Source organism: Culex pipiens, chromosome 3 (genome assembly GCF_016801865.2).
Source record: "Culex pipiens pallens isolate TS chromosome 3, TS_CPP_V2, whole genome shotgun sequence".
Lineage (NCBI taxonomy): Eukaryota > Metazoa > Arthropoda > Insecta > Diptera > Culicidae > Culex > Culex pipiens.
Window position 1 is genome coordinate 52,079,097 of NC_068939.1, and position 144,179 is coordinate 52,223,275.

A 144,179-nucleotide genomic window follows, 5' to 3' on the forward strand; every position below is an offset into this window, starting at 1 on the left:
CTCGTTATAACCGACCCCCCGCAAAAGTATGTAAATACCACCCAGCTCGATCAATCATTTCAGTCGGTCGTCCGCTTTTTCTCCCCCGCTTGGGGAACGATACTCTTTTTTTTTACTAAGTACGTAGTCTGTAAGTGATTGAGAATGTTGGTGAAAGAGGGTTTGTGTGTGATTCGTTTGGTTATGTTTGACATGACACAAAATATAATTTTAACAAAAAGATAAGGACGTAATTTTGGCCATTGAAAAAAATATCCTGGTTCAAAGAAAAGCTTTCTCAAACTGAAACGCTATTTCAGATTTCATGTTAATCGTTAACATCCAAATGCTCTTGCTCCGTTCATAAATTTCACTAGACTCCAAGTCCGTTCAATTATAGTTGATGGTCACGTGACTTGCCGTGACTAAAGAGTGCGGCGAGTTATCGAGTAAAATTACAAGTAAGTTTTGCGTACACATGGAAGAGAAACTGCTTTATAATTGAGATTTTAATATTCACTTTTTTTATAATTTTTTTTTTCAAAATCTATAAATAATTCTTATAACCAAATATTATGCTTTCGTATGGTCAATACTTTTTAGATTCAGTAGAACTGTTATTTGCCTGTCTCAAGCTTTCGAGGCGTAGTCAAGGTGAGTGCCGAAAAGGTAACAACAGTGTTGAAAAGTTATACTGCTTGCTAAAAAGTACAGTCGACGCTCTGGATGTACAATCGAAGGGACCATCGAGAATGATAACAATTAGTACCGTCATCTGGGGTGAATCGAGACTACAGTCTGAATAGGGACAGCAGTGTTTAGAGCACTTAAAGGTTTTAAATTTGGAAAAAGGAAGTACACATTTTGTTGGTCTGAGTCTGTTCTATCCGAAACCAACCAGAAAAATCAAAATATTATGCCCTAGCATGGTTAAAACTACTGTCCCAATTCGCCCCATGTGTCCCAATTCGCCCCAGTTGACGGCCGTTTTTAGATTTTTGGAAAACCTAAATTTTAAAATGCATTTTCTAAAGGATACACAGCAACAAAGAAGTTTTTGTCTTCTTTTTCTAGAATTGAAATAATTAGGATTCGGGGATAACCCACCGGCAGTCGCGTACGTGTACTTTGTATACACACTTTGTAATGGCCATTTGTAAGAAAGGCGAAAACACGCGACTTCCCGAAGGATAAATAAAAAAATATCGATAGTTCTCGTAGTTTTGAAGAAACTAAAATGTCTGTAACAAAAATCTGAGTGCAAAAACTCTGGTTGATATGCATCGTTACGTAGAATCCAAAGTTGTTAATCGATAGAATTATCGTCTAACGATAACGGTAAAGGTTATCGTTATCGTCGGGATGATAACGATAATCCATCGTTGTCGTTATCGTTTTTTCGATAATTCTATCGACGATAATCTTATCGTCGATAACGAACGTTAACTCATTCTTAAATCTTTCTTAAATTGACTTATTCCATCAATATCATGGCAAATTTTCAATGCATTCACTTTGAATATATTTTTTGAAAATGTAGTAAGTTTCAACGCATAAATTCTAAAATTTTTAGAGTTTTTTTTGAATAAAATACTAAAATTTTCACAAAATGCTGCATTTGCATGCATTTTCACTGATTTTGAGTTTTTTTTTGAATGAAATACTCAAATTTTCACAATTTCGTACAATCGTATTTTCTCGAAAATATTCAAATTTTTATTATAAGCAATATGGGCACCAAACGATTCGAAATTTTGCATGCATTTTAACTGTTCTAGAGTTTTTTTTAATGAAGTACAAAATTTTCGCAATATACAGTATTTTTCTAAAATTCTAAATTTTGCTATTCGAAATTCTGCATACATTTTCACTGTTATAATCAAAGAATGAATTACTCAAATTTCATTCAAAAAACTCTTAACAGTGAATATGCATGCAAAAATTCGTCATGTTTGATTGGATTACGAAGCTTGATTTTGAGTCGGAGCAAAAAGCAAATCCTATACCGTTCTTTAGCAAGAAAAAAAACAGTTAAAATACATGCAAAATTTGGAATCGTTTGATACCCATATCGTGAATAAAAAAAAAGATTATTTTTGAGAAAATACGGTTTCATTCAAAAAACTCTAAAACAGTGATAATTCATGCAAAATTTGGAATCGTTTGATACCCATATTGCGAATAATAAAAATTTTAATATTTTTGAGAAAATACGATATTTTGGGAAAATTTGAGTAATTTATTAAAAAAAACTCTGAAACAGTTAAAATATATGCAAAATTTAGAATCGTTTGATATTATTATTGCAATTTATAAAAATTTTAGTATTTTCGAGAAAATACGGTATTTTGTGAAAATTTGAGTGTTTCAAAACTCTAAAACAGTGAAAATGCATTCAAAATTTCTAATCGCTTGATCCCATATTGCAAATAATAAAGATTTGAGTACTTTAGAAAAATACGGTATTTTGTGATTTTTTTTTCAAAGTATTTATGCTTTGAAACTTACCATATTATCAAAATATGTTTACTGAGAGGAAGCTACAAAATTCAACATAAATATAAGTTATCGTCCGTCACGGCGTGTTTTCTGGGCAACCTTAAGGAGAAAAAAAAGTCATCGCTACTTTCAAATGTGTCTTATAGGAAATTTTCTCAGCTTTCCAATGCTTCTAAGAGCGAAATGTTTTATCGGGAAATTTCTGAGATATCTATATTTTAAGTTTTTTTGTTTTAAAATCCTTAATCATTTATTGGAAACTATTAAATAACAGTCCAGGAAACTTGTCAAATGATGTGTTCCATGTGTCATTTACTCATCAAAATGTGCAAAATAAGACAACTTTATAGAAGGTTGCAAACCGCTTAAATATATTTTTACACTGTTTTATCATTTGAATTTCTGAATAAATCCCATATATTCAAAAACTCACACAAAACATAATTTTCAAAATGTTTAGCGGTTTGCAACCTTCTACAAAGTTGTTTCTTGTCTTATTTTGCACATTTTGATGAGTAAATGACAAATAAAACACATCATTTGATAAGTTTTTTGAACTGTTAGTATAAAGTTTCTAGTAAATAATATAGAAATTCAAAACCAAAAAACTTAAAAAAGAGATATCTCAGAAATTTGCTGATGAAACATTTCGCTCTAAGAAGCATTGGAAAGCTGAGAAAATTTCCTATAAGACACATTTTAAAGTAGCGATGACTGTTTTTTCCTGAAAAGTTTGTTCTAGAAAACACGCCGTGCCGTTATCGTCGATAAAATTATCGCCGATAGAATTATCGATCTATCGTTATCGTTATCGAACCTCGACAATTTTATCCTTAAAAACCTTGGTAGAATCCAATAGCGTACTCAAAATATACGTACAGTGCTGCCTGATATAAAAATAATGCTTTTGGAGTTTTAAAAGGTTTTTTTTTAAAATAATTTGGACCGGCACTTACGGGATAGCTTACAATTGCATTCGATTGCTGAGATTTTTTTTACATTAAATTTCATCAAAATCTCAGGGTAAATTGAAAGATATCACGATTTTAAGTTGGAAAGTCCTCTATTGCTTAGCAAATGTTCAACTAATCCATCACTATTCTACAATATATTACGAACACATTTTTGTATTTTTTTCATGCTCAACTATTAAAAAAAAAAAAAAAATTCGTGACTTGATTATCCGAATGGATTATTTCCGAGGCCTTCGGATAATCGAGTTTGGACTGTATCGCATTTACGAAAAATTGTGGGAAGTTTAAAATAACTCCATATACATAAAATAATAAATATCTGTGGCAACTAAACTTAAATTGTTTGTCAATTCCAAACAATTCTATTTTTCGGTCAATCTAAAGTTCAAGTATTTGACATAAAACAAATAAACAAACCAAATTTATCACAAGAATTTAATAAAACATAAAAAAATACAAGTTGACTGCCAACGTATTAAATGAATTATTTATTGCTATTTTAGCTACGACATCCAGAAAAAAATTCACTTTTCTGTGTCTTACACGCCGCGATGTTTACCTTCATTTCGTTGCTTTCGTGATATCTTGTCGCACGTGCATTTTGGACTAAATTTATTTAAGAGATATTTTCCCAGGAGTTTTAAATATAAACATCTCAAATCTACAACAAATTTCTTACCAAGATGTCAAATTGTCAAATTGAGTCAATTTTGTGACAGGAGCCTGCACTCTCGACTTGAAGTTTATATGGGATTTAACCCTTAAAATTGATGCTTTTGGTTTTTCGAAATTTGTGAGACCCCTGAAGATTTTAGATTGTATGAGATTTTAGTTCGACAACTTAACTTTATGCTTCAAAACTCCAAACTTTGATGTGTGCTTTTCTGGCAGCACTATCAGCAGTAAGTTGTCGCTGTCGTGCTTACTTATCGCATGTGCATTTTAGGCCGAATTGAGTTAAGAACCTTCACAGATCCCAAAGTTCGATTTCAATCTTGAGTTATTCATTAAAAACCGAAAAAACTCGGTGCATCAGGTCAGAACTCGTTTGACACAAGTACGAGCTGGACTAGCGTAAACATTTGTAATTATAACTCGGGATTTCGGCAACCAAATTCAACCAAACTTTAGGACAATGCTCAGAACGGTCAGCCAAACAAAACGTGTTTGTTATTGTTTACATTGCGTGCTTTCGTTTTTGTTTTTTCAAGGTCAAACATTAAAACGCGTTTTTCTCGGAACGTCGAAATGGCGGGTGCGACAAGATAGCACGACAGTGTCGATTTGCTCGGTATTTTGTGAGCAAAATGAAAACAAAAATTTAACTGTGCTGAATCTAATTTAGCTTTGCCATTTTTACAGAAGCATAAACCATGACTTACCTGACCTTAACGGAAATTCCTTCCAATAGCCAGCGGGAACAGAAAAAAATACCAACGAAAATGTGAATCAAACGAAAATCAAATGTATAAAGATGATGAAGTGTGCCTGTTCGTGTGTGGTTGTGATAATGTATATGTGTTTTTTTTTCGTGTACGTACACAATAACTTTACAACTTTATGTGTTTCACTTTGCATTCATTGTTTCATTTTCTGTGATTTTATTCATTAGCACCTTTCGATAACACAAGAAACCGAAACTCAGCCGACTCGGCTCGCCTCGATCCAGTTAGATTTACTAAGATTAAAGGGGGAGGGGGAGATTTCCTTACGATTATTGGGGAGATAAATTAGTCTACTGTAACCTTGGTTTACATTTCTTCCGTCCTCTTCTCGTTTTTTTCTCTTTTTCACTATCAACTAAAGCAAGTACTTTTGAAAATCAGTCAATTTTAGTATCAATTCTGGAAAACTACGCCCGGTCGCCTGGGGTTTTCTTCAAGGTCGTGTATCTGCCTTAACCCGTTGGCCATCAAAACCTGACCTAAGCTCCTCCTCTAACTAAACCCACCCAATCCGTCCTCTTTGGCTAGTGAGTCCCACTTTTTTTTTCGCTAGTCTGGCTTTTGATTGTTGCTGCGTTTGACCACCCCCCACGGGCTTACGACTCTAGGATAACCACGCGCAGGATGCTTCCACCGTCGTCGAAGTCACAATCGTCCCCGGCAGATTCAGCCTCGGCAGCGGCCTCAGCCTCAGCGCAAATTCAAGCCTGCTGAATCGAACTCAAAAAGGCCGGGTCGACCGAAGCAACTTTAGCCGTTAAAAACGCATGCATGCAAAAGAGCAAACTTTGCAGAACTTGGCATTCGAGCTCCTAGAAGTGAAAAAAAGGAGAAGAAGAAAAAACAACAACAATTGTAATTGGAAAGATAAAGAGAGCGAGATAAGAAGTAGAGGGAAACACAAACAGATAACAGATTGGAAAAGTTTTCAGGGAAAGCGGAAGAAATAGGAAAGAAAAAGAGAGAGAGAGAGGAAAAGAGAAAGAAAATTGAAAATCAGAAACTAGTATGAAAAGGTGAAAAGAACTTTTTTATTTTACTGAGGAAAGTGAAACGCACACACGCACACAAAGGGCAAGATTGCACGGAAGGAAAGTTTTAAGGGACTGAAATCAAGCCGGTCATCCGATCGGATAGATTGATATCTGGTTGATTGGACTGGTCAATTTTACTGCTAAGCAATTCTTCATGAAATCCGTGTTTTTGATGAAATAAATGAATGAAAGAAAAATTACTGTGACTTTCAAAGTTGTGTCACTTGAATACGAAAACGCGTTTTAATTGATTTGTATGGAAAACTCTGGCATGGTTAGAATGTCTTTGTTCTATTTTCCCGTTTGCTTATTTATAAAAAATAAATAACAATAGGGGAAATATGCCCATTTTAAGCCTCATAAGCGGTCGTGTTTGAATGATGCTGGATAATCTGGATTGTTCCTTGAAATTCACTAAAACCAAGTACACAAACAAGTAGAGCAACTTTTTGTGCACATTTCTGTTTATTTTCATTTTTGTTAAAAGTTATGCTATTCTTTTTACAAGCATTTAAAAAAAAATATTTTAAAATGCATTCTTATCAGTCGAGTGCATTGGGCCACGCCCATTTTTCTATTTTCAGCTTAGTTCTTTTTTTTCTTCCAGCGCTCTTTTGGGTCTGCTTAGTGCTGCCAAAATTGATGAAATTTTAAGCGAACACTCACGAAAAGTAGCATTTATAGCGAAAGTTTCCTGGCAGCACTTGCTCACTCCAACAGGCGCTGCACCAGCATGTTGGTGGTGTTGGTGGCCACCCTATGTTCTTTATTTGCCTTCGCTCCTCGCTCGGTTTTCATCAGACTTCGATTAGAATCGGTATTCAAAATTGAAACGACTTAACGCGTTTTTTTTTTATGGCGCTTGCTAATTATTTACATTTTTCGGGATTATTTTTCAAGTGAGTGACTAACTAATGGGCAAAAGAACATGTTGCCGGTAGTTGGAAGCAATTTTATATCTTAAGCGCAAGTTAAAAGATACTGATGGCGACTTTCGTTAAGCAGTTAACCTCTAATCTTGCGTGTGGATGTGTGTGCAACCAAAATGATGAGAAATGGTCTCGCAAAATAGAAATTATGATCAAAAGTGCATTAAATTTGATCTTTTTGGCCAGTAAATGGCATAAATTTGCGTGCTTACTCTCCATATGACGAAGATAGGTGTTTGATTAGAAAGGGTAAAAAAGCAAAGCAATCCACTTTAACGACCCTCGGGTCTTTTGTGGGCTCTGTTGCAAGTTTCTGCTCATTTCTAGGCGTCCGAAGGTTAGGTGTGGTGAGTCACTCAAAACCTCTTTTACGCAACTGGACCGACGTTTTACTTCCCCATCCGATAGAAGGCCAGGATGATAAGGCGGGAATCGAACCCGCGCCCCATAACAACTTAGGGATCGGCAGCCGAAGCCGCTAACCACCGCGCCACGAGGCCCTAGAAAGGGTATATTTCCCCTAATTAGAACATATAAAGAGGGGTAATAGTTGTTTTTTTTTTTTAAATAAAATTATAGAATAGAAGTCTAATGAACTGCAAACAATTTGAAATGAATTATCCTGCTTTGATGTTAATATTTAGCATGTTTTGGCTCGTTTTGAAAATATTTGGAATTTATTTATGTGAAACTCCAATGTAAGTACTGCATATAGTTTTTGCACCGCGGAAAAAATATGTCATCAATATTTTGATATTTTGATGATTGCAAAAAAAACTGGCCATTTTTTGCATTTTAAAAACTTTTTTTTCATTCAAATTTCAAAACCAGGGTTTGAGATTTATTCCCTATTGAGAAATTCTCTACCAAAACGAGAAATGGATTTTATTTGTATTTTTTTCAAATTTATAAATGGGCGTAATATTTAATGTTTGGCCCTTTTAAGATGTTAGTCTTGAATTTTTTTTTTAAATATTTTTTTCGAGAAAGATCAGAAAATTTTACGAATGTTTCATTCATTAACATTGAAAATTGGACCATTAGATGCTGAGATATCGTCATTAGAAAATGGTGGGTTGTTTTGGTGAGATTTAGAAAACATCAATTTTCGTTAAAAAATATTTTTAGAAATGGTCACTCATGGTCACTATTTTTAAAAATCGAAAAACTGCAAATATTTCGCTAAAATCAAACTTTTGGTGGCTATATCTTGAAAACGGAGCCCTTTATCAAAAAATCTGTAAAGTTCTTTTCGATTGCAAATTCAATTTTGCATTAAAAAATTATGTCAAACTTGTTTTTGCATGAAACTTCGATTTTTTTTTCTAAAAATCACTATTTTTTCAAAAATCCATAACTCGGCGGCAGATTTTTTGACCATGTTTCTCTATGGCTCAAAAGTTGCGGATTTTTGTCCCCTAAAACATATCAAAAAATCTCGAAAATCAAAAAATACGTATTTTGGGAAATTGAGTTTTAGTGAAAAAAAGATGATTAAAAAATCTGCTATTTTTTTCCGTGTACCTATTTTTTTCTCAAAAGTCCTCAACAATACCTACAACTTTGCCGAAGACACCAAATTGATCAGAAAATTCAGTCAAAAGTTACAGCTGTTTGAATATTTACATACTATTTTTGTATGGACAGCAGCCAAAATTGTATGGAGACTTGTATGGGTGAACCAATGACGCAAAATAGCTTATTTGGTCATTGGGAAGGCCCCCACAAAGTTTGAGTCAAATAAAAAAATACAAAAAAATAAAAATGTTCGAATTCGGCCGATTTCGTAGAGAGTTGCTCAGTTGCTTAGACATCGGCATTAGAAATTGGAGGGTTGTTTGGGTGTGACTTAGAAAACTTCAATTTTCCTGTTACTTTTTCTTTAAGCCGCTGTATCTCAGCAACCAGAGATCTAATCTACAATTTTATAGCAAATTTTCTGAACTTTTCCGCAAAATATTTTCAGAAATGGTCACTCATGGTCACTATTTTTATAAATTAAATAATTGCAAATATTTCGCTGAAATAAAATTTTCGGTAGCTATATCTTGAAAACGGAGTCCTTACTTAAAAAATCTAATGTCCAATTTTACATAAAAATTAAATCAGAAAATTTTGAGTACAGATTTGGGATAGAATCATATTTTTTTCCGTGTACCTCATTAATACCTAAAACTTTGTCGAAGACACCAAATCAATAAAAAAAAATCCATGAAAAGTTACAGATTTTCGAATATTTACGTACTATTTTTTTATATGACAAGCTGCCAAAATTTTATGGAGATTTGTATGGGTGAACCAATGACACAAAATGGCTGCTTTGCTCATGCGAAAGGCCCCCACAAAGTTTGAGCCAAATCAAAAATACAAAAAATAAAAATGGTCTAAATCGACCGATTTCGTAGAGAATTGCTCAGTTAGTTTTTTGCAGCTAATGTTCAGAATAATTAAATCAAAGAGTAACGATTTCTGGTTCAGTTCCTCAACCGTGACATCAATCTATCACATCGTCGGTTTCCCAGAGCTTTGCCTCCCAGTTTTCGTACCTTGGTTTCGATGGAGCGCGTCTCGTGGTCCTGGAAGTGCAGCTTCAGCTTGGACTTGCCGTCGTCGCTGGAGCCCCGCAGCTGGGAGAACTTGTACTGCCAGATGACGCTGGCGTCGGCCCCCTCGGTCAGCGAGAAGCCCTGCTGCCAGTCCAGCGTGAGGCCGCCGGTTTTGCCGTGGTGCGACACGGCGAACGTTTTGCGCTAGAGGAGACAGAATAATCAAGCGAAAAACGGGGTGGAAAAAGACGGGGAGAGAACGGGGTTAGATGCGATGCAGGGCAGGGTGGGCGGGTGGAGAGACTACGACGAAAAGTATACGATAAGTGTTCTCAAACGGTACTAAAAGAAAATAAATATTTTTTTTGTTTGGTTTCTTAATTGGTTGGGACGTTTTGCTACACATAATGAACGTGCAAAAAAGATAAAGGAAAGTTTAACCGTATTTTGTTATTTGAATTGTAAGGTGTATAGATTTTATTATTTTTATATTATCAATATGTTTTAGTTGCGATTAAGAAAAAAAAATCTTTTAAAAATGTGTTTACACTTCAATGTTTAAGAAGCAATAAAAAAAAAGTTTAATAAACATAATTCTACTCACCCCCAGCTTAATCACACTGGTGACGATGGCCGCGTTCCAGCTGTTCTCAATCCGCAGCAGCTCCTGGCGCGTTTCGACGCTCAGGTAGCGCGGCTCGTGGCCCGAGCTCTGCAGCAGGAAGCAGTGTTGCCGCGAGTCCACCGTCTCGGACTCCTTGACCACGCGGAACATCGTCTGGTACACCTTGTACGCGACGGTGGCCTTCTGGAGGCCGGCCACGTTCAGCGGGGGTGCGTCGAACAGCATCACCTCGGTGCCCTTGAGCACCAGGAAGCGCGGCTTGTAGCTCTGCCAGGAGATGTGATTGCTGATGACGCCCTCGTTCACCCAGCCCATGTACTCGATCCGCTCGCCCACCGGGAAGTTTCGGTTGTACAGCTTCATCTGGGAGGAAAAAAAAACTCAGTCCACCGAAGGCAGTTCATCAAGAATCAACTCACCTGCAGGCTGGTCAGGCCGACAATGTTGTCCGTGATGTACTTGAGCCACTGGCTCAGGATGGCCAGGTCGTCACAGTGGATGATTCCGGTGGTGGTTCCGTTGAGGCCCCGCACCTCGAACGCGTTCGGCCGCAGCTTGTCGGTGCCGTAGATGTACCGGGTCACGTAGGCCATCATGAGGGGGACTGTGGAAACGGGGTTATTGAAATTGGATTAAACCTGGCATTTGTGCACAGGGGGAGTTGTTTGGTGAAACAGGATTCACGCTTGTGGATTCGAAAGGGGAGTCCGTACTTGATGCGATTGTTGAGAGCGGTAGGAATACAGTCCAGACTCGACTATCCGAAGGCCTTGGAAAAAAATCACTTTGGAAATTCGAATCACAAAAATATTTTTTTTTCGTTGTCTTTTTTCGGTTGTCAAGCTTAAGTATGACCCCTAAACTGCCTCTGATCACAGAAATGTCCCATATGCATTTTTTTAATCACTTTTGAGTTATTGATGCAGCTTGGTTCAAAATCGTGAGCTCTTATAGAAAAGCCTAAAATATCCAATAGGGGAAAATCTCGTATATTTGGCAGTTTAAGCACTCGCACCTAACTCCATCCAATTTGCTAACGTGTTTTAAGAATCTTTTTATAGAAACTTGCTTACTAGCTTTCTATTGAACAAATAATCACCCGATTTCAGTTAAAACACGTTTTATGAGCTGTAATTGAACGTCAAATAGCTGATGTGACATGATTAGAGGCACGCTGGAATTAGATGCTGTTCCGTTACTTTGTTCTATGAATGAATGATGCATGAGAAAAACCAGTTTTTTCACGAAAAAATAACACTAGGGCTAGTGATTTTTCACTGCAAAAAAAAAACGAAATTACGCGGCATGCCAATTACAAAACATTGAAATTTCACGGCAATTTCACGGTACTCTAAAAACTGCTCAAAATAAACGTAAAAATGTGTGTTTTTTTGCAAAATTATTAACAGAAAAGTGTCTTAAAAGTAAGCAGTATTTCTAGATATAAAATAAAACTCCCTGGCACAAATTATTTATTTGAAAAAAGGAGTATTGGTTAATCTTGAGAAATTTTGAAGAATCTCCGCTAGTTGAAGTCTAAATTTTTATAAGGTCTTACAAACAAATGTAAACATTGAGTGTATCCCGCTTACTCCAATGAACATTGACATAATATGTGAAAGGGATACACTCAATGTAAATATTTGTTTAAAGGTCCTAATAAAAAAAGTCAAGAATTTATGATTCAGCTGTTTTAGTTTTATTGAGATTTTACCAATAAATTTGCTTCAAAAAATCAAACCATCCACATTAACGACCCCCGGGTCTTTTGTAGTCTCTATTGCAAGTTTCTGCTCGAACCTAGGAGTCCGAAGGCTTGAATGGGGAGAGCACCCAAACCTCTTTTACTCCAAGGAACCTTCCACTCCAGTGATTGAACTGACGACCTTTGGATTGCGAGTCCAACCGCCGCCAGCGATTCCACCGGAGTAGGCTTGGCTTGGTGTGTTGTTTGTACTTATGGCATGGAGACGACTCCTACACTTGGAATGACTTAACGGCCTAACAACCAAGGCCGGGACCGACATTTTACTTCCTCATCCGATGGAAGGTTGCAGCAGATGGGAATCGAACCCAGAATCATCCGCTTACAAAGCGGACAGCGTAACCATTCGGCCACGCACTGCCGCAAATTTGCTTAGATACCTCCAAAACGAAGCACGTCCTGAACCTCTAATTCATTCTTTTTTATTTGCTTTCCTTACTTTCAGCAATAGTGAAATTTTAGTTTTTAAAAATAAAGTTCAGGCAAAACTTCATTAAAAGCAGTTTTTACATTTAATGATAATTCAAGAAAAATATAAAACATTGCAAAATGGTTAACAAATATGATTTCAATTGGTATAATTTTACTAATCAATTGAATCAAAACACATAATTTATATTAAAAATATTTAAATGCAATTTGTTCATCGTTGTGAGATATAGTTGATTAATTAAATAAATTTTACAAACAATTAAAAAAGGTGTTTATCGCGTTTTTTTAAAAGTAGTATTGATTAATATTCTTTTTAAATCTTTTTGGAATTTTGTGGAATAAAGCAACAACAGAGTACTCTGTGAAGCAACTATCTACGTTTTGTTGAATATTCTAATGAACAATATCTTTAAAAAATTGTTGTAGATCTGATATGAAATACTTTTTTATTTGTAAACTGCTTTTAAAATGCTTGTAAAAATCTTTGAAAATGCTTGAATTAAAAAAATAAAGCTTAAATGCGATTAAAAAATTGAATATTTTAAATTTCACGGTATTTCCCAAATTTCGCGGCCAGGGGCTATTCATGCGAACATAAACAGTAAAGCAATTTAGATTTTTAAATCTAAGATGGCGGCCAAAATGGCGGTGTTGAAATATTGAAAAATGCATTTTGTAATTAAATAGGCGATTTACCAATCAAATTACAGTAAAACGGCGTCGCAGCACTCAAATTTGATTTTAAAAGTAAGAAATGATGATTTTTTTTTAATTTTACCCAAAAATGACGACATTCTCGTTACAGTGTCCGGGTGCAAACAATGATCGAGCTCGAGCTGTCACATCCCTGTGAAATATGTTGGCTGACATATCGGGCGGTCAGTAAAAAAAAAACAGCTAGAAGTCACATAAAAATTTTTTTGCGAGAAAGAGATAGCTAATCTGAAGCAAACAAACCCCCAGCTGCCAAGTAAACATACTTTGAATGTGCTGAAAATTTTCTGACAAGAAAGCCTAATACAAACCTTCGGATATTCGAATTTCAGCTTTCCGAAACTTCGGATACCATCATCTGGGGCGAATCGGGACACATGAAGTGAATTGGTACAGCAGTTTTAGCAATGTTGCAGCATAATATCTTGGATTTTTGAAGTGTTTTCTGTTAGATCAGATTCAGAGCAACAACATGTGTTCATTCATTCCCAAATTTGAAGCTTTTAAGAGCTCTAAAACGTGCTGTCCCTATTCAGACTGTAGTCCCGATTCACTGACCATATATTTGCAAATGCTTCAAAACAAGATAAATTCAAAATAAATATTAATATTTTGTTTTCTCATTTTAGAAATCGATTTGAAAATTTGGTTTTTCTGTTTCTGTGCTAACTAAAACCAGTAAATCATATTAAAATATTACGCAACAAATGGTCTAAAAAGCTGTTCCGATTCACTCAAGAATACGGTACTGAAAGATGATTAAATTGTTTGAAGACCCAACAACCTAGCCTAACATTTGAAAAGGTCATATTAAACATTCAAATTCCGTTTTGATGGAGTCTGGACTAAAGCGCCTATGTCTGAAAATATTTTTATCGAATTTTTTGGACAACTTTTTTTCAGGTCAAGCTATTTTTCTTTGGAAGGCCAACAAAAATCACCTTTCACTTGAGTCCTAGACAAGAGCAATTCTCTACCAAAACCGGAAATGGATTTAATTGTATTTTTTTATTTGCCTCAAACTTTGTGGGGGCTTTCCCTATGACCAAAGAAGCTATTTTGTGTCATTGGTTCACCCATACAATTTTGGCAGCTGTCCTTACAAAAATGGTATGTTAATATTCAAATATCTGGAACTTTTGAATGAATTTTTTGATCAACTTGGTGTCTTGGGCAAAATTGTAGGTATGGTTGAGAACTATTGAGAAAAAAATAGGTACACGGAAAAAAAATTCCGATTATTTAATTAACAGCTTTTTACAAAAACTCAATTTCCCAAAATATGTATTTTTTGATTTTCGAGATTAGGGGACAAAAACCCGCAACTTTTGAGCCATAGAGAAACATGGTCAAAAAATCTGCCGCCGAGTTATTAATTTTTGAAAAATCAGTGATTTTTGGAAAAAAATCGAAATTTCATGCAAAACCAAATCTGACGTAATTTTTTAATGTAAAATTGAATTTCCAATCGAAAAGTACCATACAGATTTTTTGATAAAAGGCTCTGTTTTCAAGATATAGCCACCAAAAGTTTGATTTTAGCAAAATATTAGCAGTTTTTCGATTTATAAAAATAGTGACTAAGAGTGACCATTTCTAACCATATTTTTTTTAAAATGTCCAGATAATTTGTTATAAAAATAATGTTTTTGAAAAAAATAAATCAAGACTAGCATTTTTAATGGGCGTAATAGTCAATGTTTGGCCCTTTTAAAATGTTAGTCATGTAAAAAAAATTAAATACTTTTTTCGAAAAGATTAGAAAATTTCACGAATGTTTCATGTTTTAACATTGAAAATCGGACCATTAGTTTCTGAGATATCGACATTAGAAAATGGTTGGCTGTTTGGGTGAGACTAAGAAAACTTCAATTTTAGTTTTTCTTTTTGTTTAAGCCGCTGTATCTCAGCAACCGAGGTCCAATTTTCAATGTCTCTTTGACAATTTTAAAGCCAATTTTCTGAACTTTTCAAAAAAAATTTTTTTTTGGAAATGGTCACTCTTGGTCACTATTTTTAAAAATCGAAAAACTGCAAATATTTCGCCTAAATCAAACTTTCGGTGGCTATATCTTTAAAACAGAGCCTTATATCAAAAAATCTGTAAAGTTCTTTTCGATTGGAAATTCAATTTTATATTAAAATATTTTGTCAGATTTGTTTTTGCATGAAATTTTGATTTTTTCCCAAAAATCACTATTTTTTCAAAAATTCATAACTCGGTGGCAGATTTTTTGACCATGTTTCTCTATGGGTAAAAAGTTGCGGGTTTTTGTCCCCTGAAACATATCAAAAAATCTCGAAAATCAAAAAATACGTATTTTGGGAAATTGAGTTTTTGTGTAAAAAATGTTAATTAAAAAATTGGCAAATTTTTTTCCGTGTACCTTTTTTTTCTCAATAGTCCTCAACAATACCTACAACTTTGCCGAAGACACCAAATTGATCAGAAAATTCATTCAAAAGTTACAGATATTCGAATATTTACGTACCATTTTTTTATGGACAGCTGCCAAAATTATATGGAGACTTGTATGGGTGAACCAATGACACAAAATAGCTTCTTTGGTCATAGGGAAAGTTCCCACAAAGTTTGAGTCAAATCAAAAAATACAAAAAAAAAAAATGGTCGAAATCGGCCGATTTTGCTTGAGTTGCTCACAACAAAAATCGGCTGAAACGGCGCGGAGTCATGACTTTTGGGAAAATGTGGTTTTTGCGGATATTTACGAAAATTGCCATTTTTGGGAACACTCTATCACGGTGTAGGTCACACTAATGGCCAAACAAAAAAATATGGATCTAGTTATTTTGGCCATGGAATCTCCAGAAAAAATACTCGATCCCAATCAGAGATTTTTTGTCGGTTTATGCTCTTTTAAAATGAAATTACTGTATATGTGTTGGATTTTTCCAACAACTAGGAAAATTTACAAGTTTCAACAAGTTTTCAAATTTGAAAAAATGTGTTGTAAATTATATTCTAATTAGATAATAGTTATTGAGTTATATAGCAATTTTATTAAGGTAATTTTGATGCTTATTGCAGAACATGTACCATTGTAAAAAATTATAGTTAAATTACTATTTTAATTATATTTTAAATGTTATCCCTCAGTGCTCGGTTTCAAAATCATTTGAAACACCTCTCTGATACAATTAGCTCGACAAAAAAAAGATAAAAGAGCACTCACCTGACACCAGATCAATCCATCGATTTTCCGGCTCGGAACTGATCGACACCGGTCTGCTGTTGTTTGCCGACTTCCAGACCTCATCCGCCTGCAGATAAAAATATGAAACACCGCACATGATATGTTACGTTATGAATTTTGCACATATTTTTTCCCCGATTGTCCCACCCCACCAACATTTACCTTCAGCTCTGCACACGTGGCATCGTTGTCCGATTCTGGCGTTTCCCGACTCACTGCCAAAGCGTTGATCCCACCAAGAACATCATCCATGTGAGTGTGGTTATGGTGGTCACCGGGAAACCCAAACATGAGAAATGAAAAAATGAGAGAGGAAAATGAAACATGAAAAATGACATCGCGGCAGGAAATAAATCCAACGAAATGAAAATTCCCTTGCTCTTTTTTTTTTCTTTTTGTGAAGTGGTGGAACTTTTTTCAACCAGCCCTAGGAGGTAATGGAGCGAAAATTTTGCAACATTGTAACAAGTAAAACTGCAAATGTAACGTTGTTCAATGTGAGAATGAAGCTTTATTTGCTTTGTTGAGTAAAGAGCAAACTCTAATTCATTTTTTTTAAACAAACGTTTGAATATCTATTTGTTTCAACAAAAATTAAAAACTCACACTGCTTCTGGAGGAAGGGTGTCGCCGCTCGGTAGTGCTTCACCGTGAGGACCACAATATCTCCGGCGTTCCGCAGGATGTTGACGGCGTCGTCATGTGGACACGCTGTGATGTATTCGCCGTTGACCTGGAAAAATGCGGAAAAAGCCAACAGATTAAAAAGAATGCTAGTGTGAACAATTTGAGACCGTCATGTGCTTTGTCGCCGTTTTTTGAACAGTAAAATATAATATTGTTGACAGGAGAAATGTTCCAGTTAGTTTAGAAAAAAAATTCTTTTTGAAAACATTTCAAAGTTAATTATAAAAAAAAAATAGGTAGATTATTGGAAAGTGTATGTTTTTAAATGTTTTTACAACAACAAAAGACAGGTCATACCTGAATCATATTAATTCATAGAAGTAATGTCTAGATAACAGATAACACATTGAACCAGATCCAAATCAAATAACATATTGCAATTTTGAAAAATCCAAAAAATTCTAAAAATTATCACAGGATTCAAAAACAATAATTTTATTCATTTTTTTTAATTATTCAATATTTTGTTTAATGAATTCAATTTTCGATAAAATGGTCTATAGTTAAACCCGTGGAAAAATTTAAGATATCCAAAAACGAGTGTTTTGATAATTGAAAAGAACCGTTTTTATTTGATTTTGAATTCATAGCAATGTTAACATTGTAAAACTTAAAAAAAACATTTAAATTAAAAAAAACATAAATAATTAAATGAAAAAACACATTCAATTAAAAAATGCATTATTTGAGAATCTGAAAATTGGAATAAAATTCGAATACGGATTAGCACCCAAAATTTACTTTCCTTATCAATCCCAAGTTTGCATGAGAATATTTTCGATGAACCATAACGACACGACAAGATATTTTAAATGTTTTATTTATTTTGACTTAAGCTTTGTAAGTTTTTTTCCTATGAACAAAGAAGTAATTTTTCGTCATTGATTCATCCATACCAGTTTCCATATGAATTGGATGGTTGTGCTTAAGAAAGTGGTAACTAAATATTCTAGAATCTGTGTCTTCCGAACGGAATTTCTGATGAATTGTTGTTTTGGGCAAAGTTGAGGTTAGGTCAATTCTGGAAAAAATATGAATACTCAAAAAATCATTTTTTACACCAAAAAAAAAATATTTTTTTTTGCTGTGTTTATAGCACAAAAAAGACAACATTTGCTTTTTACCCAACAGTTCAAAGCATATGTAGTAGAGTTTCATTTTTTTGAGATATCATAATATTTATAAAACTTGGAAAAGCGGCCTAATTTTTTTAAGCTGCACTGTTTTTCAGATTAATTTAACTAATATTAGATTTTTTGCAAAAAATGCGATTTATCGTTTTGTTTCATTATTGTCCATAGTTTCCGATTTTCATCGCCAAAAAGAAAAAAAAAACATACATAGAATGTTTTAAACTCTCCGATATAAATATTACCAAAAATACAATTTCAAGACAAACATTAGAAAAGGGCTCAGTTTAGATGTAAAATTAGGCCTTTTCAATCATCAGCTGGTCTTGGAATCAAATATTGATATTTTTTTAATTAGAGAGATCACAAAATTACCTTTTTTCATTTTATGACATTGAAAATCGAATCGGATATAATGGTTGCTGAGATGTCGGCATATGAACATTGAGTGCTATTTGGTTAATAACCAAAAACCCTTTTTTCCTGTTTCTTTTTCCTTTTTGTGGCAAAGTTTTCGAATAATTCAAGGTTTGGATGGATTTATCTCAAAAGTGGTAAAGTTTATCAAATTTTTGAAAAAAAAAAATATTTTCGTCGGATTTTTTTTAAATTGAAAAAAATATAGTTTTTTTCAAAACTGATCTGCAAATTTTTTGAACAAAAACAATTTCTGAGGATTATTTGCAGACAAATACTTGAAATAAGATAAGCATAGAACTTATTTGCACTACGTGTGTCAAAGAACGCGAAATTTTGAGTGAATAACGTTATTGTATTTGGTATAATTTACTCAACATTTCACTACAAATAGTAGGCTTACCTTGAAATATAGGTGTCAAACGAAACGAAATTTATAATAAATTGCTTTAAAAATAGAGTTTTCAGTATAAAGTAGCAATTATTTTACAAAAAAAAGCGTACCTAATAAAAATCAATTCGTTAGTCATTAGTATAATCACAGAAGAACTACCGTAAATCATTGAACTACTTTATCAAAACTTCATCAATCACGCTTCACTAGAGCCATCTAGTTAAGAACGCGCGCAAGAAATTTACATCTGTTTGTCTGTGGTATAATGCAACATTTTTTCAGTTTTATACTAACTTTTTGAAAATCTTGTCCCGCCCGTGTGGATCAATCGGACCGCGCACTGGACTCACAATCCAGAGGTTGCTCGAATCCCGCGGCGAACGCTCTTAAAATTTTAAAGCAGTGATGGCATAATCATCATCAAAAGAAAATCTCTGGATGTTCATCAAGAGAAAAAATCCGAAGGGAGCATGGCTCTCCTCTCTCGCACACGAAAGATCGGTAAAAAGAATCGAAAAAAAATCATCTTCTTGATTTTTCGGCGGAACATTTTTCTCACTACTACACATGCAAGTGTAACGTCACACGTAAATATTATTGAGTAGTGCTGACAAGGAAAATCACAAAAAATCATCTGCAGATTGATTTTCTTGGAGAATATCGGGAGCGAATTTCTTTTGCGTGATTTGCCTCCTCTCTCTTTCGCGGGTGAAGAAAGTTCGCAAGCGAAATTGATTTTTTTTGCGATTATTCCATCCCTGATTCTAAGTGTAAATATGGATATCCGGCGCCGTACTCATACACTTAGGAGCCCAGGGCGGCAAAGTCCTTGTAGTTGAAAGGAGTGGTTGGTACTAGCAATGGTGGCCGACAGCTATAAAGTCAATTTCGTTTTTTTTAATCTATCGCGCGGATAACTCTTTTTTTCTGTATGCAGCAAACTCAATCAAGCAATCATTTTTTAATTTTAAAATTCATACAGCAGCATCACAACCCAAAGGAATTTGGCGAAACAAACGGATTATGATGCCCCTAATAGGAGGGCAGCACAATTCAAAAACAAATCCCATTTCCCAGCGAAATCTCAAGCCTCTCTGAAGTCAACCAACATTATCATAACACGTTAAAAATAACAGAGGAGACCCATCATTGCTTATACTTCCTGGTTGGTTGGTTGGTTGGTTTGTTCCCACTATAAAGTTTATCCTTGCAAATACAACACGAGTTTCCTTTTAGGGGCCCACCACCAGCCAAGGCAGCTTTGCGGCTTCCTTCCGGTGTGGGCTAATTTGAAATTTCATAAGGGATTTCAATTTTTATACTCACTGCTCCGTCTTGTCCACCGGAAGGGAGGTGCTACTGTTTTATTAATGGAAACTTGAGCGGGATTTCGGTGGGCCGCTGAAGTTGCTTCCGAAATTTATTAAATTTTACTAGCCGGACAAAGTTGTGTTTTCCGGGCCTGGAATGATGTCTGTGGAAAGCATCATAGAGCTTTTTTTTCTATTTGATTTCGGTGCTTTTATCTTACTGCGGTGGCTAGAGCATGTGGAAAGGGGAATCGATTTTCTTCCATTTTTTCCTCTGGTGGAATAGAACTGAGATTTTGTGCTCTGGTAGTTTCTCTGTCAGACAAATGTGGAGACGTAAAAAGGAGGAACGATCTTGATGGAATGAAATCAAATCAGTAATATCGTATGCCATCGTAAAAGTCAATTTGAGGGGTTAGAACAATTTCAAGGCAAGGTGGTTACCAACGGATGGATTTAGAATGTAAAGAGACTGTTATGAGTGATTTTATTGGGGCAAAAAAAAGTAAAATTAGTTTTTTTAAGTCACTTAAAGGTGATTTTACGTATGTAAGTGGAAGTTGTGTCTTAAGTTGTCGGTAAATTCCATAAAAAAAAACTAAAAACCAAGATACTAACTACCCTTGTTCCAATGAATCTCCATTACCCTCATTCATATCTTGACCTAACCGAATGCATTCAAGTTGCATCAATTAAAAAACCTCTTTGGGGATGTTACATACTCTACTAATTCACTTTGGACCTTCCTCTCACAGTCCACTCATCATCCAGATGGGTGTGGCTTTTGGGATTTTCGTTCTTTTCAAATTGTGGTCAGGAGCAGGAAGAGGGCTCGACTTCACCCGGACTTTTCCTCAGAAAGGGTTACCTATTGATCCTTACGGGGAGAGTGTCCTGTTGCTGGTGGAGATCCTTTCAGGAGAATCAAACCAACCCTGGTTGTGTTTATAGATTTAATTAAGTTAGCCAACTCATCGTTGACACACTGGACGTGCTTTTTTGCGAAGGGAAGCACTAACGAACTCTGTGTTCTATATTTGGGGACATCTCCAGGGGACGTTGCATGTCAGTGTTGGGTTGCACTCGAGGGCACAAGCTCAATCGGTCACTTTTAGTACGAGAGCTTTGGGTTGTTGGCTTCAAAAGCGAAAAATGGGAACATTTGACATCATTTTTGTCATCACCTTGAAGGGACGAGCTGGCTTGAAAAAGGTGAAATGTGTATTCAATTATTGTTTGATGGGATTGTTCGAGTATGTTTGACTGGTCTACGCTGATGAAGTGACATCCAGGAATTCTTCGTCTCTTTACACATCCAATCAAGTATAAAAAGCAACCCCAACATCAGGATTCAATGACCAATGAATGCATTTTTAACAACGAATCGTGCAAATATTTTTATCAGTTTGGGACACCCATCAACGTGAGCTGCAAAGGGACTCAATTACTCGTCCGGGTGGAAAATTCTGCTGCCGTTGTGGAGTGCACGTGGCGTGGCAGTGAAATGAACACCCCAGCAGCCCTTCTGGGAAGGAACTCCTGTTGATTGTTGCAGCTCCCCAAAGCTGGTTTGGTAAAAAGGTAGGCAGCATTGCCAGCGGCGACGTGCCACGTGGAGACTTGTTGTCAGCACGTTGTCACTCCTGTGGCGTTGATTACGATTCCTCTTCCATTTCGCCTTCTCCAACAAGAGGAACACACACGTGGTGGCATTTTTCATTTCAATTCTCCGGGGCACGGCGCTGTGACATGGCACTCAATTGTACTGTTGTGGAAAATGGTGAAAAATGCTCCCTCAGTTGTGACTTGTTTTTCAGCGATTTGTTGTGCGGTAGCTCAACGTGGACTCGATTGACATATTTTTTCGAAGACAAGTCAAGTATTGCGTTTTCAGGATTGTTCACTCACCTTGATGATAGCATCGCCCACGAACAGCTGTCCGGTGGCATCGGCCGCTTGGTCCTTGTAGATCCTCGATATTAGAATTGGCAGCTTGTGCTCGGCACCACCCTTTATGCTTAAACCTAGTCCGCCGACCTTCTGGCGGGTGATTTGTACCATGCGTTCCTGTAATAAAAAAAAAAACAAAAGTTGGTTTAGTAAACTTAAAATGCATAAAGAAGAATGAGGGGTTAGAATTACAAAATCAGTTTTTTGAGTTGTCCCTTAGTTGGATATTTTGGTTGGTTTTGAAATTCTCTGAGATTTCGGTCATTCGTTTTTTTTGTCTTTTTTGACTGAAACTTTTTTGGAGCCCAAATTTGGCTGCTGTCCATACAAAAGCGATATATGAAAATTCAGAAATCCTGTGTCTTTAGAAGGATTTTTTGATCGATTTGGTGTCTTCGGCAAAGTTGTTGGTTAAGATAAAGAGTACACTGATAAAAAATAATACACGGTAAAATTCTTTTTAATGATTTTTAATTTCACTTTTTGTCAGTAAAACTTGATTAACAAAAGAAAAAAATAATTTTAGTTTTATTATTTTCTGATATATTTTGGAGGAAATCAAATATCAACTTTTCAGAAATTTCCAGAATAGACAAAAAATCATTGACCGATTTATGATTTTTTGAATCAATACTGATTTTTAAAAAAAAATCGAAAGATTGGCCGCTAAAATTTTTCAACTTTATTTTTCGATGTAAAATTGAACTTGCAATCAAAAAATACTTAAGTGAAATTTTAATAAGGTACAATGTTTTCAAGTTATAGTCATTTTTAGATAACTGTTTTGAAAATCGTCGCAGTTATTATTATTTTTTTAAATTAGTTCCCATGTTTGCCCATTTTTGAAAAACATATTTTCGAAATAATGAGAAAATTCTCTATATTTTGCTTTTTTGAACTTTGTTGATACAACTCTTAGTTGTTGAGATATTGCCATTTAAAAATTTAAAAACAGGAAAATTCTTTTTTTCTAAGTCTCACCCAAACAACCCACCATTTTCAAATATTGACATCTCAGCAACTAATGGTCCGATTTACAATGTAAAAATTTGAAACATTCGTGAAATTTCCGATCTTTAAAAAAAACAATATTTTTTTTTTGAAATCAAGACTAACATCTCAAAAGGGCGTATTATTGAAAGTGTGACCCTTCTGATTTAAAAAAAATAAGAATATTATTTTCGAATAGATCAGAAAACTTCACGAATGTTTTATATTTTAATATTGTAGATCGGACCATTTGTTTCTGAGATATCGACATTAAATAATGGTTGGTTGTTTGGGTGAGACTTAGAATAAATATATATAGAGAGTTTTTTCAGCTTTCAAAAATATTTTTTTCAGGAGTGGGCAAACATGGCCACTAGGGTGTAATATCAAAATCGATTTTCCAGCACAGCACTTTTCCAGTTCCTTTTGGGGTCCTAAACAACTCCCCAAAGTTTGGGCATGATTGGTTTAGTCCTCACTTTGCGCAAAGCGATTCAATTTTCCATATAAATTTGTATGGGAAAAACCATTTTTTTGAATTTTGATATTTATAAAATCCACGTTTCAAGCTGTACTAAATCCGGATTCATATTCGGATGCTCTGAAAGGTGCTCTACAACTTTCCCGAAAAGAGTATGGTGCTAGCATGTCCCTGAAAGAAGATACAGCGTCCTCAAAACTCGTCTAAAACGTGATTTTCGAGCAAAAAACACGTTTTAGACGAGTTTTGAACACGCTGTATCTTTTTTTAGGAGCAAGTTAGCACCATACTCTCTTCGGGAAAGTTGTAGAGCACCTTCCAGAGCATTCGAATATGAATCCGGTTTTAGTACAGCGTGAAACGTGGATTTTATAAATATCGAAATCCAAAAAAATGGTTTTTCCCATACAAATTTATAGGGAAAATTGAATCGCTTTGCGCAAAGTGAGGACTAAACCAATCGTTCCCAAACTTTGGGGAGTTGTTTAGGACCCCAAAAGGAACTGAAAAATTGCTGTGCTCGCTAAATTTGGACAAATTTATTTTTTTCCATACAACCATATTACACCCTAATGGCCACTAGGGTGTAATATGGTTGTATGGAAAAAAATAAATTTGTCCAAATTTAGCGAGCACAGCAATTTTTCAGTTCCTTTTGGGGTCCTAAACAACTCCCCAAAGTTTGGGAACGATTGGTTTAGTCCTCACTTTGCGCAAAGCGATTCAATTTTCCCTATAAATTTGTATGGGAAAAACCATTTTTTTGGATTTCGATATTTATAAAATCCACGTTTCACGCTGTACTAAAACCGGATTCATATTCGAATGCTCTGGAAGGTGCTCTACAACTTTCCCGAAGAGAGTATGGTGCTAACTTGCTCCTAAAAAAAGATACAGCGTGTTCAAAACTCGTCTAAAACGTGTTTTTTGCTCGAAAATCACGTTTTAGACGAGTTTTGAGGACGCTGTATCTTCTTTCAGGGACATGCTAGCACCATACTCTTTTCGGGAAAGTTGTAGAGCACCTTTCAGAGCATCCGAATATGAATCCGGATTTAGTACAGCTTGAAACGTGGATTTTATAAATATCAAAATTCAAAAAAATGGTTTTTCCCATACAAATTTATATGGAAAATTGAATCGCTTTGCGCAAAGTGAGGACTAAACCAATCATGCCCAAACTTTGGGGAGTTGTTTAGGACCCCAAAAGGAACTGGAAAAGTGCTGTGCTGGAAAATCGATTTTGATATTACACCCTAATGGCCACTTATTTAAAAAAAATTATAATTGCTGTTATTTTCAAAAAAGTTACGTGAAAATGGCTATTACTTAAAAACGGTGCACTTTATCAAAATTTTACAATGGTATTTTTTGATTGCAAATTTGATTTGATATCAAAAAATACGACGAATATTTCGTTTTTTTTCGACCAATATTTCGATTTTTTTTAAATAAGTATTGATTCAAAAATTCATAACTCGGTCAAAGATGTTTTGGCCATTCTGGAAATTTCTGAAAAGTTGGCGAGACATCAACAACACAAAACATAACAGAAAAAAATGAAAATAAAGTTTTTCTGCAAATAAAGTTTTAGTGACAAAAAGTGAAATTTAAAATCACCAACAAAAATTTACCGTGTATCATATTTTTATCAGTGTAGTCCTTATCTATTTCTACAACTTTGCCCAAGACACCAAATCGATCAAAAAATTCCTTCAAAAGATGCAGATTTTTGAATTTTCATTCATTATTTTTGTATGGACAGCTGCTAAATTATATGGACAAATTAATGATGCAAATTGGCTTCTTTGGGCATACCGAAGGCACCAAAAAAGTTTCAGTCTGATTAAAAAAATAAAAAATTGAATGAGCGAAATCTCAGAGAATTGCTCCAAAGGCTTATTTGTAAAATAGTAATAGAATTTTGTATCAGAAAATGGTGATTTTTCGTCAGTTGTTTGAATTACACATTTTTATACATTTTCTAGGTAAAATTAATCAAAATCATTTTGTTGTTCGGGGATCAATGAAAACATCAATTTTCTACATAGCAAAAAATCGTTTGGTTAAATTGCATGCAACAGCATGCACAACACTTTTGTGAGAAAAGCATCTTAATATTACACATTGCATGTAAAAATTTTCTACAAGCAAAAAAAAGTTGCTTCCGGCGGGATTCAAACCCGGCACTCATCGAAAGGATTGGCACCTTAGCCCGCTCGGTTATCAGGCCGATGAAAAGGGGAAAGGATAAACACATATATGAGCTGGATATTTCGGTCATGTTGGTTTCCCATACTGAAGGATTACATATTTGTGGGTGTTATATCACATAAAATTTCATGAAATAGTGCAAATTTACACACAGACGCAGCTGAATTACTACTTTTTTGCTATGTATTGTTGCTAATATTCGAGCAAAGATACCTTGAAGAATTGTGAACCTTGTTCTAAGGGTAACATTCATTAACCACGGTTTAGGTGATCATTATTTAGGCCGTTGCAAATATTTTTCAACGCTTATGTCGCCCCCAACTTCTAAGTCGGTCCAAAAAATCAAGGAGTAAAAAAACATTTTTTTCGAAAAACTTAAATTTTTTATAACAAAAATAAAAGTTTAGTCCACTGAAAGCTGTTTAAAATCAATTTTCCTGCGTTCATAATAATATTTTGCATGTTTTCAGTTTTTATAAAAAACCAATGCCCCCAAAAAATTTTTTTTCGCGAAAAAGGAATTCTCTCAATACATTGATATTTGGATAATTAATGATTGGAAAACAACTGGACTTTTACAAAATGCATTTTAAACCACTGCTTTCATCTAAATGTTGAAACCTTCGCTTATAATATCAATTTTTTTTTTTGCCCTTTAAAACTTGCTACACATTTTTCGCAAAACGTAACCACCTGTCCAATTGAGACCAGTCTGCATAAGTGCCATGTTTTTGCCCTGGCTGAGCTGGTGGCTGCTCCCCAGAGTTGATAAGGCAATCAGCAATTAAACAATCCCACGCGACTCTCCACTAGAGAGCAGTGGCCAATAGGCTACTCAACAGTGAAAAAAAAAAACTATTTTTTTGTTCGTTAAATTGCCATAAGCTAATACTTTTCGATACTACTTTAGAGTTCGACATTTATTATGACGGCAAATTTTACTTTGAAAATCCAACTCGAAATATGTTTTCGAATGTTGCAAAAAAATCTATTCAACTCGATTTTTTCAGTACTCGTGGTATTTATCCAACTGGTTAAACTTCGTTGAAAAAAATCTTCTTTTTGCAACGTGTTACATATGAACAAAAGCGATGGAAAATCTACGGATTACTCTTTTTCTTATATTTTTTTGTTTTTCTAATTGCCAGTGCTGTTATTTGCGACGATTTTTTTTCTCAGTGGACAGAGGGCAATCCAGCAGGTCGCTATAATTAGTCCGATAATGATTGTTTAATTTACTATCGGTGGCCAGGCAGCAAACGATGGTGTGGTTGTTGTTTGTTGATTTTTCGTTGCTGTTGTTGTTGTTGTTGCGCAAAGCAGCTCGGCCTGCACGTTTTCGATTAGTTCCACCTCTTCTGAGCTCGACCGTTTAAACCGGTCTCGGGTTTATTCTGCACACTTTGAAAATTGCCCCCCAGACAAAGTGGTTTCTATTCGGGTGGTTTCGAATATGGGGGTATTTATGATCTATTGCAGGCCAAGTGGTCTTAAATCAATTTCGGTTGTTGACACACTCAGAGATTTTTGTTTCCTTTTTTTTATCTTTGCTGCATTCCGTCGCTAAAATGGATAGTGGAATGTGGGAAAATGGTGTGGTTTACAGCTGACTTGAATTTTAATTTTTTATTTTATCACACTGATAATTTGAAGCAACAATGTTTGTGTACCAATTTTCACAAATAACACAATTTTTTCTACAAAATTAGAAAGTCTTAAAAAATATATGATTTATGTAGTTATTGAACATTTTTACTCCTCCTGATTATATTTTTCGATTTTTTGACGTGATCATGATGTCGTTAGTTGCATTTTTTGTGAGATGACGTTGTTTAATTTGAATTATTTTATTATTTATACATTTTGTTATTATTTCTAATGGTTTTAGACCTTCCCTAAAATCTCATATTTTTTTAGTTCTAGACATTATAAAAGTTAGAGAGATTGATTTAAAATGCAGTTTTGACCAATAATACCTAATTTTGCATAGTGTGCAATCACTTCAAGAGAGCTGTTTTTTCAGCATCAGTGGAAATTGTCACACCTTTGCCAACATCCAGCCAAGATAGTCGTAGATTGACATCCCACACTCGCGTTTGACACCGCCGACTCCAAAGGTGTAGAGCAAAAACGCGTGACTTGACTAGCACAGATTCTTTGCCTAAAGTCTACCGTTAGAGCTTGCTGCTGCGTGGTTAGAAGCCTGTCGTTTGTCGTTGATAAATTATGCGTGCAAAAAGCGCGAATCCATCTATCGACATTTGGGACGACCGAGAGCCTCTGGGAAGCTTTATGCTGCTGGAACGAACCGTGTTAAACACCTCTTCGACGATGGCAACAGCTCAGGTTGGGAAAGCTCTACGGTACTAGATCAATGGGACAAACAAGACCAACCTACGTACGACAATGTGCTAATTAAGCGTAGCATGTCACATTTGCGAACGTATCTACACTTTATTCGTGGATGGGAGTTGTTTTGCTAAGGAGTGAAGATGAATGTGTCGCACTGAATTACCTTACCAAGTGGGATGATGTGCCGTTTTATAGTGAAATCGAGTTTGAAAAATAGGTCGCAGATTGATTACTTCTAACTAAAAACTTGACACATTCTTCTTTGAACGTTCCACCATTTCAATCGTTAAAAACACATTTGCATCGTTAAAGAACTAAAAACTAAAAACTAAAAACTAAAAACTAAAAACTAAAAACTAAAAACTAAAAACTAAAAACTAAAAACTAAAAACTAAAAACTAAAAACTAAAAACTAAAAACTAAAAACTAAAAACTAAAAACTAAAAACTAAAAACTAAAAACTAAAAACTAAAAACTAAAAACTAAAAACTAAAACTAAAAACTAAAAACTAAAAACTAAAAACTAAAAACTAAAAACTAAAAACTAAAAACTAAAAACTAAAAACTAAAAACTAAAAACTAAAAACTAAAAACTAAAAACTAAAAACTAAAAACTAAAAACTAAAAACTAAAAACTAAAAACTAAAAACTAAAAACTAAAAACTAAAAACTAAAAACTAAAAACTAAAAACTAAAAACTAAAAACTAAAACTAAAAACTAAAAACTAAAAACTAAAAACTAAAAACTAAAAACTAAAAACTAAAAACTAAAAACTAAAAACTAAAAACTAAAAACTAAAACCTAAACACTAAAAACAAAAAACTAAAAACTAAAAACTAAAAACTAAAAACTAAAAACTAAAAACTAAAAACTAAAAACTAAAAACTAAAAACTAAAAACTAAAAACTAAAAACTAAAAACTAAAAACTAAAAACTAAAAACTAAAACTAAAAACTAAAAACTAAAAACTAAAAACTAAAAACTAAAAACTAAAAACTAAAAACTAAAAACTAAAAACTAAAAACTAAAAACTAAAAACTAAAAACTAAAAACTAAAAACTAAAAACTAAAAACTAAAAACTAAAAACTAAAAACTAAAAACTAAAAACTAAAAACTAAAAACTAAAAACTAAAAACTAAAAACTAAAAACTAAAAACTAAAAACTAAAAACTAAAAACTAAAAACTAAAAACTAAAAACTAAAAACTAAAAACTAAAAACTAAAAACTAAAAACTAAAAACTAAAAACTAAAACTAAAAACTAAAAACTAAAAACTAAAACTAAAAACTAAAAACTAAAAACTAAAAACTAAAAACTAAAAACTAAAAACTAAAAACTAAAAAACTAAAAACTAAAAACTAAAAACTAAAAACTAAAAACTAAAAACTAAAAACTAAAAACTAAAAACTAAAAACTAAAAACTAAAAACTAAAAACTAAAAACTAAAAACTAAAAACTAAAAACTAAAAACTAAAAACTAAAAACTAAAAACTAAAAACTAAAAACTAAAAACTAAAAACTAAAAACTAAAAACTAAAAACTAAAAACTAAAAACTAAAAACTAAAAACTAAAAACTAAAAACTAAAAACTAAAAACTAAAAACTAAAAACTAAAAACTAAAACTAAAAACTAAAAACTAAAAACTAAAAACTAAAAACTAAAAACTAAAAACTAAAAACTAAAAACTAAAAACTAAAAACTAAAAACTAAAAACTAAAACTAAAAACTAAAAACTAAAAACTAAAAACTAAAAACTAAAAACTAAAAACTAAAAACTAAAAACTAAAAACTAAAAACTAAAAACTAAAAACTAAAAACTAAAAACTAAAAACTAAAAACTAAAAACTAAAAACTAAAAACTAAAAACTAAAAACTAAAAACTAAAAACTAAAAACTAAAAACTAAAAACTAAAAACTAAAAACTAAAAACTAAAAACTAAAAACTAAAAACTAAAAACTAAAAACTAAAAACTAAAAACTAAAAACTAAAAACTAAAAACTAAAAACTAAAAACGAAAAACTAAAAACTAAAAACTAAAAACTAAAAAACTAAAACTAAAAACTCAAAACTAAAAACTAAAAACTAAAAACTAAAAACTAAAAACTAAAAACTAAAAACTAAAAACTAAAAACTAAAAACTAAAAACTAAAAACTAAAAACTAAAAACTAAAAACAAAAAACAAAAAACAAAAAACAAAAAACAAAAAACAAAAAACAAAAAACAAAAAACAAAAAACAAAAAACAAAAAACTAAAAACTAAAAACTAAAAACTAAAAACTAAAAACTAAAAACTAAAAACTAAAAACTAAAAACTAAAAACTAAAAACTAAAAACTAAAAACTAAAAACTAAAAACTAAAAACAAACTAAAAACTAAAAACTAAAAACTAAAAACTAAAAACTAAAAACTAAAACTAAAAACTAAAAACTAAAAACTAAAAACTAAAAACTAAAAACTAAAAACTAAAAACTAAAAACTAAAAACTAAAAACTAAAAACTAAAAACTAAAAACTAAAAACTAAAAACTAAAACTAAAAACTAAAAACTAAAACTAAAAACTAAAAACTAAAAACTAAAAACTAAAAACTAAAAACTAAAAACTAAAAACTAAAAACTAAAAACTAAAAACTAAAAACTAAAACTAAAAACTAAAAACTAAAAACTAAAAACTAAAAACTAAAAACTAAAACTAAAAACTAAAAACTAAAAACTAAAAACTAAAAACTAAAAACTAAAAACTAAAAACTAAAAACTAAAAACTAAAAACTAAAAACTAAAAACTAAAAACTAAAAACTAAAAACTAAAAACTAAAAACTAAAAACTAAAAACTAAAAACTAAAAACTAAAAACTAAAAACTAAAAACTAAAAACTAAAAACTAAAAACTAAAAACTAAAAACTAAAAACTAAAAACTAAAAACTAAAAACTAAAAATAAAAAATAAAAAAAAAAAACTAAAAACTAAAACTAAAAACTAAAAACTAAAAACTAAAAACTAAAAACTAAAAACTAAAAACTAAAAACTAAAAACTAAAAACTAAAAACTAAAAAACTAAAAACTAAAAACTAAAAACTAAAAACTAAAAACTAAAAACTAAAAACTAAAAACTAAAAACTAAAAACTAAAAACTAAAAACTAAAAACTAAAAACTAAAAACTAAAACTAAAAACTAAAAACTAAAAACTAAAACTAAAACTAAAAACTAAAAACTAAAAACTAAAAACTAAAAACTAAAAACTAAAAACTAAAAACTAAAAACTAAAAACTAAAAAACTAAAAACTAAAACTAAAAACTAAAAACTAAAAACTAAAAACTAAAAACTAAAAACTAAAAACTAAAAACTAAAAACTAAAAACTAAAAACTAAAAACTAAAAACTAAAAACTAAAAACTAAAAACTAAAAACTAAAAACTAAAAACTAAAACTAAAAACTAAAAACTAAAAACTAAAAACTAAAAACTAAAAACTAAAAACTAAAAACTAAAACTAAAAACTAAAAACTAAAAACTAAAAACTAAAAACTAAAAACTAAAACTAAAAACTAAAAACTAAAAACTAAAAACTAAAAACTAAAAACTAAAAACTAAAAACTAAAAACTAAAAACTAAAAACTAAAAACTAAAAAACTAAAAACTAAAAACTAAAAACTAAAACTAAAAACTAAAAACTAAAAACTAAAAACTAAAAACTAAAAACTAAAAACTAAAAACTAAAAACTAAAAACTAAAACTAAAAACTAAAAACTAAAAACTAAAAACTAAAAAACTAAAAACTAAAAACTAAAACTAAAAACTAAAAACTAAAAACTAAAAACTAAAAACTAAAAACTAAAAACTAAAAACTAAAAACTAAAAACTAAAAACTAAAAACTAAAAACTAAAAACTAAAAACTAAAAACTAAAAACTAAAAACTAAAAACTAAAAACTAAAAACTAAAAAACTAAAAACTAAAAACTGAAAACTAAAAACTAAAAACTAAAAACTAAAAACTAAAAACTAAAAACTAAAAACTAAAAACTAAAAACTAAAAACTAAAAACTAAAAACTAAAAACTAAAAACTAAAAACTAAAAACTAAAAACTAAAAACTAAAACTAAAAACTAAAAACTAAAAACTAAAAACTAAAAACTAAAAACTAAAAACTAAAAACTAAAAACTAAAAACTAAAAACTAAAAACTAAAAACTAAAAACTAAAAACTAAAAACTAAAAACTAAAAACTAAAAACTAAAAACTAAAAACAAAAACTAAAAACTAAAAACTAAAAACTAAAAACTAAAACTAAAAACTAAAAACTAAAAACTAAAAACTAAAAACTAAAAACTAAAAACTAAAAACTAAAAACTAAAAACTAAAAACTAAAAACTAAAAACTAAAAACTAAAAACTAAAAACTAAAAACTAAAAACTAAAAACTAAAAACTAAAAACTAAAAACTAAAACTAAAAACTAAAAACTAAAAACTAAAAACTAAAAACTAAAAACTAAAAACTAAAAACTAAAAACTAAAAACTAAAAACTAAAAACTAAAAACTAAAAACTAAAAACTAAAAACTAAAAACTAAAAACTTTGTTTTTGGTTTTGGTTTTGGTTTTGGTTTTGGTTTTGGTTTTGGTTTTGGTTTTGGTTTTGGTTTTGGTTTTGGTTTTGGTTTTGGTTTTGGTTTTGGTTTTGGTTTTGGTTTTGGTTTTGGTTTTGGTTTTGGTTTTGGTTTTGGTTTTGGTTTTGGTTTTGGTTTTGGTTTTGGTTTTGGTTTTGGTTTTGGTTTTGGTTTTGGTTTTGGTTTTGGTTTTGGTTTTGGTTTTGGTTTTGGTTTTGGTTTTGGTTTTGGTTTTGGTTTTGGTTTTGGTTTTGGTTTTGGTTTTGGTTTTGGTTTTGGTTTTGGTTTTGGTTTTGGTTTTGGTTTTGGTTTTGGTTTTGGTTTTGGTTTTGGTTTTGGTTTTGGTTTTGGTTTTGGTTTTGGTTTTGGTTTTGGTTTTGGTTTTGGTTTTGGTTTTGGTTTTGGTTTTGGTTTTGGTTTTGGTTTTGGTTTTGGTTTTGGTTTTGGTTTTGGTTTTGGTTTTGGTTTTGGTTTTGGTTTTGGTTTTGGTTTTGGTTTTGGTTTTGGTTTTGGTTTTGGTTTTGGTTTTGGTTTTGGTTTTGGTTTTGGTTTTGGTTTTGGTTTTGGTTTTGGTTTTGGTTTTGGTTTTGGTTTTGGTTTTGGTTTTGGTTTTGGTTTTGGTTTTGGTTTTGGTTTTGGTTTTGGTTTTGGTTTTGGTTTTGGTTTTGGTTTTGGTTTTGGTTTTGGTTTTGGTTTTGGTTTTGGTTTTGGTTTTGGTTTTGGTTTTGGTTTTGGTTTTGGTTTTGGTTTTGGTTTTGGTTTTGGTTTTGGTTTTGGTTTTGGTTTTGGTTTTGGTTTTGGTTTTGGTTTTGGTTTTGGTTTTGGTTTTGGTTTTGGTTTTGGTTTTGGTTTTGGTTTTGGTTTTGGTTTTGGTTTTGGTTTTGGTTTTGGTTTTGGTTTTGGTTTTGGTTTTGGTTTTGGTTTTGGTTTTGGTTTTGGTTTTGGTTTTGGTTTTGGTTTTGGTTTTGGTTTTGGTTTTGGTTTTGGTTTTGGTTTTGGTTTTGGTTTTGGTTTTGGTTTTGGTTTTGGTTTTGGTTTTGGTTTTGGTTTTGGTTTTGGTTTTGGTTTTGGTTTTGGTTTTGGTTTTGGTTTTGGTTTTGGTTTTGGTTTTGTTTTTGTTTTTGTTTTTGTTTTTGTTTTTGTTTTTGTTTTTGTTTTTGTTTTTGTTTTTGTTTTTGTTTTTGTTTTTGTTTTTGTTTTTGTTTTTGTTTTTGTTTTTGTTTTTGTTTTTGTTTTTATATTTTGAAAATCAGAAAACTTAACGATAAGAAAAAAAAATAAAATAGAAAAAGAAATTACAACTGTTTTAGGTTTATTATAAATTGCCATAATGATTATACCCATTTTTGGGCACAAAAAAAAACAAACATTCTTGGGAAATGGTTTCTTTTGAGGAACGATTCATTCTGAGGGATGAGCCATCTTGGCGAATTTTGTGAAAAAGAAAAAGAAAATTTGAATTTGTTAATGCTGTTCCGAACCGACAAATCAGATTTTCATACGAACTATGGCAAAGACGGGTATTTATACCCGAGAAAAACCAAGTAACCTAAGATATGTTATTGATGAACATTAAACCCAAAGACTTACCTTAGACTCTATTGGCGGATGGCTGGCGGTTGTGCTGGTGGGGGTGGGCGCCGGCGTCGACGTGTCCTGCCGCTGGATCGTGATCATCTCCATCGACAGGTGCAGCCGGGCCAGTTCTGGTTTGCTCTTGCCATCGCTTATCATAACCATGCCGGTGCGGGTCTGCGCGAAGGGGCGGAGGGAAAACGTTTGACAATTTGTTTTGAAAGTTGAACCAAATGATTTGAATACCTTTAAATTCTGATCGACTTTTTCTTCGATTGGGGTCGCCATCTTGGTTGTTGCGTTAATCTTCATATTTTCTGTTGGAGAAAAAAGAAAGACAAAAAAAGAAACATCAGCGAAATGTACGATTTGGGACCAAATAAGATTTCCCTCGCGCGACGGTTTATAACCGGAAGGAAGGACGAACCATTAAATTTTTCACCACTTTTCCGAGGTCACACTGCCTTGAGGGGGGGCTGGACTTTTTACGCCAGTACAAAGAGTGGAACGAATATAAAGCAATCCACGGGCTGACGCTTGCCAGGGAGGGTTGCCGACGAGAAAACTAATTAAAGTTCGGAAAATTAATCGCTCACGATTGAATGGGTTTCGCCAATGAGAGGAAGGAAGGAGGCGCACACTGGGAAAGTATTTTCATCTTGAAAGCCGGCGGGAAATGAGTAATAGGCTAGTGGGATCGTTTGCAAAATAAAAGTTTTCCTTAGATCAACGATAGTGGACGATGTAGAACGATCTAGGTTGGGTCGATAGAATGTCTTGCTTATCTGGCAATTGATCCAGTAAAAAGAGCAAAAAGTGCAATGCAGCAATTTGTGATTATCCCTCAATATTTTTAATGGTTATTTTTTTGGGTTCACATAAATTCGTTTTAAAAAAAAAGACGTTTTTAAAATTTAGGCAAAAAAAGTTTTTCGCACCTGCATTCATTATTTAAAATTGCAGTTAAATCACAACGAGGGTTAACTAAATCGTGGGTGGAAATTGATGAATTATTTTTTCACTCGAATACAGAAAAAAACACACCGAGGAAGTGGCAGAGCAGGTTAGTTATACCATTGCACGTTAGGAAACTTTTTTGCTCCAGGTTCATGTGTATGATTTCTAAATAGAGTTCGATACAAGTGGCCAGCATGTTTGCCCTTTGGCTGTGTGTAAACTGATGGTGTAATGGCGATTGAAAGGGGCAAAAATATAGATGAATGAACGCAGAAGTGCAACGCAACTGGGTCAATTCTGACGGTGATTGAGCACAGAATTGTATGAGTGTTTCTTATTTTCCATTAATCTGCTTTTGAAGTTTTTCTGTTACTTTATTTTCAAAAATGCATTCTGTTTTAAAGGTTGAATAAGTTGATCTTATTTTTATATCATCTTGACTCAAAAAGCAGAGAACTGATTATTAAAAAAAACTGAAAAAAGTAAACATTTTTAAGGTCACAAAATCAACACAAGAAGTTGAAATTGAAAGTTGATCATTTGTTTTATTTTCATTTCTCAATTGTTTTACTCAATAAAGCAGGCTATGACAAACAAACAAACAAACAAACAAACAAACAAACTCGGACTTTCTGACAGTTTGGCCGTTTGTCTGCATTTGTTTGCAGAAATGTCAGCCAGCATACACTTTGAGTTGTTTATGAGTTTGTCGCAAAACAAGTTTGCTTGTTTGACAAACACGAAAAAGTGCGAGTCTGATTCCCACTTAAGGTGAAGCTGTCAATCATTTTCAAATATATTCGATCGTCACTCTGAATTGCTCTTTATTTAGTTCAATTTTACGAATTTTTGTACCAAAATGAATCAGCATATAACGGTTGTTCCCTTTTTGAAGATTCTGAGGGATTTTTTGATCGAAACCAAATGTGTTTAAAAAATTATACAATTTTGTGAAGCAATCATTATGTCTTCCTGGTTGACAAGCATTGATTAATGACTTTATAAGGAAGTGAAAATCATTACCAAAAGTATTACCACGTGCAGGGTACAACAACTTGTTAAAAAATTTGGTGAAAATATTATAAACAAAGCCAAAAATGGGCTCATTAATAAAAGTATTCAGCTTTTAACAATTGAAAGACAAACTAAAAAACCAAGGCAGATCTATACAATGGTTTTTCAATCATTTTCTACACCTCTTCCAGCATGTTTTCTTTTAGAAATTGCCTCTATCCAAAGGTGTTGAGTGCACTTGTCACTATTCTAGAATGAAAAGCGTATTCATTCTTTTGTTGAATGAAATTCTTTAGACCAGTTTCTCATGGTAAATCTCTAATATATGGTTCTCTTTAAAAGAGGTGATTTCAAACAAATATAGAGCACTGAGCAAAAAGCAACCTACCTACCACAGTTTTGTCCTTTCGTCCTGGCGATGCAAAACCACATCCAGCATTTTTTTTCGGCTCGATTTAGGACTAGCGCCAGCTGACGTGAACATACATTCGCCTTAATTTGAACCTTTCCTGAGGCATTCAGTTTTTTTTTTCGTCGCGAAGCAAGAACGAAAATATTAACCGTCAAACAAAGAACTGAAAGAACTGGAAAATAAAGAAAACTGAACGAACCCAACACGGGGACATCACAATATTCACAATGCACTGGGTTTTCTCAGAAGAGTTTTCCTTTTTTCCCACTCGGTGATCGCCCGAAGCCTTTGCCTGATTTTTTTGCTGCTATTGTTGAAGGACGTTCACGGGTTGGTTATTTTTAGGAGTTGTTTGCTTCTCATTGGTATGGAGAAAAGCTCCACTTGCGCCCCCAGTGCGCAGCCGTTAGTTTGAAAGTTTAATTAGTTCTAGTACTTAGACATAGGAAAACATTCTTCTGAGAGAGGGAAAATGTCAAGAGGCAGCCCAGAGACCTTAGAACTCACTCTTATTGTTCAAGAAATGCTCGTGTTTGGAGAAGTACCATCCAATCGATCATCACAATTACCAAAGTTGTAGCCCGCAAACGTTAGTCAAAGTTGTTAAACTTTTGGTTTACCTTGATTCCATCTAGATCTAGATCTTTGAGAATCAAGTAACTCAACTCAAACTTTCTTATCTAATGTTTAGATGATTTCGTCTTGTTTTGTTTGTCTTTTCTTTCGAAAGATGTTTTGTGAAGATAACAATAACAATAACAAACACGTTTAGTTTGGTTGATCATTCTATGCATTGTACCGAAGTTTGGTTCAAATTGGTCACCGGAGTCCCGAGTTATAATTGAAAATGATTACGGTCGTCAGGCCTGGACCTGAAATCCTTTTGACCAGTTGTCGCACTTACATAAATTTTCAGGCTGTGACTTTTCAAACATACAAAGCACACATGCCTCCAAACATTCATTAATCGTCAACGGAAAGGCTTTCCCCACATGTGCATCGTCGCAAATTAAATGCTGTTTCAAATGCTCAACCCCGATGAAAACTAATGATCCCCATCATTCGAGCCACGACGAAGACGCCGCCGCCGGCCACTAATGAATCACCCATTATGTCGATCTACGGGACACGGAACACGAGCGCGGGCGCCAATCGATCGACGATTCACGAATTTGTGTTAATTTGGAGCTTTAGCATCGCATCATAATTGGCCCCGCGGACTTTCACGCTGCTCAAGTCATCTCAGTTGAAGAGGTCTTAGACTTGAGGAGGTCTTTATCCGTGAACTCTTTGATAAAAAACTAACTTAATCCACCTATGTGGTTGGTGCCTTCCTCACTTTTTTTTCCAAAAATGGGTTTGGACACAAATTTCGTCTAATTTCGTTAAGTTTCGGAATACAAAAAACACACATATTACTCAAGGGCTCATAAGTGGCATCTTAGGTGGTCATAGCTTGAGGCAGGGTACCTGATCTTCAATATTTTAGACTCGTTGGTGAGGTCTTTCGATTACCTAACCAACGATGGGTCGGATGTTGGATCCGGACGTTGTTTACATACATTTAAGTGAGATCCGGCTACAAAAAAAGTACATAAATATCACTAAAGTGGTCAGAACTCGAGACAGGGTTGCCAGATCTTCAATGTTTTAGACTCGTTGAAAAGGTCTTTCGATTACCTAACCAACGCTGGGTCGGATGTTGGATCCGGACATTGTTTACATACATTTAAGTGAGATCCGGCTACAAAAAAAGTACATAAATATCACTAAAGTGGTCAGAACTCGAGACAGGGTTGCCAGATCTTCAATGTTTTAGACTCGTTGGAAAGGTCTTTCGATTACCTAACCAAAGCTGGGTCGGATGATGGATCCGGACATTGTTTACATACATTTAAGTGAGATCCGGCTACAAAAAAGTACATAAATATCACTAAAGTGGTCAGAACTCGAGACAGGGTTGCCAGATCTTCAATGTTTTGGACTCGTTGGAAAGGTCTTTCGATAACCTAACCAACGATGGGTTGGATGATGGATCCGGACATTGTTTACATACATTTAAGTGAGATCCGGCTACAAAAAAGTACATAAATATCACTAATGTGGTCAGAACTCGAGACAGGGTTGCCAGATCTTCAATGTTTTAGACTCGTTGAAAAGGTCTTTCGATTACCTAACCAACGCTGGGTCGGATGTTGGATCCGGACATTGTTTACATACATTTAAGTGAGATCCGGCTACAAAAAAGTACATAAATATCACTAAAGTGGTCAGAACTCGAGACAGGGTTGCCAGATCTTCAATGTTTTAGACTCGTTGGAAAGGTCTTTCGATTACCTAACCAACGTTGGGTCGGATGATGGATCCGGACATTGTTTACATACATTTAAGTGAGATCCGGCTACAAAAAAGTACATAAATATCACTTAAGTGGTCAGAACTCGAGACAGGTTGCCAGATCTTCAATGTTTTAGACTCGTTGGAAAGGTCTTTCGATTACCTAACCAACGCTGGGTCAGATGATGGATCCGGACATAGTTTACATACATTTAAGTGAGATCCGGCTATAAAAAAGTACATAAATATCACTAAAGTGGTCAGAACTCGAGACAGGGTTGCCAGATCTTCAATGTTTTAGACTCGTTGGAAAGGTCTTTCGATTACCTAACCAACGATGGGTTGGATGATGGATCCGGACATTGTTTACATACATTTAAGTGAGATCCGGCTACAAAAAAGTACATAAATATCACTAAAGTGGTCAGAACTCGAGACAGGGTTGCCAGATCTTCAATGTTTTGGACTCGTTGGAAAGGTCTTTCAATTACCTATTCAATGATGTATATAATGATGATGTTTGGTTCAGTTTACTGCCATTTATTCAACTTCCAAAAATATGCGAAAACACATTTTTATACATAACTTTTGAACTACTTATCGAAACTTCAAACAATTCAATAGCACCGTATGGGACCCTAAACCAAGTCGAATGCAACTGGTTTGGTCAAAATCGGTTCAGCCAGTGCTGAGAAAACTGCGTGACATTATTGGTCACATACACACACACATACACACACACATACACACAGACATTTGTTCAGTTTTCGATTCTGAGTTGATATGTATACATCATGGTGGGTTTTCGAGCTTTCAATAAAAAGTTCAATTTTAGAGCAGGATTATAGCCTTACCTCAGTGAGGAAGGCAAAACAAAAACGAAAAAGTGCTATCCAGCTAGTAGTGAGATTGAGATTTTCTTGTGTTTTAATATCAACTTCTTGTACTTAATTTTTACGATTCAACCAACAACAAAAAAAAACATGTAATTTTTCATTTTTTGAATTAAATAAATCTACAACACAACTTTTCACACTCATCTAATGCTTAACAAAGAAGCACGGCCAAGCCATTGAGTCCGTTGACGATACACGCACCAGATTGCAGCCAATTACGATTTTCCGCGCCTTTCAACTGCTCTCGCGGGTGCGTGGAATGCCATTAGTTAAAATGAAAAATGACCTACAGGGGAGTTTTACAGCTTCCGGAGAAAACCGTCCGTCAGCCAGCCATGGTCCAGCCAGCCACACGTGTGGATGGAAGTCAAACCTTCTCCTTAATCAGGCGCTTATCCCACGCGGGGGGTTTGTGTGACAAAAGCGCGCTTTCGGTCTCCATCAGTGGCAGAATCGACTTCATAAAGATGATATGAGAGATTAGGGGGACAAGCAGATTGGAATATTTTTGTTTGTCATTAGAAACAAAAAGTAAATACATGACAGTTGTAAACAATAAAGCTGATATCTATTATTCTTAAGTAATTCTCTCAGATTTCGGTCATTCGATTTTTTTTTTGTATTTTTTGATCCGACTGAAAATTTTTTTGGTGCCTTCGGTATGCCCAAAGAAGCCATTTTGCATCATTAGTTTGTCCACATAAATTTCCATACAAATTTGGCAGCTGTCCATACAAAAATGATACATAAAAATTCAAAAATCTGTATCTTTTGAAGGAATTCTTTTTTTTATTAGACCGTTGGCCGTTGCAAATATTTTTCAAAGTTTATGATATTTTGAAAAGTTATGATTAGAAAGCAACTGGAAACGTGTGAAATACATTTGTAAACACTGTTTTCATCCAAATGTTGAATCCTAGGCTTGTTATTTAATTATTTATTTTCATCAAAATAATTAAATTTATTCCTGAAATAGTTCAGCTGAAACTTGGTTCTTCTTTTACAACCACTAAATCATTTTGTACGTTTTTTAGCCCTTCTAGACAATTGTAGAGCTTGTCAAAATGAACATTTTTATTCTTGAAAAACGAATTTTGATCAATTCTTTCAAAAGTTATGAAAAAAAAGATTTCAAAATGCTCATTTTCAAATTGTGATTAAATGAGTTAAACTAAAAGACTTCCGAGTTATTTTCAGCAAATGTACTCTAGAATTTTTATTTTCAGATGCTTCTAAGAGCAAGGTCAAACTTCACCACCTTTTCAAGTTATTCACATTTCAAAATGGCGTCTTCTTCGTCATATTTTGGCTATAACTTTCTTTTAAAAGGTCCGATTTTCGCTCTTTTGAAGAAAAATGTGTGTTTTGATTAGCTCTACAAATGTCTAGAGGAAACCATCTCGCTACGACATAAGCCTGAGTTAATAAATTCAAAAAACTCGTTTTTTCATTAACACCTCAACCTTAATTACAAAAATGGCTCTAGAAACTTCCAGTTTGAAGATAGAGCTTTGTGTTCTTCAGCAAAGTTACTCAGAATGGTGTTTCCTACAACTTTTCTAAAGACACCGAAGCACTATTTCGTCATCCCGCCAAAATAGAAATTCTGAACCACCAAATTCCAAATTCTAGACCACCTTAATGTCCACCAAACCAAAAGATGATCCTATTAACCCTGATCCTTTGTTCCCAAGACATCAAAGCTCTAAATCTTAACGTGTGGCCGCTATCAATTTTGTCACGCTTGATTTCGATTTCGGACCACTGTGCAATGCAATAAATGAAATAAATGAAATAAATGAAATAAATGAAATAAATGAAATAAATGAAATAAATGAAATAAATGAAATAAATAAAATAAATGAAATAAATAAAATAAATGAAATAAATGAAATAAATGAAATAAATGAAATTAATGAAATTAATGAAAATAATGAAATTAATGAAACTAATGAAATGAATGAAACTAATGAAATTAATGAAAATAATGAAATTAATGAAACTAATGAAATTAATAAAATTATTGAAATTAATGAAATTATTGAAATTAATGAAATAAATGAAGTTAATGAAGTTAATAAAATTAATGAAATTAATGAAATTAATGAAATTAATGAAATTAATGAAATTATTGAAATTAATGAAATTAATGAAATTAATGAAATTAATGAAATTAATGAAACTAATGAAATTAATGAAAATAATGAAATTAATGAAACTAATGAAATTAATGAAATTAATAAAATTATTGAAATTAATGAAATTATTGAAATTAATGAAATTAATGAAGTTTATGAAGTTAATAAAATAAATGAAATTAATTAAATTAATGAAATTAATGAAATTAATGAAATTAATGAAATTAATGAAATTAATGAAATTAATGAAATTAATGAAATTAATGAAATTAATGAAATTAATGAAATTAATGAAATTAATGAAATTAATGAAATTAATGAAATTAATGAAATTAATGAATTTAATGAAATTAATGAAATTAATGAAATTAATGAAATTAATGAAATTAATGAAATTGATGAAATTAATGAAATTAATGAAATTAATGAAATTAATGAAATTAATGAAATTAATGAAATTAATGAAATTAATGAAATTAATGAAATTAATGAAATTAATGAAATTAATGAAATTAATGAAATTAATGAAATTAATGAAATTAATGAAATTAATGAAATTAATTAAATTAATGAAATTAATTAAATTAATGAAATTAATGAAATTAATGAAATTAATGAAATTAATGAAATTAATGAAATTAATGAAATTAATGAATTTAATGAAATTAATGAAATTAATGAAATTAATGAAATTAATGAAATTGATGAAATTAATGAAATTAATGAAATTGATGAAATTAATGAAATTAATGAAATTAATGAAATTAATGAAATTAATGAAATTAATGAAATTAATGAAATTAATGAATTTATTGAAATCAATAAAATTAATGAAATAAATTGAGGTAATATTACATGATAAACGAGGTAATATTCAATCTTCCAAAATTACACCTTCCAAAAACAAACATTTTATTGCTGAATGTACTACACAGCAAAAAAAATGTGTAAATTTGGAATATTTCCTCTTTTATGATATCATATTGCCTCAATTTAAACTGACGTAAAATAACACATTTTTTCTTATATAAAAGATGTACTCATTCCCAGATGTAATAATAGCATGATTTTTTTTAACTGTGTATTATTCACCGACCCCAAATTAGTTAGATTTGAGTTGAATGGCAATTACACCCTCAAACAAATATTACCAAAATTCCCAGGCACCATATTGGCCCCATCTTGAATTTCAGAATATTTGAATTCGCTGGAATATTCTAAGTGTCATATTCGTGTTCAGCGACCCCGAATCAGTTTAAATCGCATGGCTGATTCCAAATTTTAATGGTTTCTTGTTGATTTGGCCGCTGCGTGTTTCCTAAAAAGAGCGCATAAAAAGAGTTGCTTTGACGAATTTAGTCGGTGTGGCTAGCAGGTTAGTCAAATCAAGTTCGTTCTTGTTTCAGATGAATCTTGAAATGCTTCAAGAACGATCAAGATTGGTTGAAATGGAGAAAAATGCGAGCTAGTTGAATTTAGCGAAGCAACTGTTTCGGAGGCTTGATCGTCCGTGTGCTTATTTACACTAAAGACTAATCAGAAAGAAAAAAATAAATAAAAGAGAGCGAAATCCAAATTCATTTTTTCAAATGAACAAAAAAAGTATTTAATATGAAGTGTCACGATTTATTCTGTCAATCCTCTAATGAGCTCATTAAAGTTTATGTTTTTCAAATAAAACGCCTCATTCTTCTATCAGCCCATAAAATCCACTTGCATTTGTCTATGATACGGCGCGGTGTTGTCTAGGTTTTACAACCCCTCACTCTGGGCTCGTTGTCGCCTGGCACCATCATCACCATCACCATTCACCATCAACATCGCACATATCGCGCGTCAGTCACAATATCGCGCGTCAACCGTGAGAGAGCAGCGCGTGCGAAGAGAAAAGACAGAGTTGAGCCATCACATCACCATAAAGCAACATTAAGGTCCAGCCCCGCTCGCTGCTAGGGGGGGTGTAAATATAATTTTATGCTATTTGGCTTATCTCCTTCTGTCGGGACTTTCATCTCGACATTTCTCTCGGCTCGGATGTTGTTGATGCTGTAGCTGCGTTTAGAGCATAAAATCACGCGATGACAACGACCGTCTACGTTTGGCCCGGTGGATCGGTGGATGGTTGGATACTTTGTGATGTTTTCCGTTTCAGTTTAAATGATAACGAAAAAAAAGTAAATCTTGTACACGATTTGTGCGAGATAGAGAGAGGGAGCGGTGAGATTTTTATGTATCTGTAACAAGAGCAAAAAAAAAAAACGTGAAGAGGAAAATTTACATATCCTACGTTTTACCGATGCTGACGGCAACGACAAGCTTGGTTGTGAAGATGGAAATTGTCAACAAGAGACGACATGATTCTCGGAAATTGAGACTTGTTTAAAAATCTCAATCGTTGTTTCTATCAGCAGGTAATTTTTTAACAACAACTTCTTTCTTTATAAATCTTAAAAAATAAGGGGTGAAAGGGGACAACAATTCTCTGATCACGAATTCAGGATCTTGTTTTCATAACTTTGCAGAGTTAAAAAAGCAGCGCTGGTTCGACGAGGAGTGCCAGCGGCTACTTGACGAGAAGAAAGCAGCATATGCGGTGAAGCTGAGAGCTGCAACTGATGAGAACGTGGCCAGATACAAACAAGCGCTGAAACAGCAGAGAACGGTCTTCAAGCTCAAGAAGCGCCAGCTGGAAGATCGCGATCGCGCCGAAATGGAGCAGCTGTTCCGGCAGAACGAGACGCGTAAGTTCTACGAGAAAGTTAACCGGTCCCGCAAAGGCTATGCGCCGCAAGCTAACACTTGTCGGGACGCCGAGGGAAACCTTCTTATGGACAAAGGCGAGGTGTTGAACAGGTGGCAGCAGTTCTTCAACGAGCACCTCAACGGCGATGTAGCGCATGGAGACGGCTTTGAAGCCCAACTTGGACCGCCTGCTGCCGACGAACAGTTCCCGGCACCTGATCTGGAGACGGTGAAGAAGGAGATCAGGCAGCTGAAGAACAACAGGGCCGCCGGTAAAGATCGGTTACCCGGTGAGCTCTTCAAATATGGAGGAGAGCAGTTGGCGAGGGCGATCCACTTGGTGATTTCGAAGATCTGGAGGGAGGAGAAACTACCAGCAGAATGGATGGATGGTGTCGTGTGCCCCATCTACAAAAAGGGCGATAAGCTGGACTGCGGCAACTACCGCGGCATCACGCTTATCAACGCGGCCTATAAAATCCTCTCCTAGATCCTCTGCCGTCTGCTGACACCGTACGCACGGAGGTTCGTGGGCCCCTATCAAGCGGGGTTTACTGGCGCTCGGGCCACCACGGACCAAATTTTCTCGCTCCGGCAGATCCTCGAGAAATGCCGTGAGTACAACGTGCCCACACATCACATCTTCATCGATTTCAAGGCAGCGTACGATACAGTCGACCGCGAACAGCTATGGCAGATCATGCACGAGAACGGATTTCCGGACAAACTGACTCGGCTGATCAAGGCTACCTTGGATGCTGGAGGAGGTGAGCGAATTCGTGTACTTGGGATCGCTGGTAACGGCCGACAACGACACCAGCTTAGAGATCCGGACTCGTATCCACTCCGCGAATCGCGCCTACTTTGGATTTCGGAAAACCTTGACATCTGATCGAGTGCAACGCGCCACGAAGCTGACCCTGTACAGGACACTGATTAGACCGGTTGCCCTCTATGGCCACGAGACCTGGACGCTGCGGCAAGAGGACGAACGAGCCCTTGGAGTTTTCGAACGGAAGGTGCTGCGAACGATCTACGGTGGAGTACGTACAGCTCAGAACGAGTGGCGAAGGCGCATGAACCACGAACTGCACGCGCTGCTGGGAGAACCGACCATCGTCACCCTGGCGAGAATCGGGAGGCTCAGGTGGGCCGGCCATGTCGCGAGGATGGACGAAGACCATCCTGTCAGGATGCTCTTTGACCGCGCGCGACCGGATGGCGGCACTGGCCGAAGAGCAGGAGCGCAGCGTGCACGATGGGGTAATCAGATCGAGGCGGACCTAAGAAAGATCTGCAACCTAGGAGACTGGCGAGCTGCAGCCCAGAACCGAGCAACATGGAACAACCTTCTTGATACAGCACGGGCACCGCGTATGGTGTTCTAAGCTGTTTGGTATGTATATATATGCAGAGTTAAAATGTTGTACAAACATGTAAAGCAATCAAATATAAAAATATTGATATCTTAAATAAGAGGCTTGCCAACTTTCTTAACAAATTATCGTAATTTTACGAAAATGTTTTATTTGGAAAAGCTTTTTTTTATCTATTTTTGGTCTGAACGATTCAAAACGGAATCGACGTAACACCTTATAATGTGGTCCTCTTAAACCTTGCGGTTTCGTCAACGGATCCACAGGTGTGTATCGTTCTTTTTGCGACAAGACTCCGCCTCCCGGGTCTCCTAAGTGTGAAGGTATGGCACGGGGAGAGGCTTGGGGAGAGGGCACCGATTACCTATATTTATATCTGAACGATTCAACTCAATTTTTAATCAAAAAGTTCAGCTAATTTTGCAACTTTATTTTACTGAGTTATAAACTGGGCGCTAAAAGACGGAATGTATAACGTGATTTTCGAATGCTCCCCATTGCTCCCCACTACAACAACTGCACTACAGCTGTAAATATAAACAAAGTAGAAGGCTATGTTCAAGCTCAAGTGCTGAAAAATCACTTCGCGCATTTTTTGTTCTTAGGCGGCCAAAAGAGGCATTTTTTGTATTTCGTGTGACCATAAATTGCTTCAGAAGTGAATTAATAGAGTAACCGAATGGAAGTTCCCAGATTATGTATTATTCAATATTATTTGGCAGGTACCATAAATAGTTGGGTATTCCAACTTCGGGCTTACTTGGGGCTACCCCTGTAATCAAAGATTGACCCATCACTAGGCTAAATTCAAAATTTGAGCTCATTCTGACCACGGTAACCTCTCGCTCAAATCGCTTGAAGTTTGTATGCATAAAAAATATCGTCAGAATGTATGCAGAAAAGCAACAGTTTTACATTTTTTTTTTTTACCTGTGGAGGGTGCTATAGTTCCGATTCTTACCATTTCTCAGATGTAGAAACTTCATTAAATTTAGAACAACTTTCCCGAGGACATAATATTTTTAGGATTATTTTTTCCAAAAAGTTAGGCCATTGCAAATATTTATCAAAGTTTATCCACCCCCCTCCCACCCTCTTTAGAATTGGTCCAAAAAATCAGGGGGCAATACATTTTTTTTTTCTTTTCAAAGAACTCCAAAATTTCCTTCAACATAGAAGTCTAATCAGCTGATAACAATCTTAAATGCATTTTTCTGCATTGATAATCATATTTACGATATTTGGACACGTTTAAAAATGTTTTGAATTTTTATGAAATTCCACAAAACATAATTTTGTCAATGTTTAGATTTTTGCCTTCCTCACCTTACTGAGGAAAGGCTATAAAATCACTCGAAAAATGAACTTCTTAATTTGACCTCGTAGACCCACCTTCACGTATACCTATCGACTCAGAATCAAATTCTGAGCAAATGTCTGTGTGTGTGTGTGTGTGTGTGTGTGTGTGTGTGTGTGTGTGTGTGTGTGTGTGTGTGTGTGTGTGTGTGTGTGTGTGTGTGTGTGTGTGTGTGTAGGGATGTGGGTCTGTGCACCAAAAAATATGCACTCGATTATCTCAGCACTGGCTTAACCGATTTGGACCGATTTGGTCTCATTCGATTCGTCTTGGGGTCCCATAAGTCCCTATTTAAAATTATGAAGTTTAGTAAAGTACTTCAAAAGTTATGCTAAAAAAACGATTTTGGCGTATGTCCGGAAGATTGTAAAAAGGAACCGGCTCCGTGGCTTAATGGTTACGGCTTCTGCCTCACAAGCAGAAGGTTCAGGGATCAAATCCCGGCCGGTACCTTTGAAATTTGGAATCAGGAATTTGAACTTTGAATATGAACAAAAACGAAAATGAAACAGGTGGGATTCGAACTCACACCTCTGGATTGGTGGTCTGGGACGCTAAGCAGTCGGCCATCAGAAGGTTTACACTCTAGCATTGAATTGATCCGTAGTGTTGAAACATGTTATCCTCTCATATTAAATACGCGCTGATCCCTGATTTGCCTGAAGGGATTGGAAGTCTAAATATAGATCGAGTTTCCTTCAGATGCTTGCTTCTATGTTTAGGCGGGGCCGAACAATGCCCAGCGACCTCGGAATTGGACCGCAAGGAGCTCTGTCATTCTGAAACGGGTCGTTGGAAGCAGCGCGAGGGCTATCACCACCTAATACCCGGGACTGAGATACGTTGTATCAGCATTCGGCATATACAAAGTCTGATACAAACTATACTTTCCCATAATTTCGCTACCGGTTAGCGAGTATTGGATTGGACCACACACACACACACATGTCCGGAAGATTGTAAAAAGGGTGGTTTTTGTAAGAAACCCTGTCATGTTATACATTTTTAGAAAGGTATTAAAAAGACCTTTCTAATGAGCCCAAAACATTGATGATCTGATAACCCTATCAAAAGTTATTAGCACTTAAGTGTTATTTATACACTTTTTGGAGGCCGGATCTCAGATATTTCAATAAAAATGATGTCCGGGTCCATCATGCGACCCATCGTTAGTTAGATAATCGAAAGACCTTTCAAATGAGCCTAAAACATCAAGGATCTGACAACCCTATTAAAAGTTATTGGCACTTAAGTGTTATTTATACACTTTTTAGAGGTTTGATTTCAGATATTGTGATAAAAATATTGTCTGAATCTTCCATGCGAACTATCGTTGGATAGGTTTTTTTTATCAGACCTTGCCGATGAGCCAGAAATATTGATGGTCTGCGAACCATATAAAAAGAAATGAGTAATAAAGTTGATTTGTTAAACATGTTAAGGGGGAATGTTGCTATTTTTACTGAATGTGAAACTTTATAAATATGAGGAAGGCACCAACCACCTAAAGGTGGATTAAGTAACGTTTTAGAGTATAATGAGTGTAAAATATTTGGACAGGTGTTTAATGCATAGAAACAATTTTTATTTTTGCAATTCCGTCGTGAAATTATTTGCTTTTCCTGTCATTCTTGAACGACGATACAGCCTACTTTTCTGTACCAAAAATAACAGAACCGAATAGAAACCCTTTTCAAAACAAATGAAATGAAATGAAATGGATGCTGAAGGGTTGAACTTTTCAATATTTTTTTCGTTTAAACGATTTATTGATTTAATGCATTAACATTTGTCCGGTGAATCTTGTTGGATAAATGTACGACTCGTGCTGAAAAATCATCTTTTCGCAACTTGTTGCATAAACTAAAATTAGTATTTAGGATGAAAACACACTCAGAAAGTTTCTGAAGCTTATAATATACAGGATTTGAAACATTTTCATAAAATAAATCAATGATTTAACCATGAAGCAAATAAGTTTCTAAAGGAAAGTATAAAATATTCTGTATTCTACGTAGTTTTGGTAAAAAAAAATTAGTATTTCGAAAGAAAATACATTCAAAAAGGTTTTGGAACTTATAATTTAGATCATTTGTAACATTTTCATAAAAGAAATCAATTATTTTACCATGAAGCAAATAAAGTTCTAAAGGTAAGTATAATTTTTTCTGTATTTTACGTAGTTTTGGTAAAATTTTGTAGTATTTTGATGGTGAAATTTTGAAAAATATTGTTGAAACAAGCTGTTGATATAGTTTTGAATAGTTTCATGTAGAAAAAGTAGGTTGTTTTCGAAAAAACTTTTCCGGTTCTTTGAAAATATTAGGAATTTCTGAAATGTACGTAGTTTTATGAAGAAATTGTAGTATTTTGGACGAAAATATGTAGTGCAATGTTTAAAGTCATATGTTTGTAACTTATTTCAACTTTTCCAATCATAAAATACATAGGCTTTTGCGATGAATTTAAAATTCTCGCTATAAAATGAGGCATTTTTTTATTTTTTTTTGTAGTTTTATGTAGCTTTGTGAAATTTTTTGAGAAAATAATTTAAATTTAAGAAGCTCATCATAATCCTGAGATCATAACGAAAATGGGTTTTGCTAACATTTTAGCAAAGCAAGGAAATACACACGGAAAAAAAGTTGCTCCGACTAATTTAGTCGTAGTAATTAGAGGATTGATCAAATTGAGATCTGCAAAGTTCTAGGCTCATCTGGAGATCCGTACAAATCTCTGGAAAAAAAATCATCCAGATTGGTTGAGTTTTGGCTGAGAACCAGCGAGTTGAAGTTAGCGTTCCAACTTTTTTTCCGCCTTGAACGGAGAAGTGTTAAAGTTTTGAAACCTTGGCTCCTTATTCCAATTTTTATGCCTTTTAAAAAAAATGCCTTAATAAATTTTGTGATATACATATATGTTGATTTTTAAGAGAGGAAAAAATTGGGCACCCCAGCTTTATATCATTTTGATGTCATTCAAAAACAAACATTTCATAATCCAACAATTCCAACACATTTGGCAAGCTTCAAGAAGATCCGCAACGTTGATTTCAAGAAAACTTTCCTCTCGCCTTTCTGCAGTCGAATAATGTGGGTTAATAATGTTTGGTGCTAACCCCAAAAAAGGGCAGCTAAAAACTTTCGCAAACTTTTCCTCTGGCGCAGACTGGGTCCAAGGTGGGTCCATAATCGATCTGACGCAGCAGCGTTTAATAATTGATGGGGTCATTTCCCGGGCTCTGGGTAGTTCTCGTTGAAGTGGTGAACCGAAGGTTGGAACTTTGGCCAGTCAGTGGAAAAGCTAACTTGTAGGCTGCTGAATAATCGATACAAAGTTGGGGTTGAAATTTCGTCGGTCCAAATGGGGTTGGAATTGTGATGTGGATGGAAAGTTTGTTGGAGATTTCGGTTCTGATCGATGAGTTGAGTGTGTTGGCACGTACGTTTTCTGGTTGAAGTTATCTGTCACGGAGATTTATCAGGGGAATTTTAATTTTTAGAATTAACTGGATTTTTTGAATTTATTATTCAAATAGTATGCAAAAAATGGGTTAAGCAATCAAATCTTAGAAGAAAATTGGTTATTTATTATTTTCACTGAGCCATGCAAAAAGCAAAAGAAGGACTAATAAATGCCACCAAGTTCTGATGAAATGGTCTCAATTATGAACGAGAATTATCTTCCCAGAAGTCGTTTCCTTCCTAAGGCAAAAACACCCTCGTATAACCTTCCCATTTCAATGTGAAAGATGCATGAAGCCGCTAATTGAAATCGCAAAAAAAGGAAAACTGACAGGTTGACATTAGCACGTCACAAGCTGGTTCTCAGGTTGGACGAAATGTTTGCATACCGTGTAAATCGACGATAATCACAGTAAGAGTGAAAAAAAGGCTCAGGTGCGATTTTCAACCAACCTTCCCTTTCACATCAGCGAGTGATGTACGTGTGTGATTTAGAGAGGGGAAAAATCCATCACAACCGAGTTTTCGCGCTAGGAAAATTTTTGGGATTCAACAAAAAAAAAAAAAGATTCCACCATTGGGATGAAAGTTGATCCGCGAAGCAAGACGTGGGATGATGAAATTGAAATATTTCCCTCCTTTGGCATGAACCATGTTTGTGTGACAAGTGTTTGTATTACTTTTTTGAAATCCACCCACGTATTCGACAACAAAAAAGAAAACATGTTGAATAAAGCTCTTGGCTCGGCATGGAAGGGAGTCGTCCTGGTTTTTTTAAGTTGAATTTCTCATGGGTAAATTTTAAGATGATTTTACTTTTTGGTAGCTGAATAAATTTTAGATTCCTCAGATTATTCATTTATGCTATTCAGATTTTTTTTTGTAAAGTATATTAACTTCTAGAAATTATCTGTTTAACTAAAGTTTAGTTAATTTTAAATCCTTCAAAATATGTTATCAATTCATTGAAGCAAAATAACATGTGTACGATTTCGACCTGTATTTCTACAGTTTAAGTTATTTCTAAAAAAACAACACACACTAGCCAAGCCATACACACCACACAGGACAAATGAAAATATGACCCGTGGCAGAGGGCTTCCCGAAATAATTAAAGAGTCCTGCCCCTCTTTACCCTGGTGCGTCGTTTGTTTCTATTTGGGCCCACAAATCGTGCCCTCTGGTGAACATCACTTCAAATAGGACGTCTTCCTTCCACAGCTGGGTACCAGCTACACCAACACAACTTCTTCAGCAGAACAAGCAGGGGAGCACATCCGAAAATGGCTCACGAATTTCCGTTTGTAGGTCAAACGTATACAAAAGTTCCACGATGTCCCCAGAGGGGCCTGCTCTGGCGGCGTGACTGCACGAGAAACGACCGGAACATCCCCGGAACTCCGGAGGGCAGCATTTTGGGGGTGTGTGTGAAGAATGTGTGAGTGGCTGCCGTGTTATGAATTGTTAATGCCTATTGACTTTCGTGAATGTGCGAGCAACAAACGATAATGAGTAGGTGTGTGCTGTATTCGTGTGTAGTATTTGAATATGGTGTCACGACATTCCGGAATTTACGATGAATGAATCGGAGAAAGCGATCCATTGACATTTATTGGGAAATTACCTTCAGTTGCTTCAATAATTGAGGATCGATCCGTTCAATTTACCTTATTGCCTGTATCAATTTTGGACGCTGCTTTAAATAACACAATACCGCCTAAGTGGCACCCCCTAATGGAGCCTTAATTGATACCACCTACACGGTGCTAAATGAAGCTCATCCCGGGGTTTAATCTCCGTTACTCATTAGCGCAAGGATCAAGCGCTGTGCTAGCCTCGAGGACCCTCTTCCCCCAACGCACACACGTGAGCGCCTGCTATTGTGTAATGGGGGATGTCATTACAAAATATACACACACATACACACATACTTCAGTGGGTCCTTATTTCGGCGAAGGCAATCTAATTACCCCGCCAGAGTTACCAGTCACGGTTGATGGTGTGTGTGAAGGTAGCGAGAGTGAGAGGTCGATTAGGGGGTGGAGGTTTTTGTCAACTATCTTTATTGCAAGCACATTCCGAATAGGCAAAGAACATGTTTTATGATGTATTCGTCCATGCAGGGTTTTGAACATATTTTATTGTTTTTCACATAAATGTACATCTTTAAAACTCTGCATCTTGAGAACCAATTTCTCATCGATGTGTGCATTGCATGCGATTTTACCATCGGATTTTTTGCTGTGTTTTAGATTCCTCGTACAAGCTTAAAGTAAACTAGTACCACTTTAAACTTGTACAAGGAATCTAAAATACAGCAAAAAATCAAAATCGAATTTTCAAAAAAAAAAAATTTTCAAAAGATAAATTTCCAAAAATACGTTTTTTAATACTTTCGAGATTTTTTTATATATTTTAGGTAACAAAAACCTGCAACTTTTGAGCCATTAAGTCAAAATGGTCAAAAAACTGCCGCGGTGTTATAAATTTTCGAAAAAAATGTGAATTTTGAAAAAAAAATCCAAATGTTTGACTTTATTTTTGTTAATGTCAAATCGAATTTGAATTGAATTGAATTTGCTAACGAAAAGTATTCTACAGATTTTGTGATATAGCCACCGAAAGTTTGGTTTTAGCAAAATATTTGCAGTTTTTCGATTTTTAAAGTAGTGACCATGAGTGACAATTTCTAAAAATATATTTTTTCAAACTAAAAAAAAAATGCTATGAAATTGTCTAAGAGACATTGAAGATTGGAACCTCTGGTTAGTGAGTTACAGTGGCTTAAAGAAAACAGGGAAATTGGAGTTTTCTAAGTCTCACCCAAACAACCCACCATTTTCTAATGTCGATATCTCTGCAAATAATGGTTCGATTTTCAATGCTAAAACATGAAATTTTTCGATCTTTTCGAAAACAATTCAAAAAATGAATCAGGACTAACATTTTAAAAGGGTCAAAAAGGAAACTTTCGGTGGAAATAGCATGAAAACAGAGCCCTTTATCAAAAATCAGTAAAATACTTTTCGGTTGCAAACTCAATTTTGCAATAAAAAATAGATATCATTGTTCTGTATGAAATTTAGATTTTTCCAAAAATCACTATTTTTTCAAAAATGTATAACTTGGAGGCATTTTTTTTACAAATAAAGTATATTTCCGATTCTGGTATAAAAATACTCACATCGGTGGTGGTAATCTGAAGAGGACTCGCACCAGATTAATGTTATTTTTGGGTGTTTTTTTTTTCATTCAGACATGCTTTTTGCGTACACGCTTTTGTGTACACGTTTTCTCATACAAAAGTATATGACCCTATTTTGGACCTAACATTGAAAGCATCCACATATTTCGCCGTGTTGTCGGGAATGGTTTAACTAATTTGACTCGATTCAGGTTTGTTTTGTACGCAGCAAGTAAAGTAGTAATCCAGCTGCGTGTAAAAGGCCTGGGTGTAAAATAAATTTTTCATCATTTTATGAAATTCTGTGTAATATTACACCCTGAAATATGTAGCCCATCAGTATGGGAAACCTACTTGACGGAAATAACAAGCTCATAGATGCGTTTATCCTTACATTTTTTCATCGGTCGGAAGACCGAGTGGGCTTAGGCGCCAGTCCTTACTGTTGGTGCTGGGTTTGAATCCCGTCGGTTGCAACTTTTTTTTTTGTGTTTGCAAAAATTGTACATGCAGTAGTATTAAGTGTTTATTTTGACGAAGGTGATTTATGCGATTTTACCATCGGATTTCGAATGTAATAACAATATTTTTTGAAAAAACTCAAAATTTTCACAAAACTACGTATTTTTGAAAAAAAAACTCAAAATTTTCATTTTTACAATGTTGGTATCAAACGATCGGGATTTTTTCATACATTTCGAATGTAATAACAATATTTTTTAGAAAATACTAAAAAATTTCACAAAACTACATATTTTTGTAAAACTTTTGAAAATTTTAGTTTTTACAATATGGGTATCAAATAATCAAATCAATTTTTTTTCAAAAATACGTAGTTTTGTGAAAATTTTGAGTATTTTCATTTTTTTGATAACTTTTGAAATGTATGAAAAAATCCCGATCGTTTGATACCCACATTGTAAAAACGGAAATTTTTAGTATTTTTTTTTTCGAAAATACGTAGTTTTGTGAAAATTTTGAGGATTTTCAAAAAAATGTTAAAACGGAAATTTTGAGTATTTTTTTAGAAAATACGTAGTTTTGTGAAAATTTGGGGTATTTTCAAAAAAAAATGTTATTACATTCGAAATGTATGAAAAAATCCCGATCGTTTGATACCAACATTGTAAAAACGGATGTTTTGAGTATTTTTTTCGGAAATACGTAGTTTTGTGAAAATTTGGAGTATTAAAAAAAATATTGTTATTACTTTCGAAATGTATGAAAAAATCCCGATCGTTCGATACCCATATTGTAAACACGAAAATTTTGAGTATTTTATTCGAAAATACGTAGTTTTGTGAAAATTTTGAGTTTTTTCTAAAAATATTGTTATTACATTCGAAATGTATGAAAAAATCCCAATCGTTTGATACCCATATTGTAAAAATTGAAATTTGGTGATTTTTTTTTTCAAAAAGACGTAGTTTTGTGAAAATTTTGGGTATTTTCTAAAAATGTTGTTATTACATCCAAAATGTATGAAAAAACCTGATCATACAAATACAGGAAAAATAAGTATTTTTGTGAAAATTTTCATGAAATAATAATTTTAATGGATAGCTGACATCATCCCGATTTCAAAACACTATAATTTTTTGGTGTTTGCATGATTTTTCGTACGATTAAAGCCAATGTCTCCCATATAGCCAAAATCCCATATGCTCTGTGCCTCGGTTATGCACGCCTCGGTTTTGCATCCCCCATATGCGGTGCTAAACCGAGGCATGACTGTATTTCGATGAAAACTTGTCCGGATGTCCGGATCTATCATGCGACCTGTCGATGGACCTTTCCAACGAGTTCAAAAGATTGAAGATCTGACAACTCTATCAAAAGTTATAAGCACATAAGTGCCCTAAATTATGAAGATCTGACTACCCAATCTGATGTTGTTGTTGTTAATTTCTTTATTTCCGGCAGCTTTAACCTTTCGGTCATTCGCTGCCCACCCAATCTGATGGTATGAATAATAATAAATATAATCAAGTTGATAGAACACTGAATGGTCCGCCCTTTTGTATCTATTTGGAGCATTACCATCTGAATGTGAGGAAGGCACCAACCACCTTTGGGTGGATTAAATAACGTTTTTTGAGTAATATTACATAGAAAATGTGTAAAAATGTAAACCTGGTGAATATTCATCAAAAACTGATGAAAATTCATCATTTTCTGGGGTAAAAGTAATCATTTTTTTGCCACAAAATCTATCACCATTTCCTAATGAATATTACCATCATTTTTTTCTGTGTACTACGTCCAAAATAAGGTCATATACCCTACACGCTTTTGCTTACAAAAGTGATGTGGATACTTTTGCATGCGATTTTACACAGATTTTTTTACTGTGTATAAATCGCAAATTACAAAAGGTAATAAAAAGGTAACATTTAAAAAATGGTTCTTCTGTAAAGTCAGAAATTTTTTTAATTGTAATTTAACTTTTTAATGTGTGTAAATTAGTCACCTTTTTGATGGGATGTCACTTTTTAAGCTTAATTTAGGTTATATAACATAACAGACAAAGTTATATTTAGCTGATTCGATTTTAGATTTTTTTTAAATTTGCCTTACTAAGCAACTATAGAGATTGAAATAAAAATTTCCTTACAGTTCTTTTTTTATGTTTTTATAAAAGGGATATGTTTATTTTATCCAATAAAACTTACAAACAACGTTATCGAGTTTCCCTGGAATATTGTTTTGATATGTAAAAAATGTCTAAAAGTTTTTTTGTTTTTTTTTTTAAATTCTTTTTATAGCTCATTTCACAACAAATTTAATGTGATATTGACTATAACTTTCAAGCAAAATTTAAAAAAAAAGATCACAAAATGCTTATAAAATGATGCCAATTTTGCTGCTGTTTCAGATTTGCATAATGTTTGAAAATTCATGATTAATGTTTTCCCCTTGAGTATCACGTCTTTTATTATAATTTCTGGAGTTTTTTTTAAAGGGAGTTACATAAACTAGCGGTTTCAAAGCATTTATAAGATTCATATAATTTATTTAGAGATGCAACATTTAAAAAAGAATAATAAATATCAGACAATTTAAACCATATTCATTAGGGTGGGTACGTTTTTCAAAAAGTTCTCGGATCAAGTTTTAGTATGGTTTTGCAAAAAAATACAAATTTGCTATGCAAAGATTCTGAATTCGACTAAATAATATCAGGATTGCTCGAAATGATCATTTTCTAGTTAAAAGAAAGTTTGCAATTGAATATTCCAGCCGTTTCTCACCCACATGGTAGCTGTCTGAGATATGGCGTCGCGGTGTTCATCAAGCTTTCATAGCATGCTAAGGAAAATTTGATGCTTTTTGGGGGAAAACCGTTGATTTCGGAGACATCGGATTGTTTGCCGATACGCCAGGTCTAGGGACAACGAATCCATATGCTCTCTTCGGGAAAAGTGTTCTCCAGACCATTCCCCATTAGCGTGGTTCACGTTTCTATGAAAAAGACAAAAGTTGTTATTTTGTCTTGCATCAACCGGAATTTCGTTCTTTTATGTCCCCAGAAGCACTCCTGAAAATTTGAGCCCATTTGGTAAGGTCTATGAGCTCCAGTTTTAATTTGAAATTTATATGGGATTTTGATTTATTTTCCATGGGAAACTATCTTTTTTTACATTGTATTAGGATTTTTTTTTATAAATCGATAAAATGACTTGATTCTTATAGTAGGAGATAGGTTTTGAACTGAGGAACAACTTTGTAGAACATACCAACATGCTAGGAAGTGACCCTTTAAAAATACAGATACTTTTAGATGGTGGCTTTTGAAGGGGCTTTACTTCAAAAGCCACCATCTAAAAGTATCTGTATCTTTGAAGGGTCACTTCCTAGCATGTTGGTATGTTCTACAAAGTTGTTCCCCAGTTCAAAACCTATCTCCTACTATAAGAATCAAGTCATTTCATCGATTTATAAAAAAAAATCCTAATACAATGTAAAAAAAGATAGTTTCCCATGGAAAATAAATCAAAATCCCATATAAATTTCAAATTAAAACTGGAGCTCCTAGACCTTACCAAATGGGCTCAAATTTTCAGGAGTGCTTCTGGGGACATAAAAGAACGAAATTCCGGTTGATGCAAGACAAAATAACAACTTTTGTCTTTTTCATAGAAACGTGAACCACGTTATTCCCCATAGGCCTGACCATACCAGAAGTTGGCGCGTTATTTTCCCAGACCTGTAGGAGCGTTTGAACAAAATTTCCAATTTTTCCATAGTAGTTCCCATTTAAACTTTAACCCTGATGCGCGCAGCCAGTTTACAACCAAATGAGCTGATATTTGGCATGAAAGTCCCTATGGGCATGCCCTATATGGGGAACCATACTAAAACTTGATCCGAGAACTTTTTGAAAAACGTACCCACCCTAATATTCACAAGAATCAAACGGGATCGGTGGTGTAGTGGTAAGCGTGGTTGTCTCTCACCACAGTTGGACTGGGTTCGATCCCGGTCCGTCGATGGGATTTTTCGAGACAAGATTTGTCTGATAACGCCTTTCGCCGGACGGGGAAGTAAATGTTGACCCCGGTATAACCTAGAGGTTAGGTCGTTAGCTCAATCCAGATGTAGGAGTCGTCTTCCTGGGTCTCGGTGGGGTCGCTGGTAGACAGTTGGACTCATAATCCTAAGGTCGGCAGTTCGAATCCCGGGGTGGATGGAAGCTTAGGAGTAAAAATATGTTGGCAATTGCCTCAACAATCAAGCCATATGACACATCGAGAACACCAAGGCAATGCTGTAGAGCGAACAATTTGATTTTTCATAAGAATCATAAGGATGTATAAATTCGAAGCAGAATCAAATTTTCCCAACAACATATTGCTTCCATAAATCAATATCTCAAACAAAATATTCCACATCACCGGATGTTTGCCAAATCATGGTCACGCCAGAAACCAGGAAAAGCTAACCTTGCGAATGGTTGACACTGTGGGTGAATTCCCCACCCAAAAATTATGTGCCCTTCCAACTCTGGTGGGAGGAAAATTAATGCCATAGCTGACCCGTGGAAAACGTGGCTGTTTCGGTTCCGAACACATTTTCACCACCGGAAGTGGGTGTGTTTCGGGGCAGGACGATGTCGACGTCCCAGATCGACAGGTGAATTAATTGCCGGAAATCGTGTGGATGTAATAGAGCTGTGTGCAGAACACACGACTTGGTGGGCGAAATAAAAATAAAATTAATTGGCCATAATTGCCATCGATCCCGCAGAACAAGCTCGTTGAGCTGGAACAAAGTTGATGGGTTTTCGGTGGAAATCATAAAATAATTACACTTCCATCGAGCGCTGTATAACGTGCAATCCTTGCCCTGACTCAATCCTGGTAATTTAATTTAATACCCGTCCGGAATGGTAACGAAAATCGACATTGACGTGATAACGCTGCCCAAGCATTTGCACACTGTTAGAACAGGCACGAAATTTGCATATTAAGCACAATAAGCTTCAGATTTTCCCTCTTCTATATGGTGAGCCGGAAGCTAGAGATTCAATCCATTTCAAACTGTGCAAAACTGATGCAAGGTGGGCTAAATAGAATTCATTTTTGGTCACATTTTTTTTTTTTTGAAAAAAACCTCATCAATGTAAATTTTGTAACATCAGTGAAATTTTAATTAAAACAAGCAACCTTAGTGAAAATTGAACCTTAAACCCTTTTCCCCCTTCCATTCAGAACCCATTCTCTTGTGATACTCCTCGAGATTGAGCAACTCACGTGGCGTGCCCGAATGAACGAGGAGAAGTGACTATCGTGTGTATGTGAGTGTATGTTTTGATTACGATTTCGTGATTGTGTTCTCATTAGCGTGATTTATCGTGACGCGCCACTATACTATCGAGCGCGAACGTGTGCCTACCTGAAGGAGGGTCGGGGAAATGTCGGAAAATTCAGAAATTCGTGCAAAGGGCTTTGAAGTGGGCGATAAAGATGAAACGTGAGTAGATTTCGGAGGGGGAAGAGTGCGCAATTTTATCGTCTCTTTCAGTGTAAGTTGTACTGTTGAGTGTAGTTTCACGCGAAATGTAGGTCAAACGTGGATCGCAATGTTGGATTATGCCATTTCTGCTATGGGATGAGTACTCCAAAATTGGGAAAAGTTGAATAAGATGGCGTGTGGAAAACGATAACATCGAACCGAATTTGGGTTTTTATGGCCTTTATCAAAATGATGTTATTGGTTGGTGTCGCCGGTGATGTTAATGACGATGTCAATTAGTTGATTAAAGATAGTGTCATGTGGCGGAGTCTAGTGTCAAACGATTTTATCTGCCTAACCATTTGATCAACATCAACATAGGATAGATGTCCCAATATCCCAGTCAATTAGAATCGTATGCCAGTTCCGTTTCAAACGCAACAGTCGGTTCCATGTTTTTACCTGTTGTTGCTGAAACTTATGTTTCCTATAGACCAAGTCAACCTTTCATAATTCATAACCTCTGGTATAATCATCAAACTATCCATCTGTCTTAATTCCAAGCAACCAAGCCTCTGACATCCACTCGAATTGAATCGATCGTTTTCGTGCCCTACAGGCTACCATTAACCTCCCACACACGGACCCATTACGCTTTGCTCGACGTTCAAAAACTCAATCAATGCTGGAACCAGACGATGCTGCTGCAGAACAAAACAATTCTGCCAGGCCTCTCTTTCTGTCTCTTCATATCCGACACAAAGTCGTCGTCTAATGTCTCCGCATCGTCAACATCGTCGATAAGTGAAGCACCTCGGCATTAAGGGTGAAGCGGGGGAAGGGGAAACGATGAAAAGAAAACAACAGAATTACTGCCGTCATCATTCTTCCCGATGATAGCGCACCTCCCACCACACCCATTTTGGCCCTGGAAATCTCTTTATTGGCCCTTAAAATAAAAATTTTGAGTTTTATCAGATTTACAAAATGATTCATGAATTTCAACTACATTTTTTTTTAAAGAAAGTTAATAATCTAGCAAGTTTTTTATTACATATCTGGTACTGAATGGGTTACAAGGTAGTTTGTCGAGACGGCAACGGTAAAAGTGGGAATAAATTGCCCAGAACAATGCCCTGCTACTTTTACCTTTGATCTGCTGCATACCCTCGAGATAATCTGTTGTTCTGTATCGCCAATTCATGTGACCTACACGAACTACGATTTCTGCCCATCTTACTGAACATATCCTGAACAATAAAAAAACGAATTTTCATTTGATTTGTTTGTACCAAATGTCTAGAATCCTACAATTGGAGATCCTTCAAAAAGAAGGTTCACCAGTATCAATCTTGTTCTCGGTTTAACCGGAATACCACAATAATTCGGGGTTGGTACTAACATGGTTGGATATTGACAATATCTGAGGCCACCAGTTTACTCAGGGATGTTCCAATGGGGCGACATTTACGAAACCATCAAAGTTTAAGCAGTTTTGGTATCGAAATTCATGGATTTTGATACCTAGCATAAAAAATGACATTTTGACAGAAAATCAACTATCCACACAGAGAGGATGTGCCCAGAAATTTTTAACAATTAAAATTGTTGATTTTACTTTCGTAAATTTTAACAAAAACGTACTTGTTACTGCCAATTTTCAGTTAAATTAACCAAAATTCAGTATTAATTTAATAACCTGTTTGTTGAAAATGCTAAAGGCAGATTTCCCGAACTCGAATGAACGAGCTCGACTGTTAGCTTTAAAAATTTTATTGGTTGAATATAATTAATAATTGGTTAAATATTTAACAGATAAACATGGATTTGTTTACGTTTGTCATTTGAAGTCAGGATTCGAACAAGAGCGGTCGATTTGTTGAGTTTGTGTTGTTAATTGTGAAGTGAGAGGATGTGAAAGGTGGAAATCACACTATTTGGCTAAAGTTGAAGGGGCAAATTGAAGTGAACACTGTTGCAACTGTGGAGGTGCAATTGGTGAGTAAGTTTGTTGACGATTTCTTTGCAGGTGATAATGTATGAAGAGCAAGACGAGGACATTCGATATGAGGACCTCTGAACCTCTGAACTCCTGCACGACAATACTTGGACGGGTAAAATTTAACAAAATATTGGTTAATCTAAGTAAGCATGGGTAACTAAATTAGTACAAAAAGTTAAAATTTTAGGCAGAATAAATGCGAATATAGAAACACCTAGCATTAATTTGTGAGACATTATTATAAAATTTACGGCAAATTCAATAAAAATATTGCTAACAACAGCTAATTATTGACTACATGTACGAATATTTTTGAGTTAAAAATATTAAATTTTTGTGTTAAAAAGTTAAAATTATAGCTAGAAATTCGGCCAAGCCTGTTTCGTTAAATAATCAATGAAAATATATATCGACAATAGCATAAATTATGTTTAATTAAAAAATGTTTTGTAATAAACCACTAATAATTTGGTCCAGCTAGGCAATTCTAACTATTTTTTTTTGTTACAGGTGGTCAGCAATTTCGGGTTAACAAAATCAACAATCGATTGTTGAAAAAAAGCTGTGTAAAAAATTGACCCATACTTTTAGTTAAATTAACCAAGATTTTCTTAGATTTGCCATGGCCGGTCTCTCCGTACAGATTGGCCATTAGACGACCTTTTGACTGATATTTCAGCAATTTTTTTTTTTTGGAAAAAGAATCGATTTTTTTATTTTGCCTGACGATTAAGAACATTTTCAAATGATGATTTTTAGACGAAAACGAGCTTTTTTCTATTGAAACGAGCAGCAAATTTAGCCCTTATCAACCCAATCCGGTCTCAGGGCCGTTGTCGATCTAAAAATTCGCCAAAATTCCATTTTCAATCAATTTATGATCTTCATAAAGCAGTGGAAAGATGAACGCATAAAATTTGAGGAACAAAGGTGACTTTTTTTATGTAACTTGGCATTTTAAAAAAGCAATGTGATTTTCCTTTTGTTTACTATAAAATTTCCTTAATATTAAGCAAAAATAAGTATACAGAAAATTTTTGTATTGTCCCAGACTAAGCCTGTACACATTTTGGTTAACAATTTAAATGATAATGGTATAATTTAATTTAAAACATGTGAAAAGCAAGCCCAATGCCAACATTAAGTGCCCGGTGGAATTACTTGCCGTTCTCTTCTTCTATGCCAATTAAGGTGAATGCAAGTCAAAATACCTAAAATATAAAAAAAAAAAACAAGAGAAGTAAAGTTTTCGATATTAATAGATTATTCAGCATTGAAAATCGACCCCGTACTTTCTGATAAATCGTAATTTCAAACTTTAAGAGCCTATATCTAAAAAATAGCAGTCTGATCAACTAACTCTGTAACGAAAAATTTTAGGATATTTTAACTTTTCGAAAACAGTTTTTGCAGGAGCGCTCATCCTATAAAGCCATTTTCAATTGAAATTTGATTTTAAATCCATTTTTTTTTTGCAATTCCGTCGTTTTCTGTTATTTTTGAATAACGAATTGCCGATTGATAGTCGCCAAAAATAACAGTACTGAAAAGTCAACTCATAGCTTTTTTGACCCGCAAAAATCAATCTGTTGAAGTTTTTTTCATGAATTTCCTTGTCCTTGTTCGAATTCCGGGCGAATGGAAGCTAAGGTGTAAAAAGAGGTTTGCAATTGCCTCAACAATCAAGCCTTTGGATATCTAGTTTCGAGTAGGAATCTCGCAATCGAGAACACCGAGGCAATGCTATAGAGCGAATAATTTGATTTTTTTTGATGATTTTTGGATATTCCTTTTACAGATATTTCGAGCGCGAGAGAAGAGAGCCATGCCCCTTCGGACTTTTTTTTTTCTTGATAAACTTTAAAAGATTTTTTTTTATGATGATCGCCATCGCTGATCATAAGTAATACTTTTCAAAAAAAGCAAAAAGTGTATATCCAATGCAAAACTAAAGTTAGTCATCAATCCAAAATTGGGCATATCTCTGCTTAAATAAAACTAAAATTGAAACATTTTTTTAAAGGAAAATTGTTCTGAAACTGTTCTCAAAAATATGATTGATTTGAAATTGTTTAAAAATGCCATGGTATGGCAGAGTATTAAATTTAGTAGTTTATGCAACAAATTGCGAAAACAAGATTTTTCAGCACGAGTCGTACATTTATCCAACGAGGTTTACAGAGTGCTTAAAAAATAAAGTGCCCTTTTTTCTTAAAATAAATGAGCCCTTTTTTAATCTTAATGTTCATGAAAAAATACGCTCGATATTTTCGAAAAAAAATGTTTTTGATGTTAAACAACATAACCTTTAATTTAAATTTTGCATTATCCTGAACTCAAGCGCAAAATCATTAAATTGATAATTTTGATCATTATCATGCCGGTTTGCTTGGACATTTGGAAAAATAATTATGGAAAATATCTTATTTCGTCAAAGAAAAGTCGGTTTTCGAAAACGTAGAGAATTACTCAGATGTGTTTCCAGATCTAGAAATTATGACTATCGTCTGTTGTCGTACGAAACTGTGAACCTTCATGCTGAGAATCACACACAAGCACAAGAAAATCGAATCCCATGACAGCGAGAATGTGAGTATTATGATTATTATTTCTGTTTCATAACTCAATCGGTTCGATACGTGTGAACTCGATACGATCTTTCACCAACCTTTACGTATCACGATGTGTGTGTGTGTGTGTGTGCGACGTTCTTGAATGTTACCAAGACGTATCGGATGACCGGGGATGTTTCACACATGTGAGAGCACCGTTGCTTCATTATTGCTGGAGAATGGGGATTAGATTTCAAAGCTCGGTTTTGAAGAAGCAAAGTTGTTCGACAAGATGACGACGACGACAACGGTAATGGAATGGAATTTGAGCAATGGATCTGTTTACCCCCCTTGAAGACGAAATCGGAGATGGCATCCTGCCTTGTGCGACAGATAATTGCTTGCCTTTGCACAATGGATTGTTATGTAATTGTAGGTCATGGTTGGTATTGTGCTGGAATGATAGCTATCTTTTTTCAAATTTCTTAATTTATAATTTCTTCAAAAATTATTTCTTTTTTCGACCTTTAAGGATAAATTTATTCAAAATCTGTATTATTTTTCTTCATTTTCTATTAAAATTCTGAAAAATGCATGACACTATCCAAGCCCTACAAATTTTAAAGCTAGAAATAAACATCTCCTGACCCACTTAATACAGGCAAGGCTGCAGCTTGAATGAGTGTGAGCATATCATATGTTTACCATCAGATGAGAAGAAACACAAAACGAAAAATGTGTGTATGATTCGCTGGATGCATAACAAAAACTCGGCCCAACAGTGCACCAAAAGGACCACAGAGAAGATCTATGTCCGGTGATGCATGCTAGGGTGGTTCCAAGATTTTTATAAAGCAATTTACATAATAACAGTAAATAAGTTATGTCACAGGCTCGATATGTTCGATTTCAATATTTTGAGCATGAGCATGAGCATGAGAGATCACCCATGGTTGCCCCTCCGTTGCTGAACAGAACCGTAATATCCTTTCAGCACTACTGATTATAGGCTTCGACGATCTAGTGGTGTTTCCCTTATCAACAGCATGTATGAATGCGCTGAAAAGTTAAAACACCATGATTGCTAAAGCTAGATCAGTTGCGAATAGGTAACAGTCATTGGCCACCAACGGCGCCCGCCATGTCAGTTTGTAGACCTCGATTTTAAGGGACGGGAATGTTAGTTAGCGCAGGTTGCTACTAGGGCAGCTGATTTACTCTGTGCTTACACCCCACGAGCGCCAGGAACCTGAAAACTTGTTAGTAGGATAGGGTGTTTGGTCAGGATTCATCATAGAAGATGATGATGCGACCCAAAATCATAGTGTTTGTTTAACGGTATTTTGTTTTATTCTCAAGGCAAGCAATCGGATGCTGCGGATGAGACATTTCCCGTTTATCTGTTGTTAAATGTTAAATGAAATGGTTTAGTCTTAGACAGCCGGCTGTGGAAAGATAGAACCAAAATCATATGAAATTAATGAATGAAGGATTGAACAGTGCAATTTTTAACTTGAGATGATTTAACGAGTTTTAAATGATTGATGTTTAGTGAGGTACTGGTTAACGTTGCGAACGACGAGTTACAATGTTTATCGAACTGAAATGGTATGATAAGGTTTTGTTGTTGTTGCACACCGACAACGGACGCAAAAAATTTTGCGACCCAACGAAAAGGCATCGCAAATCGAACTGGCTAACTGTCATCGGGACAGCCAGAGCCAGCCGCACCTTCACACGCACGCGAAAGGAAGCATAGCATAGCATAGCATAGCATTGGTGTCTACCCGTAGCTGCTACTTCGTTATTGACCAGGACCCCCAAACATTGCTCCGTGGACCACAGATGAAAAGTAGGAACCAATCATCACCCCTTCGCAATTTTCAAAGGTCCCTATCGTGCTGATCAATACTGACGCCGGCCACGACCAGTGGTAAGAACACGGGGAATTCGACCGCGATTCTCCAGAAATTCTCCGTCGGCGTGCCTTCCGATCAACGGTGATGTAGGAAGGGCTTCATTCATTAAAATTATTTTATATCATAAGCCTTAAAACATATCCGTCGACGTGCCTTCCGATCCTCGATGATATGGAAAGGACTTAATCCAGCAATACGACTTGCTTGTCTCAAAAAACAAAAATCGGATCGTTTCTATCGAAAACTATATAAAGAGAACAAAAATAAAATTCATCGGCAAACGAACGCGCGAACAAAAAATAAATGAAAAAAGAAGAAGAAGAAATCCAATCACCCCATGCACTCGAACAGCGACACAAAAGAGACGGAAAATAACACGAAAAAACAGGACTGAGCGTCCACACAGGCACCGCACTACTGATGCTATTGTTTAATTATAATGACCAATCACCCCATGCACTCGAACAGCGACACAAAAGAGACGGAAAATAGCACGAAAAAACAGGACTGAGCGTCCACACAGGCACCGCACTACTGATGCCATTATTTAATTATAATGACCAATCACCCCATGCACTCGAACAACGACACAAAAGAGACGGAAAATAACACGAAAAAACAGGACTGAGCGTCCACACAGGCACCGCACTACTGATCATGTTCGATTTCAATATTTTTCAAGTATTTACTAATTATTCTAAACATAAATTCTAAAACCACCCTACCATACCTCAAATGTTGGCCCCAAGATCGACACAGCTCGTTATGTTTGCTCAAGCGAACAACAAACGCATTTGGCGCTGGCTGATGGGAATATGCCTTTTTTTCTTGGGCCATATCATATCATCGCCATCAGCAGCAGGTCAACCGGCAGAAGCAGCAGCAGCAACGGCAGCATCCATATGGCCCTTTGCAGTCCATTTCGAGCCCATATATTTCATCACACTTGGTCAAACATAACTCATCGCGCCCTCATAGCTGCCGTTGTGAGGTGAATGATCTCTTGACACATTTTTGTTTTAATGAATTTAGTTTGATTATGGTAATTTTAATCAATATAATTAACATAATTTATATTAAAAAACGTTACTTAATCCACCATTAGGTGGTTGGTGCCTTCCTCACATTTAGAGTGTAATGCTAGGTAATATCTGAGATCCGGCCTCCACTAAGTTCATATATAACACTTAAGTGCTTATAACTTATGATAGGGTTGTCAGATCTTCAATCTATTAAACTCGTTGAAAAGGTCTTTTGATTACCTACCCAACGACAAGTCGCATGATAGATCCGGACAACGTTTTCATCGATATATATGAGATCCGGCCTCTAAAAAGTTCATAAATAACACTTAAGTGCTTATAACTTTTGATAGGGTTGTTGGATCTTCAATCTTTTGAACTCGTTGAAAAGGCCTTTCGAAAACCTTTCTAAAAATGTATAACATGACGAGGTTTCTTACAAAAACCACCCTTTTAACAATCTTCCGGACCTTTGCTAAAATCGTTTTTTAGCATAACTTTTGAAGTACTTAACTAAACTTTATCATTTTCAATAGCGACTTATGGGACCCCAAGACGGATCAAATGAGACCAAAACGGTCCAAATCGGGTCAGCCAGTGCCGAGATAACTCAGTGCAAATTTTTTTGATCAACATCCCACCACACACACAGACATTTGCTCAAAATTTGATTCTGAGTCGATATGTATACATGAAGGTGGGTCTAGGAGGTCAAATTAAGAATTTCGTTATTCGAGTGATTTTATAGCTTTTCCTCAGTAAAGTGAGGAAGGCAAAAAGGAATGATTTTTTATAAAAACTCTAAAGATAAATGTTGGTTCACAGAAAGTATTTTTTTTTTCACAGAAAGTATTGTTTTTCAACTTATACTTTTCTCAACCTTAAAAAAAGTATTGATTGTGACAAGAGAGCACAAAGTCGTCCGTCGACGGCCGGCGTTTCATTGATGCAAATGGCTCTTGGGGTGGATATATGAGAGGAGCAGATATGCTCAACATCTGACACTTGAAAGTATGTTTGGTCACATCGCGATCAGAAACGCGGGAAGGTGAGTCGAGAGGTCGAGGGTGATGTTTGTTCGGCTATGAAACTCTATTGAAATAGGCTCAGTTTCAATGCTGCTGCAGCCGATGCCACTCAAGAGGACCACCTAAGTAAAGTGCTAGTTTTAAGCACATTTTAGAGTGTGTTTTGTTAACAGAGTCCGAGACAAGAGGGAAAACAATCGAGATTTAAACATAAACATCGTTTTGAATTGGATGAAAAATCGAAAATAATTTTGATTCTATGTTAGAAGGCCCAGTTTGATTTTTCTTATCTTATTTTATAGAAATGGTTTGAAATTCTCTTTACTTACTATAAAAAATAAACAACTTCGCAACTTCATTTAAAAAGTAGGTCCAAGTTTTACATCAGCAAATTTGACTTGCAAGCGTACTCCTACGTGCGGTTTTTTTCTTATGTTTGCAAAAAAATTTTCATTATTATTTGAACGTTTGTACATGTAGGATTTGCCTGTTTAGCCAGCAGCCATCAGGGGAAGGACGGATTAGGAGGTTCTGGAAACAAAACATTTGCCCATTTTTTTAAGAAAGGTTGAAGGCTGGAAAAAAGATAATAAATATCTTGGTATATTTCATAAAATAAGACAGTAAGTGATTTTGAAGAACTTAGACTATATATGTTGCCACATGGCTTCTCTTGAAGTGCCATTTGGTTCAAAAGTTATGTAAAAATAACAGATTTTTTTTTATTTGGGAAATCATACCTGAGGAGAATTTTTCAGCATTTCATCACTTACGAATTAAATTAAACTTTTTTTTTCAGCAAGATGTCCAAAGATGAATTACCTAGAAAAAGAGAAGAAATACATTTATGAATTCATTAAATTATTTAAATTAAATTTATACCATTCTTTGTAAAAATTCAGATTGTTTGGCCGAATTGACGACTCCCTACCCCCTCCTATGACTGGCCAGAGTTTAGGGACTGCAATTTTTTAAATTATTAAAAAAAAAACAAACAGATCTTTGAAGAAAGTGATTTTTATTTATTTCTGTGATTTTTTAATCCATGAAACAAAAAAAAACTAAATCCATGAGTTTGTTTAAAAAACATGACATCATCAGTTCATGGAAAATAAGTTTCTATGAGTTGAGTTTAGTATTTTTTATCAACATGATCAGTTCTGTAAAACCAAAAAGGTTTTTGAGTTTCTGCATTCTTCAAAAACATTTTTGAACTATTGAAAAGAAGGTATTTATTTAATTTTGATTGCTGTTACATTATTCTGGGCATAAGCACTTTTATAAGAAAGTGATTGAAACATTTTATAAAAAAATAAACAAATCGATTTATTAAATTTCAATACATTCAATTTTACATCCAATTGAAATGTTAGTAGAGATAAAAAAAATGGAAATATTGTTTTCAAAAAAATCGAAAATATCACGAATGTTTAATATTTTAACATTGAACATCGGACCATTAGTTTCTCAGCTTTTCAAAAATATTTTTTTCAAAAGTGGGCAAACATGGGCACTAATTTAAAAAAATAACTGCGACTGTTTTGAAAAAAAAAAAACTTACCTGAAAATAGCTATACCTTGAAAACGGTGCGCTTTTTTTAAATTTCAATAAAGTACTTTTTGATTACAAATTTGATTTCACATCTAAAAATGAAGAGCAATTCTCTCAGATTTCGGTCATTAGATTTTTTTTTTGTATTTTTTAATCCGACTGAAAATGTTTTGGTGCCTTTGGTATGCCCAAAGAAGCCATTTGGCATCATTAGTTTGTCCATATAATTTTCCATACAAATTTGGCAGCTGGCCATACAAAAATGATGCATGAAAATTAAAAATCTGTATCTTTTGAAGGAATTTTTTGATCGATTTGGTGTCTTCGTCAAAGTTGTAGGTATGGGTATGGACTACACTTGAAAAAAATAAATAGGGTAAATTTTTTTTGTGATTTTTTATTTAACTTTTTGTCACTAAAACTTGATTTGCAAAAAAAAAACACAATTCTTTATTTTTTTTTACTCTTTGATATTTTTTAAAGGACATCAAATGCCAACTTTTCAGAAATTTCCAGGTTGTGCAAAAAATCTTTGAGGTAGTCATGAATTTTTGAATCAATACTGATTTTTTCAAAAATTTGAAAAATTGGTCGCAAAAATTTTTCAACTTCATTTTTCGATGTAAAATCAAATTTGCAATCAAAAAGTACTTCAGTGAAATTTTGATAAAGTGCACAGTTTTCAAGTTAAATCCATTTTTAGGTGACTTTTTTGAAAATAGTCGAAGTTTTTCATTTTTTAAAATGTTTGCTCACTTTTGAAAAAAATATTTTTGAAAAGCTGAGAAAATTCTCTATATTTTGCATTATTGAACATTGATGATACGACCCTAAATTGCTGAGATATTGCCATGCAAAGGTTAAAAAACAGGAAAATTGATGTTTTCTAAGTCTCAACCAAACAACCCACCATTTTCGTATGTCGATATCTCAGCAGCAAGTCCGATTTACAATGTTATAACATGACACATTCGTGAAATTTTCTGATATTTTAGAAAAAAATATTTTCAAAATTTTAAAATAAAGACTAACATTTCAAACGGGCCAAACATTCAATATTATGCCCATTTTAAATGTTAGTCTTGATCTAAAATTTTTGAAAATATTGTATTCGAAAAGATCGGTAAATTTTACGAATGTTTCATGTTTTAACATTGTAAATTGGATTTAAAGTTGCTGAGATATCGACATTAGAAAATGGTGTGTTGTTTGGGTGGGACTTAGAAAACATAAATCTTCCTATTTTTAAACCTTTGCATGGCAATATCTCAGCAACTAAGGGTCGTATCAACAAAGTTCAACAATTCAAAATTTAGAGAATTTTCTCAGCGATTCAAAAATATTTTTTTCAAAGTTGGACAAACATGTGCACTGATTTAAAAAAATGAAAAACTGCAACTATTTTTAAAAAAGTGACCTAAAAATGGATTTAACTTGAAAACGGTGCTTATTATCAAAATATCACTGAAATACTTTTTGATTGCAAATTTGATTTTACATCAAAAAATGACAAAAAGTTAATTAAAAAATCATCAAATTTTTTTCAACGTGTATCATTTTTTCAGTGTAGTCCATATCTATACCTTCAACGTTGCCGAAGACACCAAATCGATCAAAAAAATCCTTCAAAAGATACAGATTTTAGAATTTTCATACATCATTTTTGTATGGCCAGCTGCCAAATTTGTATGGAAAATTATATGGACAAACTAATGATGCAAAATGGCTTCTTTGGGCATACCGAAGGCACCAAAAAAGTTTCAGCCGGAATTAAAAAAATTAAAATTTAAGAAAAAAGCCCGAGTTCGTAGAGAATTGCTCTGAAATGAAAAAAGTCAATTGCGACCAATATTTCGAAAAAAATCAGTATTGATTCAAAAAAATTCAAAATAATAAATCAAATGATTGGAATCTCAGAGAATTGCTCATTAGCTTTCAATACATTAACTTGAAATTTAATTTCATCAAACGGAAACGTTTCAATCTAAAAAAAGACATTCGATCGTCAAATAAACGATTTCCTTTAGTTAAAACATCATTCCAGCTGAATCACCGGAAGCAGCTTTCCATTCGTTTAATAATTTCCACTTCATTGCTAAGCTACATAATCCCACAGTCCGGTAGCGAGGGGATTTACCCAAATGGACGCAGGAAGTGAAGCGCAAACAAACCTCCTCCGGGAGTTCCACAGTATCCCAGGATCATCACGAGGATTCTGTATCGATTTGGTCAACATTTTCTTCACCGCGTGCACAACCACACAGAGCTGTTGCTGTTCGTAAAACCCAGGAAAATTGAACATCATCCTGACGCCATACTTCGCGTATTGTCTGTTTCATGGGACATTAGACGTGCTCGACTAACCTAGATGTTCAGCGGAGAAAAAGTAGGTTACTCGCCGGACTTTGTTGTTTTTCTATGGTAAACCGAGTTTGGCGGAAGTTCCCAAAGAATTGCGTTTTTTCTTTCTTTTTCACTGAAGCGAGTTGAACATTTTCATCTTCCATAACATCACTGAAGTCGTCATTCCACGTGAGAGGCTGGGGAAGGTATCCTAACGTGTGAGTGGGACGTGTTCCCTTAGCGTCCTGTGTCAGTCGCAGAAGCTCCATGCTGTCTGCGTTGGTGTGTGGGAGGGAGATGAATGTTGAAACGTGACTTCCGGATTTGATGGTGCTGGTGGGGGCACGTGAAGCACTTCCGTTCCGGAAGTACAAGAAACTGGCAGTATGTAGACGGCTGACGAACAGCCGTTACGGATGAAGATGTTACATTAGCTAGTTGAAGTTGGAGTAAGGAATTTCTTTTCTTGCTGATGTGTGGAATTCATGCAGGAATGTCAGACATAGATGAATTGCTGACATCTAAAGCAATTGGGTAAGGTAAAGCAATTAGTTTATTTAGATTTGTATTAATTCAGAGCATGCTTCCCAAATTCAAAAGCCAACAAAACAGCAACACTGAAGTCTATGTTTTCAAACACGTCTTCCTCCCCAAATGATTCAATTAATGGTTGGCAAAAAGCAAACTAAGGTAATTGCAGTTCTACCACGAAATGATTTGCCAAAAACCCAACTAAATCCATAGCTTAAAAGACCTCCTCACCCAGCGGCGGGCCTAAACCGTTGATTTTTGGCCAAAACCGTTGTGGATTCACTTCCCGTCCGTCCGTCATCGGTCATCGACAGTGTCTGGGTGCGCACACTTGAGGTATGCAAATGGTGTGCTTTTGTGGTGCTCTGGCCAAACGCGCTGCTGAATAAATCAACAGCCCGAGCCATCAAACCGCAAATCGATCGGATTGGACGACGCGCGCGGGCGGAGGCGAATGGTTTAAAAATAAATCCATGCTGGGACGGGGGCTGACTTTGGGTGCCATTCAGGTGGCGGGCTTAGCCACCGGCAGGCGAAAACAACTCATCAATTTGCCGTTATCTGTTGCATTCCATGGCGCATACGAATGCAAGGTGCTTGGGCGGTGTGGCCAGTGTGGCCAGATTTTCCGAGGGTGACATTTGAAACTGTTCTGGACGAGCTGAACTGGTTTCTGTTATCTGGTTTATGCATGCATCAACGTCAACAATAACGCTATACACGGAAAAAAGTTAGTTGCCAAAATCTCAAACAAGCAGAATTTTGGGGAACTGATTTTTGTACGTGAAAATTGAGTCAATCTGCTACATTTTTAAAGGTAACATTCCCCGATGTAACTAAGCAATGAAATATTATTACTGTGTACTTACTCATGGAACACGTCTAAATTTTCACGAGGCAATAAGTTTTTATTTGCATTGGCTAAATTTATTTTGAAAATTGTTTGATTTTTTGGGTATATAAATGCAAAAAAAGTATTTTTTGTCAAGATTTTTTTTTTCCTAAGGCTTTTATAACCAATGTGATGATGGGTCATGTATTTTCCGTAAGAAAGGTGGAAAAATCATTTGATATTTTGTGTTGATGAAATGAAAACTTGATTCGTAAATTACATATAATAAAACAATAATGAATAATGAAGCATTTTACAAAAAATAAAATAAAAATAAATGCTTAGTACACGTTACAAAACATGATAATATAACATCAGGAAATGAGTGCTTCTTTCCTGTCTTTTGCTCGGCTAGCGTGTGCACGGCCAAACAAGCTAAACTAAATGAGTGCATCTTCCATGTTGGTAAAATGTGTTTTTCCATTTCGGGTTACATGTAATATTACCTGTTTTAATTCGTAATTTTTCTTCTTCAAACCTAAATTGAGTTAATATAACATCATAAATGAGGGTATAATGAGAGCTAGCATTTTTTTGTATACAATTTTGCGGAATCCATGAAATATTCTCTTGATATCAAAATTGGTCCGTACTGCGAAATTTAAAGTATTAAATAGCCCATCAGTGATTCAACAGTGCACTTTTTCATAATAAATGCATCACATGAATTTTGAGACCTTCTTGCAGTTTTTTATCCATCGAGATGTTTTTTTTTACAAAATTAGCATTTCATTTCCTTTAAAAATCTCTTTGAAATTTAATTAAATGAGAATGAAAAAAAAGTAAAGACAATGTAAAAAAGATTCAAATGTTAGTTTGTTGAACTAATTTGGAATTTGAAATAAATTTTAGCGTGACGTACTTTATGGATGAACCCTAAACTTTTATTTACGAAACATCAAATTCTCGTAATCTATATTTTTTTTATTTTTGATATGTTTTAGGGGACAAAAAACCGAGAACAATATTTTAAGATTGGACCTCTGGTTGCTGAAATACAGCCAATAAAAGAAAAAGAAACGAAATAAAAAAATTAAGTCTTAACCAAACATTATAACATTTTCTTATGTTAATGTCTCAGCAACGAATGATCCAATTTTTAAGGCAGAAAAAAAATGATTTTTTTTTTTAATCATGACTATTACTTCAAATGGGCATATTATTGATTTTTGGCCCTTTTGAAATGTTAGCATTGCTTCCAAAATTTTCGAAATATTTTTTTTCGAAAAGATCATATTTCACAAATAGTTGAACCATTAGTTGCTGAGATACTGGTATTAGAAAACGCGGAAATGTTTGGGTGAGCCTAAAAAAACATAAATTTTCTTGTTTCTTTTTTATTTTATTCGCTGTAGTTCATCAACCAGAGGTCCTAACTTCGATGTCTTTTAGGCAATTTGATTGGGAATTTTCTGAACTTTTTGAAAAAAATATTATTTCAGGAATGAATAATCATGCGCATTTTTTTAAATCATCAATAACCAGATTTTTAAAGTAAAAAAAAAACTTTAATTGGCTAAATTTTCAAAACGGTGCACCATATAAAAGAATCGATATAAAAGTTTTCGATCCCAAATTGATTTTACATCTAAAACTGAAGTCAAAAATATTTGTTGACGATTTTTTTTTTTCAAAAACAACTTGGCTGCGGATTCCAAATCGATTAGAAAATGACTTTAAAATGTACAGGTTTTCAAATATATATGTACCATTTTTGTATGTGACAGTGACAGTGACACAAAATGGTTTCTTTAGTTTGAGCAAATGACCCGACAAAGTTTGAACCAAAGGCAAAAATATTAAAAACTATTTTCGGTTTTGATGGAGAATTGCTACATAATAAGAATTTCGCAAATTCAATTTCAAATGAAAAAAATGAATTATTTTTCAAGAGTAACTACTTTTTCCCTAAATAGTTATCACCAGTACCTGCAGCGTTGTTGAAGACATCTTCCCAAGATACAGAATTTTGCATATTACTTTTTTTTATGGATGGCTTCTTTAGTTAAGCCCGTTTTAAAAGTTTTTGCAAAAAAAACATAAATGAGCAACTCTCTACGAAATCGGCTGATTTCGACCATTTTTTTTTATTTTTTTATTTGACTAAAACTTTGTGGGGGCCCTCCCTATGACCAAATAAGCTATTTTGTGTCATTGGTTCACCTTTACAAGTCTCCATACAATTTTGGCTGCTGTCCATACAAAAATGGTATGTAAATATTCAAACAGTTGTAACTTTTGAGTGAATTTTCTGATCAATTTGGTGTCTTCGGCAAAGTTGTAGGTATTTTTGAGGACTTTTGAGGAAAAAAAATGGTACTCGAAAAAAAAATTGCAGATTTTTTAATCAACTTTTTTTTACAAAAACTCAATTTCCCAAAATACGTATTTTTTTGATTTTCGAGATTTTTTTTATATGTTTTAGGGGACAAAAATCCGCAACTTTTGAGCCAAAGAAAAACATGGTCAAAAAATCTGCCGCCGAGTTATAAATTTTTGAAAAAGTAATGATTTTTGGAAAAAATCGAATTTTCAAACAAAAACAAATTTGACATTATTTTTTAATGCAAAATTGAATTTGCAATCGAAAAGTACTTTACAGTTTTTTGATAAAGGGCTCCGTTTTCAAGATATAGCCACCGAAGGTTTCATTTTAGTGAAATATTTGCAGTTTTTCGATTTTTAAAAATAGTGACCATGAGTGACCATTTCTATAATTTTTTTTAAAGTTCAGAAAATTTGCTATAAATTTGTCTAAGAGACATTGAAGATTGGACCTCGGGTTGCTGAGATAGAGCCACTTTAAGAAAAAGAAACACGAAAATTGAAGTCTCATCAAAACAACCCACCATTTTGTAATGTCGGTATCTCAGCAACTAATGGTCCACTTTTCAATGTTATAACATGAAACATTCGTGAAATTTTCCCATGTTTTCGGAAAAAATATTCCGAAAATTCTTAAATCAAGACTAACATTTTAAAAGGGCCAATCATTGAAGAGATACCGACATTAAAAAATGGTGGGTTGATTTGATGAGACTTAGAAAACTTCAATTTTCGTGTTTCTTTTTCTCAAAGTGGCTCTATTTCAGCAACCCGAGGTTCAATCTTCAATTTCTCTTAGACAAATTTATAGCAAATTTTCTGAACTTTTCAAAAAAATATTTTTGGAGATGGTTACTCATGGTCACTATTTTTAAAAATCGAAAAACTGCAAATATTTCACTAAAATGAAACTTTCGATGGCTATATCTTGAAAACGGTGCCCTTTATCAAAAAATCTGTAAAGTACTTTTCGATTGCAAATTCAATTTTGCATTAAAAAAATAATGTCAAATTTGTTTTTGTATAAAACTTCGATTTTTCCAAAAATCACATTTTTTTCAAAAATTCATAACTCGGCGGCAGATTTTTTTGACCATGTTTCTCTATGGCTCAAAAGTTGCGGATTTTTGTTCCCTAAAACATATCAAAAAATCTCGAAAATCAAAAAATACTTATTTTGGGAAATTGAGTTTTTGTGAAAAAAAGTAGATTGAAAAATTTGCAACTTTTTTAGTGTACCTATTTTTTCTCAAAAGTCCTCAACAATACCTACAACTATGCCTTTGATCAGACAATTCACTCAAAAGTTACAGCTGTTTGAATATTTACATACCATTTTTGTATGGACAGCAGCCAAAATTGTATGGAGACTTGTAAGGGTGAACCAATGACACAAAATAGCTTATTTGGTCATAGGGAAGCCCCCACAAAGTTTGAGCCAAATTAAAAAATACAAATAAAATCCATTTCCGGTTTTGGTAGAGAATTGCTCAAATAAATCTTAACCAGATTTTGGTGGAGAATTCTCTTTTTTTTTGGGTTTTTACATGTCATTCATTTATGTGTATTAAAATGGCAGAATCACCATGTTTTAACAGCATCGTAAACTACTTCAAGTAATGATCGTGGGCGGTTGTAGTCGCGCGCACGCAAGCGATAACAAGCTCGCAAAGAAAATCTCGTCGATAAAATATTCCATTATTGGAATTTGCCCAGGTCACACGTGTGCTCGGCTTTTAATTAGTGAGACCACGATAAATTAATAATTTCTCGTGAGCTACACGAGCATCGTTAAGGGGTGGCTCGCTCACATGGGTACGGTGCTTTTATCAATAAAAAATGAAGCATGAAGATGGATGGATTGGATGGCGTCAATTTGGGTGGAATTTATTCAACGATGGTGGTTGTGGATGGACGCTGAAGGTCATACATCACTGCGAGAGAAACAAGATTGAAGAAGTTTTCTGTGAGTTAGTGCTGTTGGATATTAGTTTGTTTAGTGAGAGTTGTGCATTAAACAAGTCCTGGTTTGAATAAATTTGCGAAACATTTTGTTAAAGCCTATGCATCGAAAAATTCATGAATTTCAAACGCAAATGCTTCCACTACCTGTTTATTGTCGTTTGCTCAATCGAACAAGGACAACCAGCCGATTATCATAAATATAGAACACGTCGTTGTGAGGAACTCGAAGCTCATAGTACGTATCCTGAGTATCGAAAACATTCGCCGAGCAATGCATATTCAGTATTCACCTGTCGTCCCACGTCGCACGGAGGCCTGCCCCTTATCAGCGCTGAACGTGAAGGTGTTTTGCGCTTGAATAGTTCCGCGCTCTAGACTAAAAGTCCTTGGAGCGCGCCGTGATTCTCACCGTCGTGGTTCATTCGCGAGGGCGTGAAGGCGCGAAAGTCCACATTTTCTCAGGCTTTTCTGGAAGGCGCAACCGAGCGTTGAATGTTATGAACAACAACAACATACTAAGGTGGTTTGAGCTGAGTTGGACCAACTTGAAATTTTAAAAAAATCTTCAAGATTCGTCAAATGTCAATTCAAGTATATTTGTTTGGTTATTAAATTAATATAATTGAAACACAACTCAAAACAACTTGTTGAACATTGCAAACAACTCCGAGACCTGACCTTGGAAGCCCGCGATGACAGTGATAATGATGGCGTTTTGGAGCCTGCGGGAGCCAACCTGTCAATGGAACGCATACCATATCCATACCCAGTTCATGTTTGTTTTGTTTGCCAACGGGCCGACACGACACTTGCCTGTTGCTAAAAGTGCAATCCAGTGGCGTGGTGTGGCGTTGAGGCGGCGGATTGAAACGTGTTTTGTTTTTGGCGTTGACAAGTGGTGAAAACTTGCCCCCCTGTAGTATACGAGCTTGCCAAAAGCACTAGCACTTGGAGTTTTGGACGTGTAGCTTGCCCGGACATGCCCCCGGGGCGGTACGCGAGGAGTTGATGAATGTTTTGATGGCTATCGCAAGCTGCTTGAGATACACACGGTGTTGGTGTCCTTGAAGTTTCATGTTTAGCATATGTTGGTAGAACTAGTTCTAGTTGTTTGTTTTAAGTTGTGTGGTTCTTGAAATCTTGTTCCTCATAGAGTAGATATTGTTTGAGATTTCTTCTATAAAGATAAAACTTTAAAGATAATAGCGATAAAAGACCCCTAAACATGTAATATTGAGACCCAAATAGTGTTAAATCGGTAGGTTTGTTTTTTCGAATGTTCAACAATGGAAGGGGTCGTACCGCCACTCCGTCACGAGATGTCGAAAAATGGACAAAGTTTCACGCAAATCGAAGAGAGGTCGGATAAACTGCTGTGTGAGTTGGCGGAGAATTACCCCTATAGATTTCAGAATTGGATTACGGCCGGGTTGCCAACATAAAAAGACTTCTAAAAATCAATGTTACGATGTACGAAAGTAGTTTGAAATACAAATTCATGATGACTGACTTAAAGATTTACAAATATTATCTTTTTCACTGAAACCTTTTCAAACACGCACGAAGCAAAATGATCATCGTTCGGCCAAAACGTTCGTCGTTTGTGCAAAACGAGAGAGAATTGAGAGAAAAATGCTCATTTCCGGTATCTTTACGCTCAATTCTCTCCCGTTAGCGTCGAATTCCTTCATTTTCTTGACATTCCCGTCTCATTTCCTGCTCCTTTATACCTGTTTGTGACTTACTACATGCATTGGAGTTCATTGCTCATGAAAGCGAGTTCATTGCAAGTGCTCGTTTGAAAACTCACTAATAAAATCGATAATACTAATAATGTTAAAATTTCTCATAACAGTGTTGCCAGATTAATGAAATGGCCCGAAGATAGTTCTTAAAAATATTCATACAATTTTGACAGCTGTATGATAACAAGTGATTAATTCTCTACATTTTCATAAGCCGACTTTTCTTTGTATCTTTTTTTTACGTTGGGTGATGCTTTGTCAATGCGTTCTTAAAGTCAATTTGAGGCAATTTTGCATGATTTGTTTTATTCATACGATGTTGCCACAAATTTTTCAAAATCTGTATCTTGGTGTCTTCAGCAATTCTAGGAAATGATTAAGGCTTTTAGGAAAAATAGTTGCATGGATACAAAATTCCTGATTTTCCAAATTTTATTTTTTTTATTCAAATGTTATGTCCTAAAATTTACACATTATTTTAATTATAAAGTACTTTTCCAAACATTAGACCTTTTTAAGAAATTAGCGAGAATAATCTTATTTTTGATTATGTTTTAGACGACTTAAAACGCATCTTTGTGCTAGAGTCTACACGGAGAAAAAAGAGTTCCCAAAATCGTGAACAAGCGTTCATGAAAATGGGAACCACGAACAAAGTGTTCAAATGCCATGGTACGTTTTTCAAAATCGTACCATGGGATTTGAACACTTTGTTCGTGGTTCCCATTTTCATGAACGCTTGTTCGCGATTTTGGGAACTCTTTTTTCTCCGTGTTATTGTGTTATTGTTTTTAAATTTTTAAATATCATAAATTATTTTTTGATGCAAAATCAAAATTGCAATCGATATTGACATGAAACATTTTATAACAAAATTCACGGTTTTTAAGTTATTTGCATTTTAATGCTTATTTTTTTCAATGTAAGGTTATATAAAAATACTCTATGAAGGAAAAGCATCCCTGATACACAGATTTTCAAAAAGCTGAAAAAAAATTTACGAACTTGTTGTTCAAGCTGATTGCTGGTTGAATAGGTGTCTCATGTTCAACTTGCGATATTTTGAAAACTATTGGTTCGATTTTCAGTGTAAAAGCATATCACTTTTGTGAAATTTTTTGCTCTTTTCTATTAAGAAATTTCATTTTTAGAAGTTTTTTGAAGATATATTTTTAAGCGAATCCAAGCATTTTTCGGAAAAATCACATTGAAATGTTCATAACATGAAAATGTGTAAAAATTGATTGCAATTTTGATTTTGCATCAACAATTAACTTGAAGTGGCGCATTTCACAAAAAAGTCAAGTTTTACTGCAAATTTTATTGTGCCCCTAAAAGATGATTTTTGGAATTTTGTTTGAAAAATATTTCAGATTTTTTCCAGCAGCAGATTTTGCACCACCCTGAACTCTTGCACAAAATATGCACATTTAAAATATAGAAAATTAAATAACAATATTTTTGCAATTCCGTCGTGAAACTACTTACTTTTCCTGTCATTCTTGAATGACGCAATAGCCTACTTTTCTGCACCAAAAATAACAGAATCGAATAGCAACACTTTCCAAAATAAATTCTGAAAAAATCTACTTTTCAGCACTCAAATGGGTGCTGAAAAGTTAAACTTTTCAGCACTTGTTTCGAAAAGTAACACTTTTAAACATTTTTTTGATTTAAACGATTTATTGACAAAAAAATGAAAATTTTACATAAAATTTCCCTCAGTGTGTGTTTTTTGGAATTGCAAAAAATGTTGTATGGAACTCGTTGCAAAACTTGATTTTTTCAGCACTTTTCGTATTTATCCAACTCGGTGAACCTCGTTGGATAAATGTACGACTCGTGCTGAAAAAATCCTCTTTTTGCAACTTGTTGCATAAACGACTATTTTGGTATTCATCAACAATCAAATAATAGCCAAATAATCGTTATTTTAGATCTGTGAATTTATTTTTTTCCAAAGAGTCCTTATCATAAATTACAACTTTGCCAGAAACATCAAATAGACTAGAAAATCCCATCTCAAAATACATATTCTTGTATATTTAGCTTTCAATAATGATACAAAAATGCGTTTTATGATATAAGTTATATTGAATGTTGGGCCCTTTTGAAATGATAGTATCGATTCAAAAAAAAATGTTTTCGAAAAGATCGGAAAATTTCACGAGTGTTCCATGTTTTAACATTGAAAATCGAACCATTAGTTGCTGAGATATCGACATTCGAAAATGGTTGGTTGTTTGGGTGAGACTCAGAAAACTTCAATTTTCCTGTTTCTTTTCCTTTAAACGGCTGTATATCAGCAAACATGTCCAATGTCTCTTAGACAATTTTTTAGCAAATTTTTTGAACTTTTCAAAAAAATATTTTTAGAAATGGTCACTCATGATCACTATTTTTAAAAATCGAAAAACTGCAAATATTTCGCTTAAATCAAACTTTCGGGGCTATATATTGAAAACAGAGCCCTTTATAAAATATTTTTTTTCCGTGTACCTATTTTTTTCTCAATAGTCCTCAACAAAACCTACAACTTTGCCCAAGACACCAAATTGATCAGAAAATTCACTCAAAAGTTACAGCTGTTTGAAAATGTACGTACCATTTTGTATGGACAGCTGTCAAAATTGTATGGAGACTTGTATGGGTGAACCAATGACATAAAATAGCTTATTTGGTTATAGGGAAGGCCCCCACAAAGTTTGAGCCAAATCAAAAAATACAAAAAATAAAAATAGTCGGAATCGGCCGATTTCGTAGATAGTTGCTCACAAGTATATAAAAATAAATATTAAATTGACCATTGATTTGATTGAGCATGTTCTTATGATTTGATTTTTGAAATAAAAACATAAATGTTTCATATTATTTACAGAAGAGATCGAGAAGAGCTTTTGAGTCCATTTTTTTATCCCCATTTATTTATTAAACTCTTGATTGATGTGACATTGGAACTAACATTTATACTCATCAATTATCGTTTTGTAAGAATACGTCTATAAATAAACTTATCCACTATACCTTAACTCACTGACCAGCCCAATCTGCCCGCAACAATCGCTTCACTCGGTTTTATGATGCCATAATTCGTCGAATTAAAGTGATCGATCAACTGCTCGAATAATTCGCAAAAAAAAAGAGTACAACGCTGCTCGCTGCTCCATTCATATGCGCAAATTTACAATGGCCCTTTCAGGCCTCGTTTGGCCATATTTATGACATTCCGACACAACACCACAACAACAGAGCGGCAGCTGCTGGTGGTGGCCACTTTCAATATTTCTCCCCCACTCGGCGCGATTGATCGACTTTGTGGTCCATTTTCATCACGTGGTGCGGCGTGTAATAATAGGTTCGAATTTTCACCCCAGCCCCAAGAGCGGTTCGGTTGACCCTTTCGCTCACACTTTACTATGATTTTATGCGCTCATTGAGATGAGGAGGCCATCATCCACCACCCATTATGAATCGTGACGACACGGTCAGCAGATTTTGAATGGTCTCATCCTTGTGAGCAGCTCTTGGAGCATTTTTACAGATTGTAATTATGGTACTTTGCGGATGGTGAAGGATTTGCTTGATTGTCGAGGGGAATGATTAATGATTTTTAAAGTAATTTAATCGAATTAAATTTTTTATAGGTTCAACTATTATAAGTTTTACAAAAGATGAATTTATATCTAAAGAAGATGTGACTGGAAACATATCGACCGTTTACAAAAATCCAAAACTATTTCGTCTGCTACAAAACAAGCCAGAAACCGCAATATTTTAACCCCCGGCCAACAAACGGTTTTTTGAAGTTGTTGGTTTATGTTTTCGTCTGCCAGACATTCAGTCTCTGTCTGTCCCGCATGCCACAACCATCAAAAACACCACAACGGTTAAGCCCCGCGCCGTCAGCCCCAAGGACTATTTTGTAAATAAAGAGCCATTTTCGCAGCCAGGGCGCGTCGTAGACGGTACGGTGCACTTTGGCCATGGTTTATGAGCGGTAGTCATGAAATATGGGTGGCCCTTGACTCGGTGCAACTGTTGACCCCCTACTTCCCATAGACGAAAACTGCAACATTTTAGTCTAGGGGATCTCTCTTTAACAGAACCGAGAATTTAACTTGCACTGATCCTAATAAAAAAGAAAAATAGCTATAGTCCGCTGCACGTAACTTAGGACCAGCAAGATTAAATCCGGTTTTACAAACTCGAACTTTAGGCTTAGCCCTCAAAAGGTTGGAACGATACCGATACCAAATTAAAAATCCATTAAAACGTCAGCTTATCCTCCTCATCAAAACGATCCGATTCGGGAGGGAGCCCCAGATATTTGGGGTGGACCAAACGTGCCGGTAAAAGCACTCCAAGTCTCATCCGAAGGATGTCATAAAATATTTACGGCCCCAGTTTTCTGAATGACACCTTGGCAGCAGCAGCAGCTACTGGTCGTGGAACACGTCGCACCAAGATCGTATCAGTGAATTACCAGAATCATAAAGTGACACAATGAGGTCATAAATTTCCTTGGAGTTTAGTTCGATCGACCTTTTTCTTAACAGAACTTTGGCCGACACAATGCTTGAGATGTTAATGCCTAGAAAATTTACATATTACACTGGAGTTATTATTTGCTCAACTAGTCACACCATGTTAAATGAGTGAGAACTGGAAGATAAAATCTGTACCTACTACACACATACATCATTTGCATGTGTACACGTTCGTCGTAAACCCATATTAGTAGCATGTTCCCTGGAACAAGCTTTATCTTTTAAGCCAGTCAGGCATTTCTCATACGTAACACGAAAACTTTTTTTTCTCAACAGTCATGGGAAAAACACGATTCACACATAAGCGAGAGCTCACTCCACACACAATCTGATTGTTCTCTGGTGGAAATTGTCGCAGCATATTAATATCATCATCATCCAGCTCGTTCTCCCGGCCATTCCCAGGCCCAGGAAAAGTGAAGTTCGGAGCACGGAAAGAATGCAGCGTCAAAAGTTTGAAAATCTCATTGGAAACCTGAAAAAATCTCAATTTGCGAGCCTTCCGTGGCCACGATCGATATGAGTAAGCAACGCGTGATCGTCGTCTGTGGAGCGAGCTGAGAGGCCCCTCGGGCGGTGACAATTTTGGTGACTCACGAAACGCTCCTCGTTCCCCATTCTAGGGACTAATAATTGAGCCGGCGGTGTTGAAGGCGCCAGCTGGGTTGACACTGTCGGGTCAGAGTATTTGCCAAAGTGGATGGACCGAGTAGTTAATGGTTTTTAAATTTTAAAACCTATTTGGTATGTAAGCGGTTTGTTCTTAAAATTCAGAATTCATTGAATTATTTTTTAAAGCCATAGAAAATCAATAAACTGACCCATATTATTATTATTATCCTTCACTTTAAAGATTTTGATATAATTTTTCGATTGATGTATCAACCGCGTGCAAATTTTATTCTTTTGAATTGTTATTTTTTTAGAGAATGTGACTAAACATTGTAATCCACATCTTCGGCACTTTTTTCAAAAAAACGACTTGTGAAAAAATTCCATTTTTGGGTAAAAGATTTCAAAAAACTAAAAATACTACCTTGTTTTTAAATCTTGACCGAGTATCAAAATCAAACTAAATGCCTACATTTGGTGTGAGTATTATGTTTAATATTTTCATGCGTGCACTAATTGTAAATGAAGCCGCTTTTTTCGGTTTTCAATTCAAAGTTAGGGTTTGAAAATCAATTTCATTTTAAAATTTGAGTATAGATAATATTAACAAGAAATTAAATTATTTACGCAAATTCTTAACAATTTATGTGCCCATCTGAATTCAAAAACTCAAAAATCAAAATCAAACCATCCACATTAACGACCCTCGGGTCTTTTGTGGTCTCTATTGCAAGTTTCTGCTCTTTCTACTCCAAGGAACCTTCCACCCCAGTGTTTGAACTGACGACCTTTGGATTGCGAGTCCAACCGCCACCAGCGATTCCACCGGAGTAGGCTTGGTTTGGTGTGTTGTTTGTACTTATGGCATGGAGACGACTCCTACACCTGGAATGACTTAACGGCCTAACAACCAAGGCCGGGACCGACATTTTACTTCCTCATCCGATGGAAGGTTGCAGCTGTTGAATTCAAAAACTTTATAGCCTTATTTACCTTATAAATTCAAGAAGAGCAATCTATAATTATTTTAATATTTACTTCCTCTTTGATAAAAAAAATTGCCAACAAATAATAAAGTTCGTCCATACAAATCTACATAAAATTTTGACAGCTATCCACACAATTACGCCATAAAAAAAACAAAACAGTACCTTGAAATCGTTTTTTACTGATCTATTTTGTATCTTAGGAAAAATTTTATGTATTGCTAAGATAAATTGTACATTATTTTTTGAAAAATTACACAGGAAGCCCTTCAGCTTATAGGAACTAAAAAAATAGTCAGGAAATCAGGAGATTAATGAGTTACAATCCAAACAAAAGTTTGTTTTTGATTTTCACATTAAAACAAAACTGCACAAAATAATCTTTTTTGCAATCCCGCCGTGAAACTGTCATCTTCTCTGTCCTTCTGGAGAAACGAAACGGCCTACTTTTTACTACCAAAAATAACAGAATTGAATATCAATGGCTTTTAATACCAGTGCTGAAAAGTTCTACTTTTTAGCACTGAAATGGGTGCTGGAAGGTTTTGAACGGTGAATTTACTTAAACATGAAACATTTGACATACAATTCCATTCAAAACAGCATTTATCGGAATTGCAAAAAAAATGTTGTTAGCAACTCGTTGCAAAACTTGATTTTTTTTCAGCACTCGTCGTATTTATCCAACCCGGTAAACCTCGTTGGATAAATGTACAACTCGTACTGAAAAAATCTTGTTTTCGCAACTTGTTGCATAAACTACTATTTTGATGTTTGTTATGGATTACTGAAAACACCATCTTTCGAGTTTTATTACATGATGGTGAAAATTCATATGACACTACTGCGATTTCTAGAATAATCAAATCAATTGAAACCCAACAAGAACCTTTTTTGTATTCATGTTGCATCTACTTCATGATTGTTTGCATAAAAGTCTATATTTTTGCAAGTCATGATTATATATTTTTTTTACAAAATATGAGGTAATCTCCTACAACAAAATTTCAAATTATGAAAAAAATACTCGAAGATCATAATATTTTACATATTTTTTTACATTGCAAAAAAGTGATCAAATGCGTAATGCGGTTGTACCCGACCCTCTCCGATTTCAATGAAACTTTGTAGACATGTTATCATATGCATATATAAGCCATTTCTGTGTATATGGAGCCAGTTACACTCGATAATGACATTTGAGAAGGGCGAAAGTGTTTTCAATATTTTGTATTTCGTAATTTAAATATTGCTGTATCTCGAAGCCGTTGCATCGTATCAAAAAGTGGTCAAAGACAAACTTGTAGGAAATGTGAAGGGATTTTAGAAAAAAAAATACACTGAAAGAAAAAAACACTCCACTTTTATGAGATTTTTTGATTTTTAAGTTTAAAAGTCAAATTTGAAGGTGAGCTCACAATTTTTTTTTCGTTCGAAATTTTTGTGAAAATAGCCTCACGAAAAATGCAGGATGGAGCAACTCACCCAAAAAAAATACAAGAATCATTTACTGAAACAGTTTTTTTTGAAAAGTACTCTAAACGTCAACATTTTCAAAAGCCAAATACGGGAATCGACTCCCCAGACAATTTTACATAAAAGTCTCCATATTGACCATTGTCCTAAGTCCAATCCTTGTAAAGTTACAGCGGCTCAAAAAATAAAAATGTTGAAAAAATAGGTTTTTTTATGGTTTTTGGCAATTTCTATATGCCAGACTTGATTTTTCAGTCTCGAAAATATTTTTACCGAAAAGCTCGTCTAATTTCCCAAAAGTTTGTCTTTGACCACATTTCAATTGGATGTATGGGCTTACAGATATTAGCTAATTTACTATCCATATTACTATACTGCACTGAAAAAATATTATGTTTTCAGTTATGAGCAAGCCCCACAGCAACTTAGCGATCGGCAGCCGAAGCCTCTAACCATCGCCACGAGGCCGTCCCTACCCAAATCTGAGTAATATAAAATATAGTTGCCCAAATTATTCATTTCAATTAAATTCGGGTTTTTTTTAAATAATCAAGCTACAATGAGTTCATTTAGGTACATAACAGGAACAAGTCTTAGGAAATTTAGGTTAACTAATGATTGTCCCTGTTTTTTCCGAGATATTTACACTGGATTACACAAAATTGTGACCGAGCCACGTAGCCCAGTGGTAACGCTTCCGCCTCGTATGCGGTAGATCGGGGTTCAAATCCCGACTCGGACCAACACAACTGGTGATCTTTTCCCTTCTGGAATCGATTACTTAGTAAAGGGAAGGTAGTGTATCGTCACAAACTGGACCTTATCACGACACCTTAGGGATGCGACCTATGGAATGTTAACATTAACCTTAACATGTTAACATTAAGTTGAGAATGAAACTTCCACTGAATCCGCTTTGTAAATGCCGGCCCCGATACTCTTTAAGGGTGTTCCCTTTAGGAACTGGGAAAGATTTACTTACTTTTTATTACACGAAATTAGATCAATTTGTAGTATTCTTGAGTCATATACCCAGATTCTGGTTAAAATATAAATAAAAATTACGTGATTAAAGCATTCGATTATCCGAAGTGTAATCGAGTACGATGCCCCTGATCGAATAAATGTACCATATGCATTCTCATTGCTTTTGGGTTATTAATGCATTTTGGTTCAAAATCGTGTTATATTTCAGAAAATCATATTTTGTACTTTGTTCTAAAAATAAGAAGGAAATCCAGTTTTTTCGCCCAAACTTAACACATGGGCAGTACGGTACTGTTGGAAATTTGCATATCTGTCTGCACAATAGTCATATTTTCGATAGAAAAACTAACGTCGTACTAAAAATATTCATATTATCATAAGATTTGATCAATCTGTATTAAATAAAAAAATGATATCGTTATGTTTATGATATAATTTCCTATTTTAAAACTTTTAAAACACAATTATATTCAATTCAATAGAAATGTCTAAAAGAAGGGTTTCAATACCCTTTCCAAATTATTTAATTTTGTTCATGAATTAACCAATTTTTAGATACTTTTTTTTCATTTGATATATGACTTAAATTTGCATAAAATAAGTTAAATGTTCAACTGTAAAAATGCTTAAAAAAATTCTGCGATGATCGAAATTTAGTTTAATGAGTTATTTTTGTTGTAAAAAATATAACATAATAATAAATTTACAATGCATATTTCCACGAAGCATTTTTAATATTTTTGGCTCAGTTCAAGTGCGAAAAAGTGATGATTAATGTCACTAGAAACCTTATTTGCTTTAGCCCTCTCAGGCCTAAATTTAAAAAAAATGTTAATAATGGAAAAATGATTCATTTAACCATACGGAAATTATAGGCTAGTCTAGGATATTTGGATATTTGGGTCAACCTGTCAGGCCTGAAAGGGTTAAATTAAATAACACACAAGTGCATGCAAGTTACGATTGCGTGGAATGAAAAATCCATATTTGTTTTTGTTGAACCACGCTCCTGTCAACACTCAGCCAAAACAGATCAATAATTTAACATTTCAATCAAACCTTGTCCAAACTCCACCTCACCCACCGTGTATCCCACAACCGTGGCCGCAAAGAAGTGTTGCATATTCACCACACCACCACGGAGCAGCAGGGAGAACCGCCTCTTCCTACTTCTCCATCATCGAACGCCCGGGCGACGGAAACATTATCCAGTTATTATGCTGGGGTGCAAAATGTGGAAGCAGCATGCGATATTGTCGGTCGTGTTATGTCTAAGCGTTGCCCGTGACTCCTCCCTCCCTTCTCTCCGTTCCCTCATTCCCCGCTTTTAAAAGCTCAACAATCACCCGGCTCGCTTTGACCGGTCTCAGGTCTAACACCAATCCAGCTTTTTTGCATAGTAGGCAGCGAAAAGCCGTGAACGCGCGCGCTTTTTCATATTATTAACTTTGTCGACCGGTCGGGTACAGACTACAAGGGGTGTGTGGGGGGGAAGGTCGCCGAATGGTGTGGGGTAAGCTGAGCTGCTAGCGACATGCTGTCTGGCCGGGTCGAACTCCCGGCGGCGTTGATTGGTACACTGCTGGCCAGCTGGCTGGTTTGCTGGCTAGTGGTGATTGCCTTGGACGATGAACTGCTGGTATTTGAATTAGTTGGTGTTTTGTTACCAAACTTTGCATCAGGAAATAAAAACGTTGCAACTTTTTTTAAAAATTGAAATCTGTAGTATTAGAAGGCACAGTTCATTGACTTATGACTACGACTACGAACTGTGCGGATTTATGACCCTTGGTGGATTACGGGAATTGCGGAGTTTGGTACGGACTTTTAATTTTTTTTATTAAAAAAAAACAGGTCGATACAACAAATTTAGTTCTACTCGAGTTTCTATGCATCCGGTTAGAGATATTAAAAACCAAGAAAATTTAAAACATAGAATAAAACCATACACAGTTAAAACAAAGTTAGTCCAACGATTTTTTTCAAAATTGATTTCATGTTACATGATAATAGTCACATCTTTATCAATTTGAGTTCATTCCATTAGAGAGTTTCTTAGAAATCCATTGTTTTAAAACCACAAACTATAAGAGGAAATTTTCTCATATCATAAAAAACACTACACGGAGAAAAAAGAATTCCCAAAATCGTGAACAAGCGTTCATGAAAATGGGAACCACGAACAAAGTGTTCAAATGCCATGGTACGTTTTTCAAAATCGTACCATGGGATTTGAACACTTTGTTCGTGGTTCCCATTTTCATGAACGCTTGTTCACGATTTTGGGAACTCTTTTTTCTCCGTGTAGTGGTAACGTCATGATTCGAGTTCCCGGACGATTCGAAACCCGGACACCTCATCCTGTTTTATCAATTATTTGGATATGAGTTCGCATAACTATTGCAATGCAGAAATTAGTGGCTCTGATTTCCATAAATTCTAGCAATTTTTCATACAACATATCGATTGTTTTGATGTTAGCAGCTTATTTGAGACCTGAAGAATTTCATTCACTTAAATTTCAGTCCAAATTTGTGCGATTCATAAGCAAAATCGAGTGTCCGGGTTTCGAATCAAAAGTGTCCGGATTTCGAATCAGCATTTATCAGTTTCCGGGATTCGAAGCACAACAAGTCAATTTAATTTTGAAATTCTGGCGAAAAATTGTTAAAAAATGCATATTTTACATGCATTCTCTTAAAATTTACTGTTTATACTACATCCTGATGATATGTCTACATTTCCAACATATTACATGATTTTTTTTGCCAGCTATGACAAAATAGATATGTTACTAATTGTCCGGATTTCAAATCATGACGTTATGGGCAGAGAAACTTTTTTTAAAATAGATGATAGGGTCCTTCGATTGAAAATTTAATTTTTCATCAAACAGTGATTTTTGAACATTTTTTTAGAAACTTATAATAATCATGCCAAAAATAGCTCATATAAATAAACTTGACCGATATACTTGTATGTAATGCCTTAATATACAAAATCATTAAAGCCATTCTCTTTTTACTTGTTTTAAATATGTGTGCACAAGGGTGCCCAGAAAAAATGACCCCTTGCTCCACAAGCGAAAAACGGTTTATTGGGTTATTTTAAGCATCTGTGCCAATTTTGAGCGAAATTGGTTGAGATTAACCCATTGATACTCGAGCTTGAAGTTTGTGAAAAAAATGATTTTTATACAAAAATGACTTTTTTAAATCGCTGATAACTTTTCAGGATCAAGCTCTACAGCTTTGGTATGTTCTACAAAGTTGTAGAGCATTAAATTTCCAATAAGAATCTCACTTTTGGGAATATTTGGATTGAAGTAGCGCACCGTGCAGACCAAACAGTAAGAAAATTTAGTTTTTCATACATTTTTTCGATTTTTCCCATACAAAATTCACCTCCGAGTATCAATGGGTAAATGTTGACCGATTTTGCTCATATTTGGCCCAGAGTCCTAAAATAGCTCAAGGAACAATATTCAGCTTGTGCAACAAGATTTTGAGAAAAAGTCCCATATTTTGGGCACCCTAGTGTGCCATTTTCAAAAACCCAAGAAATCATTTTGCCTTATTGGTTCGTCCATACATGTTTTCCTACAAGTTTTCATTTTCTTGGTTTTCAAAAACTAAAAAAAATACTGTGCTGGAGAATTGATTGTATTGTTACACCTTACTGTCCATGCAAAAAGGCTTAAAAAAATATTTAAAAAATTGTATCTTAAGAACTGTAAGCTGCTCAAAATTGTTTACAAAATACCGTAATAATTTTTTTTAAATTTTTTAAATACTTTCAGAAAATACCGTATTTTTTTGAACATAATCAAACTTTCAAAATTTTCAATATGGGTACCAAAGGAAGCAAATTGTTGTATGCTTTTTCACTTTTTTATAGTTTTTTTTTTGAAAAAAATAGTAAATTTTTACAAAAATTTTCACTAAATACCGTTTTTCTCGAATGTTTTGTATTTTATTTGATTTTTTTAGTATTTTCGAAAAAACACAGTATATTTTCCGATAACCTCTAATAAAATGAAAAAAGCATACAAATTTTCGCTCCGTATGATACCCATATTGCAAATTTTGAAAAACTGATTATTTTCGAAAAATATACGGTATTTTGTGAAAATTTCAATTTTATATCCATATTTTCAATTATGCAATTAGATAACTTTCGAAAAATATGGTATTTTGTGAACAATTTTGAGTATTTATGCTTTGAAACTTATTACATTTTCAAAAAATATATTCTTAGTGAAAGCATTGAAAATTTAACATGACATGGTTGAATTCAGACGTTTTTAGAAAGATAAAAAAATAGTTATCGTCCATTACTGGCGTTAAGATTATTGATACAGATTTTTGTATATTGTATTAGCCTTTTAATGTGGAAACTTCCAAAACTGTATGGAAACTTGTAAGGAGAACCAATGCTTAAAGATGATATCTTTGGTCAAAGAAAATGTACAAAAATAAAACTTTCAAAACTCTGCTCCTTCTTGAGATAATTTCTCATAAGTTGAAATGGAAAGTATACCTTTAATTGTTGAACCGACCAGACACCATGAGCAATTTTTAAAATCATATCATGGATTGATTTGTAAAAAAGTTCAACGTTTTCCTGTGCAAAGTTGATTCTATTCTTAAACAATTTTAAACGTTCTCCCCTCCCTACAATACCGCTACGAATCCCCACTCAACTATGAACGGTCTGTGTTCCACTCCCAGGCAATAATTTTTAATTGAGTCATACAGCTCTTAATAACCACTTCAGCCATCGCCTTCGTCGTCGTGACCTACATAACTGGAGAGCATAAAAATGGTTCTTGCACATTGCACCCCCCTTCTCGAACACCACACCACACAGAGCAAACCCAGCTTATGATTCGCTGGTAGTTTAGCTGAAAACTTCAACTCCGGGTGGGTCCTCTTTGCGGTGTGTATTAATTAGCCTGTGACGAATGGTTTTGCTGTTGGAGTTCTTCCCTCGAGGTTGTTCTGCCTCGTTAGAAGCTCGTCGTTGAGTCACTTCCCAAATCTACACCGCGCAGCAGTTGGACGTCTTGTCTAATATGACAAGAATCAGTCAGTTTTTTTCCGTTCGAATGATGTCTTGTAGGTTCCTCGAGTCGGCAGATCTTGAACCACGTTTGCTTCATAAAAATGCTGACAAAGCACGTTTTGATGCTGAGTGAGAAAAAAATTGACAGAAGCTGCCATTTGGTGCTTCCGCCTAACTTCTATTCAACTTAGTTGAAAGAACGTTTCGAATACTGAGAGCTGTGACCTTATTTTGATGTGTGATATTGAAATTAATAAATAGTTGGAACGAAGCAACAATGATTCTGAAACTATTCAAGAACGACCTTTTCAATTTGCAATAAAACCGGACGAATCAGAGGTATTTCCAACATGAGAATTTAATGAACAAAAAACCGTACTGATTGAAAATAAAAACCCCGAAAGAAAACAATTTTTCATTCATGTGTAGTACCAAACCAAAAACGAAAAGATATTGTCCCATTTTTCTTCCACCGAAAAAAAATAAGGTATCCGCCCAAACAATGTACACAATCCATCCAAATCAACGTGAAAAGGGTTCGCTCGGTAATCTTTTGGAATCTACATCGCCTGGCCCTCGACCTTATCCCAGCAGTGACAAAGCGTGGAGAAGAAAGAAAGCAGAAAAAGAACATCTCCGCTCAGAACCATCAGATATGCCGAACTTGTAATTAAATCTTTAAAATTCTTAACTTGACTTCATCCCTCCGTTCCCTCTCTACTTGGTATTCTCGTTGACGTTCTGGTAGGGCGCCACCAGCATCCGAAATGCTCAAGTTCAGGGGCGTAACCAAGGGGTGCAAAGAAGAATTTGTAAAGGCTAAGATTTCAAACTCAACTCATAATATGACAGAGGCAGAACCCTTCCAGGCTACACCCATGGTGTTTGGTGTGGGATCCCAGTCTTTCCCAACAGCTCGGTATGCAGATAATACCAAAGACGTTGTTGTCTCTCTTGCGTTGACTTTTTGACAGCGAGAGCACAAGGACATCAATCGACCGTTTTTGCAGTGATTTTAGTGAATCCCGGGATCATAGAGAAACCCTTTTTCCCTTTTGAAGTGCCTTTGTGGGATAAAGAACAAAATTTACAGACGTTTCGACTGGTGGTTTGGATATGTCCAGAAGGAAAACAAAATTTCATCAGAAATAAATAAATAAATATTAAATTCATGATTTTTCAAGGTTTCGATAATGAGCAATTTTCTACGAAATCTTACTATTATTTTAGTTTTAATTTTTGTATTTTGTAATCCAGCTGAAACTTTTTTGGTGCCTTCGGTGTTCGGTATGCCAAAAAAGCCATTTTGCATCATTATTTCGTTTAAATAATTTTTCATACAAATTTGGCAGCTGTCCATAAAAAATTATACATGAAAATTCAAAAATCTGTATCTTTTGAAAGATTTTTTTGAACGATTTGGTGTCTTCGGCAAAATTGTAGGTATGGATAAGGATTACACAGAAAAAAATGATGCCAGAAAAATAAATTTTGGTGATTTTGTATTACACTTTTTGTCACTAAAATTTGATTTGCATAAAAAACACTGTTTTTTTATTTTTTTATCATTTTCTAATATGTTTGAGAGGGCATCAAAGGCAAACTTTTCAGAAATTTCCTGAACAGGCAATAAATTTTTGTCTGAGTTATGAATTTTTAAATCAATACTGTATATAAAACAAATGAAATATTGATTTCAATTTTTTTTTGAATATCGTAATTTAAATATTGCTGTAACTCGAAGCCGTTGCATCGTATCAAAAAGTGGTCAAAGACAAACTTGTAGGAAATTTGACGGGCTTTTTTCGTGATTCTTTTAGTAACATCTCAGGCTATTTTCACAAAAATTTTGAAGGAAAAAAAATCATGGGCTCACCTTTAAAATTGACTTTTTAACTTAAAAATCGAAAATTCTCATAAAAGTGGAGTATTTTTTTTCTTTCAAAGTATTTTTTTTTTCGGAAAGTCCGTCAAATTTCCTACAAGTTTGTCTTTGACCACTTTTTGGTACGATGCAACAGTTTCGAGTTACAGCAATATTTAAATTACGAAATTCAAAAATATTTAAAACACTTACGCCCTTCTCAAAAATCATTATCGAGTGTAACTGGCTCCATGTACACAAAAATGGCTTATACAAGCGTAGGATAACATGTCTACAAAGTTTCATTGAAATCGGAGAGGGTCGGGTACAACCGATTCCCTATTTGACATGGAATTGCTCTACAACGAGCACTCACTGAGAGAGAAAAAAATCGAAAAAGAGAAGAACCTCTCTTCTCTCTTGCGCGAGTTATCATTAAAATATATTGAGGGTTTTCAGAATAAATTTCAATGTCATTAATGCATTTTATGATCATATGTTAGACTTGACTTAAAAAAAATCTGATTGTGAATGGACTTGCAAAAACGAAAGAGTTGCTTCGTCGAATTTCAAATTCTTAATTTGAACATTGCCATCCCCTCACACCCTCCTTGACACGCCAATCCATTTAATGTGCCTCCCGTGCTGCCCAAGATAAAAGCCGTGACCAGCTGGGCTCGCATTTAACGGCCCCCTTTCCTGATGATCCAACAACAACACAAACTGCCAGGGGGGGGAAGCAACAAGCAGCCATAAGTCCATTTCCGTACAACTTTGTATTTTATCACATCTATACGGATGGCGGCTAACCCAGGGTGGAAACTTATCTGTTAACCCCATCCCCCAAGTCTCACAAAGTTGGAAGCCGTTGCGAAGCCCTCTTCGCTGGTTGCCCAGGCTTTGTTAAGGAGCAAAGTTGTGGATGACAGTGGGTTCTGTCTTTTTTATGATTTGAGACATTGAAATAAATTTGAGAAACTTGACCAGTTGAATTCTGTCAAATCGGAATTCAAAATATGTTTTTTTTTTGACCACTTTATTCAATGCTATCCCAGTGTTCAAAGGGTGCCTACAGGTCCACGGAAGCCCTTATCCCGAACGACAACAACCTACCAGCAGCAATGGCACTTATCTCCGCCCAGGGCCAGGGTTCAAGAAAATGGGCCAAAGTAGGAAAATTATGCAAACTAATGGTTGTAAAATTATCATCGTCGGAATGCACAGGGCGAGGGAAAGCAATTACCCAAAACAAAGCAAAAAAAAGTCGAAGCTCCTGGAATCCCTCCGGAAGATAATCACCGCCCCGAAGCTGGTCTGGTCACCTAAGCCTGTGGCACGTGGCGCCCAGGTAACTGCAAAGTTTCTCAACGGCCATCCTGTTAATCATCGCGGGATTTTGGATTTATGCTACACTTTTGTGTTGTGTTCTTTGAGGTGTTCGCCGTAAATTCGTTCCGCTTCTGGGTTTCGCCGGTTTTGGAAAGGAAACGCCATTCGGCTGTTTGATTAACGAGATGGCTTCGCTGGATGGACTGACTAGGGCTTAAGCTTGGGCTTACACGAGCCGAGCAGCCACGGCACATTAATTCCGGAACATGACTTTGGTGAGCTTTTGAAAATTGTGTAGAGTTAGAAATCTCTTGGTTTTAAAGTCAGGTGAACAATTAAAGCTATAGTAGGAAGGAATTTATAAGAATCAATCAATCTGTAAACATCAAAAGTTCATTTCATAGCATCATTGCTCGAAAGGCATGTCGTCAGTTAAATAAAAAGTTATTTTTAAACAAAATTTAACAAATTTAACAATGTATCCCCAAACATTCAAGTGAACTCATCCCAAAATTTCTTCCCAATGACGGATGATGGAATTGCCAGGGGGGAACTACGCGGACTCGTTGCCCGTTGATTGATTGGACGTCATGACCATATGGATACCTCTTTGCAAAGTGGATACATACACGTACCAGTCTGACGGATCACTTCATCAAGTGGGTTGGCTTTTTGATTGTTTCTCCAAATGAACTGCGTTTCGGAGATTGTTCCGCTGATTTGAGGCATTTTTCAGCATTTAATCTCTCTGCCTTGTCTGGAACTGATTCTGTAAATAATTTCTTCTTCAAAAAGCGATTTATCCTCAACAAAAGCTTCATTTGCATACTTTGACCAACACTTGTGAACACAATACCAGTTTCGGTGCAGCAATCTAAAACTTTTTACATCCCTCGACACTCGATTATGACAGAATCCTTACGAAAACCTCACCAGCATGCATTGCGTCACCACAGTTGTTTGTGGCCGGTATACGAAACAGTAAAATTGCAGGACAAAACAGAAAAGTTACCGCAAACCAAATGCAAATGTTGAGTGAGAGATGGGTTCTTTTTTTTTTGTTGTTCGCGTGGAAACACAAATTTTCCACCAAAAACTTCACAAGGACCGCAGCCGGCTTCACGGTTGCACTGCGAGCTGCATTATGTCACGTTAGTCAGGATTAGCAACCGGGAAGGGAGTGCGCAAAAAAAGAGGACCTGCGGTGATGGGAACCATGCAGAAGAATAATGGTTCGTGGTGGGCTTGGCTTGAGATTAACCGGGGAGTCTACCAACAATTTTGAAAAATTTCAACTCACAGATTATTGCATTAGTGTACACGCAAAATTCAGCGTCAAGAAAATTGTTCCCCCAAAATTTATCCAGGGCTCAGTGCCAAAATCGAAAGAATAATGCTAGCAACTCACACCATAATAACAAATCGTCGCCATCGTGCTAACTTGTCGTACGTGCTTTTTGGGCCAAATTGAGTTAAGAACGCCATTTTGTGCAGCTCACAATGCCTCACCTTTTGACCTTCACAGATCCCCAAAATTCGATTTCAATCCTGAGATATTCAACAAAAACCGAAAAAACTCCGTGCATTTTTGTCACTTTACATATGAAAGTAGTTTCAATCTTGCCGTGCTATCTTGTCACTCCATGAAAATTGATGTAAGTGCGACAAAAGACCAAAGGGATTTCAGGCCAGGAAAGTCAGGATGCGTTTGTCACACGTACAAGCTAGACTACCGTAAACATTTGTAATTATAACTCAGGATTCTTGTTTTCATTCTTTACTGAGAGAAATAAATTTTGTTCGTTTTGTTAGTTTTATTCGTTTTGATCGCTTTGATCGCTTTGATCGTTTTGTTCGTTTTGTTCGTTTTGTTCGTTTTGTTCGTTTTGTTCGTTTTGTTAGTTTTATTCGTTTTGATCGCTTTGATCGCTTTGATCGTTTTGTTCGTTTTGTTCGTTTTGTTCGTTTTGTTCGTTTTGTTCGTTTTGTTCGTTTTGTTCGTTTTGTTCGTTTTGTTCGTTTTGTTCGTTTTGTTCGTTTTGTTCGTTTTGTTCGTTTTGTTCGTTTTGTTCGTTTTGTTCGTTTTGTTCGTTTTGTTCGTTTTGTTCGTTTTGTTCGTTTTGTTCGTTTTGTTCGTTTTGTTCGTTTTGTTCGTTTTGTTTGTTTTGTTTGTTTTGTTCGTTTTGTTCGTTTTTAGTTTTTAGTTTTTTGTTTTTATAATTCATACAAGTTCTTGGCTTATACTCGTGAAAAAACCTGTCTAAATTATATTTACAAAACGCAAAAAATTAATAAAAAAAAAAGTTATTTTAACCACCTAGTAATGGCAAATGACATGTAAACAAAAGAGAACTGATTGCTACGGTTTGCAGACTTTCCGCAACAACCGACAAAAAAAAACCGAAATGCTAGAGCAAAAGTGCTTCCAGCAACATCACGTTTCGAGAATCGAAATTACATTGTGGAACACGGTACCGTCTGACTGGGCTCGTTTGATTTGGTTTGGTTTGGGGGGCTGCCTCGCAAAACCCGTGTGATATTCATCGTGGTGGGGTGTACACTCATGTTGTACTTATGTTTCCTGTTTTTTGATAGGAAGGTACCTCTGTGTTGGCTCATAAAAGTTACTTCAAGTCTCGGAAAGATCGTTTGGAATCTGACGTGGTGGGAAAAAGGCAACCACAGCAGATTGGAATGGAATTACTTTGCGCTGGGAAAAAAGTTTCGGTACCGTTGGTGTAGAACAGTTTGTTTTTGTTTTTGTCTTGTTTGAAAGCCGCACCAGCAACACTATCCAGTGACAAACTTTGTGTTTGCATTGCTAATGAGGAAATGTCGAACGTGTCTACGACTTGAATCGAGCCGTCAGTTGTCATACTCTATTGAAAAGAAATCGAAAGAAACGGTAGCAACACAGATGTTGCTTCGAATTCGACTTGAATTTAAATTCAGCTTTCTGATAACATTTTTGTTTTTACATCAGCTAAGAAAATGAAGCAATGTTTTGCGGCGTTATTTTCCAAGCAACCAACAAAAATGCTCACAAGAACTTGAAAGCTTCAAGGTTACATCGTTGTATCATTAAAAATACATATTCTAATTAGACATAAAACCCACGAGTTGTCAACAGTAAGCCCCTTGTCAGTCGTGGGCGGCAGCGTTTCTCAATTATGATAACCAGCTTTGTCTTGTGCTTCAGCGAAGAGCGGATTGCAATTTATTTTAGGCTTATTTTTATACAAACATTACTTCAGCTTTAACGTTAAATCAAATTTGGTGATAAAGTTCAGCCAAGTCATCTCTGACTCCCCGCAAAACTTAAATTCATTCTGTAGAGCACAATCTCTTGATTGGAAGCGAAAATTTAGCTGCATTTTGCCTATGTCGTCTTACTCGGCAGTAAGTGCATCCTCTACCAGGCAGCTTATAGACTCTATAGATAGCTGCCCTGATAGCATCGCCATGGCGACCAGCTGATTCACCGTAAAATGTTGTAAATTTGATAAATAAAAGTGATAGCTAAGATATTTCGAGGCAAATATTGAACTCAGCCTTCAAAATATTTATCAAAAAATTAAACAAAAGAAAATGCTCCAAATTCTCATCTTTTTACAGTAATCATAATAGAGAGCTTTGCTTATCATGATAAGAGAGTGAATTTGGTGCATGTGCTGTGCTGGAAAATGAAAGTTACACCGATTCCGAAGTGATAGCGGCGCAACGTAAGACATTAGAAAATCATGAAGGAACATGCAATATGCATTCCGATTTTTCTGACTTTTCGAGGATTTTTGTCAATTGCTGACTGCTCTCGGCTCGATGCCATGCTACTCTCAAATGATTACTTTTCAGTTTTGGATGTATTATAGACATTTTTATGATTTCCGCTTATTTTTCATAAGGTCCTATCAGCATAGAACCCACTTCTTGAAAAAATAACTTAAGATTTGATTTAGTTAGGCAAAATTTTATCACAGTTTTTAAAGGAAATAGGAAGAAACCACCAATTTATGCTTGATTACGCCATTTAAAGTTGCCAAATGGGAATAAATCGTATACCACTGTATATATTATTTAGATCATTTTTGAATAAAATAATTTCAAAACGAAACCACAATGTTGTCAAGTCCGACCTTCTAACTTTTTTAATTTTTTTACCCAGTTAAATAACGACCCACTTGTGTCAACAAAAAGCCCGACGTCACCGGAAAGATAATCACTTGAGCTTCTACTTCGTCAAGTACATCGCCGCAGGTGCTGCTACCCAGACCTTAAACTTTCCTTGAATAGCCGCCGCAGTTACCTATCGCACAGCGAGAAGCTAACAAGCCATTCGTCCCACCACTAAGCCAGGATAATGACCTACATTCTACGTTGCTGAATAAAGGAAAACTTCCCTCATTCCTGTGCGGCAGGGAAAGTGTCAACATGACCGACTACGGACGGAAGAAGACGTTCTCGTTATGCAGTCCCTTCCCTATTCAGTTGCTATAGGTCACACACGGCACCGTATCAGTCGACAAGGTAGAATCAGCACAGTGACGACCTACCTTGAAGCGCTGCTGCTGCACACAGCTGCTGCAATCTGCTCCTTCTCCTTCACCGTATGCTACAGTAGTGCAACACCAGCTCTTGCTGATTCACGTCCAGAGTTTTGTCTTGTACGCGATTCTCTCCGCTTCTGTGTCACGACGTTCGCGAACACCTTGTTGTCTGTCGATCGATCGATCGAACACTATTTCTCAGGGCTCAACTGGTTTTTTTTTCTCGAAGCGCCGTACAGCATCCCTCGACGAAGTCGTTGTCGCTGGACCGTTTAGTGGTGAACTGTTGCGGCGACCAATCCCCAAGGTAAGCCACTTTGATTACCGATTCGCGCACAGAGTTGGGTTGAATGATAAAAAATTGCACCACGATCAATTGCGGTAAGCTTCTTGGAAACCTTGGATTAGGGTTTCATTCCCCCCTTTAGCAATCACTCGCGACCCGCCCTTTCTAGGTGGTGTAGAATTTCCTCTAATCTTCACAACTGGCCACTTGGGGAAACCCCTCGATTCCTTGAACACCGAAGCACGGAGCACTTGTTCGGCTCGCCAGCTATACCAAATGTGTGTAACGGGGGCAGTACCCAATTTTCCAACTACCGAAAAACACACCAGCTGAAAATCGCTACCCCTCGCACTCACACTTATACATACGTACGCACACCCACACGAGTGCGAATCGATTTTTCCCCTCAGTAAACCACTTTTACACGGGCGGCAGCAGTCTCCAATTTGAACAGCTTATCGGACGATCGGCGAACAAACTCTTCGCGAACCTCCCCCCCAAAACAGCTGGAAGATCTTCAATGTTCTCGAATTTATTGACAATTTTCCTTCACCCTCCAAACTAAGTTCTGCGTTCTAAAACCCTGAAAACACACACCTCACAGTGGAAACACAAGGCCTGTTCTTCAGCGCACACAATCCAAGTGGAAGCTACGGACGAGCTCAACGACTACGGTCAAGCTCTGCTGGAACTGAACTGTGTGAAGACTTGGCTGGAACGTTGCTCAGTGAACAGCGAAAACGCACGCAAAGCCAAACGGGTCGTCGTCGATGAGCAGAGCAAAACAGAGAGCAGAGAGGGAGCGATGTTAGGTGGGCTGGCTGGCAGAGTGAGTGAGTGTCGTAGTCGTCGTCGCGTGGTTTACTGGCGTCTAACGGAATGGAGCATGGGCGTCGGAACGGTTTGAGAAGTAAGAATCATTCCAGATTTCTGGAGTTTTTTTTGAAAAGGTCCAATAAACCAAATTTTTAGTTTTTGCTTTTTGGGTGTTTTTCAATACCCCTGACTCTAGGCGGTTTCAAAAACACCCAAAAAGCAAAAACTGGAAATTTTGGTTTATTGGACCTTTCCAAAAAAAAAAAAAACTTCAGATTAGAGCTTTAATTTCAAGAGTATATATTTTTTGAATGCTATTGTGTTTCATATGTTTAAAAGACCTAAAAACTTAATTTTTTTTGGGTGATTGAAATACAGTCCAGACTTGATAATCCGAAAAAATGCATTTTTAAATTGATAGGCAATCAACTTTTCAAATTTTACTAAAATCGGGTCGCTGAACTCGAGTTTGATGAATTTGAAAATTAAAAAAATCGAGATCACTACAATTTTTTTTAAGAAAACATGTTTTTGTTCCTTTTATTATTTGACCTTTTTTATTGTTTTCCTGATACATTATAGAGTTTTTTTTTAAAGAAGGCAACTTGCACAATTACAAGTTTTGTCAAGGTAGCACATTTTGATTGGAACTTCATTTTGTATGACAAATTGATAATAAAAACACGTTACTTATTCCACCGTAAGGTGGTTGGTGCCTTCTCATATTCATATATTGAATATATAAAAAATATCATCACTCCCCTTTAACATGTTTAAATATCCGAGATCCGGCCTCCAAAACGTGTATAAATAACAATTAAGTGCTAATATTGTGAAGGCAGACAAAACAAAACACGAGCGCAAACTATCAAAGCCTGTTGCGCCACAGGCTGATGTAAACGCTTTCGACAAACCACTCAATTTTATACGGCGCAACAGATTTTTTCGCGCAACAGAAGCGCGGATAATAACTTATGAACTCGTTGGATAGGTCTTTCAAATTCTTTTCTAAAAATATATGACATGCCGGGTTTTCTTACAAAAACCACCCTTTTTACAATCTTGCCAACTTTAGCCAAAATCGTTTGTTAGCATCACTTTTGCAATACTCAACTAAACATCATGATTTATAGATAGTGACTTAGGGGACTGGATCTAATGAGACCTGACCTTGATCTGACCCTTAAGGCTGTGGAGTCGGTAGAGCCGGGTCATTTTGGAGATCTGGTGTTGGAGTCACAGTCGAAAATGTTTGAATAACTGGAATCGAAGATATCTAATTTAAATAAAAAATAACTCACTTTTTTCAATTTTGTCTAACATAAACTGCTGTTCCATTCACATAACTTTACTATATTTAATTTGTTTTATGATTTCCAGATATAAAGATTTACGAAAGATGTTTGTGTTTTCCAGATATAAAGGTTTTAAAAGAACGAATAAAAATGGTTCAATTCTTATTTTAAGGTGAATCGGATAATACATTTGACTCTGCACTCTGAAATGCCATTTCATACAACTTATTGAACATCTGCACCAAATTGAATTTTTTTTTCAAATGTGTGCCAAAGTTTATTTATTTTTGGGATGCAATTATTGGCATCCTAGTTGATAATAATTGGTTAATGATAAATAATGAAAAATAACTAAATTGGAAATTCCAAGCCTGACTCCCGAAATTTCAACACAAAAAGTATAACAGTATCATGCTTGAATCATTTTTTTGAAGGTGACAATGAAACTATAACAAATATGTTTTTATGGCGCAATTCCCACTAACTTGGACTTCGCACTATATTAATGCTACTGATTGCACTATTGAAACTTGTCAAACTGACTTAGGAAATTAAAAATTTCTTCCAAAATGGTCAAAGCTAGCCGAAGATGCTCACTCGGTTTCAGCTTTCAATAGCACTTTTAAAGTGCTGAAACTCTTGTGAAAGTTTTGTGGAATTCACGACTAAAACAATAAATAAACAAAACATGGTTGCCTAGATTTTTGAGCTCTTGTTGTCAAAATGCGTATAAAAATTGCGGGCTGAATCCAACTTGCAGCGCATGGATCAATATCAGCTTTTACATATTTGTTCCGATCTGTGATCATATGAGGCCATAGCAAATTTTATTGCAAATTTTTGTCTCCCTCATCTTCAAAAATTTCCCAAAAAATCAGGGAGTAAAAAAAATTGCTGAAATTTAAATTTTGATTGATAATAAAATATTTTTAATCATAGCATAATTTTTTCATTATTGATCAAGAAGATCACTTTCAGACTGGCAAATTTGGAGTGTTCTCAACTCGAAAAAGAAAAAAAACTTTTTTTAAGCCAAAGAACGCCTCGATTTCATATCTGGAGTTTTTTAATGGTCCTATCAACAAAATTTGCATTGTTTGCCTTTTTGTGTGTATTGAACCCTCCTGAGTCAGGGTAATTCAAAAACACCTCATAAGCAAAATTGAAAAAATAATAAAGAAACGTTACTTAATCCACCATTAGGTGGTTGGTGCCTTCCTCACATTTTGAGTGTAATGCTAGGTAATATCTGAGATCCGGCCTCCACAAAGTTCATAAATAACACTTAAGTTTTTATAACTTTTGATTAATAACACTTAAGTGCTTATAACTTTTGATAGGGTCGTCAGATCTTCAATCTACTGAACTCGTTGGAAAGGTCTTTTGATTACCTATCCAACGACAGTTCGCATGATAGATCCGGACAACGTTTTCATCGAAATATATGAGATCCGGCCTCTAAAAAGTTCATAAATAACACTTAAGTGCTTATAACTTTTGATAGGGTCGTCAGATCTTCAAACTACAGAACTCGTTGGAAAGATCTTTTGATTACCTATCCAACGATAAGTCGCATGATAGATCCGGACAACGTTTTCATCGAAATATATGAGATCCGGCCTCTAAAAAGTTCATAAATAACAATGAAGAGCTTAAAACTTTTGAAAGGGTTGTCAGATCTTCAATCTTTTGAACTCGTTGAAAAGGTCTTTTAAATACCTTTTTAAAAATGTATAACATGACGAGGTTTCTTACAAAAACCACCCTTTTTATAACCTTCCGGACATTTGATAAAATTGTTTTTTAGCATAACTTTGGAAGTACTTAACAAAACTTTATCATTTTCAATAGCGACTTATGGGACCCCAAGAAGGATCAAATGAGACCAAAACGGTCCAAATCGAGTCAGCCAGTGCCGAGATAACTTAGTGCAATTTTTTTTATCAACATCCCACCACACACACAGACATTTTCTCAAAATTTGATTCTGAGTCGATATGTATACATGAAGGTGCGTCTAGCAGGTCAAATTAAGAATTTCGTTTTTCGAGTGATTTTATATCCTTTCCTCAGTAAGGTGAGGAAGGCAAAAAAACTCTAGACATCTTCAAAAAATAATCCATATTTGGGCTCTTATAAAATTCAACGCCACTGGATTCCAGCCGTAGCATCCACACTGCCGTCGCGACGCTCGCTCTCTTGCTTTCTGAGAGAAAATCCAGCAGAGCAGCAACACTTGCAATGTTTTGATCCCTTCTTCCCCTTTTTCCAGTTCCACCCTCGCACCATAGCGCACCCATGCCTGACAGATGTTTCTCCTGAGTGCGTGTGCTGCCGTTTGCTCTCTCTCTCTCTCTCTCTCTCTCTCTCTCTCTCTCGTTCTTCTTTTTGGTCACGCGCGCGTGAGTCATCCTCGCTCTTGAGCCTTGGCATTGCAGAATCAAAACAGAGAATTTGTGGCCGAGGCTTGTGCATTAGAAGAGCGCTGCAAGAGAGTGAGAGGAAAATAATTCAAAGGGAGAGAATCGAGAGCAGAGTTCTGGAAGCGTGACAGTTGGTGAGCTGGTTTTGGCTGGGACAGGCTGGGCTTGACAGACGTGTGTGAGTTGTGTGTGTGTGTGTCAGAACTCCACGGTTCTATCATTTTGTCACGAGTTTACCGACATGTGACTGACATTCGTGAGTGACAATTAGGTTTTACACCGTGACGTCATTTGACAGCTCGTGTGCACTGTTTACATGGTCTTCGTCGATTGTCGACGAATTTCCGCGAACAAAATCGACGACCGCATCGAACTGTGCTAAGTCCATGTAAACAGTGCACTCCTTCTAACCTCCAAATCGAGTCGGCGTAAAACCTAATGATTGGCATGGTTCTAGTTAATCGATTTGAAAGCAACGTTTGTATTAGACATTTCGACGTTCCGAGAAAAACGCGTTTTAATGTTTGATTTTGAATAAACAAAAACGAAAGCACGCAATGTAAACAATAACAAACACGTTTTTTTGGCTTACCATTATATGCATTGTCCCGAAGTTTGATTGAAGTTGGTTGCTGGAGTCCCGAGTTATAATTACAAATGTTTACGGTAGTCTAACTTGTACGTGCGTCAAAAGCGTTCTGACCTGAAATCCCTTTGGCCAGTTGTCGCACTTACATCAATTTTCAGGGAGTGACAAGGTAGCACGACAAGATTTAAACTACTGTCATATGTAAAGTGACAAAAATGCACGGAGTTTTTTCGGATTTCGTTGAATATCTCAGGATTGAAATCGAATTTTGGGGATCTGTGAAGGTAAAAAGGTGAGGCATTGTGAGCTGCACAAAATTGCATTCTCAACTTAATTTGGCCCAAAATGCACGTACGACAAGTTAGCACGACGGCGACGATTTGCTGTCGTTTTAAATTTTTTTAATATTATTTATGAGTAGACCATGTTTTAATGTTTTTTGGCTTTTGTCGACTTCAACTCTAGAGTAATTTTTCCAAAATAAAATATCATATGAGTCATGGGTTTCTTATGCACATAACACTTTAATCTAGAACTAAAAATCTTCAAAACATCCCTGGTACCCCCCCTTGGTTTCTTTTATGTGCAATATTTTTCTATTTCTTTCCCCCCTCCAATTTTTATTCGTGGTTTATGGATGAGCCCTATGAGTTAAATGACTTAAAAATATTGTCAAACAAAACAATGAAATTTAGCCAACAAAAAGTGTATTCTCTTTGCTTACAATCTCATTCTGCCCCATTCATTTCATTACAATTTCCGTGAGAGCTGAGACCAACAGTGCAAGTTGTACACCAGAGAGTAACGTGAGTAACGTACCAAGCTTCCTTCAGTTTTGGGAGGAAACGCTAGATGGCAGTGATACGAAAGCTTGTTCATGTTGATTTAAAAGTTACGACATGTTTATCCCAAGCATTCAAGATAACACACATGTTTCTTGCCTACTTGTTCAATTGATAAACAGATTAATCTACTGATTACCAGAGGGTGTATTTAATGGGGTATAGTTCCACTATTAGTCACGGGAAAATGGGAAGTTAATACTATTTAGTTATTATTTTAAAAGCTTATTTAATACTTTTCGATACAGGTATAGAAAGGTTTACTATTAAGAACGGGTTCACTGAAATAGACATATCTTTTCAGAAAGTAACTAAAATACCACTCTTTATTCTTTGTTTTGTAATGAAATAACACTATTTTCCAACTTTTTATGCCCCTGAGGTTCATATTTACATTTGATTTAGTGTTTTGGGAACTTCAAATTGATTTCCCGATGAAAATGTATTTCTATGCCCTAAATTATATCAAAATAACTAAATGGCAATTTTTTGTCCAATTTTTGTTTTCTAAAATATTTTTAATGTTGTATTTATTTATTTAGAAAAACAAACCGAATTATTCGCTCTACAGCATTGCCTTAGCGTTCTCGATTTCAAGATTCCTACTTGAAACTAGGTGTCCGAAGGCATGATTGTTGAGGCAAATGCAAACCTTTGTTTATACCTAAGCTTCCATCCACCCTAGGATTCGAACTGACGACCTTTAGATTGTTAGTCCAACTGCCTACAAGCGACTCCATCGAGACAGGATCCAAGGAGACGACTCCTACACCTGGACTAGGCTAAAGACCTAACCTATAGGTTAGACCGGGGCCAACATTTACTTCCCTGCTAAACCATTGCTTAAGACAAACTTAGTCTGACATTAAAATTACGGCTCAAGTTGTACCCAGAGAATTGCTTTTTATTTCAAATCGTGTGCAAAAGCAAATTTATCATTTATAAAACAAGTAATTTCTTCGAACCGAAGATTTGCTACTTTTTTATGCTTTTTGAAGATTTAAAAACAGGTTTTTTAAGCATTATTATGATTGCGACCAATTAGAGGAATAATGTGTATAAAATTAGTTAGACATGTATTTTGTTGCTATTCGATGCTCGATTTTATTTCAAATATTGTTATTGTCGACTCTCTGGCTTTAATTGCTCCACCTATCAACATTTTTTCAGTACCTTCAAAGGCATGCTTTGAATTTTTCGTTCTATAGGCCCGCTCTCGACGGTCTTTTCAATATCGACACAAATAGAGTTCACTGTATTTTACTAAACTCGAAATGTTTTTTTGAGAGACCATATTTAAAATGCAATCAAAACATTTATAAACTGTTTATCGTCTGTTTCCCCTAAAATTGTAAGCGATCATGTTGGATTTAACGCAATGCCACATTTTTTTTTCATTTTTCGACAAATTTAAATTCGTTCAAAACCAATGCATTATAAATAAGCTCGACCGAGCTTTACTTTTCAGCTTTGGTTCCAATAGGAAACACTGAATCGAGATAATTGAATTCGTTTTTAGTAACGCACAAACGTCCGCATTGGGACCTTTCGTGGAAAATAATCAATGATGTGTGCGTGTGCGTGTGCGTGTGTGCATTGGCGTGCATAATTATGGGAATCAATTTCACTAAATTGCATTATTGTGTGTCGGCAAAAAAGGCCACCGGGTTAAATGAGCACTGACCCGCGCCGGGTTAGTTTGCAACTAAATTAATCAATTATTGATCGTGGGGTTAAATTGCACTGCTCGCAGGTTATGATTATAATTAGTGAAATTCATAACCGAACCGCGTGGGATGCAATTAAAATCCGGAATTGCAATGTTTGCTTCGAGTATTGAATTTGTGCTAATAGTCAAAGTTAGAGTTGATATTAGATAGCTCAATAGAGAACCAAATTGATAATCCAGGATCGAAAACCAATAACTTGAACTCATTGAAAGCAAATTTGCTTTAAAATATCAAATATGCTTTTCACTGGGATTTAAAAGGTTCAGACCTTTTAATTAAAATCATCCGGCACAATTATTAATATGATACTGTTGTTATTAATTTCGGCTTTCATGTGTCAATATTGGTTTTCAGGAGCAAAAAGGGAAACACGGCATTTATTTCTGTTGCAAGCACACACTCGCACGAGATTTTCCCTCCAAAAGTAGGTCATATGGCTACGGAACCAATAAAAGTGTGTGCAAACCTAAAGAACCCCTAAAGCGCTTAAATGACAATGCGCACATGAACACAAAAAAAGCAACCCTCGTTCGTAAAAAAATGTTTCCATTCTGGAAAATCGGCTTTCATCGAGCTCTACCAAGTACGCTTGAAATTGAGTAAAGTTTAAAATTGTTCTTTTAATGGAGTGCAATGTGATCGCTAAAATTCTTTCATGCTTTCAAACCCCGTTAACTATCACTTGCTTAGAATAATTTTTATTCAGAGCGAAAAATCACATCTCCTTCGTTAAAAAGATACTGCATGTACAATTTTTGTAAGCGCATACATAAAGTTACAACCGACGGAATTCAAACCCAGCACCACCTTAGCTCGCTCGGCCATCAGGTCGATGAACTATGGTATGGATAAACGAATTTATGAGCTTGACATTTCGATCAAGTAGGTTTCCCATATTAATGGACTACATATTTCAGGGTGTAATGTTACATAAAATAATGAAAAAAAAATTACACCTAGGCTTTTTACATGCAGCTGGACTACTACTATTATTGTTGTATTGTTCTTAAACGAAACTAATTTAGTCCGGCAAAAAAATCAACAATTACTTCCGAATTTACTACTTCCTTGGAATTTTTTTAATATATTTAATTGAATTGATATTTCAATTATTTAATCTCGATTATCCCGTGATTGTTTTAATTAACTATTATGCTGAATAATGAACGTTTCTATTTAGAAAAAATGCCAAATAATGCACCACATAAAAGCTAGCTCAATAATCTATTTTTCAAGAATTAAGGGGATCGTTTTTTCTTCTCTGTAGCGTACATATTTTTAATTTCGACACTCTTTCGGTTTGCAGCTTCCGCATAATTTGTTGTGTGTGTGTGTGTGTGTTTTATTTTCCATAAATTGTGGAGGTCCACATCGCTCCGTTGTCAAAGGGATGATCAAATATGTGGGTGGAGGCTGCTGAATTGAGGGGTCGTTCCACACGAACGCTTTCGAGTGCAGTCTGCACTTTGAACAAGTGGGTTGGAATATTAAATGAATGTCCTGATTGGAGCTTTCTCCTACCAATGAAAGCAGCAATCAATTTTTCATCAGTTTAAAAAAACACAAAAAATTATCATGAAATAAATTGTTCTAAATAAACAAAATTACCCTTATGAGTTATTGCAGATTCGATAAGTATATTGAATTCGAGTGTCCAACTTAACACAAAAGTCCCTTTGACTTTAAATTCACAGATCGTGACCAAAAACTTATGCCTTCAAAAGACTGGCTGAGCCAGGGTTTGTTGAAGTATTTGTTTTTGATTTCGAATTTCTTTGTTTTCATTTCATAATTTTTAATGTTAATTCTTTATGAAGACAAACTGTGCCAATAATTTGACTAACCTTTTAATTTGTAGATTCGAATCATGTTTATATTCATGTTTCATGTCAAAACTGTCAATAAATAGATAGTTAGTGTCAGTTCTCAACAATGAATGCGATAAATTTCACCTTTTGCTTTAAAATGCTGCATCATTGAATGGTGACCGGAACCCGAAATCTGCATCTCATTTTCCACAAAATGCCTCCACATCAAACCTGCCGGAATCCTTCCAAATGAATGCTGCAATATCGTACCAACATTCACGTACGAGCGTTTGCTGCATCCCCGATTGTGGGTGGCAAGAGTGCACAATTAATTACCGCTTCATTAGCCTCTCGAGAGCCGGAGCAGGGGAAGCGGAAGGGGGATGCCATTTTTCCCGTGAATGGCAGGTGCCGATCCGGTCACAACGAGCACCCACAAATCATGCAGCTTTCGGAAGTAAGGCAACAAAAAAGAATACCGGGATGCCTCGCAAATGATGAATGGTCCCGGACCAGGAATCGATGAATTCGAAATGTGACGGGGCGGTCGTGGCTGATTGCACCGCTACCCCGGTTGGGTTTGTGTGTGTGTGTGTCATTGCGCCTGGCATAATTGGAAATTCGGTCAATGGGCTGTGATGGCCAGTGATACCCTAATGACCTTAAAGCGGTCGAGTTTTTGGCACACCTGAGCGCGAGTGTTTCTACACGAAAAAAAAAAAATTAGTTCCTAAAATTGTTTCATGTATGCTCGTTCATGATTTTGGGAACAGATTTTTACCGTGTACAAATTGATAATTTATAGTTGCGTAAAAAATGTCAACGGAGAATGACATTTGTTTTAAAACGGTCTTGGAATGTTTAGTGATATAATTCTTACATAAAGTGGATTTGCTTAATCGAATGGACCATAAACCACAAAATGCTCTTACTTTACACACCCATGAACACTTTTGAAGTCCTTTTCCCACCTAGAATGCTACGTCTTTGGTGGTTGGCGCCTAAGAAAAGCTGCCTGCCAGTGACACCAACCAGCGGTCATGGTTAGTGCGTTGTACGGTGATAATCAGTAGCAGTTCAGGCCAGCTGTTTTTGATCAGTTACACATCTAAATCTTATCTGCAAAATTTTAAATTGTGATACAGGATGTTTTAATTCAATCATTAGTATAATTTAACTCTGTATAAAGATTGGATGCAAATCAAAAGCATTTTCTTTCGGCTTTCAAGGGTTAATTACCATCAGAATTTCACAAGTATTCCCAAACGCAACAAAGGGTCAGTATTAGAGTGTTACGGAGAGAGCTCATCAAAAAACCGCACATGAGCTGACCATTTGCGTTGTCCTAAATCGGTGGTGTCTCAGAAACAGCTGCTACTCCAGGACTTTTGGGACCATGATGTGCTCATCATGAGGTTTCATGATGGTTTCACACTAATGTGACAATCCTCTTCGTAGTGGTATTTCGAAGGATGAAGGCAAGGCCATTGATGGGTTGACGATACCAAAAGAGTCAACTCTTTTGCTGCCAAAGTAAACGTAGGAGAGGTCATGAAAGCTAATGAGCTAGAACAAATAGATAAAGGATAGCAGCGGACGGTTTGGAAAAATTTCAACTTGATTTTGAGATGTTTGTACGGTTCATTTGGATGAGGCAGGCCACTTGGCCACTAATTTATCGATTCACCATTCTATCACAGATCATTGGTTTTATAGCAGGCATTTTGACACCCCATTTGAAGCGTAATTTGAAGTAGTTTTGTTTAACCCATATTCCTTGAATTCAGTTAAACTTACTAGTAAATTTGAATTTTTTAACAAACTTCTCGGGAAATATCGAAAATTCTCGAGAAATTTGGAATTTATTGGAAATAGTTCTGATAAATAGTTTTTTTTTAACAAAATCGTAATGGATGGCAACTTTAAATAATACTACCTGAATATCATTGAATATTTTTTGCACTTCCGTCGTGAAACTACTCTGGTAATTCTCTATCAACTCACACGAAATCGGGAAAAGTTGCCCCGACCCCTCTTCAATTTGCGTGAAACTTTGTCCTAAGGGGTAACTTTTTTCCCTGATCACTAATCCGAGGTCCGTTTTTTGATATCTCGTGACGAAGGGGCGGTACGACCCCTTCCATTTTTGAACATGCGAAAAAAGAGGTGTTTTTCAATAATTTGCAGCCTGAAACGGTGATGAGATAGAAATTTGTTGTCAAAGAGACTTTTATGTAAAATTAGACGCCCGATTTGATGGCGTACTCAGAATTCCGAAAAAACAACAAACACTAAAAAAGTTATAAAAATCCTCCCATTTTCCGTTACTCGAGTGTAAAAAATTTTGGAACATGTCATTTTATGGGAAAGTACATTACAAAGCTCCAATTTTTTTTTACAGTCAAGTAACGGAAAATGGGAGAATTTTTAAAACATTTTTAGTGTTTTTTTTTCGATGAAAAATACGTTTTTTTCGGAATTTTGAGTACACCATCAAATCGGACTCTAATTTTACATAAAAGTCCCTTTGACACCAAATTTCTATTTCATCACCGTTTCAGGCTGCAAATTATTGAAAACACCTCTTTTTTCGCATGTTCAAAAATGGAAGGGGTCGTATCACCCCTTCGTCACGAGATATCAAAAAACGGACCTCGGATTCCTGATCAGGGACAAAAGTTACCCCTTAGGACAAAGTTTCACGCAAATCGAAGAGGGGTCGAGGCAACTGCTGTGTGAGTTGGCGGAGAATTACCCTATTACTTTTCCTGTCATTCTTGAACGACGAAACAGCTTACTTTTCTGTACCAAAATTAACAGAATCGAATAACAATCCATTTCAAAACAAATGCTGAAAAGTTCTACTTATCAGAACTGAAATGAATGCTGAAAAGTTGAACTTTTCAAAACTTGTTGGAAAAATTCAACTTTTCAACATTTTTTTGATTTAAATGAATCAATTGACACAATGCATGGACATTTGTCCTATAATTCAGTTCAAAAGGTGTTTTCGGAATTACAAAAAAAAAAAAAACGTTGTATGGAACTCATTGCAAAACTTGACTTTTTCATCACTCGTCATATTTATCCAACTGTGTGAACCTCGTTGGAAAAATGTACGACTTGTGCTTTAAAAATCCTATTCTGGTAACTTGTTGTATAAACTACTATCTCTGAATTAAATGTGTGCAGTACGTAGGGGAGAGGGGGTAATATGCACCCCCGGGGCAAAATGCACCCCCTGCTTTTCTCGGTATTTGAAAGAATTTTCCGGGGAAAAACTCATAGAAATTGGAAGCTTAACATTGCTAAACCATGCTGGAAAAATGTGAGCATCGTAGTTTAAAAACAGCTTAAGTTATTTGCAAAACTTTAAAATGTTGTGTTTTCATCTAATTTTCATTGAACTTTCATCATGATTTTTGGACAATATAAAAACCATTTATTGTTATTGTAAGTATTGAGGTATATAGTTTTTTTTCCATAATCTTCACTATTTGATAGATAGATGAGTCCAAAAACATCAAAAAATGCATATTTAGGGGAACTATACCCTTTCTCAGCCTATTTCTATTATCGGCCTATCAGCACTTTGATCATGAATTACAGCTTATATAAAGTGTTTTTGACTGTTCCAAAGTAATAAATAGCTCAAATAAATGTGAGCAAGCAACTCTCCATTGTTGAAACATCTGAAAATGTTGATTTAATAGCAGAAACGGCAAAAGTGATAAGAATTGGTCGAACGGCTTAGTGTGATTAAAATGGGTATATTTCCCCTAATTAAATTTTCTGCAAAAAGCGTGGTCGGGGCCAAATGCACCGCTGGGATGCTCCTTTGTAAAAACAGCGGTGTCATCTAGTGGTGACTAGTGAAAACTGCTTTCATCCGGTGCATTTTGCCCCATGTTGTGTTGCATATTGCCCTGCATAGTTGTTTGAAATTTATCAAAAATGTTTTTAGAAATTTGTTATTTTCGAACAATTTTGAGGTTTTTTAAGACTTTCTTCACATGGATGACGAAGAATAATAGTTGTTTTAGAACATCGAACAAAATTCTTCCACAGTAATGCTGTAATGGTTGAGAAATCTCAGTTTTCCCTTAGGGGGTGCATATTACCCCCTCTCCCTATAATCGATAATGTATTCAAAGGATGGTCTTGGATATTTTTTGAATATTATGATAAAATCAAAGTGTTTGGAAACGAGAACCCAGTAAAAAGACTCCATCCTTCAAAACGTTATAAGGCCGTTGCAACTATTTTTCAAACATTTTCAAATTTTTCATTTTTCAACATAAATTGGACTATTAGTTGCTGAGATATCGGCATAAGAAAATGGTTGGCTGTTTGGAAGAGACTTACAAAACTTCTATTTTATTGTTACTTTTTCTTTTATTCGCTGTATTTCAGCAACCAGAAGGCCATTTTTTCAGATAAAATTAAACTTAAAGTGGTAATATCTACAAAACGGTGCCCTTTGCCAAAAAATCTGTGAAGTTCTTTTCGATAGCAAATTTTTCATTCTACAATAAAAACTTTTACAACAAAAAACATTTTGCGGCAATTATAAATATGGATTTAAGGAAGTAGAATTTTAGTGAAAACTGGTTAGTTAAAAAATCGTCAATTTTTGTATTTTGTCTGAGATTCATTTGATGCTTAAGTGTTTTATTTTTTCTTCTTGAATTATTTATATTGTTTTGGCTTCTGCAATAAATAAAAAAATCAATCATATTTGCGTCCATCCAATAGATTTTTTCAAATTAATAAAGTATGCATAGGAGTATTGGTAAACATTTTTTCAAACTGATATACTGCTTTGTTGGTTAGTTATGCAAGTTTAGGGTTTTTGGGATTTTTTTTTACTAAGCGTCGTCAAATTATTCTAAAACCTCCAATGAAAATATCGCAATTGTCTAAACTATCACCAAAATAACTTTTCCCGGTGAAAAAGGGCATCGCAGTTTAAATCCACCATTCTACTTCCAGCCAGGAAGGAAGGATACCGCTCTAACTGCTGATAATTGCCTGCAACTATTAAAATAAATTACGATCGTTAAATAAAAGTCCGGACACCCTGGCCAGGGCCAACGTGCCATTTTTTACTCGGACCAAACACAACTGCAACGAACGCCCGTGAATTGCCACACTTTTGCTGGACTCCAAAGTGGGTGTACTATTTTATTCGCGCGATACTCCGAGGTGGGAGGGGTTTTGTTTTTATTTTGTATTGTTGTATGCGCTTTTTTTTCAAACACTTCTAACGAAGCATATAATGAAGTGATAACTTTGCCACTAATTCAAAGGGTGGCGATCTGCTATCTGTTACAAATAAAATGGCTAGAGCTTCGTGATGCTGAAAATGGAACCCATTGGAGACAAAACGATTCCGGTTGGAAAAATAGTCATATGGACTGAGTTACGCTTTAAGTTCTTCTGTTGGTTGAAATGATGAAAAACTTAAAACATCTATGGTAAACGTTTCATTGAACTAATTCAACCACACTGTAACAAGTCACTTTGTTCTGCTACAGAAGCCGAAGATCCCATTCTCAATAAATATTCATACCCAGCTAGCAGCAGCAGCAGCAGATTAAAACGACCAGGTCAAGAAAACTAAACGTCCACTGCAGCCTGGCAGCTCCGATGCCACCTTCCAAAGTGGACGGCAATCCACTTTGCTCTAGCTCTGTGTTAATCCTTTATGTCCCTTGTCGTGGCAAGCTCTTCATCCTGCAGGCTTTGCCAAACCGGACTCCGAACAAATGTGTGAACAAATCGTGTGCACCGAATGACCCCCACCCTCCCAGGGCTGTCCTGAACCGTGGCCAACAGCAGTGCGGGGTAACACCGACTATGCGGATGTTTACAAGCGTGTCCAGAACATAACATTAACAGTTAATTACGCAAAAAGATGGTGGGATTGGGAAGCGTTTTGCGGTTGGTTAAGAGACCAGGATGGCCGATTGTCATCCCACATGGTCATAACATTCCATCTCGGTGAAGAGTTGAACGGTTCTGGTAGTTTCTGGTGCTGGTCACACTGGGAAATCTTGGATTGCGGAACATCAACGGGTTACTGGTAACAAAGGGGTGATTTAGGAATTACGTGGATCTGGCTTTTTTTAAGATTAAAAAGAATCCGGAAATCTTAATCATTTTCCACCTGTTGAAAGAAAAACATTGACATTTGCTTCATTGAAATAAATATCTGAGTTATAGTTTTTTTTTCGACTTATATATGTAGTTAGTTAAATAAAAATATTCTGAAAATGTGGCACTATAGAATGAATTTTGTTATCACCGTCTGCCCGGGTCTTCGGAAAATTGAAACATCGATGAATTGAGTGAGGACTGTAATAAATATATGATTTTAAGTGATGAAAACTTCACATTTTGATTAAGTGAAAAGGAACACAGTCAAAAAATGCATTGTTATTTTATGTGTTTTTGCTATTTTGATTTAATCCTCGTTTTGAGGAGGTTATTTTGAGAAACTTTAGTTCTACGAAAAACTTAATTTATTGCAATAATTTAAAGTATTTTTATTTGCATTAATCGCATTAGGTTTATATTTTTTACAAGGGTTTCCGGTATCATTAATTACATGCCAGTCTATTCAAAATTACCGGAATTACCAGAGTAATTACAAATTTGAAAAATATAAAAATCTATTAAAACAAAAATACTTTAAAACTTTCAGCAGTTATTTTTTTTGCGTTTCTTACATTTGTTTAAAAAAAAGTTTGTGCAATGTACATGTTCTTGAAATGTAGGACATGATTTTAAAAATTCTGAAAACATTTTCTTTGATAGGGTGAAAATCACAAAAGTTTCATTTTTTGCCTTCCTCAACTGAGGTAAGGCTATAATCCTGCTCGGAAAATGAATTTCTTCCAGAAACGTCGTAGACCCACCTTCATATATACCTTTCGACTCAGAATCGAAAACTGAACAAATGTCTGTGTGCATGTGTGTGATCAAAATTCTTACTCAGTTTGCTCAGCACTGGCTGAACCAATTAAGGTCAAACTGGTCGCATTAGACTCGGTTAAGGGTCCCATACGTTGCTATTGAGTTGTTTGGAGTTTCGATAAGTAGTTCAAAAGTTATGTATAAAAATGTGTTTTCACAAATATCCGGATCTCACTTGAATGTATGTATGTATTATCCGACCCATCGTTGGTTTGGTAACCGAAAGACCTTTCCAAAGAGTCCAAAACATTGATGATCTGGCAATCCTGTCTCGAGTTATGACCTTTTAAGTGATATTTGTGTACTTTTTTTATTCCGGATCTAAAAAAAAATTGTGTTCAAATGTATATGTCCCATCCTGTCACCCACTGTTTGTAAAGAGTGAGGAAGGTTTCAACTACATAGATGACTTAAGTAAGTTTGTTGCATTGAAATGGAGTATGAGTTTCTTAGAAATCAAAGATTTTTGTTTTTTTTGTTGATTGAAATTTGAGAGCCGAATTGTAAAATAAATTGTAAATAATTTAATCAGCTTTTAATTTTTTTTAGATAAATGGACGATACTGGACACTACTTTTGAATAATTATAAAATTATTTTTATTTAAACTTAAGCCTAAAATAGCTTTTGTTTTAAAATGGTACATTTCATCAATTAATCACAAAACGACTTTTTGATGGAGTTTTTGTAGAGATATTCCGATACTTAAAAAAACTTTATTTTTATTCAAAAGGCCGTTGCAAAGATTTTTTGAAGTTTATGTCCCTCGGCTCTGGCCAAAGTCGAGGGGGTGGGGAGGGGGGGGGGGGGGGGCAGAAAAATAAAAAAATATCAAAATTGGAATTACAAGCCTACGTTTCAACATTTGGATGAAACAAGTGTTTTAAAATGCATTTTACAGGCGTACAGTTGCTTTCCAATCATTAGTTTTGAAAATATCGAAGTTTTCAGGGATTTTTTTTTTCGCAAAAAAAAAACTTTTAGTGTGACTGTATATTGGTATTTCATAAAAATTTAAAATGTTTTATGATTATAAACGCGGGAAAATGCATTTTTAACTGGTTTTCAGATGATTACATTTCAATTTTCAATAAAATTTTGAAGTTTTTCGAAAAAAAAAATTTGCCCCTTTGATTATTCAGGCCAACTTTAAAGGGGGGGGGGGGGGGAGCATGAGCATGACCATGGTTGACTGTCAATGAGCTGCTACTCCGTTATTGACAGATCAGCCGAAGTTAAACAATGAATCAAAAATGGTCAGTGGGAGCCAAACATCCGTTCACTGTTTAACCTCTGAAGATCCCTACTTTATTAGTCAATACCGGCGCCCTCCCAAGAAGCCTGCAGTTCAACGAAAGGGAGGAATGTTAGTCCGATAGTTGAAGTTGCAGACTTATCAAGCACATAGTTTTTCGCTATATACTTGTTGATACCGCTTGAGACCGTTGAATCCACAGCATCTCCTTCAAGCATCACGTGATTATTATTTTTTGGGTTAGTAGGATAAGGTATTGGCTTTTCGATGCCACCCGAGCTACGATGCTATGGGGAGGACTTTCATAACAGACCCGTCGGCGAGCCTTCCGAGCAACGATGATATGGGAAGGTCTTTCTGGTTAGCACACAAAATCACTCACACACAGTTATTTTGCTCCACTATTAACTCGACGATCCAAATTGTCAGTTGTCTTTCGATCATTACATAGAAATGGTTTTTTCACCGTAAAAAAATAAAACCTTATTCGAAAAATTTAAACACAATCCACCCGACGCCATGCCTTCTGATCAACGATGATATAGGAAGGGCTTAAAAAAAACAAAAAATCACTTTTCACTCCGAATATTTTTTATGACCACGCGCTCCCTTTGCCAATTATGCACTCCTTTAAAGGGGGGGGGGGGGCGACATAAACTCGCTTTTTGTCCATGGAAACACACCAGAAATTCATAAATCTAGAAAGGTAAAGTTAGTGAAATTCGAAGCTTTGTGTTAAAAAGTTTATTTAAAAAAAATCGTGTACTTATTTTTCACGAAAAGTCCTAATTATAACCTAAAAATTTTCACCAAATCTATCAGTATACAGATTTTTGGATATTTGTTTTCAAACAAATTTACTGGTGTTTTATAAATTTCACAATCTTAATTTGATTTAAATGTTGAAACGTGTCGGTGACACCCCTTATGTAAATACATCATTTTTTTTATTGTCTGTTCTACAACTTTGTGCGACATTGATACACTATAAAAAATAACCCTGCAATGTACAAAAAACACAAAAAAAATGTTTTAAATGAAAAAATGAGCCTGAAATGGGTTAGTGCAGATTCGAAAAGTACATGAAATTTCCAATAAAATGACACGTGCTTGAAATTTTTACAGTTAAGTAACGAAAAACGTGAAAATATATTTTGTATTTGTCAAAGTCCCTTCAACACAATTTTCCAAGCGATTGTTCAAAAAGGAAGAGGTCGTTCCACCACGCCGTCACGAGATATCAAAAAATGGAGCTCGGTTCGTGATCAGGGACAAGAATTACCCCCAAAGTTTCATGCAAATTGAAGAGGGCTTGGGGCAACTTCTGTAAGAGTTGACGGAGAATTACGAAAAACTTTTTTTTTTCCTAAGAATATTGTTTAGTGAAATGTAAAGAATATAAAGGTTTTCTATATTAATAATCAACTTGCTTTAAGCAAAATTTGCATCAATAAATTTATTCTAGCAATAAAATGTGACAAAAAAAATTATCACAAATTTAATTTTATTTTCTTTTATTATTATTTATTACCTTGATTTAAAATGTCAAACAATTTTTTAATTTATATTTTCATTCACAAAACGCTGCGTAGTTTATGACCAGTCCATTGCAAGCATGATTAGAGCGGGACTGCCAGAACTGCCCGCACTGGATACTAATGTCACATTTCGCTGTACAAATTGATAAATCATCCTTGCACAGCTTAGCAGAGCGCATTTATGCAGTTGCAACAGTTCAAGAAACTATGCGGTTACGTAGAGACAGGGTTGTACTACTGGCTGGCAGCCTTTCACAGCATCCGTAACCGAGGTGACTTTTCTCGATCTACTTAAATCCCTCAATAGAAAAAGACATTGTTGCACTTTCTGGGAACATTCTTAATTGTGTCACTGTGACCTTCTCGACTTTGCCCTTGTCGTTCGGAGCTGGTACATTGTTACATCTTTGCTGCCATCCGCCGTACCTAGGTTGCTTCTCCCACGGTGGCTCCCGGAACCCCGGAACACAAAAGAAATAGAAACCGGCAGATTAAGACCATAAATTATACTCACTATCAAGCCACACTTGCATTGAGCTCCTTTCAGACCCCAGCCCCGCTCCTGGTGTATCGTGGAGCACCACGTGGTACACTCAAACGTACGTACCTTCTTGCCACGTGTCATGTTGTACAGATCGTCGTCGTTGAAATTTGGATTCGTTCCACCAGCACAGAGCTATGAGTTACGACGGTTGGCGGTGTGTGCCCGGCTCGTCGAGAGGAGGAGCTGAGCAAATTAGGTGTGAAATAAATCAACCTTGGCAATAGTGACACGGTTTCTTTCCCCGGGCCACCACCGGGGACTAGGACTTCCTCCGGCGAGGGAAGATTGAAAGTGCAGATGGGGTTTGAAAATATGCTGCTGCAGTCGCGCTGATACGCGGTACAAAGCATAAATTTCAAGTTTGAAAGCAGCCGTTGTGCGTTGACAATTGTGAGTAAATCACAATCAACATTAACGGATGGGGAATATAATAAAACATGAAAAGAAACGTTGAGGAAAAATGCCTTAATACAAAATAGTAAAATTGAAAAAAAATCCTTGGAGTTTGATAGATTTCCAAAATTATTTCCTAATTTAGGATAAAAAAATAAAACTGAAGCGAGCATACGTGTTTTAAGTGTTAGATAATTATCTTAAACTTCAGTTTTAAATATCAAATTTAAAATTATGTTGACGAAACCCCACCTCGAAAAATGATTTTAAAAATGTAAATTAAATAATGCATTTTAAATCCCCTTTAACAGTGCAAATAAACCTAAATCACGTACCAGCACTCTCATTCCTTTTAAAATATCAAAACATAACAAGCCACATTTGACAATCGATTCCTCCCCTGACCATTAAAAAGCGGCAAAATCAACACAACAGCAGCAGCGTAACGAAGTGGGGTGTAAATATTGATACAGCCAATCTGTTTAATTACAGCACAAGGCAAGGGTAAACAACGAGGATGCTTCCCGGACAACATTCGATTTCATAAAAATGCTGCACCATTAGGGGGTGGTTAATCCGTGCAAATGTTGCCGCTGTACTATTTTGTTAGCCATTTACCGAGATTGGATGTAATCTTGGTAAAAAATAGAAGTCTGCAAAAAATATTTAAAATCCTTAAAACATTTTTTTGCAATCTTTCAATTTTTGAACTTAAAGAAAGTTTCCCAAAGTCACCCCAGGTTACAGAGGCACCAGCAACAAAATCCCGAAAGGGGTGAAACCCACCAAAACAAACAGATCATCGTGACGTCGGATAGCTGAAATTACAGGCAGGGGGCCAAGGACAGACCTAGGTTTATCTCGTAGCCTACACGGGAGCTAATCAGAATTATTTGCTTTGTACGGCGAAAAACATCGACAGTCCATTTGATGCACACGCGAACTGGGGTGATTCTACAAGCTTCAAACAGCTGGAATATTCTCTGTTGAATTGAGTGTTAGCAATCAAAAACTTCAATATCACTTTCTGCTAACATTTTTTTTATTAAATCGAGGACAAATTCACTGTCTTCAAATCAATAAACCATCGGATAAAACATACATTTCAAAATCTATTGAAAATTCTAAGCTTTGACCAGCTGGACAAATATGAATCTTTGGTTTTGCTTGTATCAAAAATCTGTAGTAGAATATGATAATTCTCCGCCACAGCCGTTGCCCCGACATCTCTTAGATTTGCGTGAAACTTTGTCCAAAGGGGTAACTTTTGTCCTTGATTACGAATCCGAGGTCCGTTTTTGATATTTCGTTATGGAAGGGCGGTACGACCCCCTTCATTTTGGAACATGCGAAAAATAGGTGTTTTTCAATTATTTACAGCCTAAACCGGTGATGAGATAGAAATTTGGTGTCAAAGGGTCTTTTATGTAAAATAGGATGCCCGATCTGATGGCGTACTTGAAATTCCGAAAAAAAACGTATATTTCATCGGAAAAACTCTAAAAAAGTTGTATAAACACTGCCACTTTCCGTTACTCAAATGTAAAATTTGTTGGAACATGTCATTTTAAGGGAAATTTAATGTAATTTTCAAATCTACATTAATCAAGATAGGTCATTTCTAAAATTTTGTGTTTTTTTAACTTTATAATTTTGTAGAACACTGTTACACTCTACAAAATAACCCTGCAATTTTTTTAGAGTTTAACAGTGTTCTACAAAGTTATATAACAGATAATGACAAAAATTTTGATACATAAACATAAGGGTTTGCTCATGAACATCCACGATAGACACGGACGACGAAACAAAGAAAACTTAAATCGTTTAAAATGGCGTGAAGTTGTGATTTTTAAAAAAATGTGATTTTTTACTAAAATTGATGAATTTGGTAATTTTTTAACCCTCCTAACACGCTAGTTGTAACTATTCCATAAGCTAGCTATAGAAAACTGTAAGATTAAAATTTTGATAACTATTTAAATAAGAACACAAGTAATCGACATTCTTGGATTTTGATGAATAAATTTATTTGTAGGACTACTTTTACAATGTTTGAAAAATTTATTTTTGAAATAAACTAGAAAACAATCTCAAATTAAAAGGTGGGAATCGAGTTTCCCTAAAGGCCCTATTTAAGACAACATATTGTATAAAAAGTGAAACGCAAACATTTTCTTAAAACGCATAAATTTACCATGTTCTTGCATAAAAAAATGTTATCGATAAATTGTATTGATTATGATAATTCACTAATTTAAATGAAAAAAGAAAAGATCTTTTTAAGGATGTTTTGCTCAATCAAAAAAAATGAGATATTTCTTAAACAAAACATGTTCTACAAAAATCAATTTATTTTGTAAACATTAGTGTAGTCCATTGTTTAAAACAACTCAATTAAAAAAACCCAATATTTAACGTTATTCTAAGCGGTTGAAAATCGTTTTCACATGGTCTTTCAAGAATTATTAAAATTTTTAGCAATATATTTAGCAATATTTTAATCTCCTGACTTTTTAGAGTAAACATTTAGGAAGGCGTGGGATAAATTTGGATCAAATAATCTCAATCGACAATTTTCTTTGAATTTATCAATAGTAGATTGAGGTCATTTGATCCTATTTTTCGAAAAAAAAGAACTGAAGATCGAGAAAATCTTAATATTTCATCGAAGCTTGAGTGAAAAATTCTGTTTGCGCACATACTAGCGTCAGATTCCCGGTGCCTTGCAAAATCGGATCTTCGTTAACAAATTAGAACTCGTGGGATTATACAGAAAACATTTATTCGTTATTCGTCAGGTTTTATTCGCGGTCAGTTATTGGATCGGACTAAATAGTGGAATGTAAACACTAATCTTAGTAAAACTGCGTCTGATTTAATCTGAACTGGTCAGAAGTACGGTTCGCAGAGCAATGGCCAACCGCTAGTCGGTTTCTGCTGGCCAAAGCTACTAATTTGAACCTCAGAACTCCAGGCACTCACTGGATGTTCAGTTTTGTTGTTGTATATGTTATGCTGACTGTGTTTGTGTTTCTGTACTAGAGCATAATCTGCACTGGCTCACACAATCTGTTCAGACCTGATTTCGGCGCGTTCAGATTATAAAATATAAAAATAATTTTAAATTTATTGTAAAATAAAAACAAAAAATCAAAAGTAAAAAAAATATCAGAAAAAAATCAAAGTATAAATAAATACTTTTTGATAAGACTGGTACACATTTTATTTAAACTTTTTGTCTCCCTTTTTCAATGTTGGCCAAAAAAATCAGGGGCAAAAACATTTTTTTTTCAAAGATTTTCATGTTTTCTATGGAAATTTAAGGGCAATTAGCTGAAATCGAATTTAAATGCATTCCCCAGCGTTAAAAATCATTTTAAGCATGTTTGGGTTGATTTAAAATTTCCAATTTTCCGATGTTTAGCATCGCAAAAAGTTTTTTTGACTGACATTTTTGTTTTCGTCAATTCTAACATTTTTTGAAAACTCATGATTGCAAAGTAATTGAACTAGTGTAAAATGCATTTTAAAACACTTTTTGCTTTCAAATGTTAGGACTAAGGCTTGAGTTCAATTTGTTGGGTGGTGGTGACGCGCGGTCAATTATGTGGCATTGTGTGTGAAAAGAAAAGAATTTTATTTCGTGTCTCATCCTGGTTGGCTTGCCCACAAGCAGAAGAAAATCAGTTCAATTTGTTGGGTGGTGACGCACGGTCAATTATGTGGCATTGTGTGTGAAAAGAAAAGAATTTTATTTCGTGTTTCATCCTGATTGGCTTGCTCAAGTCCTTCCTACATCATCGTTGATCGGGAGGCACGACGTCGTGTGAATTGTTGCATTAAAATAAGTTTAAGTATTACTGTAAATGACTGTAAAAAAGTCCTTCCTATATCATCAATGTCGTCTGGGTAATCGTGATGAAAAATTACATTTATTCAGTATTTAAATACCTGTGCGCGAGTGTTTTGGTGTGCTAATTAGAAAGACCTTCCCATAGCATCGTTGCTCGGAAGGCTCGCCGACGGGTCTGTTATGAAAGTCCTCCCCATAGCATCGTAGCCCGGGAGGCATCGAAAAGCCAATACCTTATCCTACTAACCCAAAAAAATAATAATCACGTGATGCTTGAAGGAGATGCTGTGGATTCAACGGTCTCAAGCGGTATCAACAAGTATATAGCGAAAAACTGTGTGCTTGATGAGTCTGCAACTTCAACTATCGGACTAACATTCCTCCCTTTCGTTGAACTGCAGGCTTCTTGATAGGGCGCCGGTATTGACTAATTAAGTAGAGATCTTCAGAGGTTAAACAGTGAACGGATGGTTGGCTCCCACTGATCATTTTTTATTCATTGTTTAACTTTAGCTGATCTGTCAATAACGGAGTAGCAGCTCATTGGCAGTCAACCATGCTCATGCTCATGCTCATGCTCAAAAATGTTATCGATAAATTGTATTGATTATGATAATTCACTAATTTAAATGAAAAAAGAAAAGATCTTTTTATGGATGTTTTGCTCAATAAAAAAAATGAGATATTTCTTAAACAAAACATGTTCTACAAAAATCGATTTATTTTGTAAACATTAGTGTAGTCCATTGTTTAAAACAACTCAATTAAAAAAAACCCAATATTTAACGTTATTCTAAGCGGTTGAAAATCGTTTTCACATGTTCTTTCAAGAATTAAACATTTAGGCGTGGGATAAATTTGGATCAAATAATCTCAATCGACAATTTTCTTTGAATTTATCAATAGTAGATTGAGGTCATTTGATCCTATTTTTCGAAAAAAAAGAACTGAAGATCGAGAAAATCTTAATATTTCATCGAAGCTTGAGTGAAAAATTCTGTTTGCGCACATACGTCAGATTCCCGGTGCCTTGCAAAATCGGATCTTCGTTAACAAATTAGAACTCGCGGGATTATACAGAAAACATTTATTCGTTATTCGTCAGGTTTTATTCGCGGTCAGTTATTGGATCGGACTAAATAGTGGACTGTAAACACTAATCTTAGTAAAACTGCGTCTGATTTAATCTGAACTGGTCAGAAGTACGGTTCGCAGAGCAATGGCCAACCGCTAGTCGGTTTCTGCTGGCCAAAGCTACTAATTTGAACCTCAGAACTCCAGGCACTCACTGGATGTTCAGTTTTGTTTTTGTATGTGTTATGCTGACTGTTTTTGTGTTGCTGTACTAGAGCATAATCTGCACTGGCTCACACAATCTGTTCAGACCTGATTTCGGCGCGTTCAGATTCAAAAACCCAAAAAATATAAATAAATTTTTAAATTTATTGAAAAATAAAAACAAAAAATCAAAAGAAAAAAATATCAGAAAAAATCAAAGTATAATTAATTTGATTCTGCTTTTTTAAAAGTATCATTTTTTTTTCATTTTTTTAATCAATTTATGTTCAGAATTATCTGTATTTGTTGTGCTACTTTTTCAATAATTTTTAATTAGAAGACTTTTTGATAAGGCTGGTACAAATTTTATTTAAACTTTTTGTCTCCCTTTCTTCAAAGTTGGCCCAAAAAATCAGGGGCAAAAAAATTTTTTTCAAAGATTTTCATGTTTTCTATTCAAATTTAAGGGCTTTTAGCTGAAATTGAATTTAAATACATTCCCCAGCGTTAAAAATCATTGTTAGCATGTTTGGGTTGATTTAAAAATTCAAATATTCCGATGTTTAGCATCACAAAAAGTTTTTTTTTGACTGACATTTTTGTTTTCATCAATTCTTACATTTTTTGAAAACTCATGATTGCAAAGTAATTGAACTAGTGTAAAATGCATTTTAAAACACTTTTAGCTTTCAAATGTTAGGACTAAGGCTTATTATTTTGTGTGTGTGTGTGTTTTTTTTATTTTCCCCTTTCCCTCGACCCCAGCCACAAGTTGTTGATTTTTTAAACTTGAAATTTTAAAATTTTAGAAATTTTTCTAAATTTTGTACTTTGGTGCAGTTATTATCCTGAACTGAGATATGGACTACCTTTCAACAATTGATTTGTTCGAAATGGGGAGAGAGTTTTACTCGTACTAAGGAGAATGAATTGGACAGAGAAGGAAAAAAAAAATGCAAAAATAACCTTTGTTAAATTTAATGTTATTCAACTTTTTTCAATGTTAATAAAATAGTTAAAAGATATTTCCGATTTAAAAAAATGAAAAAAAATGCAGGTAATTAAAAAAATACTTCTAAAAAATAGCTTTCTACGATCCTTAAAATAAATGAAAAAACAGAAATTTAAAAAAATAACATCATCACAAATAAACATTAAAAATGCTTTATATTTTAAAGTTTTCAATGGCTAAAAATCCTATATTTTTTTATCAAATTTTAAATGTGTTTGTAATCAAGGTTTGATTAGTTTTTTTTAGATGTTTGAAATGAAAAAACACATGCATCGATTTTTTGATTTTTACACGGTTTTTAATTTGAGAGTTTAAAATTTTTATTTTTTTTATCTTAATGTTTATTTCAAGTATCAATTATTTGGAAAATGTGGAAATAAAAAAATCCTTTGTTTTTTTTTAAATTTTAAATCGTAATCTTACTATCGCGAAACATCGATAGTGAGCTATATTTTTTTGCTAAGAATCCTCTACACTAAATTTACGGGAGGACACTCCAGCTCCGTGGCTTCACTCTCCGGGGGATTGAATTTGTTTGCCATCACGTTTATGGTGATTGTCGATACAGACAACACTCACACACGCACACACGTGGCTTGGTTTACGACCGGAAAGCGATCCACATTGGTGGTGGAATCCCCCAAAATAATCAGTTTACCCGACCTGAGCTAACGTTGTTGCATCATCGCTTCAATGATTGTTGTTCCATGTGGGAGGGTTTCTGATTTGTGAGCTGATCGATAAGCGTTGGTTGTGCGATTTTGTCTGGATCTGATAAGCGTTGCATTAGCAGACGTTTTTTTTGGGATTTCACAAACCTTTGATGTGTAAGCTGATTTCCCCAGTTAAAGTTGGCATAAAGCCCCACCTTCTGAAGAGAGTGAATAAACTTCAATTATAAAAGTTCATCTGCGTGGAAAAGCTTACGATATTGACTGGTCTATTTATGAACACGGTCCGCTGTTCCCACGACGCAAAAAGGGAATAATTTTTAACCAAATCTATCTCGCTGTAATCTCTCCCGGGTAGCCTTTTCCCAGCACCCAAAAGCGTCCAATTTCGCCGTCCCCACAGACCCGGCTCAAAGTATTAAATGTCCCTTTTCTCCATTCAAGCGGAACCGTACCAAAGTGCCGAGCACACCCAACTATCCTCCCACGTGGATTTTCTTCGCCCATTTTTCCACCGGGAGCGAGGTAGGGGGAATATTGGTACAAACATCGACAACCCGAAGGAAGCGTTGGGAAGCAGGAATCGCTATTCAAAAATCAATTACGTGATAATTCAAGTTGAAAGCAGAAGATAAAGCTCGGCCCGCCTTGGAACGGAGAATTTCCCGCGCGAACAAACTCACACACACCAGGGGAAGAAAAGTTCCTGTCACACGGAATAGACCGGGAGAAAGGAGAGAGACAGAGAGAGAGGTGGAAAGAAAGAAAGAAGGACCAGCACAGTGTGGCATTGCCGGATAGGAAATAGGAAATAGAGCTTGGTGGAAGCTCTTTCGTGGCAGGGAGACGGGGTGGTGAAAGCTCTGAATTTTTTTTTTTTTTTTTTTTTTGAATTAAATATACTTTATTGAATCTTTCTTATAATAATTACATTTGGTTTACATAATAAGTGGTCAGCTGTGGCTCTTCAGCTTTAGTTTGCTTTTCGTGATTTAAACACTGTTCATATTCATAACTTTAAAAGTATATGATTTATCATTTTTGTAACACTAGGTACAATGAAGAAAAAAAAAATTAAGAAAACATAACCTAACCTAAAACTAACTTAATCTTACCATAAACTAAACCAATCCTTGAATCAAGGGGTATTCAGATATAGCACATTTTTCCCTGAATTTCAAACATTTTTCTTGAATCTTCTGATCCAACATTTTTACTTCTGCTAATTCATGAACCTCACTTGATCTAGTCCAGCCAGGAACATTCAAAACCATTTTGAGTACCTTGTTTTGGACACGCTGGAGCTTCAATTTATGAGTTCTAGCGCAACACTCCCAAACAGGTACTGCATACTCAATAACGGGGTAAATTATTTGTTTGTAAACTGCTAGCTTGTTTTTCAAAGATAACTTTGATTTTCTGTTAATTAAAGGATACAAACACCTGATGAGAATGCTGCACTTGTTCAATATTTTATCTACATGCTGTCGAAACAATAGTTTCGAGTCAAGTATGAGACCTAAATAGACAACTTCCTTTGACCAGGGTATCGAAACATCATTCATTTTAATCAAAACATCATCCTTTGGGACAAATCGGGCCGATTTGGAAAGTGGAAAAATGATGGTTTGAGTTTTGGCTGCATTTATGCGAATTTTCCAGTCGCCAAAGTATTCGGAAAGAACGTCAAGACCCTTCTGAAGACGGCCGACTAAATATCTGGTTATTTTACCCTTATAAATAACGGCAGTGTCATCAGCATAAAGTGACAACACACCATTACCAGGAAGAGTAGGCAAATCAGATGTAAAAATATTGTACAGAAGTGGGCCAAGAATACTTCCTTGGGGAACCCCAGCATCAATGTTGAATAATCCAGAAGCAATCCCATTCAGAAAAACCCTGAACGATCTCTCCGAAAGATAGTGCTGGATAATTTTGATAAGATACATTGGAAAACCGTATAAATACAGTTTATGTATCAAACCATCATGCCAAACATTGTCAAAAGCCTTCTCAACATCCAACAAAGCCATAGCAGTTGATTTAGACTCAAGCTTGTTCTGCTTGATGATTTTAGTTACTCTCGTAAGCTGATGAGCAGTATTATGCCCCTTTCGGAAGCCAAACTGCTCATTCAAAATTATATTATTATCGTTGGTAAAATCCAAAAGCCTTGAATAGATGACCTTCTCAAAGAGTTTGGACAGACTACTCAAAAGACTAATGGGACGATAACTTGTTGGCGATGTTGGATCTTTTTGAGGCTTCAAAATTGGTATGACTTTGCCCAGCTTCCAATTGGTGGGGAAGTAAGCAAGTTGCAAACATTTATTGAAAATATTGGCTAGATGTTGAAAGAACTGATCACTCTGTTTTTTCAACACTAGATTAAAAATGTTATCAAAGCCAGGAGCTTTCATATTTTTCATTTGTTTAACTGCAACTTTGACTTCCTCACCAGAAACATGGGAATCTGCAGGAAATTCAAAGGTAGAGTCATTGATTGTTGAAATACTATTGGCAACTGATGTTTCTTTACGGCTGGTCATGGAAGCGCCAAGATTATGTGAACTAACAAAATGAAGCCCAAGTGCATTTGCCTTTTCCTCGGATGTAATCAAAGGAGAATCCTCAACAATAAGAGGAGGAATAGGCTTTGGTTTGTTTTTAAGAACTTTTGAAAGTTTCCAAAATGGTTTTGAATAATTCCCAAGCTGGCTTACATGTTTTGAAAATTCTTGATTTCTAATATTGTCAAGTCGGTCTTGTATGATTTTGTTCAAATTGTTAACTGAAATCTTTTTGTCATAGTCCCCAGTCCGTTGATATTGTCTCCTATAAACATTCCTAAGTCTAATCAAGTGTTTAGTATCTACGTCAATATCAGTTACCTTAAAATTAACAGGAACCTCCCGAACGTTGGCAGCCTCTGCTTGGTTGATAGCCTGCTGGATCACCTCCAGCGAACGATCAATATCAGCAGAAGTTTCCGGGTGTTGATCATAGTCGATGTTGCTGTCTACCACTTGCTGAAACTGCTGCCAGTCAACGTTGTGGTAATCTTTCCGGGTTGGTTGCCGCTGTGGAGTAACGGAAGCTCCAACCTCCACAACCACCGGATAGTGATCAGAACTCAACTCTTCAAACACCTCAGGATGAGCCACGTTCTCAGCCATATTGGTAATGAAGAAATCGATGATTGAGTGATTCCCAGACCGAGCCACCCTCGTTGGACGATCCGGACTCACAACGTTGTAGTATCCGTTTTGCAGATCGTTGTGCAAAATCACTCCGTTTCGATTCCTCCTGCTGTTGCCCCAAACTTCATGCTTCGCGTTGAGGTCACCAGCGATGATGTACTTTGCGCTCCGCCGTGTCAGCTTCTGGATATCGCCCTTCAGTTTTGCTGCTGAACCATCTCTGGCATTCACCTGACGTGGGCAGTATGCAGCAATGAAGAGTACTGGGCCAACCGAAGTGGGAATTTCCACTCCAACGGCCTCGATGATGTCCAGCTTAAAGTGTGGCAGCCGGCGTGGCTTGAGATCACGATGAACAGCGACAAGCACACCTCCTCCTCCAGACGTGGTCCTGTCGAGCTGCGTCGCAATCTTGTAGTTTTGCAGATAAACTTTTTCACCGGGCTTCAGATGAGTTTCCGTGATGGCAGCTACGTCGATCTCCTTCTCGCGAAGAAAATCCACCAGCTCTAAGTTCTTCCTCCTAATGGAGCAAGCGTTCCAATTCAGCAGCTTGAGGGACCTACGATCCATACTGGATGACGAACGAGGTCAGCACTTCAATCTGCTGGGTCTTGGTTTTGCATCCACGCAGTGCAGCGGACATCTGTTTGAAAATATTGAGGAGTTCGGTTGAGGTGTAAAGATCATTACCATTTTCCTCAACTGCTGGTTCTTGGGTTGGTCTTGGCTCCTGGCTGAAGCCCGGTGGTGGCGGTCTCGGCTCCTGGCTGGAACCCGGCCGTGGATGATTCATCTCAGCTCTCTTCCTGGGATCCAACGGTAACGGTGCCAAGTTCGGGACCTGGCGTCGCGGTTGAAGAGGTGGAAAATTTTGCTCCACCAGGGCTGGAGGAGTTCTACGACGCTGAGGCTGATTCTTCGTCGATGCTTGCTGCCGAATTTTCACGAACTCAGCTCTCTTGGGGCACTTTCGGTCGGTTGACGAATGCTCACCGTTGCAGTTGAGGCACTTCACCAGCGAATCTTGGATGCACTGGGACGTGATGTGCGCATCAGTACCACATTTGGCGCAACGACGCTTCAGGTGGCAGTTCTTACCTCCGTGCCCGAAGCCCAGGCAGTTGAAGCATTGTGTGACGTCACGATGCACTGGTCGGTATCGCTCCCACGACACGATAATGTTGAAAACCGCTCGGATTGCCTTCAGCTCAGGAAGCGTCGTCGATCCCTTAGCCAAATGCAGCAGGTAGAGCTGGTCACGGTACTTGATGTCTTTGTTGCGTCGGCTCATTTTGTGCACGGCCAACACATCCAGTTTCAAAACTTTTAGCTCGGCAGCTAATTCCTCCACTGGCATGTCGTACAGACCTCTGACGACGATTTTGTACGGCTTATCCATGACGACATCATGGGTAAAGTACTCCACCTCGTTTTCGGTCAAGTAATCCTTGACCAGTTGATAGTGCTGCCTGGATTGCACCAGCACCTTAAATCCGTCCTGACACAGACGAATGTTGCCTTGGACTTTCCCAGACTTGATGAGTTCAACAAGCCCCGCACGAAAGTCGATCGTTGCTGCTGATTGCCTCACATAAAAAGGAGGCAGTTTCTCCTTTCGCTGTTTCACTTCATTCTCCTTTGCTTCCGCTACCTGGTCCTCGTCAGGCAGTCCAGCGAACTTGTTGTTCTTCAAAAGCTGCTCCTCGTGCGATGAAGAGTTCTCCTCCTCCTCATCCATCGGTACAGTACCGTCGCTCTTTTTCGTCTTTTTGCTGTTCGATGTCACTTCCAAAAGCACCTTCCTTTTGGAAATTCCCGGTTTTTGGCCATCAGTTGAGGCCTCAACCTTCCTTTTGGAAATTCCCACTTTTTTGCCTGCTTGAGCCGCAGGTAGGGCAATATTGCCGGCGTTTTGCGCCGGGACGCGACGAGTCATGTTGATTCAGACAACCTTCACCAACGAATGCTCGGATAACAATGAAAGCTCTGAACGCACGCGTTTATTGTCGAAAGGGGTGAGGTGCTATTAGTGAGAAGGATCTTAATTTGCTGCTATGGTTTTGAGTGATTCTGATGTAAAATTATCCGAGGAACAAGATGGTGATATCTTCAACGAATCGTGACTACAGTCTGAAGTGGTTTTTAGAGCACATAAAAGCTTAAAATTCGGAATGAAATGTAATAACTCTGTTGTTCTGTGTCTGTTTTAATAGAAACTATTAAAAATATTATCAAAGCGTAGTCCATTTTCTAATTTAAAAATGTTTCTAATGTAATGTATAATAACGTGTTGAATCATTTCGTTCAATGTTTAATTTTTAAGTTCAAGAGATATTGAACTTTGAATGTCATAGTCCAATAATTACCTGAAAAATGTCCCAGCGAGTGCGTGTTTGGTTTGTAGCGATGCATAATCCCACGAGCTAGTACCAACGCGCGACCATGCTTAAGATTTACTTGATATATCTGTTGGTCATTATTAATCTCTAATAGCAAAATAAACTGCACAAATTTTTAAATAGGAATATGTACTAAGACAATCGAGCACTTCTCTGCGAGATCGGTCTTTTTTATTAATTTTAATTTTTGTATTTTTTAATCCTGCCCAAAGAAACCATTTTGCATCATTAGTCTACCCATATAATTTTCCTTACAAATTTGGCAGCTGTCCATACAAAAATTATACATGAAATTTCAGAAATCTGTATCTTTTGAAGACATTTTTTGATAGATTTGGTGTCTTTGACAAAGTTGTAGGTATGGATAAGGACTACACTGAAAAAAATGATACACGGTAAAATTTTTATTGGTGATTTTTTATTTCACTTTTTTTACTGAAACTTTATTTCCAGAAAAATACTTTTTTTTATTTTTTTCCATTTTCTGATATGTTTTAGGGGACATAAAATGTCAACTTTTCTGAAATTTTCAGAATGGGAAAGAGTTATGATTTTTTGAATCAAAACTGATTTTTACAAAACATCGAAATACTGGTCGCAAAAATTTTTCAACTTCATTTTTCGATGCAAAATCGAATTTGAAATCAAAAAGTTCACAAGTGCAATTTTGATAAAGTGCACCGTTTTTATGTTATAGCTATTTTTAGATAGCTTTTTTAAAAATAGTCTTAGTTATTCATTTTTAAAAATTAGTGCCCATGTTTGCCCAATTTTGAAAAAAATATTCTCTATATTTCGCTATTCAGAATTTTGTTGATACGACCCTTACTTGCTGAGAAATTGCCATGCAAAGGATTAAAAACATTAAAAATTATGTTTTCTAAGTCTCACCCAAACAACCCACCATTTTCTAATGTCGATATCTCAGCAACTAATGGTCCGATTTTCAATGTTAAACTATAAAATATTTGAGAAATTTTCCGATCTTTTCGAAAACAATATTTTCAAAGAAATTAAATCATGACTAACATTTCAAATGAGCGCAATATTGAATGTATGGCCCTTTTGAAATGTTAGTTGTGATTTAAATTTTTTAAAAATATTGTTTCTAAAATGATCAAAAAATTTCATGGTTGTTTCAAATTTTTACATTGAAAATCGGAACATTAGGTGCTGAGATATCGACATTAGAATATGGTGAAATTGTGTTTTTGGTGAATTCTGAAAACATCAATTTTCCTGTTTTTAAACCTTTGCATGGCAATATCACAGCAGCTAAGGGTCGTATCAACAAAGTTCAAAAAAGCAAAATATAGAGTATTTTCTTCTAAAAAAAAATCATAGTGTGCAAACATGGGCACTGTTTAAAAAAACTAAAATCTGTGACTATTTTTGAAAAAGTTGCAAAAAAATGGCTATAACTTGAAAACGATGCGCTTTCATATCAAAATTTCACTTAAGTTCTTTTTGATTGCAAATTCGATTTTACATCGAAAAATGAAGTTGAAAAATTTGTGCGACAAGTATGTAGATTTTTTAAAAAAAAAACCAGTATTGATTCAAAAATTTATAACCCGATCGAAGATTTTTTGCCCATTCTGTAAATTTCTGAAAAATTGGGATCTTATGTCCCCTAAAACATATCAGAAACGGAAAAAAATAATAAATGGTGTTTTTTTTTTGCAAATCAAGTTTTATTGACAAAAAGTGAAAATGAAAATCATCAAACAAATTTTTTTCGTGTATCATTTTTTTTTCAGTGTAGTCCTTATCCATACTTACAACTTTGCCGAAGACACCAAATCGATCAAAAAATACCTTCAAAAGATACAGATTTTTGAATTTTCATACAACATTTTTGTATGGACAGCTGCCAAATTTGCATGGAAAATTGACTAAACTAATGATGCAAGCTTCTTTGGGCATACCAAAGGCACCAAAAAGGTTTCAGCCGGATTAAAAAACACAAAAATTAAAATTAATAAAAATGACCGATTTCGAAGAGAACTGCTCAATTGCACTTTTTTTGTGCAAGGTTGAGATGGAATGATCCATTGATCTCTTTTGAGGATACATTTTTATTTTTAATCAAATTCTTTGACAACTCGAAAGATCTAACAGTTGCAAGTTATTGCAAGATTTAAACTCCAAACTTTGGTCTCGTTCACAATCTTTAAAGGTCCAAAAGTGTACTCAGTTGACCAGTTTATAGATTTAATAAACTAGTTCACAAATATTTTATACAAACATACAAATTGAACTTTTTTTGACAACATAGAAAAAAAATGTTTTCAAACACACATAAGTCACTCTCCTCCTCTATCGTTGCCGAAGGTGACTACCAGAGAATCTTCGCTCCCCAAAAGCAACTTTGTATACTGCTGAAGGTGCCAGTTTTGCGCCAGTGACATTCGCCAACACTAGCGCTGGTTCTACGCGATAGGGACGCGATAGAGCCAGCGCCAAAACTCTGCTGAAAGGATCCTTTCTTTCGCACGGCGGCAGGGCGGAAATTGTAATCTACAATCTTGAACTATTCCCGGCTGCCAACACCCCCACCATCACCACCCAGAAACGAGAGAGAGATATTTAATGGGAAATTAAACGCGGTTGAGAAAACGGAGTTTTTTTTTGTGTGTCGGCGTCCCGGTCGAACTTTTCTCCCCGTGGTGATCCGTCTCCAGAGGGCAGGGGGCATAACTTATCGTTAAGACGGAGGCTGAAAGGATATCGCGAAGGATTCAGCCCGGGCTGAAGTGGTGAAGTGGAGAGATAATTTGCGAAACGCTGAGTCCCACGATATCCGAGGCGCGAGACCTTTTTTGATACTTTTTTTTTGCTTCGCTGAGATGAGATTTAAGCTGTAGGAATAAAGCTGGCCAGAAATGAGTTCTGAAAGGACTCCGCAGCCAGCAGCGGAATGATGACAAATTGAAAGAGATTGTACTTTTCTGATAAAATTGAAAAGATAATAGAGAGACTGCTTGGAGCGCGAAGCAGATGAGCAACTCAACTGTGACGGGGCGCATATTCAAAGGAGCAGCAGCTGGAGGGCAACACTTGGTTGGAGTGGCAAACATAAACCGTTTTGACGATGATTGTCAAATTTTAATTGTGCAAACTTTTTGAGATGAGCCTTGATGGATATAATTACTGGTATGGCTTGGTGGAGGTTGAAAACGACTATTTTTAACTAGCATGGTTTGCGCAAAAAAAAAAAAAAAATAACCATGAATAACCCTTTAACTATTATGATTTGTATCAAACTTAATTCAATAAAACCATCAAACTATCCCCACATACGCCACATAAGTCAACAAACGATGATCCAACCGGTTCCTTCCCATAATGTTATGATCCAGCACCATTTAATGAAAATTGATTTATCACCAAATGCTTTTACTCACTCTTTCACCGACCACACAGTGGTGTCTTCCCTGTCTGCACCAGCCAGCGATTTGATGATCCAACGAGACGATGATTGCCCAACCGGCCGGAAGTCGTTCCCTGCTGCTGGGGCTTTGCTCTATATATTTTAGCAGATAATGATGACAGTTATCGTGGTAATAACATAAATGCCAACATATGTAGTCCGATACGCACGCCGCAGTGACAGCACGAATCATAGTTTTACAACCAAACGGTCTACACTAGGGTGACCAGATATTTGGAAGGTGACTTCATATTTTACCTTTAAAAATCGAAACCTTCAACCTCAATCCGATACTCATTTAGACACGCAGTTGGGGACCGTATTTTGCAGTCACCCTACGCACAAATCTGCTGGAAAAGGGGCGCCCACCGATTGACTTTTCTATTTTCGCCCATTTATCGGGGTCGAGGTGATTGGGCTGGACAACCGGGGCTGGACACGAAGGACTCAGACGAAGAAAAAGGAAAAAGCGATTGTTGTTGGGCTTTTCCTCGGGCGTATCAATCACCAAAGGTCGTCGTCGCTTAAGGGTAAACAACGTAGTACAACCACCACCGGGCGAGGACAACGGAGTTCCCTCGAATGACATTCATTAGGCTCGTCCTCTGGCTGATTTTTATGATTATTGGTTCAATAGATTTACTGCTGTTTATAGATTAGTTTTCTGTTTGGCGGACAGGATTCGGTTTCACTTCCGGCTGGGTGGAGGGGAGCTGATTTACGACTAACCCGGGGGTGGTGGGGTATTGTTCGATGATGGCGAAATGAGTTTGGCATTTGGAAGAGTGAAATGAATTGTTGCAAAAGTTTGAGTTTTTATTTTGCCTGGAAGAATGCTTGATTTATGGGGCCTGAAACAAAGCATAATGGGATACCGTGAGTGATTGCTACTGGTCAACGTTATTGTGTTTTGGAAAGAGTAACAGTATTGAGAAAAAGAATCAAAGGGAACTTTTGCCTTCAAACTGTTCAAGACATGTGTGTGAGTATGTCACAACTTGATAAGAAAATGCAATATTGTTAATATTTTTTTGTAAATATTGTTTATTTGACTTTCTTAAAACATAAACTTAATAATTGGATTACCTAAATTTATAAATACTAGTGAGATTTGCTTCGACGTTTTGCTGGCCTTTCATTGGTCCCTAGATGGTTGTTCTTCTACGTTCTTTGTTCATCCAAGGGAACGGGAGGTCACCCCTTGTGCGTCCTCTTCCAGGGGACGTGCTGGAATCTTGGTAAAATACTATGTGCGACATGTTCTTGGACTCTCTAACGGAATATGTATGAAATTCAGAACAATCTGGAATCCTTAAACTTGTTTTCCACTGAAATTTGAAACTTGATTGATGATAATTAGAAAAAATAAAAACCATAACAATTAAAAATAATAAAAGAGTTGATTTTTGGTGCTTAAACATTTCGTGTAATTACAAGTTCTAAATTTGTTTATGTCATTCCACAAACTCTATTCACAAAGTCTACCTAGCAGTAACAAAAAAAACTAGAGATAAACCTAGTTTTGTATTCTGTTTTAAGAAAAACATAAAAAAAACATGTTCAAAATAAGCTCTGTTCCTTTCCAAAGCCTTATATTAAAATTAAGGACACTATTTTTGTAATAATGATCAGAAAAAATGGTACCATTAGTTGCTGAGAAGTCGCTTTTTTAAATACTGATTATTATGCTTAGAAATTGAAAAGGTCTTTTGCGATAGCTGAATTGACGTTTAATCCAGGGCTGCGGAGTCGTGTCATATTTTAAGCGACTCCGACTCCGACTCCGACTCCAGCTTTCTGGGATTAGCCGACTCCGACTCCAACTCCGGCTCCGGCTTTCAGATCCAACCGACTCCGACTCCGACTCCAACTCCGGCCCACCAACTCTAGTCGACTCCGACTCCAGCTTTCAAAACATGGTTTACTCCGACTCCGACTCCAACTCCACAAATTTTTAAATATTTCAAAAGTTAGTTTACTATTATTTCGAAAACATTGATAAATAGGATTATTTAAAAACTCTCTAAATGGAAAAAACCGGAAAGAAGTTTCTAGTTTTACAATTTTTTTACGTTATTGAAAAAGAAATAAAAAAACGCCAGTTTTGAAGGCATTTTCAGAAGAACAGTTTGGTAAGTTATTTTGGATTTACTTACTTAACCTCAAATTTTCATTAAATTGATTAAAAGCTAAAATATTAAATTGATATTTTTTTTAATGATCATTAAAAGAAAGCTGGCCTTAATGATTGATTTAACATATAAATTCAATTTGCTCACTTTTAAGTTGACATTCATAAGAAACACAGTGACTATCATAGTCACCTTGTATTTTTAAATAACAATTTTAAACGAAACTATTTTTTAAAGCTCCATTGAAATTTTTAAGACGTACATGGACATCACGCCAAGGCTGAAAAAGTTTATTATTACAAATCAATGTATCTAAAAAAATCTTCGTGGTAAGAACGCTTAAGGGGTCCTTTTCAAATATCCGTGACCTATATAATATTTTACCTCGGAATTTTGGATTTATTTGAATTTTTAATTTTTTTTATATATTTAAAAGGAGGCGCGCGATACTTCTTGCATCTTCACCTAAAACGAAGCTTTATGAATGGTCGTGCGCCTCCATGAAAATATATGAAAAAACTTAGAATTTGATAAAAATCAACAATCCACAGGATAAATATTTTTTAGGTCACGGATATTTTTTTATCTTGAAATCCTGTCCTATCCTGAAATCTTGAAATTTGTTCAACGACAATATGCAACAATATCAAAATAGTTTGCCTAAGGATCAACATTCTCAGACGATTTTATTTTTTTGTACAAAGTTATAAACAAAATGCGCATGTTGAGTTCCAAGAAATAGATTGTTGTAATCGTTGAATATTTGTTCGCAAAAAGTAACTTTTTCAAAACTTTTTTTTCGTAAAATTGCGATAACTCGTGATGTTTATAAGCAAACCCCTTATATCTATATATCAACATTTTTGTAATTGTCTGCTCTACAACTTTGTAGAACATTTTTACACTCTTAAAAAAAACCCTGCAAAGTTAGAAAAAACACGAAATTTTAAAATGAAAAATTTTGTTCTAAATGAAAAAATGACCCTTCTGGGACAATGTAGATTCGAAAAGTACATTAAATTTCCCATAAAATGACATGTTCCAAATATTTTTACAGTCGAGTAACAGAAAATGGGAGGATTTTTAAAACTTTTTTAAGTGTTTTTTTTCCATGAAAAATAATTTTTTTTCGGTATTCTGAGTACGCCATCAAATCGGACGTCTAATTTTACATAAAAGTCCCTGGGACACCAAATTTCTATCTCATCACCGTTTCAGGCTGCAAATTATTGAAAAAACACCTATTTTTTCGCATGTTCAAAAATGGAAGGGTTCGTACCCTCCGTCACGAGATATCAAAAAACGGACCTCGGATTCGTGATCAAGGACAAAAGTTACCCCTTAGGACAAAGTTTCACGCAACTGCTGTGTGAGTTGGCGGAGAATTACCCAAATATAAGAAGTTTTGTTAATTTATCTGTTTTATAGCAAATACTTAAAACTAAAAAATAAACATAATTTTTGTTGAATGAAAGATAACTCCGACTCCAACTCCAAATCCGGGTAATCAGATATTTCAGATATATCAGATAGACTCTGACTCCAGCTAAGGGACTATCCATAAACCACGTGGACACTTTTTTGGGAATCTCAACCCCCCCCCCCCCTTCGTGGACAATTGCCCATACAAAAACAATCTTTTTTGTATGGAGCGTGGACAATCGCTTACCCCCCCCCCCCTAAAGTGTCCACGTGGTTTATGGATGGTCCCTAATAAAATTTCGCCGACTCCGGCTCCGACTCCAACTCCAGCTGTTCGAGTTTTTATGACTCCGACTCCGACTCCAGGCTTCCCTAAAGGACCCGACTCCACCGCCTCCGGCTCCGACTCCGACTCCGAGTCCACAGCCCTGGTTTAATCATAGATTGAATTAAAAATTTAAAGAATGTTCCATTTCTGATCACCTGACCTGACCTGACCAAAAAAGACATTTTGCATCATTCGTTCGTCCATAAATGTGTCCATACAATTTTGGCAGCTGTCCATACGAAAACGCTATTAAATTATTCCAACTGGATTGAGAATGGATTTTTGTTCAATTTGGTGTCTTCGGCTATGAGCAATTCTCTACGAAATCGGTCTTTTTTCTTCAATTTTAATTTTTGTATTTTTTAATCCGGCTGAAACTTTTTTGGTGCCTTCGGTATGCCCAAAGAAGCCATTTTGCATCATTAGTTTGTCCATATAATTTTCCATACAAATTCGGCAGCTGTCCATACAAAAATGATGTATGAAAATTCAAAAATCTGTATCTTTTGAAGGAATTTTTTGATCGATTTGGTGTCTTCGGCAAAGTTGTAGGTATGGATACGGACTACACTGGAAAAAATAATACACGGTAAAATAAAATTTGGTGATTTTTTTATTTAACTTTTTATCACTAAAACTTGATTTACAAAAAAACACTATTTTTAATTTTTTTTATTTTTTGATATGTTTTAGAAGACATAAAATGCCAACTTTTCAGAAATTTCCAGGTTGTGCAAAAAATCACTGACCGAGTTATGAATTTTTTAATCAATACTGATTTTTTCAAAAAATCGAAATTTTGGTCGTAAAAATTTTTCAACTTCATTTTTCGATGTAAAATCAAATTTGCAATCAAAAAGTACTTTACTAAAATTTTGATAAAGTGCACCGTTTTCAAGTTATAGCCATATTTAAGTGACTTTTTTGAAAATAGTCGCAGTTTTTCATTTTTTTAAATTAGTGCACATGTTTGCCCAGTTTTGAAAAAAATATTTTTGAAAAGCTGAGAAAATTCTCTATATTTTGCTTATTCGGACTATGTTGATACGACCTTTAGTTGCTGAGATATTGCAATGCAAAGGTTTAAAAACAGGAAAATTGATGTTTTCTAAGTTTCACCCAAACAACCCACCATTTTCTATCGTCAATATCTCAGCAACTAATGGTCCGATTTTCAATGTTAATATATGAAACAATTGTGAAATTTTCCGATCATTTCGAAAAAAATATTTTTGGAATTTTCAAATCAAAACAAACATTTTAAAAGGGCGTAATATTGAATGTTTGGCCTTTGTGAAATGTTAGTCTTGATTTGAAAATTCCAAAAATATTTTTTTCGAAGAGATCGGAAAATTTCACAAATGTTTCATATATTAACATTGAAAATCGGACCATTAGTTGCTGAGATATTGACGATAGAAAATGGTGGGTTGTTTGGGTGAAACTTAGAAAACATCAATTTTCCTGTTTTTAAACCTTTGCATTGCAATATCTCAGCAACTAAAGGTCGTATCAACATAGTCCAAATAAGCAAAATATAGAGAATTTTCTCAGCTTTTCAAAAATATTTTTTTCAAAACTGGGCAAACATGTGCACTAATTTAAAAAAATGAAAAACTGCGACTATTTTCAAAAAAGTCACTTAAATATGGCTATAACTTGAAAACGGTGCACTTTATCAAAATTTCAGTAAAGTACTTTTTGATTGCAAATTTGATTTTACATCGAAAAATGAAGTTGAAAAATTTTTACGACCAAAATTTCGATTTTTTGAAAAAATCAGTATTGATTAAAAAATTCATAACTCGGTCAGTGATTTTTTGCACAACCTGGAAATTTCTGAAAAGTTGGCATTTTATGCCTTCTAAAACATATCAAAAAATAAAAAAAATTAAAAATAGTGTTTTTTTGTAAATCAAGTTTTAGTGATAAAAAGTTAAATAAAAAAATCACCAAATTTTTTTTACCGTGTATTATTTTTTTCCAGTGTAGTCCGTATCCATACCTACAACTTTGCCGAAGACACCAAATCGATCATAAAATTCCTTCAAAAGATACAGATTTTTGAATTTTCATACATCATTTTTGTATGGACAGCTGCCGAATTTGTATGGAAAATTATATGGACAAACTAATGATGCAAAATGGCTTCTTTGGGCATACCGAAGGCACCAAAAAAGTTTCAGTCGGATTAAAAAATACAAAAAAAATCGAATGACCGAAATCCTAGAGAACTGCTCCTATGTTAAAGATATTGCATAGGACTATTCAGAAAAGATAGTTACACTCTTGAAAAATTTACCCGTGTTTTATATTGACTTTTCACACAAAAAAAAGGCAAAATAATATTTTTGAAAAAAACCTAATTTCTTAAAACATTTAATATGACGAAAAATTGCAGCTCCAGATTCAATCATCAAGCTAGGGAACGTTCTTTTATTACGTTACGCAGTAAAGGGGGAGGGGGGCGTCGGATGCCGTGTTGCGCTTTTGTTACGAAAGGAGGGAGGGGTTCTAAAACCGATGTTTTGCGTTACGTAATAAAAGAACGATCCCCTAGCAAGTA

The 144,179-nt window shown here is 35.3% G+C and overlaps 1 protein-coding gene across 2 annotated transcripts; it reads right to left on the bottom strand.

Annotated features, from left to right (window-relative positions):
- Window positions 1-4,895: 4,895 nt before the first annotated feature.
- LOC120412896 (gamma-1-syntrophin) lies at window positions 4,896-102,373 on the bottom strand. Of its 2 annotated transcripts, XM_039573527.2 has the most exons (11): window positions 101,387-102,372; window positions 34,510-34,580; window positions 34,279-34,440; window positions 22,004-22,162; window positions 16,764-16,890; window positions 16,320-16,372; window positions 16,137-16,224; window positions 10,451-10,635; window positions 10,011-10,394; window positions 9,407-9,610; window positions 4,896-5,709 (listed from the first exon to the last, which is right to left on the bottom strand). In XM_039573527.2, exons 2-11 carry the CDS (start codon window positions 34,573-34,575, stop codon window positions 5,599-5,601), a joined length of 1,539 nt encoding a protein of 512 aa, XP_039429461.1. In that variant the 5' UTR covers window positions 34,576-34,580; window positions 101,387-102,372; the 3' UTR covers window positions 4,896-5,598. The 2 variants fall into 2 exon arrangements, with proteins under 2 accessions (XP_039429461.1, XP_039429460.1); XM_039573526.2 differs by having other exon boundaries at window positions 34,279-34,580; window positions 101,387-102,373.
- Window positions 102,374-144,179: the final 41,806 nt, after the last annotated feature.

Excerpts from the sequence above, each read along its gene's own strand:
- LOC120412896 (XM_039573526.2), bottom strand. The coding sequence starts at position 34,575 with ATGAAGATTAACGCAACAACCAAGATGGCGACCCCAATCGAAGAAAAA. Across the intron at positions 16,891-22,003 it reads TGGGCGATGCTATCATCAAG|GTCAACGGCGAATACATCAC; the intron begins GTGAGTGAACAA and ends GCATTTTTCCAG. Across the intron at positions 9,611-10,010 it reads CCAGTGTGATTAAGCTGGGG|CGCAAAACGTTCGCCGTGTC; the intron begins GTGAGTAGAATT and ends TGTCTCCTCTAG.